At 27.0% G+C, this 144,179-nt stretch overlaps 1 protein-coding gene across 6 annotated transcripts; it reads right to left on the bottom strand.

The window, feature by feature from the left end:
• Nucleotides 1–45,104: 45,104 nt before the first annotated feature.
• On the bottom strand, nt 45,105–103,868 carry LOC123267007 (protein glass). 6 transcript variants are annotated; one of them, XM_044731473.1, is made up of 2 exons: nt 49,241–49,300; nt 45,105–46,953 (listed from the first exon to the last, which is right to left on the bottom strand). In XM_044731473.1, the coding sequence occupies exons 1-2, from the start codon at nt 49,283–49,285 to the stop codon at nt 45,292–45,294; spliced, it is 1,707 nt and encodes a 568-aa protein (XP_044587408.1). In that variant the 5' UTR covers nt 49,286–49,300; the 3' UTR covers nt 45,105–45,291. The 6 variants fall into 6 exon arrangements, 1 of the variants encoding a protein (XP_044587408.1); XR_006509936.1 differs by lacking the exon at nt 49,241–49,300 and adding an exon at nt 76,722–77,535 and having other exon boundaries at nt 46,823–46,953; XR_006509937.1 differs by lacking the exon at nt 49,241–49,300 and adding an exon at nt 103,114–103,868 and having other exon boundaries at nt 46,841–46,953.
• Between the last annotated feature and the right edge of the window lie 40,311 nt (nt 103,869–144,179).

The raw sequence follows: 144,179 nt of genomic DNA, 5'->3' as shown, positions 1-144,179 counted from the left end.
TCACAGTATGTGGAGAAAATAATTAAACGCGAATAAATAAATAAAATGAATATTCATTGAAATACTTTTTAAAACTTTTGGATTAAGTCTCAAGCGTATTTGCAGTCTGTTTAATCGAGTGGAGCTTCACCAAAATCTCTGACAAACAGTCATTTTATTTTACCGTCTTATTCGTCGTTGGATTATTTTTTATTGAAACAATCTGTCACTGTTGGTTTTAATTATTAAATTACTCCAAAGAGTACGTGGTGATTTAAATATACCCGACACAAGTTTTAAACATTATTGAAATTTATTATTGTATTCGCTCGATTAAAATCCGTGTCTTAGCTGACAATGGTTAGAATATTCTAAAAGAGGATTAATATTTCATATTTTTCGATTTAAAATAATAAAATTATATAAAATAAAAAATAAATTGGAGTAATTTTTGTGGATTTAAATGACCCTTGAGTGGTTATCATTTAAAGTAAAAGAGTGTATTTAATGAATGAATTAGTAATTTAATAGGGATTATTATGTCTTAACACGAGTACTGAGCTCTTAAGGCGTCAAGGAGGTCCTGATAATTGTCGATTATATTTTTCCGGATAGCGCTCGCGACGAAGAAATAAACGAGGATGAAAACAAACTAAACCACTTAACGGGTGATATGAGGATAAAAAATGCTCCGGACAGAGACATTAAAAATAATAATTATTGGGTTTATTTAATGATTTGGTTATTTTTGATTTTATATAAGGTTAAAATATTTAAAGGTAATTAGCCATGCGAAACCGGAAGAGTTGTGAGTTTGGTGAGTGAATTAGCATTTAAATGGGTGTTTTATTCGATAATTAAGTGATGTGATCATTGAGCAAACGGAAGAATGGAAGAAGGAGTAGGAGATAGGAGATAGGAGAGAATAAAAGAGCAAGGAGGGGACCGAGAGCCCAGAAGGAGCTGTGAGGAGGATTGAACTGGTCGTCGATGCCTTTGGCATCCACCAACTATTTATGACCCAATATGGTAGACTAAGTACCGTGAGAGCTCACCAACCCGAATCGCTAATCCAAAGTCGTCCTGAAACGCAACTTTTTTTATACGTTTTTAAATTCATCTCTGAATCTTTTCAGCTCTTTTTTTATTCATTTATTTATTTATTTATTTATTTGGCTTTTTTGCCGTAAGATATTTACATTAACTCCTTGAGAAATGCTAGAAGTTTAAGGTCATCATCAAGTATCTGATTGACTTTAAAATAAAACAACTTTAGTTACATCATTAATTCATCAATTTTGTTATTTTTTATTTTTATTTTATATTATTGTGAATTTTTATCGCAACTTTAATGCTGTCCTTGTAGACTAGTGACTAAATCACCGAATTTATAGTCTAAGTGAAGGTGATAAAATTCTTGAGTTAATAAGTATGATAAACACTGGATTTTGTTTTTGCAATTTTACGAAATGGGTCAATTGATTTGAGGAAAAAATTGTTTTATTACGTAAGTAGTCGAGGAAATTTTTTGTGGCGAGTTCAAAAGTCTAAACCAGACAAATTTATATTTAAATGAAAATGTAGAAAAAAATCTTGATAATTTAAAAAAAAATGAAGTTTCAACACTTTTATGCATTACAAATTAGTGAATCTGTGCAATTATCTTAGTTAGATCCAAAGTCACTATTCAAAAATTTTAAGTTTATTATTTAATATATGTAGTCAAATAAATAAACCAAAAACATGTAATTAATTTTATAATATATTATATCTACATTTATGTTATTTTAAAATTAATTAAATTAGTTTTTGTAAGCTGTAATTGTTAAAAACTATGCAAAATTTCTTGCCATTCGGCTAATTGCCTTAGCATGTTGAATAAACACAATGCAATTCAATACTTTTCTAAAAAATTTGTAAATTTATATGTAAAATAGAAAAATATTATAATTAAAAAAAACTCTACAGGACCTCTTAATTTTTTAAATTTAATTAAAATTTGACTTTTTAAACGGTATTAAAATCAATAATTTCCAATCTTTAAAAACTTTTAATTTTATTCTCCCCAATAGTAAATTCAAAAAAAATCTTCAATCCTTTATTAAAAAGTTGTAATGACGTTTTCATTATTGTCGCTTTTCGTTGCTACGATAACCACTTTGACAACGGTTAAATATTGATGATTAAAATTTGACAAAATTTTGATTAATAAAATTGTCGATAATAAACATTTTAATAAAAGCACGCTCAATTTTTTAGTTTTCATTTAAAATTTTCAATTTTGAATACCAAGAGATAAAAAATAAATATAAATACTTTTTTTTATATCATAAATATATATATTTTTTTAACCCCAAAAAAATCATTTTGAAGAGCTTCATAGTTTTGATTCAATTAAAAAAATTCTTAAATCAAATTTTTTCTTGATTTAAGAATTTTTCTTCCAAATAAAGTCATTTTTTTTTTCATAAAATAAATCTTGACATTCCTAAAATAATTTAAAAAATCAAAAATTTTTTAATCTCTCTTTTGGCTCTACAATATCAAAAGAATACAAAATTATCGACCAACCCTTTTAAAATTTATTAACCCGATATTTTTTCCTTAATTAAAATGAAAATTAAGTTAGCCGACATTTAAAAATTAAAATTTCTTTTTATTATAAAAATAATTAATAAAAAATAAATTTACATTTCCAAAAAAATTGAAAAACTTCAGGTGCAATTTTTAAAAAACATTTATTTTGAAATTAATAATTGAAAAAAAATCAAAAAATTAAAAACGTCGGTTAACGTTACTATTATTAATTTTTTTTCAATTATTAATTTCAAAATAAATATTTTTTAAAAATTGAACTTAAAGTTTTCCAATTTTTTTGGTGAATGAAAATTGCTTTTTATTTTTTATTAATTATTTTTTTAATAAAAAGAAATTTTTTTATTTTCAAATGTCGGCAAATTTTTATTTTAATTAAGGAATAACTTTCGGGTTATTAAAATTTTTAAAGGGCGGGTCGATATTTATGCATTTTTTTGAAAACGTCGGCTAACTTTACTATTATTAATTAAAGTCCTATTTTTATTTCACTCTCAAATATTCAATTGAATATAAATATAAAGATAAATAATAAAGGTAAGTCCAGCAATGTCTATCGTAAGATACATACATTTACAAACATGCATAGGCATAGAAAGATATTATATGGACAAGTCGGTGTAACTACTATACCGCTAGAAGGCTAGTGGCCTTACAAGGACGTGCCAAGACCTCACCAGTATTCAGCATCCAAGTAATACAACCAGCAATACTGACTTCTCTTACATTAGTTTGTCCTCTACTCATACTGATACTTAGTTTAACTCTCACTGCTCATATGTATTCTATATTTTATATTCTATATATCGGAACGCTCAAGTAAAGTCAGTAATCAGTAGTCAGCTTCTTACTATATGTGTACAAATATATATATATATATATATATATATATATATATATATATATATGGGTTGTACTAGTGTATGTGACGGTAAATGTACTACACTGCCAAGACTACTCAACCTCAACTGCATAGCATAATGACACACGCGCATTAGCATACATATATGTGTGTGCACGCGCACGCCAGGCACGCGCGAAAATATTTAAATCGACTCACGAGCAACAAGCAATACCACTAAATATATATAAATATAAACTAAACACCTTTTAGTTTATTATTATGCATTATATATTATATTATATTGTATTACACTCTGTGAATTGTTGAATTGTTGATGGAGAATAATATTATCAGCTGGAGAAAGTGTTATTGACAATAAGTGGGTGTACCGTTTTATTTTAAAATAAAATAGTAAATCAGGGGGATAAATTGTTATTAACTGGAGCGAGACGTGGGTGGAATTTACAAGCTGTGTGGTGTATGGTGACCAGTGGATTTGTTGCATTCCTAATCCAACCACTTGATGCTTGATGATCATAAATTGCAGTGGCTATGCATATTTATGCCAAGCTTTTTTTATGAGTTGTAAATTGTTGTTTGGTTACAACAAGAGGATAATAACAGTAACTTAGACTGTGAATTTTGTGGAATTTTAATGAGAAATTTATTAGTTGGAAAATATTGAGAATATTTGTGTGCAAGAATTTTTTTTCTTTTTTTGATTGAGATTTTATTTTTTATAACGTATGAAAAATATTCAAAGGTAAAAGCAGGCCAATGTTTAGGAAATTTGAATCATAGCATATTTTAATTTAGACAAAATACTATAAAAGAATTTTTATTTTATCTTCAAATTTAAAAATTAATATTTAGTAAAAAAGTGATTTTTTTAATTTTTATTTATTGTTTATAAAATTTGTTAATTGAGTCATAGAAAAAATTAATTAAAAATCTGCATATTAAATTTACTGTTAATTTTGTTTGTTAATAATTGAAAATAAAATTCCTAAGACCTGAACAATGCTTTAAGAAACTAAAAAAAAAAATTATTTTGATTAAATAAAAATTTATTAATGTCAAAATATCTTGAAATTTTATCTAACTATTTTTATTTCATCATAATTATTTTTCTGACACTTAAGTTAGTATCATTTTTAAATTTTTCTCGAAATATGTACGTCAATTAGTTTATTGTTTGATTAAATTAAAAACTATTGTGAAAATAAAAGAAATGATTCTCATTTTATTAGTTAACTTTTAAAAATTAATTTTCTTATTACGAGACGATTTAGCGACAATGCGCCGCCTATAGGAAAATTTTAAAACTATATTTCGTCGAAAAATTACACGTGGGCAAATTTTGATTAAATTTTTAACTGACATGGCATTTAAATTCATATCAAGCCTTACAAAGCCAGATATATCTTGATACATATTTAAAAAAACATTAAAAATAAAATATGAACATATCAAGCAATTTATGGACATGTATAGAAAAATCAGAGAATATTTTCACGAATATATATTAATTAATGACGACCAATTCTTAAAATCACTCACTTGAATTTAAAAAAAAAAAAAAAAACAATTTTAATAGTTAATAAAAAATATTATAATTAAACCAAAGAAAATAATTTCATGGTTTCTATTGATGTTACAAATTAAACATCTGGGTTTATTTTAGCCCGTAAGAGATACAGAATAATCTAAACTTTAAAGTGTAGCGAGATTCAGCAAACGCAAAATGATCCGTAGCGCGTACAAAAGAGGATGAAAGAAGAAAAGACATCAGACTGAGCTGGAGTTATAGTAGTATGAAATATACTGTATTATGTATAATACATACTCGAGAAGAGATAGAGAATGTAAGAGGGGGCGGGATAACGGACTCTGCCGGGAAATTGCGTTTGCTCCACGGTGGATCGCTCAAAATCGCATTTAACCGTAATAGTCAATGGCTGCTCGTGATTAGAGGGCATTACATGCACCGGGGGGCCACCCACCAACCTCAATCAACCGTCAGAAGCGGACCACCATATGTATTATACATACATGTGTAAGTGTACATATGTTATGTCTTGTGTGGATTATAAGCCTCCACCTTCGCTTCATCATCGAAATTTTTACTCCACCATATTAGACTATTTTCTCGGGCTCGACTCTCCAGTGTATTACTTGTTTATTTTCTGTTATTACGTATTAATACGCTCGTTGTAATTTTACTCATATGCTAACTTTGATTTATTTACGCCACGCTATTTATTTATGCCCATTACGCTCTTATAACTTCAGATCCAAGTTTACAATGTTCAATTATTGTTAACTTCATTATTTATTTTTAATTATTTCTATTCGGTCGTTTTAAAACCAAAAATTTTCTATTGATTACTCATAATAATATTGATAAGTCTCACTAGTATGGAACTTGTGTGATACTTAACTACTTAAACTATCACTCTGCTTAGAGAAACTTTGAACTACCTTTCGCCACCTATCGGCCGTAGTCGAACTAAACTTTCTAATAAATCCCTAATAATTGAAAAAGCACCAAATACAAGTGAAACAATTTATTTGAAATCTGATCGATCGAAGGTAAATATAATATACATCAACGACACATAAATAAATCATAAGCATAAAAATGCATGTAATTTTTAATTGTTTCTATTCGATCGTTTAAAAAGCAAAAATTTTTAAAATTTTTTCTCAAAGTCTCATCAGACTATTTTTTAACACAAAATTTCTTACGAAATAAACTTTTTCCTCTTGAACACTTGTTCAGGTTTGCATTAACCCAGTTTAATAATTGATCCTACGAAAATAATCCTCATGATTAATTTTACGGCATTAAATATATAAATTTACATCGAGGTCACTGGAACGAGCGACGAACAATCGGAAAAGAGGAAAACTGACATCTTTAAATTCTTAATCTTTATAATTCTGCAGCATATTGCACGTAATCCTATTGATTTATATTATTAAATAATATAGGTATTTTATATTTGGAACTAACTTCCCTCGTCAGCTTAATGAGCTATTAAAATTTTTTAAAAATAAAAATTTACGATATGTTTTGATTGATGATAATTGTTATTTTATGGTTGTTAGTGACACATTCATACTTCAAAATATGATTAGTGACTCGTATTAAATTACAATAGTAGTTACAAATACTAAATTTTTAGTACCATAGACAACTTTTTCCTTGTAAAAAAAAAATTCTGACAAAACGGTCACAAGTATATATTTAAACTATCCTAATATGTTCTTATTTATATATTTAAGCAATATTTACGATCCCTAGAGGTATTCAAGTAATTTTTACGACCAGTTAGAAGTTTTAGTTTTACAACTTCCAAATTTATTGGAAAGTGTTGGAGGTAAGTAATTTTTATGATCACCTTAATCCGTCCAAATCTTCCGAAGGTGTGCTGAAATATCTAGTGAGTTTTATTATCGTTCAAAATTTTGTTCTGTTAATTTTATGATGAAATTTTATAGATTGACCTCAAAAAAAAATTATTTAAAAATTTTTACAATGTATTCATTTTACTAAAATTTATTCTTCTTAAAATTTGGCATTTATTTAATGTCAGAGTCCAAAATAATTTATTTAATGTCTATAAATTTTTTTTTTATTTTTTCTATATGTTAAATGAGACTAAAAAATTTAACTATAGTAATATAAATTCTATCCCGATTTTTCCAAATATTTAATTTTATTCTCGACTAATAATTAACTATTGAATTTATAATTAATTTTAATATTTATAATTAATATTAATATTAATATTCTATTAAATATGAAATCACTATGCTAGCTGTAAGTCATCTTGTTATAAATCAAAAAAATTTTTTTTTTATACACTAACTGTTGTATTATTAACCCTGATAATGGCCCCTAGGCTGTTGGGTTTGTTTATTTAAATAAAATAAAATAAAATTAATTTATTTATTTTTAATTTGATAATAAATATCCCTTAGATCTTCTTAAGAATTATTTTTCTTGATTTAAGGTAATTAAACTCTCTAAAAAAATATTTTTGTTCCAATATTAATAATAATTACGTTCTTATTTTTTATATAGGTAAAAATAAATATTAAAAAAAAATTTATAAATCTAATTATTGTCTCTTATATATATATATATATATATATATATATATATATATATATATATATATATATATATATATATATATATATATATATATATATATATATATATATATATATATATATATATATATATATATATATAATGTCAAACATTTATAAAGAGATAAAAATCAATAAAAACATTTTATTGAATAAGACTAAAAATAGGAGTCATTACATCTTATTTTATATTTTTATATTTATTTATAAAATAATGTTCTTATGATAATTACAATTTACGATACATATAAATTTTTTGCACCAGCTGGCGTTTTATGGAAACAACCGAGAAATCGACCGATAAATGTTCGAATTAATTTAACAATTTTATATATATATTAGGAGGTAAGTAAATGGTATGTAGCAAATAAAATAACAACATAAGTAATAAGTTGTAAGAAAGAATAGGAGCAAAGAGGAAAAAAATAATCGGGTTGAATTGAATGGCAGTGAGGCTGAGAAAATACAAAGACTCTGCTCGATACTCGATAGGTTGCGGGGTTTAACTATAAGTATAATAAGTATGTAGTATATAGTAGCGGTTTAAGGACGAAACGTAACAAGTAAAGTAAAATGTCTCCAGGGGCCCGTATACATACATATATATGTGTGTGAATGTTACAATACAGTAGTAGGGAACCAGTGAAGGGAGGATTTATTCGTACTTGGATTTACAATGGTTTATGGTGTCGCTCCCGATGCCACAACAAATAATTGCCAATTAAACGTCTCAACGATGGATCTGATCGCCGTTTTAAAATTGCGAAAACTCGATCGCCTATCTTCTAATGCATCTTTTATATTATCTACTATTTATATTCATGCTTTAACTGTTTAGACTTTTTTCCCGGTGATCGATGCTTGAGAAAACCTTTTTTTCCCCCCGACGTCAAGTAACACACTGAAAAAGGGTGATTGATGGGAAATTAATTTAAATAATTTGTACTATCTGATTTATTTAGTTATTCTGGTAATTGACTAATTACTTTAAGAGAAAAATATTTAAAAATACAAATACGAGATGATATTTACTGTTTTTAATCATCAACTTATTTTAGATTTAAAGGGATTTAAAATAAAGCTGACGAAATTAACTGAATAAATTAATATTAACTTAATAGTTTATACTAATATAAATAGTTTATACTAATAATATATTAAGTTAATAATTTATACTGTTTCGATTTTGCGTTAAGATTGCATACTAGAAAAGAGCCGAAGATAGGGGCGGAGTATTTACGAAAGTACAGTACCTATTGGTAATTGTCGAAGGGTGGGTGTGAATTCTGGTCTCAAGAAGGAAGAAAATATTCAAACTCAAATTAGAAAGAGAAGAGTAGTGATTAGAAAGAGAAGGTACACAGAAAGAAAAATTTATTGACTGGAGAACAAAAAGACCATTCGGCAGCCGAAATGGAAGTAGATTTCATGATGAATAAAAAAAAATTTCTAATCAAGGTTGCATTGAGTATGAAAACAAAAATCAAAGAAAAAAAAAAAGAATGAATCGACTAGCTGTTTTAATGTATTGTTAAACTGTATATAAATGCTGACACATGAAATCATTTCCGAAACGAATGCAAAAGTAAAATTTCATTTTTGGGAGGGTCATTCTTAACGCAAAAAATCAATAGATATATGAATTAAAGCTTATTTAATAAGCTTTCAGATGCATTAAACATAAATTTATTAGGATATTGTGTTCAATAGTATTTACATGGAAAAACAGTAAAAAAATGGGAATTTTTGAAATTTTTCAAAAATCTCAAATTGCTCTCATTTCTAAAATAACCGGCCGATTTGGCTCATCTTAGAACTTAACCCTCAGAAACCGGTCAAAAATAAGTATGTTAAATTTTATTGAGATCCGATTAGAATTGCGGAAGTTAGAGTAGAGACATAGCCCGTTATATCGTATATATATATATATATATATATATATATATATACATATATAAACTTTTGAACCATATGTATTTTCTGAATCAGTTCGACGAGCTGAGTGAGGAAATAGCAAAATTTTCCAAAAGTTGCGTCATGAGAACCAATACAATATTTAGATTTCTATGAAATCTACTAAAAATTCTTGGCTCAAGAAAATTTGTCGGGGGCCTGAAGGAAGACCGAAGTAAAAATTTTTCAAGAAATTCTATTCTTGGTGGAAGTTATTTTTTCTTAATTCAAATTATCATAAATACTTGATATAAATTTTTATATTTGATCAAGATTTTTAGATACTTTAGGGAAGCAGCGCCACCTACTTCAGCTGAGAAAAAAATTTTCTCACCTTGAGAAAATTTTTCTCAAGAATATTTATTACTCATTTTAGATTATTTTAGCACGCAATTATACATATTAAATGAAAGAAAATGGTTCAATATTATTTGATCTTCCCATTTGACATGTTTGTCAATAAAAATATTAATGAAAATTTACTATCGAGATATTTAATTTTTTGGAGCAAGAGAAAAATTTTCTCAAGACAAGAAAATTTACTTCTGTCAAGAACTTAATTTTTTGGAACAAGAGAAAAATTTTCTCAAAACAAGCAAATTTTCTTGATTCAAATTAATTGTCCTGGATAAAGATACGTATTTCTTGAAGCAAGAGAATTAATTTTGTTGGGATAAGTGAAATTTCTTGTGTCAAAAAAAAATTTTTTTTTCGCCCAAAAAAATAATTAGCAAGAAAAATATTTTCTTGGTTCAAGTGAACCATTCTTTCTGTGTAGGTTCACGTGACCATCTTCGAAAATGTTACTTTAACTGGGAAAAAACAAAGTAATAAAGCAATTAAATAAATATGTTTCAAAACGAAAATTTCCCAGAGAGGGATTAAAAAAGGGCCTGAGCGGATTAAGTCATAAATTTAAACTGAATAGGTCCGCACCTCATTACCGTTCAAGTTTCACAATTAGTACAAATATGTTTTACAACAGTGCAAAAATTATACGATAAAAAAGAACGTTTAGTTAAAATACTTTAAACATGAAGGTATCATAAACTAACTCAATTCACAAGTAAAATTTTTTTAAAATAAAATAAAACAAATTAAATATGAAATTCTTAAAAATTTACACTTTTAAACATTTACACAGAAAAAAAGGTTTACTTGAGCCAAAAAAATATTTCTCTTCCTAATTATTTTCTTGAGCGAGAAAAAAAATTTTTTTTGACACAAGAAATTTCACTTATTCCAACAAAATTAATTCTCTTGCTTTGAGAAATACGTATGTTGATCCATGAAAATTTATTTGTCAAGAAAGTCTTGTTGTTTTGAGAAAATTCAGCCTCTTGCTACAAAAAATTTAGTTCTTGATAGAAGTAAATTTTCTTGTCTTGAGAAAATTTCTCTGTTGCTCCAAAAAATTAAATATAAAGATAGAAGTAAATTTTCATTAATATTTTTATTGATTAACATGTCAAATGGCAAGATCAAATAATATTTCATCATTTTTTTTCGTTCAATATGTGTAATTGCACGCTAAAATAATATAAAATGGGTATCAAATATTCTCGAGAAAAATTTTCTCAAGGTGAGAAAATTTTTTTCTCAGCTGAAGTAGGTGGCGCTGCTTCCCTAAAGTATCTAAAAATCTTAATTAAATATAAAAATTTATTGTATCAAGTATTTATGATAATTTGAATTAAGAAAAAATAACTTCCACCAAGAATAGAATTTCTTGAAAAATTTTTACTTCGGTCAACACAACTTCGGTCTTCCTTCAGGCCCCCGAAAAATTTTCTTGAGCCAAGAATTTTGTTCTCCAGTCAATAAATTTTTCTTTCTGTGTACTTTAAAAGAAAAATATTTAAAAATACTAATACAAGATTATATTTAAAAATAGAAAGATTAACAATTAATCTTTAATTTTTGTTTGTTTTTTGCTATTAATAATATTCTTATTTATTTACTAATTAATAAAGAAATAAAAAAAATATTTATAGAAAGAAATATGTATGAGATTATACATGTCAATGTGGGATTTGTTATTACACGTTGTTAATTTAGCATACGGAAGATAAAGTTAGGTATAAAAGATAAAAGCAAAGCAAAAGTCCCAGAAGAATGAATTATGTTTGACTGGTGAAAGTGTTCATAAGTCAATTCCCCAAAAAGTCAGCACGCAGATATAAACTATAAACCACTTGTTATAAATTTATATTTTCATTCTTATACTTTATATTCTTATACATACATGCCTTATCCGCAAGTTGTCTGAGACCATGATGGATTATTTTTAATCACGAACTCATACAAAATACACAATTACAATAAAAAATAATGGATATATTAATAAAGATATAAAAGGACCAAGTACTAACTAAAACTCCTTAATAAACAACTCAAAATTTTTATTATTATTTTTATTTGTGTCGATAAATTTTAAAGAGTGAAAATAATTTTTTTTTTTCCCCCGACCCTTAATCTTTACCTTTATCATTATTTCAGATTTCAAGTCCAAATTTTTAGCTAACCACAATTGTTTGGACACAAATTAATTATTCATTAGCAACCTTGCAGTCACTATGTGACTGCCGTGACTTGTGAACTGTAAATAAATAAAATTTTACTTGATTAAACATTTTATGTTAAATTGCACTGTACTTTCTTGAATATTGACTTTTTTAAAGATATAAGCTCATCCCAATGTTACACACATCAAGAGCTTTCATTTGAGTACCCACATGCATTTTTTATATATTTTTCATATATACATATATATATTGCACGACTCATGATGCGAAGCATCAGAGAGTGCTTTACGATCGAAAAATTTTTTTCGCTTCATTTTAGCAACTATTTTTAGTATTATAGCTTTGTTAGTTCACGGAATCAAGATATTTTGCATACTATTGTCGAGATAATTTAATGGAGATTAATTCTATACTTTCTAAAAATTGATTTACTGCAATAGAAACGGGAAAAAATATCAAAATAGGTCAAAAAATTTTTCTGTCCGTCATGTATGAAACCCCGGAAACACTGTAACTTGTGAAAAAATCAATTATTTGAGTTAATTTTTTTTTTTTTTAATTCTAATCGACGATTGTAGGTCACTGAATGCGAATGGTTAATTAATTCAGTGTCGTTTAATTACAATTGAAAAAAAACGAAAACTACAAGACTGTATATCTATATATATCCATGTAAAATTAACATGGATGGTGATATATCTATATCTATAGATATTATGTATATTTTATTCCACCAGGGGCGCTTGTGCAGTATCTTCCTACTACAGCTGTTTTTTCGGCAATTAATTTTGAACGACAAGTTTTTTTTTTTTTTTTTTATATTTCATAATTAAATGAGCATTATGAGTCGTGCACTTTTAGATTTTCCAAACTTTAATGTATATTTCAAAGATATAAGCTCATCCCGATGTTACACTCATTAAGAGCTTTCATTTGAGTACCCACATGCATTTTTGATATGTTTTTTATGTATACATATATATAATATATATAAATATATAAAATATATGAAAAATTGATGTGGGTACTTAAATGAAAGGTCTTGATGAGTGTAACATCGGGATGAGCTTATATCATTAGAAATGTCAATAGTTCACGAGATACAAGGTCATTTCTTAATTATTGATATTTTTAAAGATATAAGCTCATCCCGATGTTACACTTATCGAGAGCTTTCATTTGAGTACCCACATACATTTTTGATGTATTTTTTATATATACATATATATAATATATATAAATATATGAAAAATTGATGGGGGTACTTAAATGAAAGATCTTCAATAGTGTAACATCGAGATGAGCTTATATCTTTAAAAATGTCAATATTTCACAAGATAAAAGATCATTTATTAATTACGTATTTAGAGATAGAGCATTTTAAAATGCAGCCTAAGTACTTATCATCATAAAAATTTAAAGCAAAAAAAAAAGCAATCTTTATTATAAATTCGATAGGAATATTTACTAAATTTGTTTCAGAATAAAATACAATTATTTATTATTAATTTTTTTAGCTTTAGTGTCATGAATAATTGAACAATTGCTTCACTTACCAAATTGATGAAATAATTTTCTTACATTATGGAAATTGAACAAAAAAACTAATAAATTAAATAATTACACAAGACGAGTCTCTAATTGTAATTGTCGATATCAATAAAAATGGCACGTTTTAAATTAAATTAATTAATTAAATAAAACAAAGTAAAGCTCTTAATTCCCAATTAATTTTTTGAATTCGACAAAATCATCATTTAATTAATCGTTAAATTAAAATGAAACAGAATTATACTTTACAATATTGTTTTTCATAATATTATAACAATTTATTTAAATTGATAAAAAGTAAAACCGCTTGAGCTGAATTGAGTGGCTCTCCAATCAATTAATTAAAATTAAAATATAGATAAAAAAATAATATATTCCAAATGTTTTTTAACTCGTCCCGTTAAAGATAAAATAAATAATACGTAATACGGTTTTTCATAAGACGACCTCACGTAAGTTCCGCTGATCAATAAATTGTTAATTACTTGCCTTACTCAGTATATATACTTAACCGCGAACGCGACAATTAGTGAAGACGTAGCACTTGCTCACCAATAAGTAACTCATCCTCTATCTCTGAACATACATTACCTCCAGATCAATCCATTAAATCCAGTAAATTATAACTTTCATTAATTATCTCTGAATACATACTTATACATGTATATATGTATACACTATTGATACTAATTTTTATTTTTATTATTATTACCCGATCATTCATTTATCCATTCATTATCAATATCATTCAATTTTACGGTGAATCTTCGATGATTTACTAGTTTATTTTTTTTTCTTATATATATTATATATATATATATATATATATATATATATATATATATATTATATATATCAGCTAAATAAAGTGAAATGGATTCATGTTTATGTATATGATAAATAAAATTTATGGAAATGTGATGTTAAAAATTGGTTAATCTATATTATTAAGAGAATAAGAAAAATTTTGTGTTCAGGATAGTCATAGGTTAAAATCGGTTTTTTAGTGAAATTTAGTGTCATAGCAAAGGTCTTGACTTGAATTTGTGCCTTTCAAGATTTCATATCATTCTCATCGATAGTCAATTTATGATGATGAGTATTTAGGCTGCGTTCGAAAATATTCTATCTCTAGATACATAATTAAGAAATGATCTTGTATCTTATAAACTATTGACATTTTTAAAGATATAAGCTCATCCCGGTGTTATGCTCATTGAGACCTTTCATTTGAGTACCCACATCAATTTTTCATATATTTTATATATTTATATATATGTATATATGAAAAATATTTTAAAGTGCATGTGGGTACTTAAATGAAAGGTCTCGATGAGTGTAACATAGAGATGAGCTTATATCTTCAAAAATGTCAATAATTAAGAACTGACATTGCTATCTTGTCAACAAATGATATTTTTAAAGATGTAAGCTTACCCTGGTGTTATGCTCATCCATACCTTTCATTTGAGTACCCACATCAATTTTTAATATATTTATATATATTATATATATGTTATATATACGTATATTTGAAAAATATATTAAAAATGCATGTGGGTACTCAAATGAAAGCTCTTAATGTGTGTAACATCAGGATGAGCTTATATCTATAAAAATGTCAATAATTAAGAACTGACATTGCTCTCTTGACAACTATTGACATATTTAAAGATATAAGCTCATCCCGATGTTATACTCATTAAGACCTTTCATTTGAGTACCCACATCAATTTGTCATATATTTCATACATTTATATATATATATATATGAAAACTATATCAAAAATGCATGTGGGTACTCAAATGAAAGCACTTGATGAGTGTAACATCGAGATGAGCTTATATATTTAAAAACAACAATATTAAAGAAAGTACAGTGCAATTTAACAAAATTCATTATTTAATAAAGCAAAATTTTATTTATTTATAATTCACAAGTTAATCAATTTTCTTAGAAATAATTTTATCGAACTGATTTAATTTTTTGTATTCAACCATTGATCAAATAAATAAATAAAAAATTTTTATTGTTACCTTGTTTGTAAAAAAAAATTGAAACTTTTTTCCAAATAAAATAAAAGTTGTGCTCCTTTTAATTGTAATCCATCAATACCTAATAGGAATAAATTTCCACCTAGTCGTTTAATTTGACTTGTGTGTGATCGATTGAATTTACGAGAGCAATAAACATAAAAAATATGTAATAAAATAAATAAAAGCTTAAATCCTAAAGTATTTTATTGGCCAAGAGTTTAACGTTATCCATTTTAGGACTGGAGTTTTGTTATTTGCTGAGGTAAATAAAAGTACACTGTACATAGTAGTTGAGGTAAGTATAGTAATGGCAATGGTAATGGGTATATATATGAGATAGGATAAGTTGAGTGAACAGTGAACATTGATTCGTGTGTTACTTACCATTGCTGGTAGGTAAAGTAAGTACACTCGACTAGACGTCTGTACTCTGGACAAAATCAGAGAAACCAGCGGCTCAACATTCCAGTCAATAAATGTCTGAGCTTTGACACAAACGCACAAACAAACCCACACTTACATTCATATAAACTCACTTATTCTTACAAATAGAAAGAGTTTAATATAAATAATACATTGAATACACATTGCTTGGATTATAACTAACGATTCAGTCCACGAGTTATGCTCGAGGGCAATTCAGCGCGTGCGATATTGATATTACTTCTCTGCATTAAGCATTAATAAATTTATTTAATATTCGGCAATGTTAATGATCAGTGTTTGATTTTAAATTCATTCAATTAATCCTTCCGGAGTGAAATTCACTCCAAAAAAAATTTTATTCATATTAATTCACACAGTGAATTTTTTTTTCCATTGAATAAAAATAAAAAAATTAGGACGACGGTTGACCTTGAAGGCCATCCCTGCAACTTCGTCCCGATGTTACGCTCATTAAGAGCTTCCACTTGAGTACCCACATGCATTTTTGATATATTTTTCATATATACATATATATATAATATATATAAATATACAAAATATATGAAAAATTGATGTGGGTACTCAAATGAAACGTCTTGATGAGTGTAACATCGGTATAAGTTTATATCTTTAAAACTGTCAATAGTTCATAAGATATAAGGTAATTTCTTAATTATGTATCTAGGGATAGAGCATTTTTGAATGCAGCCTACACAGAAAAAAATGTTCTTGAATCAAGTATATATTTTTGAAGAGCTCAATATTCTTGGCTTGAGTAGAAAAATTCTTGATTTAAGAAAATTTTTCTTGATTTAAGGAAACTTTACTTAATTCAAGAATTTTTCGTCTTGATTCAAGACAATTACCCTCTTCAAAATTATATTCTTGGTTCAAGAATTTTCTCTTGAATCAAGTTAATTTTTTTCTGTGTAAGTACTTATCATCATAAATTGACTATTGGTGAGAATGATATTAAATCATGAAAAGCCCAACTCCAGGTCAAGATTTTTCCAACAATACCAAATTTAATCATAAAACCCATTTTATTATATAAATACACTGGCCTCAGAATTTTGCTTATTCTCTTAACAGTATAAATAAATCTAATATTCATTATTATAGTTATATGTATCTTAATGCTTTTTACTTTCTATGGTTTGCAGATCTGAACAATTATTTTATGTGACCTAATTTTTCAGTTAAAACTTTAATTTTTAAATATTTTTTTGTTTATTGTTTACATTTCACGAAATGTGAAAATCTTACTCATAAATAACAAGTTCAATTTTTGTTTTAACATAAATTTAACTTTTTTTAAAAGTGAATTTCACATTTTTTAATGTCATTATTACCTTGAAAAACTGTAAAATTAACAGTTTTAGATTGACAGTTTTCACAATGTGAAAATAACATTTTTAACTTTGTAAAATTGACATTTTTGGGTTGACAGCGGTAAATCTGTAAATTTGACAGTTTTTCTGTAATTTTGACAGTCTTTTTTTCCGTGCACACATACACATACAGACATACGGACATCATCGCGAAAACATTCAGGGAAGCTTCCTAAGACCTCAAAACATCGAGATCTGATGAAAACTCGATTTTCGGAAAACGGGGTAAAACCAATAACTTCCCGATTTTCTTAGCGGGAAGTTAAAAATTTATATAAATATTATATGAGAAATAATAATAATTATTATTATTTATTTTGTTTATTGCTCTAAATAGTTACATAATGAGTGGTCATTTGATGAAAATTATAATTTTTCACAAAACGTCGACGTTTCTGGAAATGCCTAAGTTTTTCATGAAATGACGAATTTTGCTAGAAGACTACGACATATATAAGTATTTAAACTTTTATAAGTGATTTTCAATACAAAAATTATTTATTAGATCTATTGTATAGTTTTTCTATTGTCTACTTAAAATCCGGTTACAATAATTTTTCGACTTAGAGTTACTTAAATTCTACTTTACAAATGTCTTAGGTATAAACTTATCAGGTAACTTAAGTAGCCAAAGTGTGAATTGAATTTGAACAGGAGTTTATCGCTTAGGATCAGTGACAATAGCAAGTACTCACAAAAGATAATTTATGCTTGCTTACTTTTGAGCGCCGGCGCAAAGATTTTATAAAGTGTTTGTTATTTGACATATACATTTAAAAATTTCCCAACTCATTATCGTATTGTATTAGTGTGGCGCCTGTTTGACAGATTGTCTGATAAAGATTTTGTTGATTTATTTTTCTACTTATAGTTTTGTCATTGTAATTGTCGCCTCGGTCAACAATTACATGTAATCTGAGACATTTCTTATTTTCCTGCCCTAGGTAAGAAATATACTATTTCAGTCACTACTAACAAAATTTTTTTTTTCAAAATCTAAAATTTACAATTTTTTTGTATTGGTTAGACAATTGTTATTTTTGACATCATGTGATGCAGCTGAATTTATTCGTCAGAAAATATTTTGTTAAGTAAATTTCAGTCATACCATATCCTAACAGTAAAATACAAATTAATTAAATAAAAGGATTATTTGAAAAATACTAATATTTAACATTTGTTACACATGAAATAGTATATAGTTATAAATATTATATTGAAGATGATGAATAAACCTTTATCAGTCTTTAAACAAAATTCACAGGGGAGGGGAGGAGCAAAACGGAGTAGGGGTGGCAAAATGGGGTACCCCCAAAATGTCGTGAAAAAAATTTTTTTTTCTAAAAAGCTCTTTCAGTTTTTTTTTTAAATATATTTAAACGTCATTTTTTACAATTTGAGAGAAAAAAAAATTTTTAATTTAATAAACAAAAAAAATTTTTTTTTCTAACTTTTTTACAGCAATTTTTATCGTCATTGTGCATCATAATAAATTTTTTTTCACACCTAAGATTACTTTTTCTAAATTTTTAAGTTCCCGCTATACAAAAGAATGCTTTTAAAAAAAATTAGGTAAACGGTTGACCCTGAAGGCCATCCCTGCAACTTCCCGCTAATTCCATACTTAGGCGCTTAAAATTGCACCAATGACGTTTTTGAGCTCTTCGAGCTCAAAAATACAATTTATGGGTTATTTTGAGCTCTCCAAGCTCAAAGAGATTGTTTTCCTATGCTTTTGAGCTCTTCGAGCTCAAAAGTCTGATAGGGATTCGATGACACTATTTTTTGAATTTTTAAACCGCAATAACTTTTGAATGAATAAACCGATTTTTACGCGGTTAGAAGCATTCGACGCAGTTTCTTAAGCCTCACATAGAATTTTAAATTTTGAATTGATCGCGCTAGGAATTTCGGAGTTATTCCGAAAAAACACTTTTTTCGGTTTTCTTTCGTTCACGATATCTCTCGAACGAATCAACCGATTTTGACCGGACTGGTGGCGATCGACGTGGTTTTTTGAGGTTAAAAGCTGATTAGTTTTTGGAATTAAACCATCAAGCCGTTTAAAAGTTATTCCAAAAAAACCACATTTGAAAAAAATTTTTTTTTCAGTTTTTTGAAGATTTCTCAAAATCTATTGATCTAAATCGGTCTAAATAGTTTTCAAAATCTAAGTTCGGTCAAGCCCTTTCGAATGGCACCAACCGCGATGAAATCGGTCAAGCCGTTCAAAAGTTATAAGCGGTTCACATACTTTCACACACACACACACACACACACACACACATACATACATATAGACACCGTGACAACCTCGCGGAGATAGTCAGGGAAGCTTCCTGTGACCTTCAAACGTCGAGATCTGATGAAAACTCGGTTTTTGCAAAACGGGGTGAAAACAATAACTTCCCGATTTTTGAAAATCTTCGATTTTCGTAGCGGGAAGTTAAAAATAATTATTTTTCATTTAAAAATTACAAAATGTGTATTTATAAATTTGTTTAATTAAATATGATAACTTTTCTTAGTTTGACATAACAAATAAATTTTAAGTACTACATATTATAGTTTTTACAAGTAAAATCTTTTATAAATTTTCTCTTTGATAATTTATTTATTAAAAAATCTTAAAAATTGTATAATTTATTTACAATTTTTAAGATAAATAAAAATGATATAATCTTGATGTAATTTTCTTACTGACTATTCAAGTGAGTTAAAATTCCACTAATTTAGTTTTAGAGAGTTCAATATATATTTAATATTTGATAATTAAAATGAATTTATGAAGCGAATAAAGATATGGGACTGTCATAATGTTAATATAATATGGACATTAAACAACAGATTGATGCATATTTTAATTCTATGGTATTTGTAATATATTATTATGACTATTTACAATCCGAGATCCGAAGACTCTTGCGGGTATCTTTGATGTTATAATATTAATGATACTTTAACAGTTACACTGTCATTTAAATTGTACACAATGTTGCGCATGGACAAATATAAACATAAAAATTGCAAAAATAATTTCATATGAAGGCAACTAATCTTTTGAAATATGCACGGATTAATACTTTTATGAGTATGAGCTTGGATTTTCATGAACTTGGGTCGAGAAATAAATTTTACGAGCGCGTTTATGAGAAATTGAAATTATCGTATTTAGGTTGTGAAATTTGCTCAGTTGTAAATTGTAATTTTTTTTTTTTTCAAAATTAATATCTCAATTAACATGTCGTACTTAAAAAAAATTTTTTTAGTAATTAATTGAGCTAATAAACAATTAAAGATAAACTCTTAAGAAGATTCATAAGAAAATTCTATTTTTTAATATGTCTATTAATTTTTATGCAGTTGGTTTACGCATACGCCAAAAACTGGTATAAATTTCACTCCACAGTGATACAATTTTTGTATCATTGTAATTTTTAAATTAAACCACTTTCAAGATATTATTATTATTATTATTATTATTATTATTATTATTATTATTATTATTATTATTATATTATATTATATGATATTATATGATGTTATATGATATTATATATTATAATGTGTATATATATGTATAATATAAATACTATATAGCATAATATAATTTTTTTTTTTTTTTAATTTATTAAATTAAACCACTCTCAAGATTCAATTTTAGTATCGCTTATGGTGCAATTTTTAAATCAATATTTTGGACCAATCATAAAAACAATTTTCCATAAATCTAACCAATTTTCAGTTTTCTGAAATCAAAAGAAAGATAGATAGATAATTTATTTATTCCAAAGCCAATTGACCAAATAGAAATTTTTTTAAATAAAAATACATAAGAATTTGAAGTTAGTCAATAGTTGAAACTTGAAAAAAAAAAAAAAATAAAACGGGACGTGATTCATCATTGGTTAAAATTTAAGTATGAGCGTAGGGCGCTATTTAAATTTCTAGTTATACACAGAAAAAAAAATGTTCTTGAATCAAGTATATAAACAGTAAAAATTTTTGCGTCATTGCATCAAAAAACTTAGTGTTAAAAAAATTTTTGTGTTAAATATTAACACTTATATGTGTAAATTTAACACTTATTCTGTTAAATCAACACAAAAAAGTGTTAAATATTTAAAATAAAAATTTTTAACACAAAATTTTTTGACGCAATGACGCAAAACTTTTTACTGTGTAATTTTGAAGAACTTAATCTTCTTGATTTGAGTGGAGGGATTCTTGAATTAATAAATTTTTCTTGATTTAAAGAAATTTGACTTGATTCAAGAATTTTTCGTCTTGATTAAAGACAATTACCCTTTTCAAAATTATTTTCTTGATTCGAGAATTTTTCTCTCAAATCAAGTTAATTTCTTTTATTTTTCAGTACTGTACATTATAGAAGAAATATAAAAATTGAAGTAATTTTACGAATTTTTGACAGTGGTATTATTTTTGAAGCATTTATAATTAAAATATAAATATAGACAATAGTTTTATTTAAATAAAATAAGAATATAATCAGATTTAACTAAAAGAACTGATAAAAAAACATAAATTCCACTGGATATCTAAGTTGAATAGGTAATCGTAGATTTAATTTTTGAAAACTTCTGAACAACATTGACTGACAAAAGACACTAATCCAATCTTCTGGAGTATTATTGCAACAATAAATGTCTTAATGGATTATTGGATAGCAAGTGCAGTGGCAAATAAACGTGTCGAGAGTGGAATAAATCCAATGGGGGGTATTAAACCAGGCGAGATAAAATTACCGGTGGTTCTGGCACGTGTGTGTGTTGTGTGCTGGGACAAGGAGTCCTATCCTGTCTTCTAAAAGCTTGCTACCAACAAGACATTGGTATAACTGCTGTGCACTCTTTCTTCTCTCCTCTCCTCTCCTCTCCTCAACGGTAACTCCTGTCCAAGATTCGCGATATCTTTCTCCGGTGTAACGCAGTAGATGATACTAAACATGGTGGCTCGACGACGTCGGGGGCCGGTACCCCGCGAGCTGGAACCCGGCGTGTCCTTAGCGAACCTAATCCGAGTCGGACCAGGTGATACGGGAACAGCTAGACCTGCACCAACTTAACTTCAGTTTACATTATAAAGGCAATAATATAACATCAAAAAAAATTTCAAGGAATTTTTATTTCGTTCAAGAAATTTTTAGTGTTCTTTAATATTTTCTTGAGCCAAGAAATTTTACCCTTGATTTAAGAATTTTTCCTTTCTGTGTAAATATATTTAAAAATGTTTCTTTTATATTTTTAAACGTTTTAGGAAATTTTGAAAAAATTTCAAGAAAATTTTATTTCGTTTAAGAAATTTATAGTCTTCTTTAATATTTTCTTGAGCCAAGAGATTTTTCCCTTAATTGAAGAATTTTTTCTTTCTGTGTAAATATTTTTAAACCTTTTAGGAAATTTTGAAAAAATTTCAAGAAACTTTGAAAAAATTTCAAGAAATTTTTATTTCATTCAAGAAATTTATAGTGTTCTTTAATATTTTCTTAAGCCAAGAAATTTTACCCTTAATTGAAGAATTTTTTTTTTCTGTGTAAATATATTTAAAAATGTTATTTTATATTTTTAAACCTTTTAGAAAATTTTAAAAATATTTCAAGAAGTTATTATTTCGTTTAAGAAATTTATAGTATTCTTTAATATTTTTTTGAGCCAAGAAATTTTACCCTTGATTTAAGAATTTTTCCTTTCTGTGTAAATATATTTAAAAATGTTATTTTATATTTTTAAATCTTTTAGGAAATTTTGAAAAAATTTCAAGAAAATTTTATTTCGTTTAAGAAATTTATAGTCTTCTTTAATATTTTCTTGAGCCAAGAAATTTTACCCTTAATTAAAGAATTTTTTTTTTCTGTGTAAATATATTTAAAAATGTTATTTTATATTTTTAAACCTTTTAGGAAATTTTGAAAAAATTTCAAGAAAATTTTATTTCGTTTAAGAAATTTATAGTCTTCTTTAATATTTTCTTGAGCCAAGAGATTTTTCCCTTAATTGAAGAATTTTTTCTTTCTGTGTAAATATTTTTAAACCTTTTAGGAAATTTTGAAAAAATTCTTTACTATTTTTTTTTAAGAAAAAAAAAGCAATTTTTGTTTTTCTCAATTTTTGTCACCAAAAAATTCAATTTATTCAATTATTTAAAACTTTTGAATCAATATACTCATTATCAAAAAAATTGATTTTCCTCAATCAAAATATTCGTCCTCTTCCTCAAAATATTTACTTCAATAGTCTCATACTCATCCTACCAAACCTTAAATCAACATCTCCATTCTCAATCTCATAAAAAATTTCTAAAAATATCCTTTTTTGTTCGCCCAAAGTAGAAAACTGCCTTAATAAATAAATAAATAAATAAATAAATAAATAAATAAAGATAAAGAGACAAACGAGTGAGACTCTTGGAAGCTGGATGGTCAATTGATGCTGAATGTGGAATCAAACTCGACTGGGGTTGTCTTGACACTGGTTTTGATTCTGCTTTTAGCTGTTGCTGTTGATGTTGATGTTGATGTTGAATCATATAATGATTATCCGAGAGAGTTTTAATATAATGGTTTGGTCTTAGGTCTCTAGCCGTTGGTCAGTTTACTTGTTCTGCAATCGCAGTAGCTGTTTCTGTTAACTCGGTCTGCCAAATAGAGAGACTGGTCTTGAGACTCAACGTAGGCGGTCTCTATGGACAGTCCACCGACACGTCTTTGCTCTCCCAAGGAATATATATCCAACATATAGCTTATTTCCACACTAGGAACTATGAAAAGAACATGCTTTTTGTTGCAAAACTATCGTAAAAACACCGTGCTATGTATCAAATGATATTTAATGAAGTTTTCATTTGTCATGGCACTTTGATCTACTGTTTTTACTCCGCTCTTATTTTACGACACCTTCATTTATAAATTACACTCTTTAGTTATATTTATTATACGGTATTCCGCATACATTTGTATAATACACAAACTAACAGACTTGCCATAAACAACAACAATGTTCATTTTTAAAAATACATTTTATTTTGTTGCTACATTTTCTCTGGCTCAATAGTATTATCTTTATGTTATTGTTGGTATCCTTGTTCATCTTGTGTCTAAACTTTCACGGCCGAAGTTTTACGTCTCGTAGTTTAGAGCGAAGGTGGATTCACTGAGCTTCTTGCCTAAGGCTCGATCCTTACCTCGCCAATTACGTTATTTTCCTCGGGATCGGCATGTCGTAAAGGGGAAACTCCGACGCTCAATGGACCGCTCGCTGGTAAGTAAAAACAGCATAACTAACCTGCAAAATATTGTTATGGTAAAAACTTTTAACCTTTTTGTAAAAAGTTTTTACTTGGAAAAAAGTTTAACTTTGCTTTAATACAATGAAGAACATTGAATTACAAATATTTATATTAATTAGTAGAAAAAATAATTTAAAATTTAATTACATTAAAATAACTTTTATTCAGAATATTAATTTGTTAGACTACGGAAAAATTTTTTGAAAAAAAATTAAAAATTATCTCACTTTACATCCAAGTTTAGAATATTTAATTATTATTTACTTTATTGTTTATTTTTAATTATTTCTACTCAATCGTTTTAAAACTAAAAATTTTCTATTGATTACTCATAATAATATTAATGCTTAGAGAAATTTTAAACAATCTTTCGCCACCTATCGACGTTCTAATTAGCAAATTGTCTAACTCCATTTTAGAGAATCTTCTATTTTTACATCAAAATGTTGAAAAATCACCCTCTAAAAAATAAGGAGTTTGACAAATTGCTAATTAGACCGTCGATATGTATTATACATACACGTGTAAGTGTATATATGTTATGTCTTGTGTGGATTATAAGCCTCCACCTTCGCTTCATCATCGAAATTTTTACTCCGCCATATTAGACTCTATTTTCTCGGGCCCGACTCTCCAGTGTATTACTTGTTTATTTTCTATTATTACGTATTAATACGCTCGTTGTAATTTTACTCATATGCTAACTTTGATTTATTTACGCCACGCTATTTATTTATGCCCATTACGCTCTTATAACTTCAGATCCAAGTTTACAATGTTCAATTATTGTTAACTTCATTATTTATTTTTAATTATTTCTATTCGGTCGTTTTAAAACCAAAAATTTTCTATTGATTACTCATAATAATATTGATAAGTCTCACTAGTATGGAACTTGTGTGATACTTAACTACTTAAACTATCACTCTGCTTAGAGAAACTTTGAACTACCTTTCGCCACCTATCGGCCGTAGTCGAACTAAACTTTCTAATAAATCCCTAATAATTGAAAAAGCACCAAATACAAGTGAAACAATTTATTTGAAATCTGATCGATCGAAGGTAAATATAATATACATCAACGACACATAAATAAATCATAAGCATAAAAATGCATGTAATTTTTTATTGTTTCTATTCGATCGTTTAAAAAGCAAAAATTTTTTAAATTTTTTCTCAGTCTTATCAGACTATTTTTTAACGCAAAATTTCTTACGAAATAAACTTTTTCCTCTTGAACACTTATTCAGGTTTGCATTAACCCAGTTTAATAATTGATCCTACGAAAATAATCCTCATGATTAATTCTACGGCAATAAATATATAAATTTACATCGAGGTCACTGGAACGAGTGACGAAAAATCGGAAAAGAGAAAAACTGACATGTTTAAATGGTTAATCTTTAGATTTCCGCAGCAGATTACTATCGATTAATATTATTAAATAATATGGTTATTTTAATCTGGAGCTGACCTCTTTTATCAGGTTAATCGAATCAGATATGTCTTTTCAATTATTCAAGCATAACCCATGAAGCAGCTTCATTTCCTTTATCAAAAAAAAAAATTCGCCCGCTTTAGAAAAAAAATAGAGCAAGTTATTTCCAGGATTACGATACAGAGTTAATTTAATTATATTATTCGCTCTTCTTATTACACCCCGCGATACCGCTTAATTGATGAAGTTACGAAGCTCGTCTTAAATTATAAATTATATTACATAACCGGCATATTTATAGAATATTATTCTTATATATTTGAGAAGACGATTAGAAGATTACTCGTATGAATGTATGAATGTCTGTTAATCAAAAGACGAAGATAAGACACTGAGATATTTAATGACTTCTCCCCTGGGTTCCGAAGGCTCAACCTGACACTGCCTGTCATTAATGATTAAAAATAAATATCCGAGACACATTTATGCTTGACTTTAAGATACACACGTGGGCGTGTGAGACCAATTATATCAGGAATAAAATAATAATAATAATCCAGGACTGGTTCAAGCCGAGTTTAACGAACGTCTTCCTTCACTTTTATGCTCAACTTAATGTTAACTTACTTTTTTAAAATAATAATATTCGTGTTGTTGTTTTTTACCGGCGACAACGACACCTCTTTGACATCCGCCGCCACACTTATCCTGTCCCTGTCCCAGGCTCAATCTCGCAAATCTAGACGGTGCCTTCATCCTCGAGAAATTAACGGATGACTGAATTTCGGTTCTTTATTTTCGGTTTTGTCCTATTAAATGGGATTACTTGTATTTAATTTTGAAATTTTTAACAAATTTAAGCAAACAAATTTTTTTCAAGAAGCTTTTTAATTCATCAATATTAAAATTAATATACTTATATTGCTAATAACACGTAATTTTATTAATGTTAGTCTTTTTTTACAATTAAGGATTTTTCGGCTCTTATAAAAAAAATGTCCTGCAATAAGCACGATATTTTAAAGTTGAATCATTGAAATTTAAAAATCGAAAAAATTAAATTTTTGTTTAATAATTAAATGAAGGAATTCTGAAAATATATTTTTTTAATAAAATAAAAACTTTACAACAAAAATTATCAATTTTTTATTAAAATTTGAGCTTTAAATTGCTTAAAAAAATACAAAATATTTTTATTTAATAATTTTATACAAAAATATATTTATAATGCAAAAATAAAGGAAAAAAAAATTATTAAAAAATTCTACACGAAACAAAGAAGAATTCTTTAATTTAGAAAACAATTAAAAAAATTCCCGATTTAAATAAATTATTGTCTAATAATTAAACGAAGGAATTTTAATAAAATAAAAACTCTATAATAAAAATTATTTATTTTTTACTAAAATTTTAGCTTTAAATTGCTTAAAAAAATATAAAATATTTATGTTTAATAATTAATATTATACATAAATATATTTATAATGCAAAAATGGAGGGAAAAAAATTATTTAAAAATCCTACACAAAACAAAGAAGAATTCTTTAATTTAGAAAATAATTAAAAAAATTTCCTTATTAAATAAATGATTTTCTAATAATTAAAAGAAGGAATTTTGATAATATATATTTTTAATAAAATAAAAACTTTACAATAAAAATGATCAATTTTTTATTAAAAGTTGAACTTTAAATTGCTTAAAAAAATATTTATATTTAATAATTTTATACAAAAATATATTTATAATGCAAAAATGAAGGAAAAAAAATTATTCAAAAATTCTACACTAAACAAAGAAGAATTCTTTAATTAAAAAAATTTTCTTTGGGTTGAATTAAAAAGAAAAATTTTTTAATTGAATAAAAAAATGATTTTTCTAATCTAGAAAGATAAATCGAGTTCAAAAAAATTTGTCAATTAAGTTAATATAAATTTCACGGTTCCTAAAAAAAGAAGTTTAAAATTTGAAAAAGGCACGCCTCAAAATGGTTTTGTAGTCGTTTTAGCTAAAGTAAAAATTTTGTCATTTTATTATTTTTTGACATAAGTAATAAGCCCTTGGTATCGCGATCGTCAGAGAAAAAATGAGGAGCGATTAATTAAGCTGGTCTCGATTCGGTACTCCAGTGTGTGTGGTCTTACTGTTGGACCTTGAGTAGTCTCTGGGGCTGCTGGTTCTGGTGAAGCTGATGCTGCCACTTGTTTCTTCTCTCGTGTAATCTTCGCGGGCAAGGCGAGTATAAGCCTTCAAGTAATAACGATCAATAATCTGAGAGGCGTATCTGTAGCCTCTGGCTTTGAATTTTACCTTTATTTATTTATTTTTGTTATTTTTTACATTGTTTTTTGTTGGTGCCCATTTTTTAAATAATTTTCCTGTACACCCACGTACTGTCGTCACTTGTGTATGTAATTACGGGAGATTTTTCGATTATAGATTAAACTGAGGAGATTAAATTTTAAATTAAATTTTATCATACGGTGAATTTTTTTTGTACGTATCAAAAAAGATGTAAAAAATGCTTTAAATTATTCATTTAATTTTTTTATTTTTTAACTTAAAAATTGAAAATTATCTAAAGTTATTGATTCAGGACAAAAAATTTTGATCAAGAAAATTATTTTGGAAAATTTCACTGTTTTAAAAAAATTTTTAAACCAAATAAAATTTTTTTACAAAAGAAATTTTTTTAAATTAAAAATTAAAAAATTTTGCAAAATAATTTTTTTTTTTAATCTAATAAAAAATAAAAAATAATAAAAAAAAATTTTCTGTAGTTTTTTTGAGATAATTTTGAAAATAAAAATAAAATTACGAAAATTTATTAATTTAAAAGCCTCAAAAGAATTTTTCTGGTTTAAACTTTTTAAAAAGTATTACTCAAGCGTCAATTTAAGCAAATTCTATAATAATTTCATCAGTTACTACTCGCAAATTGTTTTTAAGAAGTTATAAAACCTGAGCGTGTTAGTCGAGTGATCAAGCCACAACCGAAAAAATATCGTGTAATTTTTCGAGTAGTTGCGGCGGGCACCGGCATTTTAAGTATTTTAACAACAGCAACAGCCTCACCGCAAGGCCAACCTGCTGCTGCTGCTGCTGCTGGTGCTGTTAATACTATTGATGCTGCTGCACTACACTTCTACCTGTACCAGAGATCTTAAACCGCTGCCCGGTAATGACGCGTGACGTTCCTATTAATTTCTTGACATCGGCTCTCAACACATACAGTTGTTCAACAATTTCCTTTAAAATAATTCCTCAAAAAAATAACAACGAGCGAAAAGTTGCTACTAGAGTTTCGGATTATTTAACAAAAAAAAAAATTTTTAATGCATGAAAAATTCAAAAATTAAACATTAATTAAATTTTTCCAAAAATTTTACTTGGACATCAAACCAAATCTTTATAAATATTATTGTTTTTAAAAATTTTTTATAATTTCTTAAATAAAAAGTATAAAATAATAAATTATTAAAATTACTATATTTAATTGAATAAAATTAATTATTTTGATTTTACTAAAATTACCTTTTATATGGCAATTTTTGGGATTTCTCAATAAATAAATGAATAAAGAAAGAAATAATACTTGTAAAAATTGAAAGAAAAATATTGATGTAATTTTTTTTAAATATTATAATTTATATTTTAAATATCAAAATTTATTTAAAAAAGAATAAATTATTTTTGTAAATCTCTAAATAAGTATGTTGTAATTTTTTTTTTTAATTTTATTTAATAAAAAGAAAATGAATTCACTCCACGGATTTTTTAAAATAAATAATCTATATTATTAAGAGAATAAGAAAAATTTTGTGGCCAGTGTATTTATACGATAAAATGGATTTTTATGGTTAAATTTGGTAACACTGGAAAAGTTTTGACGTAGAGTAGAGTCTTTTTATAGTTTCATATTATTTCACATGTCATATTATTTCACATGTTAAAAATGTCAAAAATTAAGAAATTACCTTGTATCTTGTGAAATATTGACATTTTTTAAGATATAAACTCATCCCGATGTTATACTCATCAAGACCTTTCATTTGAGTACTCACATCAATTTTTGATATATTTATATATTATATATATGTATATATGAAAAATATATCAAAAATGCATATGGGTACTCAAATAAAAGCTCTTAATGAGTGTAACATCGGGATGAGCTTATATCTTTAAAATATATATTATATATATGTATATATGAAAAATATATTAAAAATGCATGTGGGTACTCAAATGAAAGCTCTTAATGAGTGTAACATCGGGATGAGCTTATATCTTAAAAAATATCAATATTTAAGAAATGACCTTGTATCTTGTGAAATATTGACATTTTTTAAGATATAAGCTCATTCCGATGTTACACTCATCGAGATCTTTCATTTAAGTACCCACATCAATTTTTCATATATTTATATATTATATATATGTATATATGAAAAATATATCAAAAATGCATGTGGGTACTCAAATGAAAGCTCTTGATGACTGTAACATCAGGATGAGCTTATATCTTTAAAATATATAATATATATATATATATATATATATATATATATATATATATATATATATATATATATATATATGTATATATGAAAAATATATCAAAAATGCATGTGGGTACTCAAATGAAAGCTCTTAATGAGTGTAACATCGGGATGAGCTTAGATCTTAAAAAACATCAATAGTTAAAAAAGTACAGTGCAATTTAACGAAAGTCATTATTTAATAAAGCAAAATTTTATTTATTTATAGTTCACAAGTCACGGCAGTCACACAGTGACTGCAAGGTTGCTAGTATAAATAAAATCTTTTACCTAGTAAATTTTTTACAGTATAGTTGCAGAAAGGAGGCGAAAATTTCAATCATAAAAAACTCTACAATTTTTTGCATTATAAGGCGTGCAAAGTTCAATATAACTTTTAATTTTAATTAATAATTCTCAATTCTTAGACTCGAAGCAAAATTATAAATTTACACCTGACGTTTCATCGGCTAAAAAGAAATGTAACTGTATCAATAAATAAGAGAGATTCTAATGAAAAAGAAGCTCTTGCGTCTTGTACTCGGAATAAATGTTTAAACAAAAAAAGTAACAAATAGTGTCAAGCATTCGAGTGCTAATTTTTATTTTGTCCGTGTCCGAGCAAGCTGGATTAAACTTTCATAACAATTATTTTTATAAATTACTCAAAGTGATCAGTGATCAGTTAACAAAAAGTAAAAAATAAAATGTACATGTTCACTAATTAATTCAATTACAACTTTATATATAAAATATAAAATATAAACACGATTGAGTGATGTACCTGATGGAGACTAGAAAAATAATTTCTTCATCAAGTTGCAATAACATGAACAAGATACTTCCGGCTGAGTTTAAAATAATTATTAATATGAAAAAAAATTTATAAATAAAAATAATAATTCAAGTTTTATACTTGTTAATTTTCACATGGTTCTGTTATATATTCTGGGTGAGTATACGAGTATAAGGCATATATATATATATATATATATATATATATATATATATATATATATATATATATATATATATATATATTTATATATATTGTGTACGGGTGCAACTGCAACAACGACCACTGTTATTTTCTTATTTCACTGCGTATAGCGGTTACATTCCAGAGTTTCTCAGTCAAGTGGCGCACACGCGAGATGACGCAGTAAATCTCTGGACACAAGTAAAGAAGGTAACGCATTCCGGTGCAAACGCAATAACAGCTTACCTCTTGCCCATTTACCGATCATTTTTGTTTATTTATTATTTTATATTTCCACCGGATATAGTACTAGTACTAGCGACAATAATAATCCTGCTTACGCTACTTTTGTTTCAAACACTGTCCAGTAAATTTTTCTGATATGGTCATAAATGGCTAGCCATCAAAATTAGCCATATCGGGCACTATTTACGATGGAAAAATTGAGAATTGATGATTTTTAATTGATTTAATCTCTCTGGAGTAAAATTCACTCCAAAAGAAATTTTATTTATATTATTGATTGTTGATGAAAAAAATTCCGCGGAGTAAATTATTTTTTTACATATTAAAGATAATTTGTTGGAGGTTTTAATAAATAATTTCAAAAATGGTCAATTCATTATGATGCGTTTAGGCTGCATTCGAAAATTCTCTTTCTCTAGATACATAAGAAATGACCTCTTATCTTGTGAAATATCGAAATTTTTAAAGATATAAGCTCATCCCGATTTTACACCCATCGAGACCTTTCATTTGAGTACCCACATCAATTTTTCATATATTTATATATATTATATATATATGTATATATGACAAATATATCAAAAATGCATGTGGGTACTCAAATGAAAGCTCTTGATGAGTGTAGCATCAGGATGAGCTTATATCTTCAAAATATATGTTATATATGTGTATATATGAAAAATATATCAAAAATATATGTGGGTACTCAAATGAAAGCTCTTGATGAATGTAACATCGGAATGAGCTTATATCTTAAAAATCATCAATATTTAAGAAATTGCAGTGTAATTTAACAAAAGTCATTATTTAATAAACCAAAATTTTAATTAAAAAAAAAAATTTCTTCAATATTTTTTTAAATTTGTACAAGTTGCATTTTTTGATAAATTTCCTTTTTGACAGGTTTTTTTAATGGATTTAAGTAAAAAAATGTCACCAGAGTATAACGCATTTGTCGGGTGTAATAAAAATAATCCATAGCTTATGTTTATAAGCCAAGACCTTACAAGGATCAATGACGAATAAGTATCAAATTAGCATCCGATGAGACTTGAGTGACAGACACTGGTTGTCAGGTCGATCTTAAAGCTTGATCTATCGTCTGGGGGTTGACACACACCCATGCACACATATATAAACATCTACAATACCGCGATTACTTGTCCAAGGGAGACATTACCTTTCCTGAGAGTCTTCTTTCAAGTCGCTCGCGTGCCCAGTTTGTCACGAATCACAATTTATCGCTGAACTCATGCAGACACTCCACACAACTATAGAATACCAGCTCATACTAATACCACCTCATTATTATTATTGTTATATTGTACCTTATTCATCACCGAAATCCGCTAAATCCTTACTGGAACTTCAAATTAATCCGTAAAATCTCGTGTTAAATTTATAATCTTTTATTCGTCTTTTGATAATTAGAACTTTACATGTAATAAATCTCGTCATCGATATAGATACTGGATGCAAAAGTATAGTATTTCTTCCATGTCAGATCATATATGATCTGATCACATGTGAAAAATATGGAAATTGTTATAAATTATAAAACGACCAAAAATTAACACTTTATTACATTTAATCTACATCAATTATATATGTTTTATTTATAATTTATGTCAACTCATAAATGATCACATATGATCATATATAAAACTTTTATGGACAACTGTAAATTATAGAACGATGAAATAGTATATTACAACCCAAGGCCAGAAAGATGGAGTTCCTGGCGTATGGGATATGATGGTCGAGGCGTAGCCGAGGCCATCATATCACATACGTCAGGGTATCCAACATTCTGGTCATGGGTTGTATACTATTTTTCTTGCTCTCCAGCCGAAAGTACGCAACCCCCTGGAACGAGTTTTGCAAAACCGAGGCGAAGTCGAGATTTTGCCGGGCGTGAGGGGGGCGCCGCCCGACGTTTGCAAAGCCGAAGCTTTGCTGGTCAGGGCGGATATAAAAAAAAAAAAAAATTAAAGTTAATAAATTGAAAAAAAATTTTATTTTAAACTTTACTAACAAATGCTCTGATTAAGAGTGATATCATGCACAGAATTTGTCACAAATATTTAAACTCATTCTAATTACAGAATTTATTTTTTTAAGTTGATTAAAAATTAGTTTTTAATTAGAATTCGACGGCTAAGAAAGATTGAAGTTAAATTATTACAAGTTTGTAGAGTACATGGATCGTTTTATAAACATTGCTTTACTAACTATCAAAATATAAAAAAAAGCAAATAAAATTCACAAAACTATTATGTTTTATTTTTTAAACTTTTTATATAAATTATTTGTGCAGTATTATTATTAAATAGTTCATTAACAATGATCTAGTTAAAAATTATTTTTATTTTTTTGACATTTTTTGGTTAGTTTATGCGCTGACATGTTGCATACAGACAATGTTGTGACTGTTATATATACAGTTGAAACTCGCTGTATAGGCCGGTCGCGCCACGAAAATGCGAAAGAAAGCGAGGTTCTGTGCTGCCGAGCCAGAAAATATGCGTAGCGCGCATGCGTTAAAGCAGGCCATAAAAGTTGCTCTTCCTGGAGTAAATTGCTGCCAGGAAGAGCGTACTTTCGGCTAGGAGAACAAGAAAAAATGATTTGTACCTTACCACATATGCCATATGTGATTCATCCAATATTATATGTGATCATTAGGGTGTGCCAAAATGTAACTTCCGTGGAGAACCTTTTAAAATTGGAATTTTGAGTTCCACTTTTAACAGCAGCTGTGTTTCGGCATTTCCTGCAATATTTCGGGGTGAGAGGATTCATTTAATTATTTATAGGATTTTTAACAGGAGATTTAATTGGGCACTTCCGGGCAAATTTTGAATTTTCGCCGGAAATGCCCAAACTAAGCTTCTGTTAAAGAATTTTATGAAAATCGAATATATAGTCTCACACCAAAATATCTCAGGAAATGCCCAAAAGCAGCCCCTGTTAAAAGCGGAACTCAAAATTCCAATTTTAAAAGGTTCTCCACGGGAGTTACATTTTGGCACACCCTAGTGATCATATATGAAACATATAAGCAATTGTACTCTCTTAAACCGAAATAGTGACTATAGTGGCTATTTATTATTTTTGCAGTGTAGAGTAGATCACTAATTCAAATAATGGTATACTTTTCACTACTAAATAGTGAATAGTCACTATTTCGATTCAAGAGAGAAGTCTATGACTCGATGAAAAATCAATTTATACTTTATCATGGATGACTATATGAATCGTTCATTTGAGAAACCCTACAAGTTATATGGAAACCCCATATGACTTATGGGGTTACTCAAATAAACGATTCATATGTGATCTATATGGTATCAGATATGATTAATATATTTTATTTCACATATAGACTTAATCATATATAAGTAACTATAGATGAAAATGAAGTTAGCCGACATTTCAAAATTTTTAGAAAATTTTTATTGAGAAAATTTCAATTAAACAATTAAAAAAAAAAATTTCACTTATAAAAAACTTGATGAACTATAAGTGCAATTTTTTAAAAATATTTCTTTACTTGTAATTTAATTAATAAAAATCATTTTAGACGTCTACTAATTTCAGTGGCATCTATGGAGAAAAAGGAAGTTAGCCGACATTTCAAAATTTTTAGAAAATTTTTATTGAGAAAATTTCAATTAAACAATTAAAAAAAAAAATTTCACTTATAAAAAACTTGATGAACTATAAGTGCAATTTTTTAAAAATATTTCTTTAGTTGTAATTTAATTAATAAAAAACATTTTAGACGTCTGCTAACTTCAGCGTCATCTATGGAAGAAAATAAAGTTATGATACTAAAATTAGCCGACGTTCAATCATTTTTTTATTTTTTTCAATAATTTAATTGCAAGTAGAAAGATACTAAAGTAAAAAGCACGTATCATTTTTCAAACCTTCAACACGTGAAATTTTTTGTTTAATTTTTTTGTAATAATTTTTTCAATAAAAAAAAAATATAAAAATTTTCAGATGTCGGCTAATATAATTTTCATAATAAAGTTAGCCGACATTTAAAAATTTTAAAAAATTTTTTATTGAAAAAATTTCAATTAAACAATTAAAAAAAAAAAATTTCACTTATAAAAAACTTGATAAACTATAAGTGCAATTTTTTAAAAATATTTTTTTAGTTGTAATTTAATTAATAAAAAACATTTTAGACCTCTTCTAACTTCAGTGTCATAACTATAGACTTTAAAACGATTCAGTTTGTGTTTTATCACATATGTTAACATTTAATCATATGTGGTTCATAAATAAGCATCATATATATAAATAATAAGTAAAACCATTTGTCGATTACGTACCACGTACTTAAAGAAAATGAAAATCCATAAAACAGAATAATATACGGGATGCGTGGGAGGCAAGATGAGGGAAAGGGAGCGGACCTTCTTGGGATTATTAGTAGTCAGTCCGCGCCTTGATCAGCCGGTTACTACTCGGCATTCGGGCACTACTCGGCGTTTACCGATCTCGAGCAGCAAAAAGTCGTTGGCGTTCGCGTTCTGTTCGGCATCATGTACGTTCGGTACATACAGCTACATATACAGCCCAGGCCTTATATTACAGAGACAACTGAACGACCACCGAGACCGATACGAGATCGGCAAACGACTCCTCATTCTCATTCCTTCTCTTTCCACTCTGGATTTTCATGGACGGACAGTATAAAAGCCTCGATCGATCCATCCATCCTGGCATCGATCCATCGACGACTTATAATTTCTAATGACCCCCATTCCTCGGAGGCTTTTTTTTACCAAAGTGATGCTCGATGATCGGCCATGCTGCGTGCTGCTCAGATCCATCAGATCTCTCTTGCTCGTACGTCCATTCTGTATCTACCATCTACCTAAAATGTGTAATGGTATGTGGATGCTATCATATAAGATATAAGATATAAAATATAAGACGCGTGTGCGTCGGCGTATGCTCGACATAACCTTTATTTTATTTTCTCTGTTACTTTACTGAGAGAATGTCTACTAGTAGCTGCCTTCTACCTGTAATATAACTAGTAGCCGATGGCTAAATGCATAAATGTTCTGTTGGGAATTAAAATGCCCAGTAGCTCGGGAATAAATGTATATTTATGGGTGTGTAAGTGAAATGGATATCCAAGTCTAATAATATTGGATTTAGAGAATTTATCAGTTTTTATTACGTTCAATTATTTTTATTATTGTATAACTAGAAACCTTGCAGTCACTACGTGACTGCCGTGACTTGTGAACTATAAATAAATAAAATTTTGAAAATTAAATGATGAGTTTTTTTAAATTGCACTGTATTTTCTTAAATATTGATCTTTGTAAAGATATAAGCTCACCTCGGTGTTACACTCATCAAGAGCTTTTATTTGAATACCCACATGCATTTTTGATATATTTTTTATATATACACATATATAACATATATTTTGAAGATATAAGCTCATCCTGATGTTACATTCATCAAGAGCTTTCATTTGAATACCCACATGCATTTTTGATATATTTTTCATATATACATATATATGATATATGTAATATATATAAATATATGAAAAAATTGATGTGGGTACTTAAATGAAAGGTTTCGATGAGTGCAATGTCGGGATGAGCTTATATCTTTAAAAATATCAATAGTTCACAAGATACAAGGTCAGTCTTTAATTATTGACATTTTTAAGGATATAAGCTCATCCCGATGTTACACTCATCAAGAGCTCTCATTTGAGTACCCACATGCATTTTTGATATATTTTTCATATATACTTATATATAATATATATAAATATATAAAATATATGAAAAATTGATGTAAGTACTCAAATGAAAGGTCTCGATGAGTGAAACATCGGAATGAGCTTATCTCTTAAAAAATGTCATTATTCCACAAGATAAAAGGTCATTTCTTAATTATTGACATTTTTAAAGATATAAGCTCATTCCAATGTTACACTCATCGAGAGCTTTCATTTGAGTACCCACATGCATTTTTGATATATTTTTCATATGTACATATATATAATATATCTAAATATATGAAATATATGAAAAATTGATGTGGGTACTCAAATGAAAGGTCTCAATGAGTGTAATGTCGGAATGAGCTTATATCTTTGAAAATATCAATAGTTCACAAGATACAAACATTTCTTAATTATTGATATTTTTAAAGATACAAGCTCATCCCGATGTTACACTCATTAAGAGCTTTCATTTGAGTACACACATGCATTTTTGATATATTTTCCATATATACATATATATAATATATCTAAATATATGAAATATATGAAAAATTGATGTGGGTACTCAAATGAAAGGTCTCAATGAGTGTAATGTCGGGATGAGCTTATATCTTTTAAAATGTCAATCGAGTGTAACATCGGGGTGAGCTTTTATATTTATATTAATGAAAGAGCCAGCAAAAGTTATAACAAGTTCTGAGACCTGTGATGCTGAGATGAATGGTTTATTTCGCGCCAGAAGCATTCGGGATTATAAAAAAGGATATTAATAATGCTCGATCGCGCGTCTCCGTCACCCGGCGATCTGTCGATCGATCGCAGTCTATCATCGCGATACCAGACGTGTCGTCAGCTCTTTTAGGTCTCTTTACTTATAGTTTGGATTTTTTTGCCCCGACAAGTCCCTACCGATGACACATGGAATTCGATCCTGCGTTTCCGAGGAAAGTATACCTTCTTTTTTTCCGAGAAATACGTTTTGCACTTTTAAGAGAGTTATTTATTACTTCTGTTACCCTCCTATATTTTTTACACTTTGGATTGTTTTACTTTTTATGAAACTTCTTCTTTTAACAGTATTAAACTATATAAAAAACAGTACGACAATCATTTTCAATAATTAAATAAATACAAATGATAGTTTGAATTTTTTACATCTTTTTATAAATAACAAAAAACACTTACCTGTAAATTTTTAGAATTTTTTCTCCGAATAGTTCTTAAGATATAAATTTTTGAAATTTTCAAAAAAAAATGTGAAAAAAAATATTTTTAGTCTTCTTTTCTTTTAAAAATACTAGATTTATTTTTTAATTTTTACTAAAAATAAAAATTTCATTTTTTGCATTAAAAATCCGAAATTTTTTTTTGCCTACAGCGAAAAAAAAATATTTAGAATCAAGAGAAAAATTCTTAAATTAAATCAAAAAAAATATTGAAGAGTTTCATTATTTTAAATCAAGGCAAAAAATTCTTGAATTAAGTAAAATTAACTTCAACCAAAAAAATTTTTTAGTTTAAAAATTTTTCTACTTAAATCAAAAAGAAAAAAAATTCTTCGAAATTATTTACTTAATTAAATTAAATTGTTTTTTTTGCTGTAGTAGCGTTAAATCTCACTGAGTTTAACTAATTTATTTAAAAAATAAATAAAATTATACAAAAATAAATAGAATTTTTGTAAAAAAAAAATCCTGTGCATCATAATCTTAAAAAAGCATAATTTAAAATGTACTGAAGATTATTTTGCAATTAAAATCAAAATTAATAGACTTATTGTAAAGGAATGATTGAATAAAAATATGATTTACATAAAAAACATAATTTTATTGATATTTTTCAACTAGGAAAATTAAAAGTTCGATTTCCTCGGTAGCACTTGAAGTTGAATTGAACAAAAAATATGACCGTAAAATACTTGTATTTATTACATCGCGGAGAATTAAAGATCAATGTATAACATGCAACATATCAAGCTTGAATTTTTGTATGACCGTCGATTTTTTAGTTTGATTTGAATGTAGAAAGCGGAAGCTTGTATATTTAACTATCTTGTGGTTAGAAAACCGTTGTACGTTCCAATGCGTACTCTAAGTAGTTAACTTTATAAATATATAAAATAAAATATATAGATATAGATATAGATATAGATATGCGCACAAGTATATCGATTATGATGAAGAACGATAAAGCAAGAACTGATTACGCACTAGATAAATCTATATACTTAGCACCTGAAATATGCTGCGAGTGGATAATTCAAATGCACCCGAGGAAATACTACTTTACATTATTACGGAGAATGAGCAACTGTTTATTTATTTTTTACATATTATTTACCATAAATAATCACATTTTGACAACCTGTATTTACATATATAATATACTTTTTTTTTATAGTTAGTTTTATTTTTTTTTTTTTTTTATTTATATGACTTTTACTCCGTTTTACGGACAGAATATGTAAACATTTAGTATATATTTATGATAATTAGATTGGACAGGAATTTATTATTTAATAAACATTATTTATCGTACCACCATCCCTTTTAATAATTTTTTTTTTGGTTTGATATGTCCAATTTAACACCAAGCTCGTAGATCTTTGAGATCGAGAATTTTTTTTTTACGTCAAGGCACGACTCCTGCTTATATACACTCAATTTTTATCGAAAAAAAAAATTTAGAAAAAAAGAAACAAGTAAGAAAATGAATATATATTAATAAAAAAAAAATTTTGAAATTTGAAAGTATCGAATAAAATTTCAAATTTTGAAATAAACATTTCTTAGAAACTGTAATTTATATTTTTTGAATTCAAAACAAAATTAGTGTAAGTCGTGTCATATTTTAATTTCTTCCTTACAAATTTTATTTATAAAAATTTTTAATTGTTTCATATGATAAAATTTTTGGACCGGATCAAATATATTTAGAGTTCTATATCCATTAATGAATGATTTTAGTGAATTAATTAATTATCAAAGTAATTACTAGCAATTTTGCAGTTACTATGTGACTCCGGTGAGTTGTGAACTATAAATAAATAGAATTTTGCTTTATTAAATAATGTCTTTTGTTGAATTGCACTGTACTTTCTTAACTATTGACGTTTTTAAAGATATAAGCTCATCCCGATGTTACACTCATCAAGAGCTTTCATTTGAGTACCCACATGCATTTTTGATATATTTTTCATATATACATATATATATAAATATATAAAATATATCAAAAATACATGTGGGTAATCAAATGAAAAGTCTCGATGAGTGTAACTTCGGGATGACCTTATATTTTTAAAAATGTCAATATTTCACAAGATAGGAAGTCAATTTTTAATGATTGAGATTTCTAAAGATACAAGCTCATCCTGATGTTACACTCATCAAGAGCTTTCATTTGAGTACCCACATGCATTTTTAATATTTTTTTCATATATACATATATATAATATATATAAATATATCAAATATATGAAAAATTGATGTGGGTACTTAAATGAAAGGTCTTGATGAGTGTAACATCGGGATGAGCTTATATCTTTAAAAATATCAATAGTTCACAAGATACAAGGTCAGTTTTTAATTATTGACATTTTTAAGGATATAAGCTCATCCCGATGTTACACTCATCAAGAGCTCTCATTTGAGTACCCACATGCATTTTTGATATATTTTTCATATATACATATATATAATATATAAATATATGAAAAATTGATGTGGGTACTCAAATGAAAGGTCTTGATGAGTGTAACATCAGGATGAGCCTATATCTTTAAAAATATCAATAGTTCACGAGATACAAGGTCATTTCTTAATTATGTATCTAGAGATGGAGTATTTTCGAATGCAGCCTAAATACTTATCTTAAATTGACTATTGGTGAAATTTATATTTTTTTCGTGTCAAATCTTGATTATCAATTTTAAAAATAAAAAATAAATTATATAAGTAACTAAAAATAAAAAGAAAGGAAAAAATAAATAAAAAAATCATAAATATAAGTTGAAAAATTATATTTTCTTTTGTTCATTCTGGCACGTTCATTAAACACAACATATTTTATAAATTAACGTACACAATTCAATTGTAATAATTTATACAAAAATTTTCTTACTCACTAAAAATTTCCCCAGTTTCAAAAACCATTCATTACAATTAAATATTTGATAATAATGATAATAATAATAATCATAGTAATAATAATAATAATAATAATAATAATAATAATAATAATAAAAGTCAAATAAATAACGCATTCGCACATCGTTTTACGATTTAGCTTAATTCTTCACAATTTGTTCCTTTAAGTAGTTAAGTAGGACATTAAATTAATCATAATAATAATAATAATAATAATAATAATAATAATAATAATAGATTTAGTACTAAAAGGAATTGGAAACAAAGGGAATCGTTTGGGATAACAAAATAAATAATAGAAGCATAAACATGATTAACTTAACAACGTAACTGGTTAATTAATTAATTAATTAATTAATTAATTAATTAATTAATAGTTAATAGTTTTGTAGTCATAATTAATAATCGAACAATTATTATTAATCATTAATCGATGATCTTAAAAGTAGTTAATTTTCTCAGTTTCATTTAATATAAATATTTATATCTATGTATATTTATATATTTATACATGTAATTATAATTATAATTACAATTATAAATAAATCTCATGCATTACTTGGCACTTGCAAAAAATGTCACATGCATTGTTACAACCTTGACGTATTTTCAAAATTATCACTCGCTAGTTTTTAAAAAACTCTTTTCTATTCTCGTTTTAAACACGATGTTTTTTTTTTTTAAATTATTAATTAACTACAGGCAAGTTAAATGGCAAAGCGTCTTTAACGAATTATTCAACAACTCGTTTTTATATTTTTTTTTTCAATAATTATAATAATAATAATAATAATAATAATTAATATAATATTAAAGATAGTTGTAGTGAAAGTTTTAAACAAACTTATCATTTATTTTTATTATAAATTAATTAACTTATGTATCAGCTGTCTTAAGTATAAACAATTTATATTTATGATTAAGTGGTAGTTTGAAAAAATCGATATACAAAAATACATGTAAGTATATCATTATTATTATTTATTAACTGGAGGACTTAAGTAGACGTGATTAATAATATCACAAAAAAATTATTTTTTTTTTTTTCGATTTTTGAATCTTTTTCTCGATAAAAATATTGGACAGTTTTTTTTAGATTTTTTATTTTTTTTAACAATTTTTAACATTTTTTTTTTACATAAATTTTTTGTTCAGACGTTTGAAATTAACAAAAAATATTTTTATTAAATTAATTATCGATTTTAAAAAAAATTTTTTTTTAAATTATAAATAAAAAAATTATCAAATTTTACCCAAAAAAAATTTTTGAAATTAACGAAAAATATTTTTATTAAACCAATTATTGATTCTTCAATGATTTTTTTTATTATAGAATTATCAAATTTTACCCAAAAAAAATTTCCAATTTTGTTAAAAAATTTTTTTAAGAATTTTTGAAATTAACAAAAAATTTTTTCATTAAATCAATTATTGATTTTTCAATCATTTTTATGTTTATGAAATTATCAAATTTTACCCAAAAAAAATTTCCAATTTTGTTCAAAAATTTTTGAAATTAACAATAAATTTTTTTATTAAATCAATTATCGATTTTTCAATCGTTATTTTTTTTTTTATAAAATTACAAACAAAAAAATTATCAAATTTTACCCAAAAAAAATTTCCAATTTTATTAAAAAATTTTTTTAAGAATGTTTGAAATTAATAAAAAATTTTTTTATCAAATCAATTATTGATTTTTTAACAGTTATTTTTATTATAAAATTATCAAATTTTACCCAAAAAAATTTCCAATTTTGTTCAAAAATTTATTTAAGAGTATTTATCAATAAAAAAAAACCTTAAAACTAAATTGAGTTTTTTTTAGAATAAAAAAATATCGAATCTCACATAAACGCTTCATGAAATTAATTACCGAAGCCAACTAACAATTATCAACTATACAACATCAATCAACAAACTTAACATTAAAAATTATGGTCAAAATTGACAACATTTTTTCCACTTGGATCTGTTTTGTTCGTATCATAATATCACTAATTATTAATAATAATAATTATCAATTTGAATTCAACAAGAGGTGGTTAAAAATTCGTGGAAGATTTAGTAATTAATTTACAATTTATTGACCGGTATGTTTAAAATTTGGCACTTCTATATTATACCTCAAACCTCAAGTGACTCAGTCTCGACTTACGCAAGAAAAACTCCTCAAATTAATACAATAAAAATAAAACTCAAAATCTTAAGCAGTACCAAGTACAGTTATGTTAAATAATAAATATAAATAATTGTCCATCCATATTAATAAAGAAAATAAAGATAGAGAGCACATCGACAGAGTACATAAATCGTTACGGAATGAACATTGAGTTCGGTAAGATTATTTTTTAAATAATAGTTGATTAACAAACAAAAAATTATAATAATAGTAATAGTAATAATAATTAAGTAAATTATTTATGAAAGAGGAGATTGTACGGATAATACTGTTCGGCCGCCTGCCTGCCGAGGACGAACACAGGAAAGGCAGTCTTCAGGATAGGGTTAATATCTATTATTTTATTTATTTATTTATATTATAGATTTATATATATATTTTTTTTTATATATTTATATTTATATTTATGTAAATTTAAGAGTAAGACATTAGTTAACACATTAAATCTATCCCTTGTAAAAATGGGATTAATAATCACCGATAAGTGACAGTGAGAATTTTTAATTATTAAATGTAAGAGTTGTGGGACGGAAGGTTTTGCATTTTTTTTTTTATTAAAAAAATTTGAAAAAATTCAGTATTCTTTTATTTTTTTAAATTAAAAAATAAAAAGAACTTAAAAAATTTTTTTATTTTTATTTTTTTGTAAAATTGAAATTTAAAAATTTACAAAAATAAAAATAAAATTATTGTGTGAATTTTAAAAATTTTACGAAATTTTTATTTTTAAAATAAAAAATAAAAAATTTTTTTTATTTTATTTATTTTCAAATTATATTTTTTGATTTATTTTCAATCTTATTTAAGATTAATTTGTTGTAATTCTAAGAATTTTCAAACAATTACAAAATTCTTATCAAAAAAAAAAAAAATTACCAATTGAAATTTCTTCAAACATTTTTTTAATAAAAATTTTCCTCTCTTATTTTACCAATTTCAATTTTATTTAAATTTATTTTCAAATTTTATTTTTAAATTGATTTTCAATTTTATTTAATTTTAATTTGTTATAATTTTAAGAATTTTCAAACAATTAAAGAACTCTCATCAAAAAAAAAAAAAATTACCAATTGAAATTTGTTAACCATTTTTTTCCAAAAATTTCCTCTCTAATTCCAACCTTCCGTCCCCCAAAAAAATAAATACAAAAAAAAAACAAAAAACCTCAACAAACTACCCCCCCGTCACTTATCTCAAAAGCCCTCCAAAATCCTAGTCACTCTGTCTTAACCCCAGAAAGCGCACTAATAGCCGTGAACCCGGAACTATCATTCTCCTGGCCAGTCTCGCACTTGTTATTGGTATTCTGCCCATCAACATACCTCGCATGAGTCCTGAGATGCCTTGTGATCATGTCCCTCCTACAAGCCGCATAAACACACTGAGGACACTTATAAGGCTTCTCCCCGGTATGAGTTCTCTGATGAGTGCTAAGATGATCAGACCTGCTGAACACCTGCCCACAGACCCTGCACGTGTAAGGCTTGACACCCGTATGCAACCTCATGTGTCTTGTAAGCATATCAGACCTCGCGAAACTTCTGTTGCAGACATCGCAGGAGTAGGCCTTGGCAGTGGCGTCTTTGGCGCCTTGTCTTTTGTGCCTAGAAGCCATATGCTTGGCCAATCTATCATGGAGGCTGAACATCTGCCCGCAGGCCGGACAAACATAAGCCAGATCAGTTCCAGGAGGCATTTCCTCCACGACAGGCGACACCTCAATATTAAACCTGAACGCGACGCTTTCCTTAGTCGTAGGACTGGCAACGTCTCCGCGAATTACCGGGAAGGTTAAGGCGCCCCTGGAGCCCACACTGGAGGGGAGAAGCTGCAGGCCTCCTGGTCGTCCGACGATTTCAGTCGTTGCAGAATTGCAGTTCTTCATCGACAAGTCTAAAGGGAATTCCTGGAAGGAATTCGAATTGGGATTAGATTGGTTGGATTTAGCGTCGCTTTCCAAGGCGCCATTTTGTCGGGAGGTTGGCCAGAGCAAAAGAGGCTTTTGGTCGATCCAGCCACCAGGTACTTCGTCCTTGCGTTCGCTTGTGGCGTCAATTGGCAGGTACTTTGTGTGCAGGTAATGCTCGAAGGTGTACGACGAAGGAGTTACAGGTGTTAGGGGCGTAATATTCGTTGGGGTGCTCGATACAGGAGTTAGGGGCGTCAGGGGCGCTTGGGGAGACGTCGGGGAAGGAAGAACAATGTTGGGGGAGGTGCAACTTAAGCACGCGCACCCGCGATAGCTCGCTGAAGTCAAATGGGGAGCACGGAAGGAGTATTGTTGATGATTATGCTGATGGTTGTGGTGATGGTTGTGATGGTTGGGGTGGTTCGGGTGGTTCGGGAGGTTCGGGAGGTGTCGTGGGGGGTGAAGGCCCCCACCAATGGCAGGCGAGGGGGAGGACTCTTCGTCGGAGGGCGTGTGCAGGGGCGACTCCAGGGGCTCGACCTTCAGGCGCTTGTCGGTCAGGGACAGGTTGTTCTCCGTGGAGGCCCGGGAGGAAGATCTGGGGGAGCTGAACACATCGTCCTGGTCCTGGTCCTGGTCTTGGTCTGGGTCCTGGTCCTCCAGGGAGGTAGACTCCAGGTGCAGGGGGTGGTTGTTGTTCTCGGACTCCTCGATGGAGCCCTTGTGCGCCTGCAAAGCGTCAAGGACCTGTGTTAGGCACTTGCGCTTGCGGAACCGGTGGTTCCGGTTCGCGGTTGCTGATAGGGTGTTGTTGTTGGTGCAGGCCGGCGGCGGTTTCGCCGGGCCTGGGGGAGTGTCCTCCACCACGCTCTCCGCCATCGTCATCGATGATGCGCGGCACCCGCCGCCTGGGCCCCCTATGCCGCCTATTACACCCTCGGCTACCACCGTACTGCCTCCGAGGTGGGTCTGTAACAGAAATTGTGAGGTTGTTAGGCTGGTTGGGTTTTTTTTTTAGTTGGGGGGCAACTTAATTGTAATAGAGATATTTTTGGGGTTGCTTTGAACTTAGAAATAAAGATAGGAAAATTTTGAAGGAAAAAGTCGGAGTTATAAAATTGAGATTAAATTTATGTGGACAATTTGTAATTTTGGTCGGATATATTATAAGCACGAAAATATAAGTAATTCTATATTATTTCTAATGATATTCATTTAAAATTTTGAAGAGTACATTGGGATTATTTGGTATTGATAAAATTGAAGTATCAAACAAAGTTTATGATTGATAATTATGCAAAATTATTAATGTTATTAATCAACTACACTGAAAAAAAAAAAAAAAAAATTCTTGACTAGAGTGTAAATTTTCTTAGCTCAAGAAAATACTAAGGAAGATTGAAAATTTCTTCTTGCTCTAAAATAACTTCAGTTTTTCTTAAAATTTTCTTGGCGCATACGCGCGCGCTTTAATTCTAACCATTAAGGAATCGGTAACCATTCTTTCGAGATTTTCGATACTAAACTAACTTCAGTACAATCATCAATTTTATATTATAGGATATTCAGATTGCTGTCTGAGTTCTACATATTTTGATAGAAAAATTTTTTAATTGTCAATAAATTTATTTATTTATCTAAAAACAATTTATTAATTTTTCAAGTACAAGAAATTATTCTTTAACTCTTATTTTGGAGAGAAAATTGCATTTATTAATATCGACGTTCTAATTAGCAAATTGTCTAACTCCATTTTTGAGAATTTTCTATTTGTATGAAAAAAATAATTAGTTCAAAATTTATTATCACTTTAAAAAACCATTCAATTTAATCAATATCTAATGGAGATATAATATTTAGGTTTGAATCATTCAAATAATTTATAATTGAGTTATTACTACGTCGAAATGTTAAAAAATCACCCTCTAAAAATTAAGGAGTTAGACAAATTGCTAATTAGACCGTCGATATGCCTCGCTAGCAATAGTACATATTTTGTAACTCATTATATATATTTTTTTTGCAATAATCAGTATAATAAGTTTACCAAAAAATTAAAAAACCTTGAATATTTTTTCAAGTTCAACTTTGACTTCACACTACGTAAGAAAAAAAATTATTTTTTTTTTTTCCAGTGAGAGTTTGTCAAAAAAAATCTTTTCAATAACAAATTTTTCGTAAAAAAAAAATCAATTATTTCAACCTTGTAATTTTTATATTTATTTACGAAAAATAATGGCGCCTTTTCTTAAATTACAAATTCAAATTCCCAACATCGGCTGAAGGTGATTAATTGCGGCGATTAAAGTGTTGACCAAGAATAAAATACACTGATATTTTGTATTTAAGAAATCATTTCTTAAACATCATTTTTTAGTATTTAAAAAATATTTCTTAGTATTTAAGAAATATTTCTTAAATACTAAGAAATATAAATACTAAGAAATATTTTTTAAATACAAAGAAATATTTCTTAAATACTAAGAAATATTTTTTAAATGCTAAGAAATGATGTTTAAGAAATGATTTCTTAAACACAAAGAAATCTTCTTAAATGCTAAGAAATCCTTCTATCAGTGTAGGAATACCTAAAACTCACAAATAATTTTAAAAGTACGAAAAATTGAGAACCAGAAGAGGATGTTGACTCTACACTGATAGAAGGATTTCTTAGCATTTAAGAAGATTTCTTTGTATTTAAGAAATCATTTCTTAAACATCATTTCTTAGGATTTAAAAAATATTTCTTAGTATTTAAGAAATATTTCTTTGTATTTAAGAAATATTTCTTAGTATTTATATTTCTTAATATTTAAGAAATATTTCTTAGTATTTATATTTCTTAATATTTAAGAAATATTTCTTTGTATTTAAGAAATATTTTATAAATATTAAAAAATGATGTTTAAGAAATGATTTCTTAAATACAAAGAAATCTTTTTAAATAGTAAGAAATCCTTCTATCAGTGTATATACCTTGAAATGTAACAAAACATAATAAATGGCTGTGTTGTATCTTTAATTTGCGTGAATATTCTGTTTATTAAATAAAAACAAGATTAAATATTAACCTCATTAAGTATCTGTCAACGAGACCCGTAAGCGGGTGTTAGCGCTAAAACTTAAAAAAAAAAAAGACTCGCGTTTCACGACGGTTAATTTATTGATCGTCCATCAGCATCGGTTTTATTTACATTTTAAAATTAAATTGGTAATTTCGAAAAAGGGGAATATTTAAAATAAACAGCAAACAAACCTGATATCGGATGCTGTAACACGCGCACTTCTTTTCAGTATTCATCTTTTTGTGGTGTCGCGACCACCGTGACAGCTTGTGCGACGGTTGGTAAAAACTTTTGAAAAAGTGACTCAACTCAACGACTTCTACAATGTACTTGTACTATACTGTACAGTATTGTGCTATACTTATGATATGTTTTCCTCTACATACAAAGAGAGAGAGAAAGAGAGAGAGAGAGAGCTACTCTTGAAGCTTTACTTTATAAGAAGAAAAGTTTGTTCGCACAAATACATAATACACATGAGAGTTAAGTTTGAAATAAGACTAGTTTGTTAAACTGCTAAACTGCTAAACACCGTGACTTATCGTCCCCAAGACGATTACCGATACATTTTACCACGAAATTATTCATCATTACAAGCTTAAATGGACTTGTGTCTATCAATGTCCGACATCTGTGATCAAACTGTCTCGAAAAATCGATAAAACATCACTTGATTCCGTCTAACATTTTCTCTTTTATTGCAAAAAAATTTCTATTGACTTTCAAATCCAAATTCTGGCTAAACGATCAGAGATATGGTGATTGATAAGGATCTTCTTTGCAGAGAATTGACTTTTATACAAAAAAGGTTGTTTTTTTTTGTATTTTCAATCCTTAACTCAAAATTTGAAGTTTAAAGTTTAGAAATATCATTTTTATTTTTATTTATATCTCTAAATATTTTTGATAATAATTTTTGCTTGTTTTCTGGCAGTAAAATGAAAGATACAAAAAAGTTTCTCATGATTTTTTTTTGTATCTTTAATTTTTAACCCAGAATTTTAATTTTAAAGTCTAAAAAATTATATTTTTATTTAAAAGCATTCTAAAAAGTATTTTCTTATGAAATTTTATTTATTTTACTGCTTAAAGAAAAAAATTTATAAGAATCTTTTTTATAAAAAATAAAATTTTCCACAAAAAAAGTTTTCTTGTTCTTTATTTGTATTTTCAATCCTTGACTCTAAATTTTAAATTTTAAGTTTAGAAATGCTATTTTTATTTTAATTTATGTCCCTGAATATTTTTAATAGGAAATTTTGCTTGTTTTTTTGTAGTAAAATAAGAGATACAAAATCTTTTTTGCAGAGAATTTAATTTCCTACAAAAAAGTCTTATATTTTTTTTGTATCTTTAATTTTAATTTTAAAGTTTAAAAAATTATATTTTTATTTAAAAGTATTCTAAAAAGTATTTTCTTGTGAAGTTTTATTTATTTTACTGCTTAAGGATAAAAAATACAAAAAAATTAATAGAAAATAAAATTTCCCACAAAAAAAGGTCTTTGTAAATTTTTTATTTTCAATCTACAGCCTAAAATTTAAAGTTTAAAATTTTATAAATTATATTTTTAATAAAAAAAATTTTCTTGAAAAGTTTTGCTTGCTGTCTGAAGGACGAGAGATACGAAAAAATTGATAAGGAGTTATTTCACAAAGAATTCAATGTCCTACCTAATGACACTGTATAAATTCGTATTTGGAAAATATTATAGCCACAATTAAGTTTTAAAAGTTTGATCATAAAATCGGCAGTATTGTTTAATTTATCAGATAAAATATTAAGACTCGGATTAATAAATGACTCTTTCATGGGATGGAGGATTAAGCATGTCTGAATAATCGATTAGTCCCCTTTAATCGATGTTAATTTATAACACTATCACGGTCGCTGTAGCCAATTAGTCGGCGCGTTCAACTTCATTTTTAACGAGATATCATCCAATGTCTTTAACTTATTCGCTGTTGTGGTTGCTCCTGCTCCGGTCATCTCGCTCGTTTAATTTAAGAGCCTCTCTCAATGATAACCCTCTACTCGTAAAAGAAAGACCAGGCATAAAACTATGTATTAAAAGAGCTGCCGACTCGTAAATGAAGTGTAAAAATTTAATAATGTTCAGATGGTTAAGTGTTTTCTAGTGTGTGGGCGGTTGTTGAATTCTTGCATTTATAATCTCTCGAATTTTAATTATTTGCTTTCGGTTTTATATTCTGTTGATTGTTCCTCTTTTTTTTTAAGTAGTTACCACACACGTCAATTTTAAAAAAAATTTTTAAACGATCAATATTGCTTCAAAATCAAGAAAAATTTATTTTATAATTATAATGAAATTTTCTAAATTATAAAATTAAAAAAAAAATTTTATTTTAGTTTGAAAAAAAGCAGGATTAATTTCTTCGCGAGGCACCTGTTCACCTGCAACCCTGCAGGCCTTGGATCTGCGACTATATTGCACATGTACGTCGCTCAACGGTCGTGACCGTGGTGTCGTGGTGTCGTCTTCAATGTGCTCGATCTCAACTCACACTCACACTACATTCACATTCACTCATGTGATATCAGTCTCATATTATCCACAGGAGAGTTCGTCCTGTCTGTGTCCAGGCGAGCGTAAGAGAGACGAACTGATAAAACAGGTTGAGTTGCCTCGAAAAATTACGGACGTATTATATACACCAAGGCGTGGGTGCACGTAAGGTATTTTTTTGTAATTTTATTTTACCACACTTTTTTATTATGTCATTTATTTTTAATTGTAATTTATAGTTTAAGTTTTGAGAAATAGTTCACAAACATTTTAATGTTATTATTAATATATCAAAATTTTAAAATATAAATAATTAATAACTAGCAAACTTGCAGTCACTATGACTTTTGTTAAATTGCACTGTACTTTCTTAAATATTGACGTTTTTAAAGATATAAGCTCATCCCGATGTTACACTCATCAAGAGCTTTCATTTGAGTACCCACATGCATTTTTGATATATTTTTCATATATACATATAGATGATATATATAAATATATGAAAAATTGATGTGGGTACTCAAATGAAAGGTCTTGATGAGTGTAACATCGAGATGAGCTTATATCTTTAAAAATGGCAATAGTTGACAAGATACTATGTCATTTCTTAATTATTGATATTTTTAAAAATATAAGCTCATCCCGATGTTACACTCATCAAGAGCTTTCATTTGAGTACTCACATGCATTTTTGATATATTTTTCATATATACATATATATGATATATATAAATATATAAAATATATGAAAAATTGATGTGGGTATTCAAATGAAAGGTTTCGATGAGTGTAACATCGGGATGAGCTTATATCTTTAAAAATGTCAATAGTTCACGAGATACAAGGTCATTTCTTAATTATGTATCTAGAGATCGAAAATTTTCGAATGCAGCCTAAATACGTGTCATAATAAATTGACTATTGATAAGAATGATATGAAATCTTGAAAAGGCACAAATTCAAATCAAGACCTTTGCAATGACTCTAAATTTTACTAAAAAAAAACCGATTTTTCCATATAACTATCCTGGACACAACATTTTTCTTATTAGAAAAAATAAAAAAAGCTATCAGTCAATTAATTTTTTAATAAGATAAGAATTTAAAATTATAATCACCGTAATTGTAAATACTGATTTGATTGAGAAATATCGAATTTGCTTGAAAATACTTTTAATTTTATTGAAAATTAATTAACGCATTTTGGTTGGTTATTAATAAATCGTAATTAAGATAGAGATAAGAAATGAATTTTGATTGGAAATAAAATAATTACTGTAAGAGTAAAGACTAAATAAAAAAAAATGTTGCAACTCTTGACTTGTTCACTATTATCGTCCTCTCTCTCTCTCTTGCTCCATTCCGCTTTACTTTTATTTGATACACATATGGTATATGTGCATTATCTGTATATGTGTGTATGTGTGTGTAGTATATGTATGTGTTTATATTGCATCTTGCATCTCTTATCCTCAGAATCCGCCGGGGGCAAACGCGCGGGCGAGTTCCGAGTTTGCTACCAAAAAAACCAGCCGGGCTACCGAACAAGTATAAAAGTAACAAGCCATCCCTTTCTTTGCCGTCAGTCTTCACCTTTAAGGTATTAAACACAAGCTCTTAGGTTTAACTCAAGTATTTCATTTGATCAAAGAATTTTTTAATTAATAGAACATTGCCGTAGGATTAATTACAGTGAAATAATTGTAAAGAAATCGAATAAAAAATTTTTTTTAACGCTTATATAATCGTAAATGGTTTTATTTTGATAAAATAAAAATTTTGAGTAAAGTATCAGATAGAGAAAAATTGATAAGAACCTTTTTTATAGAAAATCAAATTCTCTAAAAAAATTTTATTCTTATTTTTTTATATCTTCAATTTTTAACCCAGAATTTAAAGTTTAAAATTTTTTAAAAGCGATAATTTTATGTGAATACATTTTTAAAAATAATTTCTTATTGTTTTATTTAATTTTTGGCTGAAAGATGTCAAATATATAAAAATTTATAAGGATTTTTTTTTTGCAAAAGATTAAATTTCCTACAAAAAATGTTTCTTATCTCCAATATTTAACGCAAAATTTTAAAATATCAAAATAATTTCTTCTTATTTTTGTTAAATTCACAACTAAAATTTCAAATGAAACTAAATAACAGTAATAATTTTTCAAACAATTAAAAGTATGTAAATAAATACATAAAACAGAACCCCATTAATAGATCAGCAAGAATAACTAAACACCCTCCTGTCATCGAGGCCTTACACTCCCCTTCTATTCGCTCAACTTGACAATCGATAAGAAAATTTTCTTACGTCTTAAATTAACCAGGCAATAAAAATAATAATAAATCTGGTGAGTGGCGCGATGACACGAAAATTGATGTGTATTTTCCAGCAACTCGAATCACTTGTGCACTCATATAATACCCTCTTTACCACACTCTCAAATCTCCTCTCTTTCTTTCTTTTACTCAAGCAGTTTAGTTGGTTGCTCAGTCACTCACAGCTACTCGCGTCTCGTTAACGTTGTGAGCAACTGCTTCCAGGTAATTTCACCCGGAATTCACTCATTCTCGCTTTACTTGCTCTCTTTTTATCTTTATTTCTCTTCTCTCATTCACTTACGGGCGATATAAATTTTACTCCACTTCCAGCTTCAACTTCAAAACATACGTGACCTCTTTACTTAATTATTTGAATTTTTATTAGAAGCTTGGGAAATAAAAATGATTTAATGGCTCCAATAAAATAATTATTTAATATTAAGTGCTTTTTTATTATATTTTATTATATAGCCGGAAATTTTATTTTTAAATACTATTATAGTCTCTGCATAGGAAGAAACATGAAGACCGCAGTGCAGCAACTGCAGCCTCGGAGGAATAGATAATGCAGAGGGCTCAGCTCATGTATTCATATATTCATATTATGTAGGCAGTGTCATACGCTAAGTGTCTTCACCTTACAGTTGGAAATAAAATAAAGCGCGGTGGTACTTATGGTTCTGAGTGCATGTCAAAATATTTGCTCGACTAAAAAAAAACTTGTTGATTTTAGAATATTTTTGATTAAAAAAAAATTACTTTAAAAAAAAACTTAATAAAAAAATATTTTTTAAGAATTTTTTTAAGAATTTCGTGAACTATTGACATTTTTAAAGATATAAGCTCATTCCGATGTTACACTCATCAAGACCTTTCATTTGAGTACCCACATCAATTTTTCATATATTTTATATTTTATATATATGTATATATGAAAAATATATCAAAAATGCATATGGGTACTCAAATGAAAGCTCTAGATGAGTGTAACATCGGAATGAGCTTATATTTTTAAAAATGTCAATATTTAAGAACTGACATTGCTGTCTTGTGAACTATTGACCTTTTTAAAGATATAAGCTCATTCCGATGTTACAATCACCAAGAGCTTTCATTTGAGTACCCACATCAATTTTTCATATATTTTATATATTTATATATATTATATATATATGAATATATGAAAAATGCATGTGGGTACTCAAATGAAAGCTCTTGATGAGTATAACATTGGGATGAGCTTATATCTTCAAAAACATCAATAGTTAAAAAAGTACAGTGCAATTTAATAAAAGTCATTATTTAATAAAGCAAAATTTTATTTATTTATAATTCACTGCAAAGTGGCTAGTAATTTTTTAAAAGTATAGTTATGGAAAAAAACTCTTCAAAAATAAGAAATATTTTTTTGAGTCACCTATTTTGTTTTTAAATAGATTTTCATTTTAACAAAATAAATTTTTAATGTAAATTTATAAAAAGAAGCCATAAACAATGATACAATCTCAAACACTTGTCTAGTACAAAGAAAGAGTGAAATGATAATATAATATTTCTCACGATTAAGACCGAAGTCGAGTGTGAGATGAACAAGTAACTCGAGTAGAATAAAACAGTTTAACCAGCCAAGACACTTATACAGTACACAAAGATATGTAAAATATAATACATAATACGAGCAAGGATGTGTGTAATATGGATGATGGACTTTGATAACAACCACAAGACTAGTCGGGCTTCACCTCAGTGCGGACCAGACGACTCAACCTGTTGAGATTGTCCTCAGGATATAATACAACCTGATACATAAAATAAAATGAGAAAGTATCTCACACCCACGCTTTAATAAACATAAATATGCAAATCCCGCGAATATTTCATCCACGCAATATTGTTAAAAAATAAGGAAAGAGTTTAGAGTTTAAGTAGTAAACATGCTAATGTTGACCATTAATGCATTAATGACATTTAAAAATTTATTTTTTTTCGAGGATTTAATATCAGTAAAGTTGATTTTTTATCTTTTTAATTAATTAATTTTTTTAGGCATAAAGTCAAATAATAATAATAATAATCAAAAATAATAATAATAAATTTGTATTATATTTTTTTATAGATCACAAAATTTCTTTCGAATAAAAATTAATTTTTTTTAATTAATTAATTAATTTTTTTAAAATGAAATAATTTACTTAAAATTAACTAATTAATTAATTATTTTTAAATTAATTAATTTATTTTTGCAAAATTAATTAATTAGTTAATTTTTTCAAAATTAATTGATTTATTTATTTATTTAAAATTAATTAATTAATTAATTTTTTCAAAATTAATTAATTTTTTCAAAATTAATTAATTTTTTTTAAATTTGTACGTTTTACTTTTTAAATAATTAATTAGAAATAATTTTACTGAATAAAAAAAAAATGATAATAATAATTTTTTATTTTTGTGCAACAAAAATTTAATTTTGGCAGGATGATTTTTTTTTGACAATAATAAATATTATTATGCTCACTTAAATTAATAGTAAGTAATTAATTCCAATGTTAGTGCGAGTCCCCCGCTTGATGATCTAGTCTAGTATAAAAAAATATGAGTGTAAATATGTATTGCCGTTGATTCGTTTTACTAACATGCGCGTGTCGAAGGAGGCGTAACGCGTGCGCGTTTATTAATAACGAGCGTCTCGTAATTGCGATACGGTGTTAAACACGCGGGGGAAACGACATTATACCGGTGGGTGTAGCTTACACGGCACGCGACGATACGTCCGGAAGAGTGCTATAAGTCATGAAACCTAACAGAAAAGACGTTTCAGACAGATAACTCCTCAATTTACTTACTCAAAATTCTTTCATTGTATTTTTATTCATTTTTAGCTATTAAGTTGCTCCATTTTTACCTCTCATATACTTATAATCGGAATAAATACATGCATTTTAATTCTCATTTGCAATTAAGTCCACTAAAAACCAATTTTCCGCGGTCTCTAATTTAAATTTCAAATTTAAGAATACCGAGAATTTCAGTGAATTATTACTTTTATATCGGTTGTTATAAAGTTGTAAAAAAAATGTTAATTTTCCAGTTAATTTAAGATTTAACGATCTGTATTTCCTTTCACTTATCAAAATTATGTAACTAAATTTCTCGTAATAATTTATTGAAATAAAAGTAAAAATTTTATTACATTATTTATATGAATTAAGACTCGGGGGCGGTTTAATTTACGCGCACTACCGGCCGGTTAAATTACCTCGGCTATTTACAGACTTAAATCTTTTTAAAAATCTCAGATATAATAATAATAATAATAATAATAATAATAATAATAATAATAACTTAAATTAAAAAAATTTTAAGCTGCATTCAAAAATGCTCTATCTCTGGATACATAATTAAGAAAAGACCCTGTATCTTGTGAACTATTGACCTTTTTAACGATATAAGCTCATCTCGTTGATACACTCATCGAGACCTTTCATTTGCGTACCCACATCAATTTTTCATATATTTATATATATTACATATACTATATATATATATATACATATATATATATATATATATATATATATATATATTACATATACTATATATATATATATATATATATATATATATATATATATATATATATATATATATATATATATATATGTATATATGAAAAATATATCAAAAATGCATGTGGGTACTCAAATGAAAGCTCTTGATGAGTGTAGCATTGGGATGAGCTTATATTTTTAAAAATATCAATAATTAAGAAATGACCTTGTATCTTGTGCACAGTTGACATTTTTAGAGATATAAGCTCATTCTGATGTTACACTCATCAAGACCTTTCATTTGAGTACCCACATCAATTTTTCATATATTTATATATATGACAAATATTATATATATGTATATATGAAAAATATATCAAAAATGCATGTGGGTACTCAAATGAAAGCGCTTGATGAGTGTAACATCGAGATGAGCTTAAATCTTTAAAAACGTCAATATTTAAGAAAGTACAGTGCAATTTAACAAAATTCATTATTTAATAAAGCAAAATTTTATTTATTTATATTTCACAAGTCACGGCAGTCGCATAGTGACTGCAAGATTGCTAGTTATTATTATTATTATTTTCATTATTTTGAAAAAATAATAAAACTAATACGTATCATTTATTTCAATTCAAACCCAATAATAATAATAATTATATTACGTGAAGTACTTTGGTAAATAATATAAAGATATTTAGCTTCTGTATACATTTTACACAAAGTTCTAAAGCCTAGATCTTATACCGCAAGGTAATATGTACTATACGTAAGTTTAGTACGCGTACAATAAAATAAAAATAAAATATAAAAACGAGTAAAGAGTTTACGCAGTGGTAGACACTCGGGGCTCGTTTAATTCTTCCACGAATTAAAGAGAAATCATCGTGCGGCAAAAACGTTTGATCGTGGAATTTTTAAGACTTTGTATAATGGATGATAATGATAATAATAAGAATAGGTGATTGTTAATTGTTGATAAGTTATATAATACTCTGGCTCTATTATAATATAATAATATAAGAGGCGATGTGATTTTTGATTGCAGATATCCATGAATGTAATAAAAAATTTTTTTATTTTACGAGCGTATATTACTGTCAATGTTCTATTGAAAGTTATAGGCAATGTTTTATATATTGTTACCAGCAAGTTGAACTGGAGAATTGTGAATTGTAAAGATGACAGTAGGTAGAAAAGAGGAAAGATGTTATATGGCAATAACCGAGTGTACGATGGGATAAAGCAAGTTTTTATATCGCGACCGCCATCTGCCGAGCGATCATCATTACCGCAAAGAGTAATTCCCTTATGACTTTTATTTAAACTTTTTTATTTTTATTTATTTTTTTTCTAACACTTCTTAAAATATTTTTAAAAATTATTCATAATAATAATAATAATAATAATTTAAATAATTCATAATAATATGACTTTTATTTAAACTTTTTTATTTTTTTTTTTTAACACTTTTTAAAATATTTTTAAAAATTATTAATAATAAATAATAAATTTTTTTGAGGCAAAATTAAAAAAAAATTTTTTCTTTAATAAATTTATAAATAAAATCAATTAAAAATAATTTTTCATAAATAATAATAATAAATATGAATTAAAACAATCTCAAATAAATGTACTGATAAAATACGAATATAATTGAGCGGAAAAGAGTAATTTAAAATTAAAAAAAAAATCCAATAATTTTTCGAGGAATCGTTGGTTAAAAAAGAGAGTAAACTTGTAGACAGGTGCCACACGCTGTGCGCCCACCGTGGTTGTTAAAATGGTAATAATCTGATCTGCACAGAGCGCTCTTTTCACCGACCCTTTAGCGATAATTGTCGCATAAAGTCAGGATATTATTGCGTTATTGCAAGCCGCAGTGCGTCTATATGTATCCGGGAAAATTATTTCTTTTGACTGTTAACTAAGTTTCCATTATAATGTCGGCCTCACGCAATCTCCTTCTTATTACTTATAACTTATAACTTATAACATATGTAACTTCGAAAGACTGAATTAAAAAACGAATATTGAGTTTAAGACGTTAAATTACATTTTAATTGTCCGTTTATTTATTTTTAATTATTTTTTTCCCTATTAATTATGACATTAAATTTAGCAGTCACTTGACCATTTTTTAAAAATTGCATTTTTAATTTTTTAAAATTTCTGTCAATTTTTTTTCTTCATTTTTTTGCCATAATTTATTTGATACAAAAATTATTAAAATTGCTAAATATCTTCTAAATTATAATATCAAAAAATTAATTAATTATTATTTCAAAAATTTATTTTTAAAAAATTGCATTTTTTATTTTTTAAAATTTTTAAATGTCAATTTCTTTTTTTTTTATTGTTTTTGCCATAATTTATTTGTTAAAAAAATTATTAAAATTGGTAAATATTTTCTAAATTAGTTTTCATGATTAAAGTTAGCTGTCACTTAAGAATTTTTTAATTTTATTTAACAAAAAGATTTATTCTAAAAAATTATTTAAAAAAAATTGCATTTTTTATTTTTAAAAATTTTTAAATGTCAATTTTTTTTCTTATTTTTTTTTGCCATAATTTATGTGTTATAAAATTTTTAAAATTATTAAATATGTGCTACATTAATTTTCATCTATTAATTAGCCATATAATAAATTTTTTATTAAAAAAAAAAAAAAATTAAATATGAATTATGAGCCGCACTCTTAGATTTTCCAAGCTATTAATAATCATTAAAATTAATCTCTCAGTGGAGTGATTTTTGAAGTGTGAAAGGTGTTTAAGAGTCAGTTTTGGAGACAAGATAACTTTTGGAGACTTGTCGTTTGAGTAATGTAAAATAAAAAGTACTAGACAGAATAGACCGTCTAGTATATTATATAAAATGCAGGAAACACGGCATGGGTTCCTTTAGATCTGGTGACATCAAAGAGCCGCGTGAAATGAGTTTTAATCTTTTAATCGTACCCTCGGAACAGTTTTATTTCGACACTCTTAGGCTATTTTTTACCCAAATAATCACGTACTTTATTTTCTCTAATATACTGTATACCCGATGTACGGTTGCAGATAAGAAGAAACAAGATTGATGAAAATAAAATACAATCATAATAACAAGTTGGTTTTTTATTTGTGGGAAAGTTTAAAATACCTGGATTATACAGCGTGGTTTGGTTAAAAATAAGACCGTGCCGGTACGGTATACACAATGGTAGTAAACCACTTGATGTAATGATGACGGTAGGAAGACGGTTATGTGGGATGGACTGGACTTGACTGAAACATTCAAACCCACGATCGGGACCCAGAGACATCCTCGAGTTACTGATCGTAATTAACAGGCCACTGTTCAAGAGGACAGGTGAATATTCCGGGATTCTCAACTTTCTTCGACGTTTTTATTTGTTTTTATGTTTGCATGTTTTAGAACACTCACAAAAATAATTTTGTTAGATCAAATAAATAATAGTTTAAAAAAACTAAAAACACGCTTTTTATAGAAAACCAAACTAAAAAATAGAAAATAAATTTAAATTAAGAATAGTGTTAAAAATTTCAATAAATATAAATTAATAATAGTGTAAATAAAAAAAATGTATTTTATTTAAAAAAAAGCGTGAGGTGCATGGTGTCAATAGTTATAAATATTTTATTGACAGATATGAGTAGAGTGATTATCATTTTGATAATATCTTAAAAAGCACCCCACGCTTTTTTTAAAATAAAATACATTTTTTTTATTTACACTATTATTAATTTATATTTATTGAAATTTTTAACACTATTCTTAATTTAAATTTATTTTCTATTTTTTAGTTTGGTTTTCTATAAAAAGCGTGGTTTAGTTTTTTTAAACTATTATTTATTTTTTACTTTTTAGTTTGGTTTATTTATAAAAGCGTGATTTTTTAGTTTTTTTAAACTATTATTTGTTGATTATCAAAAATATTCAGGCGCGCAAATTACCCACGGAGAGTTACATACTGACATACTGACATACTGACATACAAGTGAAGCTAATAAAAAATAATTATTTATAAATATTATAAATACGGGGAATCAGAGTTCGATTTCGGAGAGCGAGCCTGAGAAACGGCTACCAGAACCAAGGAAGGCCGCAGGCGCGCAGATTACCCACGGAGAGTTACATACTGACACACTGACAAACTGACATACAAGTGAAGCTAATATAAAGCGTGTAATAAAAATGGGATTTAATTACAGAAACGTTTGTTGTAATAAATTAGTTCAATTATAGTAATAAATTAATTAGTTTTTTTGAAAAAAGTGAGCGAAGTTGCAAAAATAATTCGGTTTATAATGCCTCTTAATTTAATTAATATATCTGTTGTCTTAACAACAATTACTTTTTTTTATTATAACAATATCTGTTTATTGTTACAACTAAATTATTTTTTTAGCATTACTTAACTGAAAATTAATTTGTTTCCTTCATTATTAGTTATTTTAATCAAATAATTTAGATATTTTTACAACAAAATTTATAACATTATCTAACTAGTTTATTTTACTGGAAAAAAATATTTTTTTGCTAAATTAAACCCACAAAAATATTTGTTTTCCCGACTTGAGAATTTAGTTGCTTCAAAAAACCGATTTTTTAATTCAGCAAACTGTTTTGTTGAACTAAATAAAAGGTTCTGCTCGATTGACAAAATTATTTTTTAATAAAACATATAAATTAAATGTGTCTATATTTTTTTTGTGGGGTTTTTGTAAATTCGTTTTTATATTAATTTATGAATTTTTTTTCGTATAAAAAAAAACAATTTTACTTCTAACCGCTTTTTAAATTTGTGGATTTCTGCTTAATATTTTTAAAATTTTTATAAATTCATTTTTTTAAATGAAATTTTTACATTAATTTATAAATTTTTTTTTGTATAAAAAAAATTAATTTTACTTTTGGCCGCTTTTTAAATTTGCGAATTTTTGCTTAAAATTTTTCAAATTTGTTTTTTTAAATGAAATTTTTATATTAATTTATGATTTTTTTTTTTTTATATGAAAAAGAAAAAAACATTTTAATTTTAGCCGTTTTTAAATTTATGAATTTCTGCTTAATATTTTTCAAATTTTTGTACCCAAATTAAATTATAAATTTATAAAACTAAATTTTTTTTTTAATTTTTGTTATTTTGAGAAACAAAATTTTTTTATTATTATCGACTGTTTTTTTTTTTTTTTCACAAAATTAAATATTATAATTGTTTAAAAAAGAATAATAATAATATGCAATGTAAAACAAAAATTTCAATGAAGAAAATCATTAAATTGAAAAACATTTTAATAAAATACGGACCGTAAAAAATTTTGATAATTTTTATAACTCTAATAATAAAATTCAAACATTAATCATCTAATCTCAATAAAATCCCCAAAACAAACAAACAAACATTTTATTTTGTTAATTCTATATATAGGTAGTTAGAAGAGAGTAAAACTATTAATACTTTCTCACGCCCGAGGTAAACTTTTTATTCTTAACAATTTTATTTAAATGCTGATAGTTATCCGCGTTAATTATGTACATTAATATTTCGGCAATAAATATGAATTAAGCGTTTTATAAAAGAACTTTGCCCTCGGTTTATTGGGATTGCGTCATCTCCATTTCTCATTTCTCATCTCTTATATCAAGCTCGAGCAGTAAAGTAGAATAACAAAACCTGTCGCTCGAAACTAAAACCTGGAAACAGTCGGCGACCAAAACAAAAGAGAACCAAACCCAACAAAAAACTTTGACTTGGAAGATAATAAAAAGAACACGACATATATAATACATGTATCACGATTTTCGTTCGACGCCCACTTGTGCCCTTCATCGCAAGGGATTCTCAATTTAATTCCTATCAAGTCATTTTTTTTTTACATTAAACTTTAACTTCAGAACTTTAATTGTAACTTTGCTGGCAATGTCGCAATACAAGAAGATTCTTAACGGCGTCTAGCCGCACGTCCTCTGATAAATGGTTAATTAACGGGTTTCTCCTTCGGGAAAGCCGCAGCAGGAAGTCTGTGTTTCCGGAATTTTTAATCTAAATTGTTTCTATTTTTTTTCTATTGCATCATGCCAAAATATTTAAGATATTCTATTTCTATTAAAAATAATTTCACATTTTAATAAAGTCAATAACTCAAAGAATTAATGCATCTAAAAACATTTATTGTAAATAACAAATTAATTTTCTTAATAATTTTGGATTCTTTTAAATCAAAATTAGAATAAATTTTCTATTTTAAGCTTTTAATGCTTTAAAAAAATTTTTCTTACGATATTTAGCTTATCTCTTGTCTTAAAATGAAAGATATAAAAAAATTGACCAAGACTTTTTTTCTAGAAAATTTAAGTCAATAACTCCAAAAATTAATGCATTTAAAAAAATTTATTGTAAATTAATTTTTTTAATGAGTTTAGATTCTTTTAAATTAAAATTAGAATAAATTTTCTATTTTAAGCTTTTAATGTTTTGAAAAAATTTTTCTTATGATATTTTGCTTATCTTCTGTCTTAGAAAAAATACAAAAAAATTAATCGAAACGTTTTTTGAGGAGAATTAAATTTCCAACAAGAAAAGTCTCTTGTGATTTTTTATCTTTAATTTTTAATCCAAAATTTGAAGTTCAAAAATTGACAAAGTTCTATTTTTATTTTTATTTTATTAAGGAAAATTTTTCCTTATAAAGTTTTGTTTGTTTCTTATCTAAGGATAAAAAATACAAGAATATTGATATAGATTTTTTTTGTAGAAAATTTAATTTTCAACAAGAAAGGTATCTTATGATTTTTTTTTTATCTTCAATCCTAAATCCAAAATTTGAAGTTCAAAAATTAAAAAAATTGTATTTTTACTTTAATTTTATTCAGGAAAAATTTTACTTATGAAATTTTATTTGTTTCTTACTTAAGGATGAAAAATACAAGAATATTGATGAAAAATTTTTTTATAAAAAATTTAATTTTCAACAAGAAAGGTCGCTTCTGATTTTTTCTTATCTTCAATCCTAAATCCAAAATTTTAAGCTCAAAATGAAAAAAATTGTATTTTTTCTTTAATTTTATTCAGGAAAATTTTGACATATAAAGTTTTATTCGTTTCTTATTTAAGGATGAAAAATACAAGAGAATTGATAAAGATTTTTTTTTTTAGAAAATTTAATTTTCAACAAAAGAAAGGTTTTTTATGATTTTTCCGTATCTTCTATCCTTAACCCAGAGTTTAAAGTTCAAAATTTAATTACATTTTTATCTAAAAATATTGATGAAAAATTTTTTCTCGATATAAAAAAAAATTCAAAATTATAATTAAATTTTTTACCTTAATAATAATGATAATAGTCTATAATGCAACCCTATTCTAAGATCACTATTATCTTCAATTATTAAATCTAATTGGTCTATTTGCATTCGTAAAATTTTCTCTACCTAACTCAGATTTTCATCCTCAGAAGCTGGACTCAGTAAAGATAACATAATATCCAAGCAAACTCAGTTCATCGATCGTCTGAGACAAGACAGAAGATATAGGAGCTATATGCTCGTACTTGGATGAGATAGAATGGGATGGGATGGGATATATAAAACATAAACATGGTAAGTGTAAGAGATAGGAATATTATAGCAGCAGCCAGCGTGGCGACTTGAGTCTCTTGCTCTTTTACATCTTGCTCCCTCTTGCTCTTATGAATTTGTATGACGAAGATTTAACATCTTATATCACTCTATCTTTAGGTTCTTCATCAGCATCTGTGCATGCAATCAACATATATGTGTGTGATAATATATTTAGTATGGTATTTCGTCCTCACTCTCTACTTCTACTCATTACTTTCAAATTCAGATACTAATGTCCTCAGCTCGCCTTTGACATTTACGACTTAGCTCCTGGAGTATCTTACTATACAATATTCTATTGCCATTATTATTATTTTTAGTATACATCTCTAGCCAATCATCGCACACTTTTAACGCGGGTAATCAGCAATAATTTTAAATATTTATTGTCATCTTTCTTTTTTGATTTACAACGCCTCTTTTTTCTGTGTAGTGTCCAGTTTTATTTAATGTTAATGTTAATGGGCTTTATTGAACTCAAATCGATTATTTTTATGTATTCTATTCGGTAACTTTTATTTTAATAGAAAGCCGGTGCTGAATCTTCATTTTTTTCTCACGGTCAATTTTTACGGGTTTTACGTATGGTATATATAGCAATGTAACACTTACTGCTGGCCGCTATTTTTTTTTTTTTTCGTTTATTCATTCTACGGCTTAATTATTTTAGTGTCAAATTTTTATGAAAAATTGCAGAGGATTTTTTTTATTGAGCTGTAAATATTGCAGTTAATTTTTTTAATAAAAATTTTTAGTGATCGTGAAATTTAAACTTTCATAAATCATTTATGTTGTTAAATTAATTTAAAAATTTTCTTATTAACCATTAAATTTATTATTTTGAGGAACTTATTTTCGTTAAAATTTATCTTATTATTTGAATAAAAATTTTAAGCAGGATTTATTTAAAATTAATTAAATTATTCTGGTAAAAATTCAATTAATTTATTCAAATAAAAATATAATTGCTAAAATTTTAAACCTCAAATTCTGGGTTAAGAATTAAAGATACAAAAAAAATCATAAAAAACCATTTCTATTCAAAATTTAATTTTCTAAAAGAAAGATTCTTGGCAATTTTTTTCTATCTTTTATTTTTAAGACAGAAAAGAAACAAAATATCGTAAAAAACTATAATTCACAATATTTAAATAAAAATATAATTTCTAAAATTTTAAACTTTAAATTCTAGGTTAAAAATTGAAGATGTAAAAAATTGTAATTGAAGATATAAATAAATGGTTAATCTAAAAAGTCTAATATAAAAAATTTTGACTCAAAATTATTATAATTATTTATACACCTTCTAAAAATAAAAAAAATAAAAATTAAAGACAATAATAATCACAATAATGATAAAAGCCAGCGTATGTGTTATTATAGTGTATGTATCTGTGATGTGATTCACGAAAAAAGTTTAAAAATATTTATTGCCGTGTATACCGGTGAAAGAGCCGTAGAGCGATAAGGCAGAGAGAAAGAAGAAAGAAGCTTCAAGTGCTTATACTATGCCTACAAAGTTTTATTTGTAATACAAACGACTTGAGACGTGCCGCAAAAAGAGCCACTAAAAAGTTATAAACCCGTATAGTAACCCGTGGGTGGACCAGAGTCTCTGAGTCTCTTGATCTCGGGTCTTCTCGTCTCCAGAAATCATCCTTTCTTTCTTACATTAAGTAACAGGTGTTCGCCTGTGGAAGAAGACCTTGGATCCAAGAAAACCAACATTGTTTATCTGTTTTGTAATAGCGGTTTTTAATAACAATTTATGTATTTTTTTCAATTTTTAATTCCTGATAATTTTACTTATTTATTATAAGAAAATTTAATTAAAAATTTGTTAATGGAGAATTTAAAATTTTTTAAGTATACATTGAAAAATTTTCAGAGTTGGGATTTGTTTAAAAATTACAAAATTCGCATTTAAAAATTTCAAAACTTAATAAAATTAATTTTAAAAATTAAATCTCGGTTTGAGATATTAATTAAATTTTAATATTTAAAAAAAATTGTATAATATTTTTTTTTAATTTTAATAAGTGGCATTTTTTGATAAATTCTCTGTATAATATTTTATTTATCAAAAAATCCGAAAAATTTCTATAAAAAAATTAATTTCAGTAAATAATAAAGTAATTAAATTTATTTAATTAAAGGTAGTAATATTAATAATTTATTATTATTCATTTTTTACGTCTGAATTTATCAGCAGATTAAAAAAAATTTTTTTTATAGAAAAATATAATCAATAATTACAAATTTAAACTTTAAATAAATTTTTTGAAGTATTTTTTAATGATTTATTTAATAAAAAATTTCGGATAATTTTTCTTATTAAAATTTGAATTCACTCTAATTTTTTACAGCGTCAAGTAAAAATCACTAATTTCAAATTTATTTTATTGCGTTTAAAAAAAAAGAATTAATAAAACTTTCGATTGCGTAATTTAAATCTGTCCATCCATATTTATGAGTATATTTCTATTATTTATTTATTTAATTAATTATTATAATAAGCCTGTTGTTTTTTTCTGATTGGAATCCTCGAAATTAGGCTGTAGATTTAATCTCATCCTGACACCACGCAGCGATCGGCATAAAAAATGTATTACAGAATAAATAATAAAAAAAATCACCACTAACTTAAGTTAGACTTGGACGCAATTTCATAGACACGGCATAACAGTGCGATAGAATTTTATTAAAAGTTACAATACCGTTATAATCTAGTCTTAAATCTTCCACCTGTCAACTGAAATTTGTCAAGACATCAAAAAGAATAATCTCCCGTAATTTATTATATTATCTTAAAGAGCGAATTAAAATTGCAGATAAACTGTTTTAAAATAATAAACAACAGAAGTTAGAATTAAATTAAAAAGAAAAAAATTTACACTGTATTGGTAGATTGAGTAAAGCTAAGCTTAAACTTTCCGACCCGGCTCGAGTAAAATGTATGGAAGCCACTGAGTTTATACAGTAGAGCAACCCTGGATGAGAGGGAAAAGCGACCTCGAACTTGAACGCGCTGAGGGTGAGCTTGCTGTGAGGGTGAGGGTGAACGATCGATATAACCACGCGCGTCCCCTGACCCATATAACGCCGGAGGTTTAATCGGGTCATGATTCTCTTGTATACAAACATTCTCGGCGTTCCAACCCTTTGAATTCCTGGGAAAATCGATAGTTAAGAAAAAAATACATGGGTTAGAATTATTATTATCAATATTATTAATCTATTAAGTTTTTAAAAATAGAGGAGCAATAATAATAATAATAATAATAATTGATTTTCAAATTTTTTTTTTTTTAAATTAACTTTTTTTAATTAAAAGTTAATTAATTAATTTTTTTGAATTAATTTTTTTAAATTAACTTTTTTAATTAGATTTTTTGAAATTAATTTTTTTAAATTAACTTTTTTAATTAATTTTTTAAAATTAATTTTTTGAATTAATTTTTTTTTAATTAATTTTTTTAAATTAACTTTTTTAATTAATTTTTTTGAAATTAATTTTTTGAAATTAATTTTTTTTAATGAACTTTTTTAATTAATTTTTTTGAAATTAATTTTTTTTAATTAACGTTTTTCATTATTTATTTTGAAATTAATTTTTTTTTAATTAATTTTATTTTAATTTACAAACATGTATAGATAACACTCACATTTTATATTTTTTTATTAAATATTTGTAGTTTAAAATTATTTTAATTACATTTTTAATTGAACATGTAATAAAAAAATTTTTCCTACGAAATTTTGCTTGTTTTTCTATTTACAATATATACAAGTACAATTATTAATATTCCAATAGAGCGTTACGAAGGGCTGGATTAATATTTTTAGCGTTGATTACCCTCGCCTCAATAAAATTTGCATCACAGCATACAAGGCAATAAATAATAAAAAATTCTAAAAAATATAAATAAATAATAGAGAAAAGCGAAAGGGAAAGCCAATGCTTTACCCAGGGTGATTTGCATCCACGTCGTAGTTGCGCGGCTTTGCACTCCTCTTTACTCGAGGGTGGATCACTCACGGTCAAGGTTATGCATCAACCCCCAGCTCGTTCCGTTAAACATCCAACCAGGCAATTTATCTCGTAATTACTCGCTTTAGAAGCAAGTTCATTTTTAAATAGTAAATAGACTATGACCGACTGCGAATAGGGGTAATAAATTTCAAAAATTCTAAACATATTATTAATGGATTAAATCAAAAAAATTACTAACAATAATAATAACAATTTTTTGAATTTTTGAAGATAAAATATAAACAAAACTTTACAAGACAAAATTTTTTATAGCATGTATTCAAATAAGAATTTTATTTCTAAATAATGAATTTTGTTAAATTGCACTGTACTTTCTTAACTATTGACATTTTTAAAGATATAAGCTCATCCTGATGTTACACTCATCAAGAGCTTTCATTTGAGTACCCACATGCATTTTTGATATATTTTTCATATATACATATATATAAATATATAAAATATATGAAAAATTGATGTGGGTACTCAAATGAAAGCTCTTGATGAGTGTAACATCAGGATGAGCTTATATCTTAAAAATATATATTATATATATGTATATATGAAAAATATATGAAAAATTGATGTGGGTACTCAAATGAAAGGTCTCGATGAGTGTAACATCGGGATGAGCTTATATCTTTAAGAAGGTTAACAGTTCACAAGATACAGAGTCATTTCTTAATTATGAATTTAGAAAATAAAAAAAAAATTTTCTTGTGAGATAACTAAAATTCCTAATTTAAAAAGTTAAGTAAAAATTTTGAAAAATTATTATTATCATCTTATGATTAATTAAACCCGAAGGATTGGATATTTTATTTGCAATAAAATGATGATTTTTTTCGTCCAAGTTTACCATGATAGAGAGAGAAAATAAAATATAAATAATAAAAAGATTTTACGCAAACGCGTGTGTAAAAGTTTAACGCTTACTGGTGGACTTTCTACTTTACTTGCGTTTATTATCCTAAGGCTAAGGCTTTAAAAATAATCATCGATGTATACGGGAACGGATAAAATATCACCAGGTCCCATCGATGTCCATTACGCGGAACACCTGTGGCCGTTGGTTTCTTTCGTCTATAATACGTCTCTACTCGTACTCGTACTCGGTCTTGTGTGTTATGTCGATACTATATGTATATATAAAGGATAGAATAGGTTTTGTACCTGTCGCTGCGGACCGATACACGATACACGATTGCTATATACTGTTCGATATGTTAACTACTTATACTATATATACTTATACTATTGAAGACAGAATCGGTGGCATGTGTTAGTGTGTGACGTGTGTAGAAATACTCGCCCTCGGCCACCTACGCGTGTTTTATAAAAGCACGCCTCATTACTGACCGACTTTAAAGAATTCGTTGGCACTGATATAACACACCAGATTCACACGCTCGTAACTTTTAAATTGTTATACCCATTAAATAAAATGTTTCACCGTGATTATTATTTATTTTCATTCCTTTTAATTATAATTTACGATCTTTAAGGCTTAATTAATATTGTGTTTGTTAGTCAATTTTTTTTAATTTATTTAAAATTTGTAATTGAGATTGAACTCTTATTTAGATCACTAGTAAGATATAATGAAAAACCTTTTCTTGGGACGTTTTACTTGTTTTTTGAGTTATTCATGAGAGATATGGAATAATTGATCGAATATTTTTCTGTAGAAAAATTTAATTTTCTAAAAAAACAATTCCTTATTATTTTTTTCTATCTCTAATATTTAATCCACAATTTATTGTTTAAAATTTTAGAAATTGCATTTTTATTTTTAATAAAAATTGTATTTTTATTTTTAAAGAATGAAAAATTTTTTTCTTACGAAATTTTTTTAATTTTTTGAGATAACGACGAGAAATACAAGGAAATTAATGAAGACCTATTCAGTAGAAAATTTAATTTAAAAAAAAAAAAAAAAATTCCTTATGATTTTTTTATCTAATATTTAATCCACAATTTAAAGTTCAAAATTTTAGAAATTGTATTTTTATTTAAATGATGAAAATTTTTTTTCTTGTAAAAATTTTTTAATTTTTTGTGATAAGGACGAGAGATACAAAAAAATAGATGACCTTTTTTGTAGAAAATTTAATTTTCTAAAAAAAGGATTTTTTTCTATCTCAAATATTTAATCCATAATTTAAAGTTTAAAATTTTAGAAATTGTATTTTTATTTAAAGGATGAAAAAATTTTTTCTTATGAGATTTCTTTAATTTTTTTTGACAAGGACGAGCGATACAAGAAAATTGATAACCTTTTTTTGTAGAAAATTTAATTTTCTAAAAAGAAAAAATCCTTATAATTTTTTTCTATCTCAAATATTTAATCCACAATTTAAAGTTTAAAATTTTAGAAATTGTATTTTAATTTAAAGTATAAATAATTTTTTTCTTATAAGATTTTTTAAATTTTTTGTGATAAGAACGAGCCATACAAGAAAATTGATGAATACCTTTTTTTGTAAAACATTAAATTTTCTAAAAAAAAAATTCCTTGTGATTTTTTTTATCTCTAATATTTAATCCAAAATTTAAAGTTTAAAATTTTAGAAATTGTATTTTTTTTTAAAGGATGAAAATTTTTTTTCTTGTAAGATTTTTTTAATTTTTTGTGATGACGAGAGATACAAAAAAATTGACAAGGAAAATTTAATTTTCCACAAAAAAAAATATTTTATAATTTTTTTGTATCTTGAATCCTTAACTAAGATTTTGAATTTAAAACTTTTATAATAAAATTGTGCTAAAAAAAGATAGTAAAAATTTTTTCCAATGATTAAAACTTAAACTATATAAAAATAAAAATATCCACCGATTCTCATGATCTGGCGCTAGTATGTATCGCGTAATTTAGCTAGAAGCTTTTGCAAGAAGAAATCGTAGCCCCTGAAATCCTGAGGCGGTTAGATTTTTATCAATCTAATCTCTAATCTGTGCAGTATGATAGCTCGCGGCTGTATATTGTATCTGTACACTGTATACATACCGATAAGCCGAAAAAATAAGTAAATCAAAGTTAATGCAGAAGCATAACTGCTACAGCTCCGTCTGAAGTGATATCGTACATCTCGTATTATATATATACCCCGTTCTGCCACTGGATGATCGAACGTGAGCAATCATCCTCAACAGCGGCAATTAGGAAATCCATTCCTCGTAATTGCGCGAATCGGTAGGTCCATATAATCAGCTACTGCTTAATCAAACCATTCCCATAAATTTTTATTTAATAAACTTTTATTGCTATTATTATGATTATTATTAATTTATAAATAAAATAAAATAAAAGTGTTGGACAGAGGAGTGATGAGAGTGATATATGTATGTCGTATTATATTGAGGTACACTTAGGCCAGAGTTTATTGACGTTGTCCGGCGGTCTGAAGACGTCGTTAATCGTGTGAATTTACTCGAAAGGTTCCATTGTCTCAATCGGTTTTAAAACGCGACTTGCGACTTGTGACGTCTGTGCGAGCATTTACGTACTCGAATTTTTTATGTTTCATTTTTACTCGCTAATACTTCAGGGTCTTAAGTGTTATATCAAATATTTTTAATTTTGTTTTAAAATTTATCGAGGTAATTCAATTGAAAAATTTTATTATTTTTAGAGGAATTATTAATTTTTTTTTAAATTAATTTTTTTTTAATTATTAAATTAATTTTTTTTTAAATTAATTTTATTGCACGACTCATGATGCGAAGCATCAGAGAGTGCTTTACGATCGAAAAATTTTTTTCGCCTCATTTTGGCGGCTATTTTTATTATTATAGCCTTGTTAGTTCACGGAATCAAGATATTTTGCATACTATTGTCGAGATAATTTAATGGAGATTATTTTCATACTTTTTAAAAATTGATTTACTGCAATAGAATTGGAAAAAAACACCAAAATATGTCAAAAAATTTTCCTGTCCGTCATGTGTGAAACCCGGAAACACTGTAACTTGTGAAAAAATCCATTATTTGAGTTAAATTTTTTTAAAAAAAAATTCTAATCGACGATTGTAGGTCACTGAATGCGAATGATTAATTAATTCAGTGTCGTTTAGTTGCAATTAATAAAAAACAAAAACTACAAGACTGTATATCTATATATATCCATGTAAAATTAACATGGATGGTGACATATCTATAGATATTATGTACATTTATTCCACCAGAGGCGCTTGTGCAGTATCTTCCTAGTACAGCTGTTTTTTCGGCAACTAATTTTGAACGACTTTTTTTTTTTTTTTTTTTTTTATTTTATAATTAAATTTTTTTTTATTTTATAATTAAATGAGCATTATGAGTCGTGCACTTTTGGATTTTACAAACTTTTTTAATTTACAAGCACACTGATAAAAAAATTATCTTGATTCAAGAGCCAAAATCTTGAACCAAGAATACCATTTTGAAGAAAATTATTTTCTTGAGTCAAGAGAATAAATTCTTGAAACAAAAAAATTTTCTTAGACCAAGAAGAATTTTTTAACACAAGAATTTATTCTCTTAACTCAAGAAAATAATTTTCGTCAAAATAGCGTTCTTAGTTCGAGAGTTTGACTCTTGAGTCAAGTTAATTTTTTTATCAATGCATGTATAGATAAAAATTCATATTCCATGCTTGTAAAGATGGACTATCACAATAACTCCGCCGTTCATCTTACTGCATTAAATAAATGTTATTATTTATAGAAAAATTATTAATTTTAATAAATTTTAAATCACTCAAAAAAACTTTTTTTTTTATTAAAAATTTCAGTATTTTAACTATTTTTTATTACCGTTTAAAAACTTTTTTATTCCTTCATAATCTAATTTTTTATCTTATTAAATTTTTCTCTTAATTCTTCAAAAACTTCATTTTTTTTATTAAAATTTTTCAAATCTTTATTTAATAATAATAATTAAATTTTATTTTTATCACTTTTTAAATTTAGTATTTATTTATTAAATTAAATTTAGTACCTTACAAATTAAATTCATTTATTTTTATACTTTAATTTTTAATTAAAAATTCTTATCAAACTCCATTTTTATCAAGCTCTACATAAACCTCCTATATATCGAATCTTAAAAATCAATTAAAATTTTAAATAAAACAATAATTGACTATCATTACAGAAAATTGCAAGATTTACCTAATAATAAATTATTTATCTAACTAGTAAATAAATTTTAACAAAACTATCAATAAATCAAAGTAAAATCATCAAAAGTTACATAATAATTTTATTTAATTCTCTATTTATGACAACTAAACTGCAAACTCAACAATATTTTCATTGTAACATTACTTCACAGGATATATGATCTATGATAGTAAAAAAAATCTAAAAAGCGTTGCGTGATCCTCCGTAAATTAATTTAACTCAACACACCATACAATGAATAAATAAATAAATAAATAAATAAATAAATAAATGAATAAATAAATAAATGAATTGGTAGTTAGAGACCAAGAGAAAGGAAATTAAAACAAGAGTCTCTTACTTAAGTTAACTACAAAGAGGTAAAGTATGTAACATATAACATACAATATATAATACATAATAGGTATGGTAGTAAACTAGTGTCAAAGGGTTAAAAGGCGAAACCGAGTACTCGTACGGCGTGACGCTCGGCACGCGTTATGTTCGCTAACCGTAAAGGTGTCTACGCGTTTATTGTCACATGCATGTTAATACAACATGATGATGGTGGTGAACAATAATAATGATAATAATAAAAAGTACCTGCAGAAATCACACTAAACTGCTGGACGTTGGAGGTATAAAGTGATAACATTAATATGAGCTTCAATAATTAATAATTAATAATAATAATGAAAGCTTGTGTAGAGATAAGTATAAGCTCGGCTTTTTTTTTTTTTTTATCAGTATTGTACATTGTATCTAATCACGCTTGTAATGTAAAATAGCAAACTGTATAATAAATAATAAATAATAACAAGGACCGTTCACTCAAACTATCATCACATAAAGAATCTGTATATGCTCCACTTCCGTCGCTCGACACATCACGACGCTTCGGTACACTTATGCTACCTATAAACCTTATACTCTACTCGGTACTTTATTGAACTCTTTTAATCGAGGGTGTGATAAAACGTACACCCTCGCAGAAAAGATCTATACCGTGTTGTCATAAATAACTTTTTTTTTTTTATTTTTTTTTATACTTGCGTCGGTAGTGTGGAGTAGTGAATATATAACAGAATTTTTTAATCAATTTTAATTTTACTAAAAAATAATTTTATATAAAAATAATGGTGATTTTTTTTTGTTTAAAAATTTTGTTTGGTTTAAAAAATAAAATTGATATTTAGTTTTAGAAATAAAATTAATAATTTTTTTTTTATTTTAACGAGAAAAAAAATACAGATTGATTTATTTTTTATATAAATGCTATGATTTAAGTTTCATTGAAAAATTGTAATTTTTTTTTAATATTAAATATTATCAATTTTTTATTTTTTTATTTTATAAAATTTTCTTGTCCGGCACTTTGTTTAATTTTAAAATTTCAACTAAATTCATTATCTGACAATTGTAAAATAAATTTCTGTTTAAAATATTAACAAGCTTAAATTTTTAAAAACTGAATGCAATCTTTTTAATATTTTCTTTCTATAGAAAACTAAAAAATCATCAAATTTTTCATTTAATCTCAATATAAATTTAAAAATAAAAATGAATAATTAAAAAAATGACACTAATTTTTTTTAATCAAAATTTTTCTAAAAATTAAAACACTTTTTTGAGTATTAAATTAAAAAATTCACTGATACAAACATAAATTTTAAAAAGTTCACTTGTAGTTTTCTGAATAAATTTCTCACATTGTTTAAAATATTTCTGTTTAAAATATTAACAAGCTCAAATTTTTAAGAACTGGATGCAATCTTTCTAATATTTTATTACTAAAAAACTAAAAAATGATCAGATTTCTCATAAATTTAAAAATGAAAATGAATTTAAAAAATGACGCTAATTTTCTCCACAAAAATTTTCTAAAAATTAAAACACTTTTTTGAGTACCAAAAAAAAAAAATTCACTGATACAAACATAAATTTTAAAAAATTCACTTGTAATTTTCTCACGTTTAATTTTAATTAACAAGAATTTATCTGTCAAAAATTCTAATTATTTAAAAAACTGTCAGATGTTTACTAGCTTCAGAATAATTCTAATTTTCTTCAATAAAAACTTTAAAGATTACTCCAAAAAATATAGAACAAAAATATAACACTGAAGAAAAGCTTATAAATTTTCCTCAACAAATAAATTGAATAAAAAACAATTTTAAAAATTGCACTTTGAAATTTTACAATTTTAAAAATATTTTTTCATCATAATTAACTCGTTAAAAAAATCTAAAAAATTATCACAAGTCATCTGATTTCACTATCATAAAATAGCGAATAAAAACAACAAAAATACCAACTAAATGTCTTTTAATTATAAAAAAGACGAGAGGCATCTGATCCTCAATAAAAAGCAGTGACCCAGATCACTCAGTGGATCAGAAGTATGTAATATTGCAATAGCAATTGAAATAGGAATTGAATTATTCTAGAATTTTTCTACTCCTTACCCGGTGGAATTCGTCAGCGGCTCGTGCTCGTGCTCGTGCGTAGCATCCAACGTGCGTGATTAATTGAACCTTACACTCCTAATACAACAACTCCGTCACTATTTATTTATTTTATAAAAAATTTCAATTATTTATTTATTAATTTAAATGTAGCTCCGCAGTCAAATCACTATTCCTCTTTATCACAGCAAGTAGCGAGACGGACAGATAAGAGCTACCAGTTAATTTTTATTTTTCACAAATAATCTTGTAATTTATAATTAATTATTTATCATTTACAATAATAATAATAATTTTTATTTTAATTGTCCATCACTTTAAATTGCACTTTAATTTGTAAATCCTCCACTCGTTAATTTTTACCACGTGAGTTTTTAAAAATACGCTCACTCCAAAATTACAGTTTTTTGAGCAAACTTTTTTTTAATTAATTTTTTTTTTTTTTTTACATATTTTATTTACATGTATGTATTGATATTAATATTAATAATAATAATTGTATAAATAATAATAATAGTAACAATTTGAAAAACAGACAAGATAGTGTTTCCAGTAGCGCAGTCTCGCGCCGACTGGTTGGCCCGGAATAGTCGGCGGGTGGTTCGCAAGTTTCACCTTCGGGCGCCGTCGACTTCCCTCTACTCTACCTCAACTCTCAGTTATACTCGCTCCGTAATTCCCCTCCTTAATCCGACGACTACTACTACTACTACTACTACTACTACTACTACTCTAAAACTCCACTCCATCTGCATTATATGTGATGCTACTCATTTTTATATCATATATGACATATATACTTCACTATTTAAAAATTTTCCTCCAAATAAATTAATAATAATTAATAATTAATAATAACTAATAATAAAAAATAAATTAATTGAATAAAAAGCAATTTTAAAAAATTTCACTTTAAAATTTTGACAATTTTAAAAAACTACAATTACAAATTTTAAAAAATATTTTTTTATTACAATTAACTTGCCAAAAAATTGTCACATGTCATCTGATTCCACTATCAAAATTTTTTTCATAATTTGCCATTCAAGATTTTCTCTTTAAATTAATTAAATTGCGTTTTTTGATAATGAAATTTTATACTACTGAAATCACCAGAAATTTAATAAATTTTTACTCCAAAATATATTAGCTTTAAAAAACAATTTTAAAAATTTCATTCAGTTTTTTTTAATTTCTGCATGCAGAATTTTATTTTTTTTTTTGTCAAAATTTATTTTTAAAAATACAAAAAATGAACAAATGGCTCTTAATTTAATTATCAAGTAATTTTACGCTCCAATTGTGGTAACGTTGAACAAGATGAATATTTTAACAGTCTATTATTAATTAAATGATAAATTAATTAATTTAATTGATTGAAATTTTTATGAATTATTTAATTCTAAAAAAATTTATAGCTCAGCCAAAATTATCAACTAATTATAAATAACGATATTGAGTGACCCTATTATTGACCTCTGGTTCTTGGGTTTTAATACAGGAGAAATAAAATAGTCAATTTTTTAAAAATCTAACAAATTTTGTGATTTTTATAAAAAAATTAATTATTATAAAAAAAATTATTTCTAAAAATTTACACTCAATTTTTTTTAATTTCAGAGCAAATATGTATTTTAAAAATCAAAAATTTTAGTAAAAATTTTTTATTTAAATTTTAAGATTTTTACAAATTTAACAATATGAATATTGTTTTTTTATAAAATTTTAACCAGCTTCTATTATTCTATTTGTTAAAATACATTATATAATATAAAATTAAAATTTCAATTTTTAAAACAATTTAAATTTTCTCTCCAAAGTTAATATATTAAATTGTTAACCAACAAATTATTGATACTATTCAATTTGTTAAAATAAATTATATAATTTAAAATTAAAATTTTAATTTTCAAAACAATTTAAATTTTCTCTCCAAAATTAATAAATCAAATTGTTAACTCCAATAAATTTTTGATGCAATAAATAATTGTCTGGGCATAATTTTTATTTTTTATCAATGTAGGTACTTTGGGTCATTTTTACATAAATTACATATAAAATTTTATTTTCCAAATAAAAATGAGCCCCCTTCTACTTATCAGATAGTTCGCGGTTCGCGGATCTGTCCACCACCCCCATGGTGAGTAAAGGGGAATTGTTGAATGTAGCATGTACAGTATAGTATATAGTATTAGTATTAAGTAGCAGAACGGTGTATAGTAGTGATCAAGCACGAGGTTCGAAGTGGGCGCACAAACACCGACACCGACCCGGTTATTCGTTATACCGATGTATTCACGGCCACGCCTCTACATTCTCCTACCCTCCACTGTTTTTATTACATCCACTGATCACTCGCGAATAAACTATCCGAACAAAAACAGTTCACTGTAAAAAAATCGCGCCAAGTCCACGTTTATAAGACTATTAAGAAAAACAAAATTTTTTTTTTTGCCCTCCGGGCGGAAAGTGACAACTTTCGTCCCGCTGCGCTAAACTAAGTTGCCGCTTTCCGCCTTCGTCGGACAAAAAAATAGTATACACTCCACGGGAAGTAAATAAGAAAGCCTCAGATCACATGTTTGTCAACCTCGGCTTCGCCTCGGCCGACAATTACATGTGATCTGAGACATTTCTTACTTTACTTCCCTAGGTGTGTAATAGACTATTTTGCCCTCCGGGCGGAAAGTGGCAACTTTCGTCCCGCTGCGCTAAACAAAGTTGCCGCTTCCTGCCTTCGTCGGACAAAAAAATAGTATACACTCCACGGGAAGTAAATAAGAAAGCCTCAGATCACATGTTTGTTGACCTCGGCTTCGCCTCGGCCAACAATTACATGTGATCTGAGACATTTCTTACTTTACTTCCCTAGGTGTGTAATATACTATTTTTTCTTTACAAAAAGATATAAAATAGAAAAATTAAAATATCCAAGCAACCGATATGATTGTATATGATTTTCGGAAATTAAAAAAAATTTTTTTGTAAATTTAAAAATTAAGAAAAAAATTTTGGAACGTATTTAGTGTGCGTGGTTGCAAAATATTTTACTTTTCATGAAATTCGTAAAATCTATTTACTAGGACTTTAAAAAAATTGAAATACACAATGACTCACACCAAGTACGTTCCAAAATTTTTTTCTTAATTTTTAAATTTACAACAAAATTTTTTTTAATTTCCGAAAATCATATACAATCATATCGGTTGCTTGGATTTTTTAATTTTTCTATTTTATATCTTTTTGTAAAGAAAAAAAAAATTTTGTTTTTCTTAATAGTCTTATTAACGTGGACTTGGCGCGATTTTTTTACAGTGAACTGTTTTTGTTCGGATTTTAGTATTTTTTGTAATTATAATAAAAATTTGCAATTGGTACCAACTTAAATCTCAAGTTGGCTGCATTTTTTATAGCAAACTATCCCCTTGAAGCTACAGTTTATGTAAAAATAATTGCAGCGCACCCTGGCGGGTGTAGATGCAAGCTGTGAAATTTATTTTTTTAACTGTAGTTTCCCATCTATTGGACTATTACCATGCATTCTCGAATTACTTAGTCTGTGGCATGTCACTTTTTACATCGAAAAAAAGTCAGGATTGAAATTTTTGAGCTTGCTATAGTTTGTGCTGATAAAATTTAATAATTTCAAGTAGATTAATTGTTATAATTGAATATAATTAATTGATATCAGTAAAATAAAGTATGAATTACTGTCATAATATAAAATTTAGGAACAAGACGTACCGTAGAATTAAATAAAATTTTGCAACCTCGAAATACCGTTCTGCTTACAGTAAACACACTCGGAAGTCTGGCGCTCCGTTTACAACGGATTTGAACGGAACTTGGCGCCAGATTCTACCGAATCTGTGGATTATATATATCTTATATATCACATTATCAAATCATTCATCATTCACAAGATCTTTTTTTATGTACTACTGTAATGAGTAATGAGTGATGACCAAGTGTGTGAAATTATTAATTCTAAATAAATTTACGGTACTGAAAATAAGGGCTTAATTTTTACACGCCTCATAGCGCGAAGCGCGTGAGGTTGTGCTTTATACTCGACTAGTCAAGGTCAAGCAATTTTGTGATCTTTAAATGCCTCTATCCCAATCATATTACACTTATACAATGATATAAGTAGATGTACACCGGAAAAACACATAAATTAAACCATCTTTTACTTTCTAAAATCATTTCATGTTGCTATTTTGGAAAAAAAAACGTTTTGAAAAAAATTTTACGTGGACGTCCGGATGTCACCCCATTTAGGATGTACCAACGATTACTCCCGAACAAATTGATATTTCAAGACCGGACCTTTTTTATTAGTTTAAGAATTCGATTAACTGGGTCCGTATTTCATATCAGTGGTCTAGTTTACGTATTTTTTTTTTAATTGAATTTTTATTAAAATTCACTATCACTACGCGATACAACCGTACAAAGCCAAACGAACTTTTCTTATTTGTCACGTGGAAACTATGGCGCCACTTGATCAAGCTAGATTTTTTTAGACTGCGTGCGCATATGACAAGAAAAAAGGGCGCCGATATTAAAAAAAAAAAATATAAAATACTCTGTAAGAAACTACTTGATTATAATTTTTTTTTTTTTAATCAATTACACAATTAATTTTTTTCTTAGAAAATGAATGAGCGTCATGAGGCGTGCACTTTTGGATTTTCCAAACTTTTTTAATTTTGAAATGAAATAAATAATATTTTAAAAACAACAGGTGCTAATTAAAAAAAAAAAAGTTTTTTAGTAAATGTATGATAAATTTAATTTTTTAAGATAATTAATTAAATAGTAGGTTTTTAAAATGATTGATTTGGGTTGATAGGAAATTTGAATTTTTTTTTATCTTTTGAGATAAATATTTAAGAATAAAATTATTCAAGTGATGACAGTATTAATAATTTTAGTGGTTATTTTATTTAGAAAGTATCTAAAGTTTTAATCTTGAATTAATTTTCATCATTTTTTTTTTAATTAATTGGTTACATGTTTAACACTGAGATTTTTTATTTTTATTAATTGAATTTATTAAAAAAATTTTTTTAATTGATTTTTATGTATAAAAAACAAAGAAATATTCTTTTTTTTAATTTAATTGATCGATCACTGTCAAAATTTTATTATTATTTTTTTTTTTTTCAAGAGAAAAACATAAAACTCTACTAAAATTTCTTGATACGGCCATAAATGGCATGAAATAATTAATTGTGACATAATAATGGCATAATATGGTCATATGTCGCACGATAATGCCATATCATAAAATTTTGTTTACAGATACTTTAATTTTTATTAAAAAAAAAAAAAAAAAAAATAATGACCGAGTTACGAAAAATTCATTTTAAAATTCATTAACATAAATTAATTATCGAGATAAAATCATCGTCTTATTATTAAAAATTAATAAAATAAAATTGTATAAATATGGAATAAAAAATCCTGGTTGTCTTTTGATGTGCGTGTATTAAATATTAAAAATGTATGTTTAAAATAATTTATAATTTATAGATAGATAGATAGATAGACAGATATATTTATTTATGCCAAAGCCTTAACTGGCCAGATGGCAAAAGAAAAGTTTACATTATATTAAAATATTTTACATATTTGATGCTTAATTTAACGATATTTTATAACTTAATAAATACTTAACTTAATGTATATTTTGACAGAGAAAATTTTTTATAGGTAAAAAAGAAAAGGGTAAAACAACTTAATGCGATTGAAGGAGGCTTTTCTTTGTAATTTTAAGGTAAATATAATTTTTATAGTATTTTAAAAAAACTACAATGGACTGTAAGAAGCTTACTATACATGTTTTAATATATAGTATGAGGTCACAAGATAATAAAATAATGGGTTCTCGGTAAAATATTTCCAACGACATTAAAGAATCTTTATTATAAATTCACGATGTTTTAATTAACTTTTAGAAACGTTCAAATTAATAAAATAATAATCCATACATAATTAAATATATTTGAGATTAATTATTCGCAATTTAATTCATTTTTCTAGTTTAATTATTAATTCATAAGAGTTTAATTATATGCTTCAAAGTAACAACTTTATTATGAATATTTTAATTATGATCGTATCGCTGTGACATAAAATAGATAGTTAACTGGGATAAAATAATTAAAATTTTCATATTTTATATCAACAAAGTGACATTAATACTACTACTCACTGTATGCTCATTTTGAGAACCAATTTTAATCAGAAATTTTTTTTTCACAGGTTTATTGTAGTTACGAAACTTTAATTAGAATAGGAAAAATCAAATTGACATTTTACTTTGCGTGTTTAAAATACGGAAAAATTATAGTGTGGAATATTTAGATTTAAATGAGAATTATCGATATATGTGTAATATATGATATATGATATTAAATAATAATAATAATGATAATTTCAGTCTTAAAATTTATTGAATGAAAGTAACGGTCTCATTCATAAACAAAATTTTAGTAGCATGAATAAAAAAATCAAGTTTTTAATTAACGCAATCTTTTGAGCAGGAAGTCGAAGCATTCAGGTTACAGGAAATAATTGATCATAGGATTGATCTTCAATATTTATGTAATATTTAAAATAAATATAATAAATTTTCATTATTATATATCTATAAGTGACACACTATAGTATGAATATGTATATATTCTAAAAACTTTTTCGTCTAGCCTGAGAACGATACTTCAAAAAATTTCTAATGCCTTGTTAAAATTAATGATCGTCGTGATAATACGACATCGTTATATTTTAATCTTAATGTTGGTATAAAAGTATGATTGTCAGTATTGAAAAGGTTGATTATGTCAAGCCCACGTATCAATTTGTTATAATCATGTGTTAGCTATTGTCAAGCATATGTTGATATTGATGACACTATTTGATAAGTCTTTGGTTATTAATAGGCACAGCATTTTAATTTTCTGATTTTTTATACATATATGAATGTATGTGTTAGATATATGTAAAAATATAAATAGGTAACTGGCTACGGGCGTGTAAATAGTCCCGACAGACTGTTTACCGAGTGGCTCTCGCCAAAGTCTTGAGATAACCAATATAAGGTAAGCACCAGTGTACACAAGCTGTAGGCTATTATCTACTATTTAGTTAATATATAGTACAATACATATATCTAATATATATGTAGATATTTCCGTGAAGTACAATATGTAGGTAGTTTTTGTTTGTTAATCTTTTCTATTCTTTGATTCTCTGTTTACATTAGTTTCCGTTTGATGACGAAAAATTTTCAATTGATTGAAGAAAGTTTAAATGTTTCTTATAGATTTTTTTTTTCAAATCAATCATTATTAATTTGTCATTTAAATTCATAAAAAAAATTATCCTAAATCAGAAATTTTTAGTACTTTAGAAATAATAAAATTTTTACTTATTAAATATGCAATTTTTTTTTTTTACTGTAAATATTGACTGCAAATAATACTAGAAATTTTTTTTTCTCACCAATAGTCTATTTATTATGATAAGTATTTAAGCTGCATATGAAAATTCTCTATCTCTAGATACATAATTAAAAAATGACCTTATATCTCGTGAAATATTGATATTTTTAATGATATAAGCTCATCCCGATGTTAAACTCATCGAGACCTTTCATTTGAGTACCCAAATCAATTTTTCATATATTTTATATATTTATATATATGTATATATGAAAAATATATCAAAAATTCATGTGGGTACTCAAACGAAAGCTCTTGATAAGTGTAACATCAGGATGAGCTTATATCTTTAAAAATGTCAATAATTAATAAATAATCTTGTATTTTGTGAACTATTGACATTTCTAAAGACATAAGCTCATCCCGACATTACACTTGTCGAGACTTTTCATTTGAGTACCCACATCAATTTTTCATATTTTTTATATATTTATATATATTACTTATATGTATATATGAAAAATATGTAAAAAATGCATGTGGGTACTCAAATGAAAGCTCTTGATGAGTGTAACATCGGGATGAGCTTATATACTTAAAATAATTAAATTGAGATGATTAAGTTGATAATTAAACTTTTTTCAGTAAAAAATCTTCAGTCAGTTTAATTTTCTTTGGCAAATATTTTTATGTACAATTATCTGCAACTACCAACAGAAAACTTTTTCTAAAAAATTTAGCAACAAGCAGCTTATTCTAAAAAATGACTGTCATCATTAAATACTGCAAGCTGTCATCTGTCATACTCGGTACATCCACACCCATATAAAACATAAAATACAAGACATAAATGTCGCAATAAAACAGCGAAGGCAAAAGCAAGCTGTTGCCATCACCCGCTGGTAATATCTGTTAATCATTAATAAAAAAATCGATGGAAAATGTAACCGTCGAACATACATGCGGGCCAGACATCCTGTCCAATTGCGCTTAAAAAAGTAAAAGACAAAGATTGGAAACTATTATTTATAGTATTTATACCAAGGACATAAAAGTATCGGTATGCAGTGTAAGAATCGGTGTCTTCTGTCGTATGTAGAGTACCCTCCCCTACATTACACATTACACATTACAATCGTGGTGATACTCCTATCCGTGGAAGCCCGTAGCACCTGGGTCTGGCTCTGGTAGAGGTAGAGCACCTTTGGCCTTAAGAAAGAGGTCCTTATTCGCCCGAAGCAAGCACACGCCCGAGATGATCCAGCTGTTTGATCTTGCCCACGTGCTCTCTTCTCTGCTCTTTTATGTACAGTGTGTATTTGTACGTACATGTACACGAGATCTTAAATTTTTACTTAGGGGACTTTAACGGCATCTGCCAATCCGATGTTTACTGTTTGCTCAGTTTCGTCATCGATCAATCGTAAGTGTGGAAAAAAAAGAAAATATGTGTCGACTTTTCATTTTTCAGCTTGTGGAAGTGTAAAAAAAGGAAAGACCTGTGAAAAAATTTTCGGATTTTGTCTTGTATTGCCAAAAAAGCTCGTCAATATTGTTAAAAATTTTTATGGTAATTTTATTAAAAAATATACTGTGCAATAATTTTTAATTGGCACATATTAATTTTTAATTTTTTTCATATTTTAGTTTGTAAATCGATTTATAGAAAGTTCTTATTTTTTTTATTTTAATGTTGTTTTATTATAGATATTTTCTGACGTAAGTCATTGAAATTTTCAGATTATTGGCTATCCAGTCTAATACAACAATTTTTTCCCTAATTTTTCATAATATTGTTAGCCTGTATTTTCCCTCTAGGCATAAACAATTTATTTTCAATTCATATCTAAATCTGTCATTAAAGATAAATTTGACTGAAAAAATAATTCGGACGGCTCAGACCAGGACTCGAACCTGGATCTTTTGGTTACGCGCCAAAGGCTCTACCTGTTAAGCTGTCCGAGACACTGTCCAGAATTATTTTTTCAGTCAAATTTATCTTTAATGACAGATTTAAATATGAATTGAAAATAAATTGTTTATGCCTGGAGGGAAAATACAGGTTAACAATATTATGAAAAATTAGAAGAAAAAATTGTTGTATTAGACTGGATAGCCAATAATCTGAAAATTTCAATGACAAGTCAGAAAATATTTATAAAGTATTAAAACCAGTCTTTAGAAAAATAAATATTAAAAAAATTTCTTTTATTAACTATTGAATTTACAGAACAACGTAAAAGAACAAAATTTTTACATAAGAAGAGAATTAATTTTTAAACAAAAATTATTTTTTATTTATTGTTTTGAGGAGCTTATCTTATATTGGTGTTTAATTTTTATTAATTATTAAATCAATTTTTATTAAAAATTCAAGAATGTCAATTGAGGTGATTTTTTTTAGATAAAATAAAATTTGATATGACCATAAGTGAAAATTTTTTATTTTTTGGAAACTTTTAATATCCGCTTAACCCTGATCGATAAACGCAACGACCTTCTGAGGCCTTCTCAAGGATGGCGGGAACAAGAAGTTGGATAAACACTTGTGCGAGGATATAGTATAATGTATTATGTATATACGGTATTCTGCGAAGGCTTGAATAAGAATGAGAGGAAGAGGAAGAAGAAGACACTGAGGCTGAAGATCTCCTCGAGCTGATGTACAGACTTTTGTGTTTTGTATTGAAGAAGAGGTTACCGAGTAGATCTCCGAGGCAAAGCCAAAGCAAATGCACGTGAGCAATTTCAATTTACGAGGAGACGACTTTACTAGGCGCACGTAGATTCCGCCTACGTGCCGCCGTATTTACTTTAAATCTCGACGCAACGCGTGTGCCTTTTTTATGGAATTATTATATACCTGCGTGTACTTTTACCCTTTACTTTTCATTTTTTTATTCTTATTATTATTATTGTTATACGAGCTGAGGCTCCGGCTTTGTTTGTGTCCACGTAGGCCGTCGTCCGACCTTTCCACTTGAGGTACATAACAGTAAAGAGAAGAAAAAAAGATTAATTTTGTATTACGTATGAAAGAATTTAATCATATACATTTTGATTGTTTCGCGATGAAATTTGTTAAACATTTGTTTAGGGGGTTTACATTTAATTTTTTTATTTTGTTGAGAATTAATTGAAAAATAATTAAAACTCAAATGATTTAATTAAAAAAGTTTTTAAAATTAAATTATTTTAAAACTAAAAACTGGTTGAAAAATTTTCTGATTAATCTCATTTTTATAAATAACTTAAAATAATTTTTTATAAAATTGAATGATAATTTTCTATATTTTTTTACATTATATTTGTGAATAATTATTAAAGAAATATTTATGACCTGATAAGGCTGCATCAGAAAATTTTTTTCACGAAAACGGTTGAAACTTATTAGTCGCGTATTGATTACAAAAATGATATTAATTACAATAAAATAATTGATAAGCTCAAAGCCTTCCATTGAGATAAGCGCCACAGAAAAATTTTCCACCGGAAGCGGCTAATCGTTAAATTTTCCGGTCTCAAAAGCAGGATAAAAAACAGTTTAAATTAAGATAAAGATAACTATCGGATGCTTTAAAATTAATGTTTCCTATTTTATTTAATCGGTTAATTTCCTTATGGTTATTTATTGCAATTATCAGTAATCGAATGTAAAATGACGAGTTTGATAACAGCGGACTTATGAGTTGATAGCGTCAAGTATTAAGACCTCTAAATCTTCATTTAAAATACTTCATCTTCTCTTTTTAATCTCTGATTTATTAATCCTTAATCACGGAATAGAATTAAAATAAATTCATCGACAATTTACATTCATAATTAAACTGTCAAAACTGTTAATAAACATGTCACAAAAATTTATAAATTTCTTTGAATTTTTTAATTTATATTCTTTTAGAATTTTGGATTATAATTCATTCTAGGTAAATTCTTTTTTCTATTTAATAAAATTTTCTAACACAATCTAATGCAACGTTACTTTTTTTTCTTTTATTTACAATGTAATAGTTATCGCTGTCGGTAGTAACCAAATAAAATTTTTCGACGCTCAAAAGTATCCCCATAAATATAAATTTACATTTCTTTAACTTTAGTTTGACTTTATTCCTACCAAATTCTTCTTCTTTTTGATAAGTGATTAATTTATTAGCTTGAACTGGACAGGTGTATCTATGATACTATCTAACGGAACTTTTAAACTTTTTTTTAACCGATTTAAAAATCTTAGATCGATTTTAAAATTTGCACATTTATCGAAAATTTATAACAATACAATTTTATTAATTTATTCTAATTTTCCGACCAACATCATCAAGATGAAAAAAATACTTAAAATTCGTCATATTAAAGAACTTGACACTCTATTTTTCATTTAAATTTAATTTTTTCTTAATTTTTCTTTAAAAAAAAATTTTTAATACGATCTAATTCTCAACAGGTGGCGCATGATCGCTGAATTTTTTCGCTATAAGAGAGTTAAATTTATAATATTAATATAGAAAACAAAAATAATTATTCCGAGTCTCCTAAGAGGTATATTTAACATTTTTTTTCATTAATCATCTACTAAATTTATTTAAATAGAAGTATACAATAATTTTATTAATTTATATTAATGTTACGGCCAATATCTGCGATCCGAATTTGGAGGGAATTACCATTTGAAGTCACAAATTCACTTAGCTTAAATTCTTTTAAAACTAGTACACTGATAGAAGGATTTGTTTATAGTTAAAAATATTTGTTAATATTTAACAAATCATTTATTAGAGACCACTTTTAAGTCCTTAACAAATATTTCTTAGTATTTAAAAAGATTTATTAATATTTAATAAATGAATATCTGATTTATTAAATACAAACAAATCATTTTAAATACTAAGAAATATTTGTTTGATACTAAAAATGGTCTCTAATAAATGATTTCTTAACTATTAACAAATATTTTTAATACAAATAAATCCTTCTATCAGTGTACTTTTGAATTCTTCATGAAACGTCAACGAGATAATGAGTCTTAATTTCAAACTTTTAAAGAAGACAATGAATCCTAATTTTCAAACCTTTGATATTCATTTACACATTTCTGTCACATGAGTTTATCGTTCTAGATCATCTCAGATTATCATTTTCTATAATTTGTATAATTTGTACCACTGAGTTTAACTCTTAAATTTTTAATGCTCAATTTTTATACTCAAATTTATTTTTTTTTCTTGTATTTGTCTTAATTTTATTCCAAAGTAAAGTAAAGAAAAACGATCAATTCTTAATATCTAATATTTTTGAAATTTTATATTTTCATTAGTCATACGTGTACTTTTATTGTATCTTTTTTTGCATACTTTTGCCATCTGGCTATACTGCCTTGGCATTGAAATTAAATAATAAATAAATAAATAAATAAATATCATCAAGATGAAAAAAATATTTACAACTGTTAATGTTAAAGGACTTGACACTCTTTTTTACATTGAAATTTATTTTTTGTTAATTTAAAAAAAAATTTAGTATGCTCTAATCCTCAACAGGTGGCACATGATCGCTAAATTTTTTCGCTATAAGAGAGTTAAATTTAGGATATTTATATAAAAAATAAAAATAATTTTTTCGAGTCTCCTAAGAAGTATATTTAACATTTTTTTTCATTAATCATCTGTTAAATTTATTCAAATAAAAGTATAAATTAAAAAAAAAATAAATAATAATAATGTACTATTTTGCTATTCTTATACAAAGCCATGAAAGGATTCAACTGAAAAATTAATAATTAATTATAAACGCGTTACTGAAAAAAAATATTAACCAGATTAATAATAAATAAAATAGTATTTTTAGAAAATACAATGGTTAAATATTGTTTTTAGATGAATATTAATTTTTTATTAGCCATTTTTTATGAACATTAATAATTTATTGCCATATCAGAAAATATTTTATGAATTTAAAAAAATTATTTTTGACTTTTTAATTAAATTAGCTTTTATAAACATTATTTTACTTTTATAAACTAATTTATTGGATCGTACTCGATATGATAATTGTTACGAGTTATATGAAAGAATAAACATATGTATGTATCTCTTAAAAATTTATTAAAATTAGTAATCCATTAAAGATGCTTTATAACAGAATTTTTTATCGTTTTCATTTAAAAAAATTGTGTAAGCATTAAAAAAAGGTAATGATAATACGGTCGTTTGATTGTACCGGCGCATCGAATGGAGGTCGTTGGTAAATTTACGGTTGTCGGTGAAGAATATACACACGTATATATGTAGAATACACATATATAGATATAGATATACATGGATGATATAAAAAAGGTAAAAAGAAGGAAGACGGTGGACGAGGAGCAAAGGCACGGGAACAAAAAATAATACGCGGCTTCGGCGGCAACTAAACGTCAGCACGAAGAGGCAAGTGGAAAGCGTAGGCGGGGCGCATACCAGAGGCACCTGCTCGTTTACTCCATGTCTATAGATGTATAGATATATATATCTGTGTATGTATGGCTCTCATGGAAGTAACATAACATAATGTTAAGTTATAGGTAGAAAAAGAGGGAGAGCTCATTAGGATTTTCCCCTTCTACGCGACGACCTCGAGACGCCGGCGCTGGATACTCGTCATCATCGTCAAGCAAAAAACAATTTTAATTAAATGAAAAAAACGACCAGATAACCAGATAACAAATAAAAAAATTTATGAAAAACGGATATGTGTGTATATATAGATGAAAGAAAAAAATGACACGCTCTAATGAAACGTATAATTCTCAGTGTTTTTAATTTTACTATCATAACTCTAGTAAACTCCCACATTTTTGTTTATTTTTTTTTTTAATTCATTACAAGTTAGAATTTTTTAGAGACCAAAATTTGTTTGGGATGTTTTTTTTTTATATGAAATAAATTTTATGGAATATTTTTGAGAGTTGCAAATTTTTCGATCATTTTTTTTTGATAAATAATATTCATTACAAGTTAGAATTTTTTAAATACCAAAATTTGTTTGGGACGTTAATTTTTTTATGAATAAAATTTTTTGGAGTATTTTTAAGAGTTGCAAATTTTTCGATCATTTTCTTTTAGATAAATATTCGGAAGAAAATTTTGTGTCAATTTTTTTTCTAATTATTTATTATAATAGAAATTTGAATTAAAAAAAAAATTCTAAAGTATTGTATGGTAAAAAATCAAAAATTTTTGAATATAAAATAAACTTTTGAAGTAAATAAAAAAAATTATAAAAGACATAAATTGTAAAACTAATAAAGTAAATAATTCTTTTAGACATCAAATATTTTTATGATTAATTTTAAAAGGTCAAATTTTTGTTTTTTCAATGATTAAATATTAAATAAAAGTGAAATGATTTTTTAATTCAAGATTTTTTCTCTTAAATCAAGTTAATTTTTTCAACATTTAGTTCTTTGATAATAACATTAAAAAATGACTTTTAAATAAGTGAAAATTTTTTAATTCATCACAAGTTAAAATTTTTAAGAGAGCGCACTGTTTTGACTTTAATTTTTTTTTTATAAAAAAAAATTTATGGAGTATTTTTAAGAGTTGCAAATTTTCCCATCATTTTTTAGATAAATATTCGGAGGAAAATTTTGTATCATATTTTTTTTACTAATTAATTATTATACTAGAAATTTGAATAAAAAAAAAAATTATCAAATATTGTCTGGTAAAAAATCCAAAATTTTTTAATAAAAAAATAAATTTTTGGAGTAAATAAAAAAATGTATAAAGGAGATATAAATTATTAAACTAATAAAATAAATAATTCTAAGTTTGTTGGCCGTAAAATATTTTTCTGATTAATTTTAGGTCAAATTTTTCTTTTTTCAATTATTAAATATTAATCAAAAGTAAAATGATTTTTTAATTCAAGATTTTTCTCTTAAATCAAGTTAATTTTTTCAACATTTAGTTCTTCGATAATAGTATTAAAAAATGACTTGTAAATAAGTGAAAAAAATCAATCAAAATTATTAATAAGATTAAAAAAAAACCTTAAAACTATAAGAAAAAAAATTAAAAGGTATTGTCTGGTAAAAAATCCAAAATTTTTTAATAAAAAAATAAAGTGTTGGAGTAAATAAAAAAATGTATAAAGGAGATATAAATTATTAAACTAATAAAATAAATAATTCTAAGATTGTTGGCCGTAAAATATATTGCTGATTAATTTTAGAAGGTCAAATTTTTCTTTTTCAATTATTAAATATTAATCAAAAGTAAAATGATTTTTTAATTCAAGATTTTTCTCTTAAATCAAGTTAATTTTTTCAACATTTAGTTCTTCGATAATAGTATTAAAAAATGACTTGTAAATAAGTGAAAAAAATCAATCAAAATTATTAATAAGATTAAAAAAAAACCTTAAAACTATAAGAAAAAAAATTAAAAGGTATTGTCTGGTAAAAAAATCCAAAATTTTTTAGTAACAAAATAAACTTTTGAAGTAAATAAAAAAATTTATAAAGGAGATATAAATTGTTAAACTAATAAAATAAATAATTCTAAGTTTGTTGGCCGTAAAATATTTTTCTGATTAATTTTAGGTCAAATTTTTCTTTTTTCAATTATTAAATATTAATCAAAAGTAAAATGATTTTTTAATTCAAGATTTTTCTCTTAAATCAATTTAATTTTTTCAACATTTAGTTCTTCGATAATAGTATTAAAAAATGACTTGTAAATAAGTGAAAAAAATCAATCAAAATTATTAACGAGATTAAAAACCTAAAAACTATAATCAGCTCATTTCAATCAGCCACTAAACGATTAAAACAAAAAATGCAAGCCGATATAATATATCGAAACCGACACACTCGGATGAACATTCCCAACAAAAACTCTCGATCTACGGTATAGAAAAAAAATGAACAGTCTCTTGTATGATATCGAGAGTAAAGTGATCGCGAGAACGAATCACGAATGATTGGTCTAGGTGAGACCAATTGATTGGCGGCACTTGAAAATGAATATTACAGGCATATACTTATATTAATTTCTGCTGGGGATTTGCGATATTGATAGAAAAAGACTTATATTTGCAATACCCCGCCTATTGGTTTACAAAAACGATAACATTAAAGCTGTCGGACTGCACCGTTGAGCGCTCATATAAATAAATAAATAAAAAAGTAAACGTTCTGTAGTGTGTCAGCCATTAACTCTCTATGTCGCCAGACTAAGACGTATCACGTGCGTAAAACTATACTTATAGAGATAGACTGTACTAACATAACCCGTTGTCCGTCGCCGGATCATATGGGACAAACTCTGATCATCATCATGCTAGTTCTCTTCTCTTTTCTCTCTGGATAGTAGGTAGTATGTAATATGCGAGAAAAAAACATTAACAGACCGTTATGTCTATGTAGTTAAGGTGTATGCGTTCGCAGAAATTAAAAAAAATTATATTTTAGTGGAAGGTACACTGATAGAAGGATTTATTTGTATTAAAAAAATATTTGTTTAGTTAAGAAATCATTTATTAGAGACCATTTTTTAGTATCAAACAAATATTTCTTAGTATTTAAAATGATTTGTTTGTATTTAATAAATCAGATATTCATTTATTAAATATTAATAAATCTTTTTAAATACTAAGAAATATTTGTTAAGGACTAAAAAGTGGTCTCTAATAAATGATTTGTTAAATATTAACAAATATTTTTAACTATAAACAAATCCTTCTATCAGTGTAGTACAATACCCCTTGGCTGAAACTGTTTGCTTTATTAAAAGCTAGTAAATTTTGCTAAATTAATATTATATCAATTTTAAAAATTTTAATAACAAATCAATTACAATAAAAAAACGCTTCTAAAAATTTTCACTTGTAGATTTTATTCATTTTCACTTGAGTAACTTTTTAATTAAATTTTTTTTTTATAATAATTTAATTGCTGTAAAATTCTGAAAAAATTAGCTGATTCGAGAGAAATATTGTTGATCTAAGAACAAAATTATTTTTAAGAGAATCTTAATATTTTTATTCAAGAATTTTTTACCTTGAAACTCGTTTTATAAGCGGAGAAAAATTGTATATTAAAAGATCAAAAATAATTTAATTTTAATTTAGAATAATATAATTTTGAAAGTTTTCTATGAGTTAATTATCGAGTTAAGATATTTTTTTCTGTATAATTAAATAAGATTAAAAAAAATTAAGTTAAACAATTTTTTTTTCTTTCATTTTATAAAATGTTTATTTTTTTAATAAAAAAAATTTATTTGATTTTCCAGATTTTTTTTATTTATTTCTACAAATTAGGTAAACAAGTCGGTTTAAAGAGCAAAGAAAAATTTTACAGTCCAAGAATTTTCATCTGAATTAATTTTTTTTCATTTCCAAAAAATTTTCTCGGTAAAAATAAGTAAAAGCCTTCATTAAAAGATGCGAATAAAAAAAATTAAATTGAGTATTAAAGACTTAACAGAGATCTTTTAATTTACTATTTACGATTGATTCTTAAGTACTAGTAATAAATTAGGCTACTTGGTACGAGATGTGGGGTGTAAGATGTAATATGGGAGATGTAGAATGGTATGACCTCTCGACACCTCAGGCTGCGACATTCATCTGTATCTGGCTCGTTCTCTTTCTCTGCTCCAGAATAGATCTATTGAGATTGAGAATTAAACGCCGGGCTGCACGGTAAAAAAACACCCAGAGGAAACCGCAGGCACCCTCGGTGTCAAGGGCGTGTGCTGAAGCCAAAGAAAAAACGAGCACGAGATTGAAGCAAAGGGAGGAAGGACCGAGATCGGGGCTTAGAATAAAAGAGCGAGCGAGAGGAAGTGCAAGAGAGTGAGATTGAAATCCAGGTAGAAGGCAGAGATCTTACATAAAGATCTCTCGCACAACGGCTGTACCTTTGCCCTTACCTTGGACGACACTAGACCGTTATATAAAAGATGAATGAAATTAATAATAACAACAATGAAATGGATGAAGAGAGATGACGGCTCGTGCTAGAGGGGGAGTTCTGACGTATTAACGTACGAATTTTCTGCACAACGAATTCATCTTTATTGAGCCAAGTAAATATTTTTCTTGTTAATTATTTTGTTGAGCGAAAAAAAAAATTTTTTTTGACACAAGAAATTTCACTTATTCCAACAAAATTAATTCTCTTGCTTTAAGAAATACGTATTTTGATCCAAGAAAATTTTTTTAAGTCAAGAAAATCTTGTTGTTTTGAGAAAATTCAGCCTCTTGCTCCGAAAAATTTAGTTCTTGATAGAAGTATATTTTCTTGTCTTGACAAAATTTCTCTCTTGCTCCAAAAAATTAAATATAAAGATAGAAGTAAATTTTCATTAATATTTTTATTGATTAACATGTCAAATGGCAAGATCAAATAATATTTCATCATTTTTTTTCATTCAATATGTAGAATTGCACGCTAAAATAATATAAAAAGGGTATCAAATATTCAAGAGAAAAATTTTCTCAAGGTGAGAAAATTTTTTTCTCAGCTGAAGTAGGTGGCGCTGCTTCCCTAAAGTATCTAAAAATCTTGATCAAATATAAAAATTTATTGTATCAAATATTCATGATAATTTGAATTAAGAAAAAATGACTTCCACCGAGAATAGAATTTCAAGAAAAATTTTTACTTTGGCCAACACAACTTCGGTCTTCCTTCAGGCACCCGACAAATTTTCTTGAGCCAAAAATTTTGTTCTCCAGTCAAGAAATTTTCCTTTCTACGTATGTTTTAGAATGGGTTCGAGTAAAAAAAATTTTTTCTTGGATCAAAAATATAAAATTTTTTAAGAAAAACGAAATTATTATTACACTGATAATAAAGGTGACTTGACTCAAGAGAAAAAATCTTAAATCAAGAATATAATTTTAAAGAAAATGATTTTTTTCAGACAAGAAAAAAAATTTTGAACCAAGAAATTTTTTCAGATTTAGCTTTGGAAAATTGTGTTTAGATAATATATGATGTTAATTGACACTAAAGTATAAATTTTGTTCAGCTATCGAGAACTATACTAAGTTAAAAAATTTAATTTCGCCGACTATAGATCGTTCTGTTGAATTATGCATACGAATAAAATAAACAATGATTCAAGAGTATCAAATTAAAGAGGCGAAACAAAAAACCGGTCATCAGAATAATTTCTCTCGAAAGTTACATAGTTAGTTTTTCTCCGAACATAAAAAATAATGGAATACCTTGTGTTACTACATGTGCGCAAATGAGCGCTGAGATGGAATTAAAATCACGCAGAGATTACTCGCGGGGAGTAACATCAGGCGCTCATTGTAATTTAACATTATTTTTTATCGAGACGAAGGACTCACGTGAATAAAACGCCCCCTGTGGTCTTAAAAAAACCTAATTAATCATCCGAAACATTTTATTTAACTCTATTAGTCAATTTATTATTCAAAAAAACATAGTCCAGTTACTATATATTATATTATATTATATTAGTTATTGCCGTTGAGGTTAACGTAAATAAAATCTATATCCTTATTAGGATCATTATCATTATTATAAACTATAATCATAACAATCAATGTACCTACTATTGATCATTGATGTTATTTATCGTTATAGAGTCCAGGGCTATTTTGGATCGGTAGAATGAAAAATGTTTGGAGAAACTGACCATCAGGTTGTCAGCTCATGCAGCGGGCATTATCCATCGATCGTAAAATAGACCAAACAGTGGCGGGTGGTCATTCAGAAGCTGTCTTGTTAGATTGTTATTGTTATTGTGGAAACCTATGTAACGATCTTAGCCAAAAGGCCCGGAGATAAAAGTCGACACACCACCCGCTACATCGGCTAAATGGAATAGCAAGCTTGACTACAACAGAAATAGCAACAGCAACAGCTTTTGTGGAAGCAAAAGGCGTGTTTAGTTTTCTTATATTGTATTGGGGTCCTTCCGCCCTCTTACTCTTTTATATAAGCACATTTGAACATTAGTATCTTGTACTCTGATACTTTGATTTAAGATTTATGGTACTGGGCTTTAGATGATTAGTTGCTAAACTGACAAATTTGATGGTACTACATTTATTTATTCGGAAGTGATTTTTAGTGATACGAGGCACGAGTTTGAGTTCAGGAAAATTAATTTTAAAAATAGTTGAATAAATAATTATATCAGCTGAGATATGGATTTTAATTGATAATATAATTGGTAAATAAACTTAATAATTAATGTTTTTAATGACTCATTTTTTATCTTTGTTTTTTATCTTATCACCCGTTAAGTGGTTTAGTTTGTTTCCATCCTCGTTTGTTTCTCCGTCGCGAGCGCTATCGGGAAAAATATAATCGACAATTATCAGGACCTCCTTGACGCCTTAAGAGCTCAGTAGTATTAAGACATAATAATCCTTATTGAATTACTAATTCATTCATTAAATACACTCTTTTATATTAAATGATAACACTAAAAATTACTCCAATTTATTTTTTATTTGATATATATTATTAAGAGGATAAGAAAAATTTTCTCTTCAGGATGTTCATATAATAAAATCGGTTTTTTTAATTAAATTTAGTGTCATTACAAAGGTCTTGATTTGAATTTATGCCTTTTCAAGGTTTCATATCATTCTCACCGATAGTCAATTTATGATGATAATTATTTAGGCTGCATTCGAAAATGGTCTATCTCTAGATACATAATTAAGAAATGGCCTTGTATCTCATGAACTATTGACAGTTTTAAAGATATAAGCTCATCCTGATGTTATACTCATCAAGACCTTTCATTTAAGTACCCACATCATTTTTCATATATTTATATATATTTATATATATAATATATGTATATATGAAAAATATATCAAAAATGCATGTGGGTACTCAAATGAAAGCTCTTGATGAGATTAACATCAGGATGAGCTTATTTCTTTAAAAATATCAATAATTGACAAATGAACTTGTATCTTATGATCTATTGACATTTTTAAAGATATAAACTCATCCCGACGTTACACTCATCGAGACCTTTCATTTGAGTACCCACATCAATTTTTCATATATTTTGTATATTTTTATATATTATATATATGTATGTATGAAAAATATATAAAAAAATGCATGTGGGTATTCAAATGAAAGCTCTTGATGACTGTAACATCGGGATGAGCTTATATCTTTAAAAATGTCAATAATTAAGAAATGACTTTGCTATCTTGTCAACTAATGATATTTTCAAAGATATAAGATAAGCTCATCCTGACATTACACTCATCGAGACCTTTTCTTTGAGTACCCACATCAATTTTTCATATATTTTGTATATTTTTATATATTATATATATGTATATATAAAAAATATATAAAAAATGCATGTAGGTACTCAAATGAAAGCTCTTGATGTGTATAACATCGGGATGAGCTTATATCTTTAAAAAAGTCAATAGTTAAGAAAGTACAGTGCAATTTAATAAAAGTAATTATTTAATAAAGCAAAATTTTATTTATTTATAGTTCACAAGTCACGGCAGTCACATAGTGACTGCAATTTTGCTAGTATTATTTCTTTATTTCATAATAATTTAATAATAAAAAACAAAAGTGACTCATTGTTTAGTTAAAATTTAAAAACTTCACAATTATAAAATGATACATCTATTGAAATAATTAGATACATCTCTATTGAAAACTAAAATCCATGTAATAATATGCTGAGTAACAGACATCACACGTGCGGATGAAAGATTCTCGACTGGTATATATAAAATAAAATAGTACCGAGCATCGCCCCCCAAAATAAAGATCAGAGACACTTGGATTGTAACGTCTTGATGTATAAAATAAAATAAATATAATAGAAGAAGATAAAGCGCAATGAGGAGAGCGGATAAAAAAATTTAAAACCCGTACCGGTGTATCTAAAGAATAGAGCTTGGTCATGGATCTTTTTTTGGAATTATGATGATGATGACGATGATGATGGGCCTGTATAGAAAATACCAACTCCCGATGTAATATGCAATGTACGATAGAAATAGAGGATGGAGGATCTGTCGACAGAGAAGGTTTAGGTTACGGCGAGGGTGCAAAGGACCGACTTATAGAATACTATAGGTTTGTATAACTCAATGGGGCACGTGCTACTGAATCTTTTTTGGACCAAAGCACCCGGCGCTTCTTGCCAATCTTTTTCCAAAGCATTTTTATGTCTCAGCTTGTCTTACTCTTGCCCAAATAAAATACTACTTCAGCAGGTAATCTAACTGTTTATTTTTATTGATTCTTGATCATGTTAGTCTTGGTTTTGTTAGTGAAGACCAGCAGCGGGATCAATGCCACCGACGGCCGATCGTTTATCAAAATCTTAGACACTTTTTTATCTTACTTTTACTCGTATTGCTGCACATTTAAATACACAAGGAATAATATAATAATAATAGTAAAAAATAAGTATGGGTGGATAAAGAAATGTGAATTGAACCCCCACGCAGCTGCTCACATTTTTATTCGCGAGTCATTCTCATATGCTTGACTAATTTTATTCACACAATATAAAAATTCGTTATTTAGCTTTTTAGGAATAATACACTTTTTTTTTTGGGCAATTGAAATTAGTTAATTTTTTATTTTGAAAATTTGGATGAAAATAAAGTTAGCCGACATTTAAAAAATTTTAAGATTTTTTATATTAAAGAATTATTACAAAAAAATTAAAAAAAAATTTTTTCATTTGTTAAAAACTTCAAAAATTGTAAGTGCAATTTTTTAAAAATATTTAATAAATTAAGCAAAATAAAAAAATCAAAAATGTCGGCTAACTTTATTATTATTATAAATTTTGAAGCAATTTTTCATTTTTTTGTGTGAAAAAATTTAGTTTTTTTAAATTGTAGAGATTGAATATATAAGAAAGACACAAATTTTAATAAGTGTTAATTATAATTATAAACAGTGAATTTTTTTTTAGATTGTAAAAATTAACTAGCAATTAAAATGAAAATTTTTTGAAGTATTAGCAATTGGTCTAACTCCTTATTTTTTAGGTGATTTTTTAACATTTTGATGTAGCAACAGTCTAATTATAAATTATTTGAATGATCCAAACCAAAATATTATACTTCTATAAGACATTAAATTGTTTTTTAAAGTGATAATAAATTTTGAACTAATTGTTTTTTCACACAAATGGAAGATTTTCTGGAGTTAGACAATTTGTTAATTAGGGCGTTGGTATGCATATTTTGGTTTTAAGAAAAAAAATTCTCATAGCCAAAAAGGCGGATATAAAAAAGTAATTTTGGCTACAAAAATTGTAAATTAAAAAAACTCGGAGCCAAAACGTCGAAATTAAAAAAAAAAAAAAACTTTATTTATAAAAATGTAAATTGATTCTATAATTTAAAAAATTTTTGGAAATTTTCAATTTTTATAGCCAGAAGTTCAAAAAATTCTTATGTACGCCCTTATGGGAATTTTAATAATTTTAATAAAAAAAATTACAAAATAATTTTTAAAAAAGTAAAAATTGAATTTTTCGCCGCAAAATTTTTGACGACACAACTTAATAAAAATTTTTTTCAAAATTTGTCGACATTTATAATTATTTTGCAAGTAAATTTTTAAAATTTGAATGAAAAAAAAAATTTTTAAATTCCTCAAAAATCAAACTTAAATAAAAAAAAAAAAATTGCCGAGCCAAGGATAATTCAAGGCTTGTCAAGACATTGTCCGCCCTAAAAAATAATACTAACACACACCACTATACGTGGGCTTACGATAAAGTAGCCGGAACGTATATCTTAAAAGTGGGTTTTAATTATCCCAAAAAAGGCAAAGTTCCGAATGATTGACTCGCGATATTTATTAATTAAAAACTACCAAGTAAAGCCACATTGTTCCTTGATGAATATGAAATTGAACAATATTTTATACTTATAAAGTTGAAAAAAAAAAATTTATTAGGTGAATGAACTGTCAGTAAAAAATATGTAAATAACAAAAGTAAAAAAAGGTATTATATCGCTCGCGTTTCTTTGGACTGTTGTACAAAAGCATGTGCAGTTTCAGTACAGGAGGGAGCTGTTGCTGGTTGCGGTTTAAAGATGCTTGCGAGCAGAGTTAAAGTGCAACACGGTTGTTTCGGATGCATGACTTTGGGCCTGCATATATCCTTGCTCACGCATAGCAAGATCATACGTATAGTAGTCTCTTTACTTAACTTTCCATTCGTGCGTCCCGAACGAACGAGTTTCGGCACGCAACATTTTGCCATTTTTTTACTTCGCCGTTTACTCAAACCCAAACCAAATTATATTACACATATTTTGCCCTATAAATTCCTCACAAAACCCTCCGTTAAATCGCCTTTCGTCTCGCAATTAAATACGCAATTATCATTAAAATTACTAAAAACTACTGGATAATATTCATATTTTATTCTTTGTATCTAAAAAAAAATCACTTTGTTTAAAAATACTATAAAAGGGTTCTTAATGGTTTTTACTTCAAAAAATTAATCAATTTTTTTTATAAAAATATTTTTACGCCAAAATAAAAAAAAAAATTTTTAAAGCTTTTTTTGTCAAAATTGATGATTTAAAATTTAATAATTGAATAACAATAAATTTTAAATCTATACAAATAAGATCAATATTACAAAGAAAAAAAATTAACGAATCAAGAAAAAATTTCTTAAGCCAAGAAAATAAGTTTCATTGTCTTGGATCAAGACAAAAAATTCTTGAATCAAGTAAAATTCACTTAAACCAAGAAAATTTTTTTAGTTTAAGAATTTTTCTACTCAAATCGAGAAGATAAAATTCTTCAAAATTATTTACTTGATTCAAGTAAATTTTTTTTCTGTGTATATACAAAAAAAAATTTTTTAGAAGATTTGAGTTGTTTTTAAATAAGAAAAAAATTTCTTTAAGCAAAAAACATTGGATATATAGTAGTTCATAACATATAAAGTGTTATTGTCATGAAACTTTTTTTAAAATCATATTTTTATTTCTTCTTTTAATCCCCGACTTTTTCCGCGAATTCTCTTTAAATTTTACAAATATTTGTCAACAAATAGCTTTCATATTTGTAATAATCCAACACCCTCACTAAAAAAAAAATTCCTTCAATTCAAAAGAAAAATTCTTAAACCTAAAAAATTATTTCGACATTCTAATTAGCAAATTGTCTAACTCGATTTTAGAGAATCTTCCCTTTGCACGAAAAAAACGATTAGTTTAAAATTTATTATCACTTTAAAAAATCATTTAATATCATGAATATCTAATAAAGGTATAATATATTGGTTTGAATCATTCAATTAATTTATAATTGAATTATTGCTACATCAAAATGTTAAAAAATCACCATCTAAAAAATAAGGAGTTAAATTGCTAATTAGACCGTCGATTTCTAAGAGTTTCATTGTCTTAAATCAAGACAAAAAATTTATTAAAATTACTAAAAATTGAGTTTAAGAATTTTTATACTTAAGGCAACATAATAAATTTTTTTTTAATTCAAAAGACTTCTCTTAAAAAAAATTAATTGTTTTGTCAGTGCAAGTGTATAAAATTCTCGTAATTTTAATTTTAGATTTAATTTTATTTCTTTGAAATTTAATTTAATAAAAATTGATTCAATTTTAATAATTTAACATATTAAATCAATACCAAAAATAAAATTCTTATTTCTTTGATTTTATTTTATTTCTTTAAACTTTAATTCAACAAAAATTTATTCAATTTTAATAATTGAACTTATTAATTTAATAATTTAATAAATTATTAATTTAATAATTTAATAATTTAACTTATTAATTTAATAAATTATTAATTGAATAATTTAACTTATTAAGAGTTAAATCAATTAAATCAATATCAAAAATAAAATTTCCAAATTCCAACCAACTAACAACGCTCACAAGATCAAAACAAAAAAAAAAGTAACTCACCTTAGGTATAGAAAGCAGCGTGACTCTGCTGGTCGACGTTTGGATACTAATTTCAGCCAGCTCCTTATCTCCTTGTAATCTTCATCTGTATTCACTAAGAGCAAGCGTCAAATAGATTGAGGCAGATAAATAAAATATAAAATCCACTATCACCAAAATCCACTCAACCACAAATCACTCGTTTAATTTCCTCACTTGAAACTAAACTTTGAAAATAAATTAAAAATCGCACATGTCAATTGCTATAAAAATAATAATAGATAAAAAAAGTCAGAGCTGAAATAATTGGCGACTCTTGGATGGAGTAAAGCCTCTACTCTACGTAAAATCACCGTGTGTACTCTGGTGTGGTGAAGTACGCGCAACTGGTGGCATGTACACCTACAAGCTCTTCTCGGTGTTGTTCTCGGTCTGTTGACTCCCTAGCCTCCCTCTTATTCCCCACCCAGGACAATTTTCACCCTCTATCGGTAGGGGAAAGGGAGGAGACTGGGTACTTGTCCTGAAAAGTAGTCACTGTCGTCCCTTTCACGTCTAGTACAAGTACAAGTACACTATACCACACCGGAGAGTTGTTACAGGGTCGAATGCACTCCACGCGAGATATCAAGAGATTCACATTTCACATGTGTGGATGCAAGATGGTAGGAGGAGTGGGAGCTCAGACACGCGACAGTTCGCCCAGTGGGGGAATAGACCAAGTAGTGGGGTTCCGTTCCCCTCGTTCCTCTCCTTCGTACCGCCCTCTTAGTGTTCGAACAGAACGTACACATATGTCCACATATGTGCTACAAAACAAAACAAAATATATAACACAACATTAAATCAAAAGATCTTTAACTATTTAGATTTTGTTGCTTGTTTACCATTTTTTTATCTTACTTTTGGCCCATTTTTCACTTTATTGTAAATTTCAGCATTTTTATCTTTGTTTTGGCGCAATAAAAATTTATTTTAAATTTTTATTTTAGTCAAAAATTTGACGATAATTTTGTGAGTTAATAAATTTGAGAAGTTGATGCTGGCGCAACCTTCTCACAACTGAAGAAGATGGAGAAGGAGACTGCAGGAATGATGAGTTTGGATTCCTAGGGGTGGAAACCGCCCTTCTGTAAGTTCCCACGCCACCAAGAAATTCATCTGTAGAACACACCCTCTTTTATTATTTTTCCATCCCCTCTTTGGGGCGAGCACAAACCTGCTGGATTTGCGACGTATGTTTGGTCTATGAATGATGGGGGATGAAGTGGATGGAATACTGCGTAGCATCCAAAAATTGAAAAAAGGATCTTTGTTCTGTAGACTTTTTTTTTATATTAAATAAAAGGTACTTTGCCGCGGAAAAAAGAAAAATCGATAAATTATGTTAGAAATAGTAATAAGTGTCCGTCGTATTTGAAACTAGAAAAATTACAGTTTGAAGTAACATTCTTCTGAAATTTAAACTTTGAATGTTAATTTTTAGAACATTTGATGTAATCTTTACATTTTACACTGTAATTCTTACAAAATTTGTAATAATTACAATCTGAAACTGTAATTTTTACAGTTTTCTACACGGAGCGCCACGTTACATACACAGAAAGGAAAATTTCTTGACTGGAGAACAAAATTTTTGGCTCAAGAAAATTTGTCGGGTGCCTGAAGGAAGACCGAAGTTGTGTTGGCCGAAGTAAAAATTTTTCTTGAAATTCTATTCTTGGTGGAAGTCATTTTTTCTTAATTCTATCATAAATACTTGATACAGTAAATTTTTATATTTGATCAAGATTTTTAGATACTTTAGGGAAGCAGCGCCACCTACTTCAGCTGAGAAAAAAATTTTCTCACCTTGAGAAAATTTTTCTCTTGAATATTTGATACCCTTTTTATATTATTTTAGCGTGCAATTATACATATTGAATGAAAAAAAAAATGGCGAAATATTATTTGATCCTGCCATTTGACATGTTAATCAATAAAAATATTAATGAAAATTTACTTCTATCTTTATATTTAATTTTTTGGAGCAAGAGAGAAATTTTCTCAAGACAAGAAAATTTACTTCTATCAAGAACTAAATTTTTTGGAACAAGAGGCTGAATTTTCTCAAAATAACAAGATTTTCTTGACTTAAATAAATTTTCTTGGATCAAGATACGTATTTCTTAAAGCAAGTGAATTAATTTTGTTGGAATAAGTGAAATTTCTTGTCAAAAAAAATTTTTTTACTCAAGAAAATAATTAGGAAGAAAAATATTTTCTTGGCTCAAGTAAACCTTTTTTTCTGTGTATAACTTTTCTATTTTTCTTTTTTTTTTTGTGTGGTTAAGATTAGAGCTTGAATTTGAATAAATGATAAGTTGTGACGAAAAAAAAAGTAATAATTAGTATCAATAATTGAACGTTTTCTGCAAATTCTTGACGACTTTTTTCATTAAAATTTCAAACCTAGAAATTTGATTATAAGCGACAAAAAAAATGTAATACGAGGATTAAAAGTACATTGCAAATACATTTATATCGTATGTGTTTCGTAGACTAAAGCATACAAATACAAGTATAATACATATGGAATAGAAGGATTTATATTTCATTGCGTACAGCTGGGAGCTGTGAGTCTTATGAACCCGTGCATGCATGCGTACATGTCATGCAACGGTATGGTAATGTCATGTTACGTAACTAGTCAGTCGTCGTATCGTTCAGAGATTCCTCGTGTCATTCGCACACAGTACAGCATAATGCTGTCGATTTGTACACATATCAACATAACACTTTAACACGTCCCACAGAGGTTCAAGACGCCCTGTTCATTTAAATTTTATTTTTATTATTATTATTATTTCGAGGTTTTAGACTTGAATTAATAACAATAAAAACTCTATTTGTTTTATTGATTAATAAGCTTTAACGATACAAGCCACGGATGATCATTTTATGATTTATTGAGCCACCCACTAGATCCAAGTACAAATAATCGAACAAATTGGTACATTTAACAAATTGATACCAATTGAACGTCATGGTCAGCGCATAAGTCAAACGGAATGTTTTGGACTCATCGAATTTAATTATAAGACTCTTTACCAGTCGTATATTTTATAATTTAACGTTTTAGTAGTTAATAATATAATAAATAATTTTTTATAATGATTGTCAATGATTCTTTCAATTATTCTAGTTATCACTAAGTTATTTATGATTTTTGTTAGATGAAAAATTGATAGATATATTTGAGTATAAATTTTTTATTTAAATTATTTTTCCGTTTTAAAAAAATTATTTTACTAAAATAAAATTATTGTACTTCAAACGATTAGTTAAATATTTATTATAAAAAATGAATCCGATATTTCAACACATTATATTCAAAGTAATAACGATAACGATTAAATAAATTAGTAAACCATTGGTAAAAATTTAAATTAAATTTCAATGAACCGCAATGGCCTTAATTCTTAATTAATGAAAATATTTATTTATTTAATAAGTTAACGAACAAATAACTTATTATTTTGAAATAAGAGTGTGGAAATATTTAATTTAATTCTGTGATGCATGCATTTATTTATCTATTTATTTAGATAGACTGTTTTTTTCTTAAATATAGATTAATTTCAAAATAAACGCTAGGTCACCAGATATGTATGATCTGTGTTATCGAGCGTAGGCGTAAGATGATAAATAACGAGTTTAAAAAACATTTATATCAGAAAAAAAAAAATATGCAGCTTGATATGGTCATAAATATCAATTCATAATTTTTTAGCCAAAGTTAATTTTTAAAATCTCCAACAGGTGGCGCATGGTTGCTGATATTTCTCCTTACAAGAGAGTTAATTTTTTAATTATAACTTATAAGATAAAAATAATTTTTTTTTCTTTTTTAAGAAGCTAATGTGACATTGTTTTTTTATTTTATTAACTATTAAGTTAGTTTTTAGTTAATAAATTATAATAAAGTGTTTTTTTTACTGTATACGCAAAAAAGAAAAAAATTTTATTTTTTTGAATAAAAAAAAATTCTTAGTTTAAAAATTTTATTACTTAAATTAAGATCATCAAAGTCTTTAAAATATTTTTTTAAGTCAAAATTTTTTCTCTTAAATCATGGTAATTTTTTGTCACTGGATAACTTAATATATTTTTAAATATTCATAATTGACTATAAAAATAAATTTTTTCAAGGGATTAAATGAAGTAAAAAATTGAAAAAAAATATAAAAAAAATAATTAACGTGAAAATTGTTTCCTGTAAAATGCAGGTAAGCCGAAAATAGGTTTTCGAGATAATTTGTTGTGATTAAATTGAAGTCTTAGGGTTTGACGAATAATTGAAAGCGATTGTCTCAAAAGGGGGTTGTTAAAAAATATTTGGCAAATACTTTCTCGAAGCAAAGTATTTGAGAAGCATTTAACTTGGATAATAAATGTAATCAAGTGAAATAGCATAGAATCATCTGACCTAGAGAGCAAGATAGTAACTGTTAGTAGCTTCTTGGTTTGTGTTCCGTGGTCAACCCGTCGTCAACCAATATATAATTACGCAACACAGAGCCCAGTGGTAGAAACTATCGCTCTTATTCACCCGCACAATATATCGATTTTTGCCAACTCAGACAAAGTATATACACGCCTATACAATTAAATAAACTATTTTACCGAAAATTAAATGTTTTTACCTTGACAGAATCACGCAGCGCCCCCATTTACGTGGAACAAATTTTGTCATTCTCAATTTCAGATTCTTAACCGGTTATAAAATTCTTTTTAAATTATTATACATTTTATTTTGGCGCTCGTTCAAATTGCCAGAGAAGTAAACAATAATTACGGTAGACAATTCGAGAAATACCTTTTTTTAAAAGTTTTTTTAAATTACTGTTTTTAGCGAAAAGTTATCGTTATTATTTTTGAACAAAAGAATTCATCCGATCCGATGAATTTATGATTTTCGTTTTTTTTTTTATGTATTCATCTAGACAATAAAAGTACAGATTTAATGCAAGAAAAAATTTCAAAATGATTATTGAAGTTAATAGTCAAGTTTTTTGATGAAAAAAAATTTATAACTCAAAAACTATCAATTTTATCAAAATTTTATAAGAATTTTTCGCTCCGAAATTGTCCAAACATTAAATAAAAAAATAATTTGTCTCCAAAAATACACAGAAAGAAAAATTTCTTGACTGAAGAACAAAATTCTTGGCTCAAGAAAATTTTCGGGTGCCTAAAGGAAAACCGAAGTTGCGTTGGCCGAAGTAAAAATTTTTCTTGAAATTCTATTCTTGGTAGAAGTCATTTTTTCTTAATTCAAATTATCATAAATACTTGATACAATAAATTTTTATATTTGATCAAGATTTTTAGATACTTTAGGGAAGCAGCGCCACCTACTTCAGCTGAGAAAAAAATTTTCTCACCTTGAGAAAATTTTTCTCGAGAATATTTGATACCCATTTTATATTATTTTAGCGTGCAATTATACATATTGAAGGAAAAAAAAATGATGAAATATTATTTGATCTTCCCATTTGACATGTTAATCAATAAAAATAACAACGAAAATTTACTTCTATCTTTATATTTAATTTTTTGGAGCAAGAGAGAAATTTTCTCAAGACAAGAAAATTTACTTCTAACAAGAACTAAATTTTTTGGAGCAAGAGGCTGAATTTTCTCAAAACAACAAGATTTTCTTGACTTAAATAAATTTTTTTGGATCAAGATACGTATTTCTTAAAGCAAGAGAATTAATTTCGTTGGAATAAGTGAAATTTTTTGTGTCAAAAAAAAATTTTTTTTTCGCTCAAGAAAATAATTAGGAAGAAAAATATTTTCTTGGCTCAAGTGAACCTTTTTTTCTGTATATATTATTGAACAGTTATTCAAATGAAAGCTTTAATAAAAGCAAAAATCTTAAAAATGAAAAAGAATTTACTCGGCAAGATCCCGATCGAAATTTCACTTATTTAAAATAAAAAATAAGTGTACATACTTTCAGTACACTTATTATTCTACTACCTATCGATGCGGGACGATCTCTAGACAACGATTTTATTTACGGAGCATCGATAAGCCGAGCTTTGATCCTTCGATTATTTAAAAAAATGTATATTATATCCTAGCTGAGGCTTTGATTTTGATCATCAACTCTAAGAACACGCTTTGTATTTACGCTAACTTTAAATTTGATCGAAGCTGATCTGGCAAGATGTATCAGACTGACTCTCTGAGTAATAATATGCATCGGATATAAATGGAGAGAATATTATGAATTATGCAGGATACGCAGTAGCTACACTCGATCTTTTATGCAACCAGGAGGTTCGCGGGACTCTACATTCTGTTCCTGTTGACCTAAAACCTACAAACATCTGCAAAATAAACTCAAATCGAATCACCATTTATTTATTTATTTATTCATTTATTGTTTTTTATTTCTCGTTGTTTGTTTTATCACGAAAGTATGATTTTCATTTAATTAAAGACCGTATTTTATTGTAGCTATTGAAGTAGTGAGTAGAAACTACTTAAAGGTGATTAAAGAGTGACCGGTATGGGCTGATGATAGCAATTTAATTAAAGATCTCAAGATATACCATCAATTAATCAAACCAAGTGACAATCAGACGTTTTATTAATGACTTTTGGTACTCTAGATAGTTTTTGAACCGTGAATAAGTGATTTTTTTTATTTATTCTTTTTCATAATGAAATGTATATTAAGAAATTGTTATTAATGATTTATTACTTCATTTTATTTTTTAGATTTGAAAATTTATAATTTTCAAGAGAAGAAAGTTATTCCTTCAATTTTTAGTCAATTTTTCATTTAATCTGAATCAAAAACATAATTTTGAAGAGTATGGTCATCTTAAAACAAGCCAAAAAATTATTAAATTAGAAATTTTTTAAGATTAAAAACATTATACTAAATTTAAGAATTTTTTAGCTAAATGTAAGATGATCAAAGTTTGAAAAATTATTTTTTGGTTCAAGAATTTTTCCCTTTAATCAATTAATTTCTTTTTATTTTTATCAGTTAACGAAATCTGTCATCATACGGTAGATCTGATTATAATTTAAAGTCAATCTGCTTTAAAGATTTTCAAAAAATAACAACCATAATTAAAAATTTTTAAGATAACTTTCAAATTTTTCGGCTAATCAACCCCCATGAAAAATAAATATATATTTTAAATATATTAAAAATATATAAATATATATATAATATATATATATATATATATATATATATATATATATATATATATATATATATATATATAAACGAGAATTTTATATATTAGATTATGTATAGTAAATATATTTTGAATAACTAACTTTTGGCCAATTTTCATTTATATTTTATATATTTCAAATATATTTTAGATATATTCAAAATATATTTTTTTAATACGGAGAAAATAAAACAGCAATGATTACTGTTTCGTACAAATATTAGAAAAATGTTCATAGTCAGTAGTGAGTGCTGTACGAAACACGACTGGTTAGTGCCAGAACACGACTCAGTAATGTGCAGAGAATAGTCAATAGTTTTTTTGTAGCGCTCTCTACTTTCCCAAACATTTTAACCTCATTTTCTTCCAAAACAGTACTGAGTACTGTACAAAATAGTAATCAGTGTTGTTTTTTTTCTTCGTGTATATTTTTAGCTATGTATTTTAAAATATGTCTTGAATATATCTAATATATATTTAAAATATATAAAATATATATGAAAATCGGTCAAAAGTTAGTTATTAAAAATATATTTACTATACATATTTTTTATATATTTATATATTTTTTATAGATTTTTAATATATTTTCGAAATATATATTTTTTTTTTCATGGGGGAACTCAAGATCTTATGTAAACTTCTTATGCTTAAAAAACTGCGATTAATACTTTTTGAAAGTATTCTAAAATAGGCTTTTCTGAAACAATTCTTAGATTTTTGGATATTTGAATCTTTAAAAGCTCCAAAGTTAATTAATTAGTAAATTTTTGAGTAATGAAAGCTTGAGAATTGTTGAAATTTAGAAGAATGACTATTTTTTTTTTCAAAATTTTTCTATTAAAATCACGTTAAAAAAATGTTTGCTTCAAGAAAAATTTGACTTTAGTAAAAAATTAAACTAACGATTTTATCGCCGTAATATCATCAGAAATTTGATTTCTTAAACATGTCGTGAACATCAAAGTGTAAATAACTGACTTTATTTAAAAATCCAAATCAAAACGTAGAATCTCCAAGGGGTAGATTAGAATTTTCTATTCACAGTCAATAAACTAATATAAGTAAAGTTCTCTCTGTTCATAGCCATCAGCCATCAGGAATCAAGTTCGATTGTCTCGGGCTAGCTTTTGGACCCGTGAGAATAATCTTTGGAGCAGCTGTTATGCCGGCACATTAGCTGCCTCCTTTTTTCTACCCCTCTGTCAAGGTATTCGCTCAAATACCCACACGTGCGCACCTGAACGCACTTTATCTCGTAAGAAATATAAGCGCGTGCTATACTCTAACAATGTACAGATACACAAGAATGAGGGCCTGTATGGAACTTTTGCGCATTAATATATATGGTCAAGAGGGTGAAGACATGCAAATGCCCTCGCGTTTGCCTTGGATATTTAAATTTAAGGTAGAAAAGGTTTACTACAACAATAACATCACACTATCTACATTTCTACATGTTATGTATATAAATATTGATTTTTTACGATCTGTTATTACATTTTTAGGGGCTTGTATTTTATAGTTAGGATTTCATCATCTGACAAAAAATTACATACATTCTTACAAATTAAAGAAAATCACTTGTCTGTTTTTTAAAGTAAAAATATTGATAAAGTAAAAATGTAATCTATCAAAAAATTGATTTCTAAAACTTTTTTCAACGTTTCAAAATTTGATTTCGTTTTGATAAATTAAATAGCAATAGTTTTTCTCAAATGAATAATATAAAATTCTTGAAGTAAAACAAAATTTTCGTCAATTTTAAAGAATGGTGCTTTTTGATTTTAAATTTTATTGAATAGATGACAAAAAAATATACATTCGATCCGAACCTAGTAAAAGTCAAAAATTTTTTTCAACGTTTCAAAATTTGATTTTGTTTTGTTAAATTAAATGGCAAGTTTTTTTTAAATGAAAAATCTAAAATTCTTAAAGAGAAACGAAATTATCGTCAATTTTAAAGAATGATGCTTTTTGATTTTTAATTTTATTAAATAGATGAAAAAAAATATACTTTTGATCTGAACCTAGAAAAATTCTGAACCTAGAACATTATTTTAAAGAGTTTGATCATCTTTAGTTGAGTAGAAAAATTCTTAGAGAAAGAAATTGTTCTTAATTCATACAAATTTTATTTGATTCTATATTTTCAATTCTCTTGAATAAAATTAATTTTTCTATAAAATTTTGAATTTCTCTTTGCTAAAAAAACGCTAAATTCTTGAATCAAAGCTCAAAGTTTTCTTCAAAATAATTTTGTATTTGCTCAACAATACTTCTCTTCAATTAATAAATTCTCTTTCAATCTAAATCTCAATCAATACTCTGACTAAAATAATAACTAAAAAAATGTCCACCCTTTACATCCAACCCCCTTCAAAAAAATAAAGACATAAAAAACAAAATTACCCAACAATTCACTCCTTTGTAATTTAATCTCCAACAAAAGAAAAGTCATCAAGCTTCCTCCTGCTTTCCTTGCTATAAAATTCTCACGAAAAATTCCACCTGAATTATCCTCGATCTCTGTCATCATCATCCCCATCATGACCAAAGGAAAAAAAAAAAAGAAACAACAAAAGAGCCCATAACAATTCTTATAAAATCGTCATTGGGCATCAAACAATTATTACCTTTACCCTCTAGCTGGCGGGAAAAATCCACGTGGTGAGTTCTCCCTCTCCTGGATGGATCCATCCACCATCGGAATTCCCACAGATTTATTTTTTCTCTCCTCCATTCTTTCTCTATTACTTACCATAAGTAAAATTCACCCTCAGTGGATCTCCCCTCGCAATGTTTATAAGCGAAGCCAAGTGGGATAAATAAAAGGAGGGAGACAGAGGGTAAAAATACTTTTTGGCGGGACGCGTAACAATTCTGAGGCGCTTGCGTACCAAAAATAAAACAGCTTGCGCAAATTCCCACACATTAAAACCGGACAAGGTGTACAGTACCTCCTTCTAATTCTACCCCTTGGTAGCATTACAGTCTTTTATTTATTCTATATTCTCCTTTCATACTCATACTCAGAGTCTTTCTTTTGACACTCTCTTTACTTCCCTTATTCCTAATGATTCATTCTCTCTCTTTGCCGCTATGGAAGAAAACGCGGTGTGTACACAAGAATATTATTATTATATTGATTTTGCGTTTAGTTAGTAGGTACGTGTTGTGCAATATATCGCTCACTCGCTTTTTATGTTCAAGAGTTCAGGGTGCGTATTTTAAAAATATATATACGGAGTAAAAGAAGTAGCTTACACCTGGAAGTTTAACTCAAGAGTTATCGTGGGAGAAACTAAACACTAGAAAACTTTCAAACAGGTTCAGAAATTTTTGTTTAATTTTAAATCTACTTCACTTTCATTTTGGAGGAGGATGACAAGTTTTATTTTATTGAATTCCTTTGTCTTACTAGCTCAAGTAATTTAAATAATTGCTCAGCCTCTCTATTGGACAAACGAAAGTATCTCTGTCATACTTGTACAACAAATGGAATCTTAAAACGCATTTTATGCATAAATAAATGAAAATTTTCCAAAAAAGCGCTTCGCTCTTCGATAGATAATTTAATTATCTATCGAAGAGCCAAGCGTTTTTTTTTCGAAATTTTATCACATACATGAGAAAAACACGTTTGAAAATCAACTATAAACCGCTCTTAAATGATTTTGAATTAATTATCGAACGATAGTGCAGCTTTTGTAGATGTCTAACCTGGGACATAACAGGAGAAGTAAATGATGCTGAATCATCAAATAAAATGACCAATCACGGGTGACTGTGTGACGTGGATAATAATAATCAGTCGAGTTTAAATAATATAAGTGTGTTAATATCTTGAGCAGACAGGTTGAATTCTTACGTAGTAAAACTGGCTGTCCCGGGCCTGGTTATCGGTTGACAAAGATCGTAAGACGGCTGTAAATTTATCTACAATTCAAATACACAGACTACGTAATATTTTTATTTGGAGTAAATCGCGATTCGATTATAATATTATTATTTTTTGGATTTATTTTCTTTTCTGAGATGCTTTTTAAGGTTTTTGAATAGATTAAGAGAAATTTTAAATACTGCGGTCTTAAAAAAATTAAGTTGAACAAAGAGAAAAATCTTGATCCAAGAATATCATCTATATAATTAAGAAATGACCTTGTATCTCGTGAACTATTGACATTTTTAAAGATATAAGCTCATCCCGATGTTACACTCATCAATACCTTTTATTTAAGTACCCACATCAATTTTTCATATATTTATATATATTATATATATGGATATATGAAAATGCATGTGGGTACTCAAATGAAAGCTCTTGATGAGTGTAACATCGGAATGAGCTTATATCTTTAAGAATGTCAATAATTAAGAACTGACATTGCTATCTTGTCAGCTGATGATATTTATAAAGATATAAACTCATCCCAATGTTACACTCATCAAGACCTTTCATTTGAGTACCCACATCAATTTTTCATATATTTTGTATATTTTATGTATATTATATATATGTATATATGAAAAATATATTAAAAATGCATGTGGGTACTCAAATGGAAGCTCTTGATGAGTGTAACATCGGGATGAGCTTATGTCTTTAAAAATATCAATAATTGACAAGTGAACTTGTATCTTATGATCTATTGACATTTTTAAAGATATAAACTCATCCCGATGTTACACTCATCGAGAACTTTTATTTGAGTACCCACATCAATTTTTCATATATTTTGTATATATATATATATATATATATATATATATATGTATTTATGAAAAATATATAAAAAATGCATGTAGGTACTCAAGTGAAAGCTCTTGATGAGTGTAACATCAAAATGAGCTTATATCTTTAAAAATGTCAATAATTAAGAAAATACAGTTCAATTTAACTAAAGTCATTATTTAATAAAGGAAAATTTTATTTATTTATAGTTCACATAGTGACTGCTAGGTAGCTAATTTTAAAGAATTTGGTTATCTTGAATTGAGCAGAAAATTATTGAATTAAGTAATATTAACTTACTTAAAATAAAAAATTAAAATTATAAGTTATTAATTCTATTAAGTACAAATTTTTAAAAGCCTCTTATTTTTCATGTAAATTTATCACCACCATCTAAGCCAACGGAGGTATTTACAAAAACAAATACTATTTTAATCTCATTATATATTCAAATTGCTAATTAATACTACAAGTTATCACGATAATTATCATTTATGTATTATCTATGTAGGTGTAAGAAGCCGGCTTACCACAGTATGTATCGAGGAAGTAGATAAATAAAACAAAAGCTGATAAATAAAAAAATAAACAAACAAGAAATATAATCGCGAAAAGTTGTCTATGTGTCTATGGGACTGGGACTAGTGTGTCAGATGTGAGTCTGATTGACGCAATATGGCGAATCATCCAAAGATTCTCTCGGCAAATTGATAATTCTCAAGATGAGTGAGACATGATGTGGGTGGTTAAAGACCCAGCACACAATGGATAAACCTCCCACGATAAATGTAAACTAAAAAAGATTTAAAATTTTTTTTATTTGTTTTTGTTTAGCCCACGTGATTAAGAAAAAGCAGCCGGGAAGGAATGAAAGACATCCTGTGACTGGAGATTTGTGTACACAATATATTTATATTATATTGTACGTATTGTTTTTGAGAATTTAATACTTAACAATATATAATATGAATACACAGGATCTCGACGGTACGACGGTACACTAGTTGGTTACGAGGTGATAATTCGTAGCTTGTTATAGGAAGAATTATGAGACAATGTGTTTGAATAAGATGTAACAATTTATTCAGTATGACACAAATGATTTATCACGTGTGTCTTTAATTTATAGGCTTTATATATTTTTACTCTTTTGTTCCCGTCTTCTTCCGCTTCTTTGATCGATTGTTTTTTAATAAAAAATTCATGCATAATTTGTTAAATTAATTTTTAATTGTAATTTGCAGGACTACAATAATAAGATATCTAGGCTCATTATTATTATTATTATTTTTAAATTAAATAACCAAAATGTAACTCAAAAATTTTTTTTAAAATTATTTTTAGCTTGTAAAAAAATTCCTAATATGAAATCAAGGAAATTAATCATTTTTTAAATGAACTATTAGCTACTTAAGCTGCAAAAATAATTTTATAAATTAAAAACTTTTAAAAAAAAGTTTTATATTTATTGAAATTGAACTTTTTTATGGGCATCAAATTTTAAAGAATAAAAAATCCTCCAGGTATTGTTTATTTATCACAAGAAAAGGAAAGTATGACGAATTTATCTTTCGCAAGTCCTGTGTCACAAAGAGTGAATCATCTGAGCTTATATGAACGTATGTGTGCAAATATGTGGGTGGAGGTGGTACGTGGATAATACGTGAAGGGGAGATATTCTTATTCTTCTAGCGATATTAAACATGGCTAAGTTGTCGTCAGTATGAAACAACTATTAGTAGACCCCCTGATGGGACATTATGTTACTCATGCTTGTGCACATTAACGAGCCTCTGGTTTTATATAAGACTCGAGTACAATCACCTTCTTCTATAAGCCGCCTACGCTTAGACTTTTCATATTTATTTCATATTTTTGTATCTATTTTATATTTATCATTATCAAGGGACATCTATGATAAATAATCTAGATATATAATTAAGAAATGACACTGTATTTCGTGAACTATTGACATTTTTTAAGATATAAGCTCATCTTGATGTCGCACCCATCGAAACCTTTCATTTGAGTACCCACATCAATTTTTCATATATTTTATATATTTATGTATATTATATATATGTACATATGAAAAATATATCAAAAATGCATGTGGGTACTCAAATGAAAGCTCTTGATGAGTATAACATCGGGATGAGCTTATATCTTTAAAAATGTCAATAATTAAGATCTGACATTGCTATCTTGATAACTAATGATATTTTTAAAGATATAAGCTCACCCCGTTGTTACACTCATCGAGACCTTTCATTTGAATACCCACATCAATTTTTCATATATTTATATACATATTATATAATATATATATCTACGAAAAGAGCTAACATTTATATAATATATATATATATGTATATATGAAAAATATATCAAAAATGCATGTGGGTACTCAAATGAAAGCTCTTGATGAGTATAACATCGGGATGAGCTTATATCTTTAAAAATGTCAATAATTAAGATCTGACTTTGCTATCTTGATAACTAATGATATTTTTAAAGATATAAGCTCACCCCGTTGTTACACTCATCAAGACCTTTCATTTGAATACCCACATCAATTTTTCATATATTTATATACATATTATATAATATATATATATGTATATATGAAAAATATATCAAGAATGCATGTGGGTACTCAAATGAAAGCTCTTGATGAGTGTAACATCAGGATGAGCTTATATTTTTAAAAATGTCAATAATTAAGAACTGACATTGCTATCTAGTCAACTAATAATATTTTTAAAGATATAAGCTCACCCTGGCATTACACTTATCGAGACCTTTCATTTGAGTACCTACATCAATTTTTCATATAATTTGTATATTTTATATATATGTATATATGAAAAATATATCAAAAATGCATGTTGGTACTCAAATGAAAGCTCTTGATGAGTGTAACGTCGGGATGAGCTTATCCTATATTATAAAATAGATGAAAGTCTTGAAGTTAGTCAAAGATCGAAACTCACAAAATACGGGCCATGATTCATTATTGGTTAACATTTAGGCGCGCGCGTAGCGCGCTATTCAAATTTCTAGTATCTTTAAAAATGTCAATAATTAAGAAATTACCTTGTATCTTGTGAAGTATTGACATTTTTAAAGATATAAGCTCATCCCAATGTTGAACTCGGCAAGACCTTTCATTTGAGTACCCACATCAATTTTTCATATATTTTATATATTTATGTATATTATTTAAATGTATATATGAAAAATATATCATAAATACATGTGGGTACTCAAATGAAAGCTCCTGATGAGTGTAACATCGGGATGAGCTTATATTTTTAAAAATGTCAATAGTTAAAAAAGTAAAGAGCAATTTAACAAAAGTCATTATTTAATAAAGCCAAATTTGATTTATTTATAGTTCACAAGTCACGGCAGTCACATAATAGTGACTGCAAGGTTGCTAGAGTTTTATTATCGCAACAAAACAATTTTTCACTTATAGACTATGTGTCAGTGACATAAAATTTTATTTGTCACAAAAATAGCTATTTTTAATTGGCTTAATGAAATTTCTGCAATGATCGGTATCGACAAAAGCACCGAACAAAAAGAAGGTATATGATTTGCCGTATAAATATATAAAATTCTTTGTCCTGTCTGAAAAGTAAACAAGACAAGACTGTATTACTTTAAACGTGTGTCTAAATGTCGCGGTCTCTTTATTTAATCGTCTTTTATAGTGATATGTGCCCGTCCATCCGTCTGTTAGCCGTTTAGTTCGTGCGTGGTTCTTTGGTTCGTACGTGCCATCACGGAAAACTTTCTTTCTTTCGTTCGTTTATTCTTGAGTACAGCGCGAAGAAACTTAACGAGTCGGCGACGACTGGCACGTTTTCAATGCCCCGCGGCTACCCCCCGCAGGAGCAATAAAATCGCTGGATAAGACGTGAACGGGAAAATAATAAAACTATCTAAAACAAGGCTTCACTTCTTTCTATTCTTAAAGCAAAAAATTATTAAATAAATTCATCAATTTAATAAAAAAAAAATTTTAATACTTATTATCATTGCAATTACCGATATTTTTATTTTTTATTATTTAATTTTTTTCATTACAAATAGCCAATTTGAGAGTTTAAAAATAAAATAACTAAATAGATAAAATGTGTAATAAATTGCTGCTGAAGGGGTTACAGGCTCCCCGTAGGTTTGTTGATAAATAAAGTCCTCGCTAAAAGAAAGGCTCCCAAGAACGCCGAACGGCATTTGAAAGAAATGTGATGAAGCAAATGTACAAAAAAAATATTTATGATAATAATCATCATAATAATGGCTAAGGTAAAGGTAATAAAAGAGAATAAGAGAAAGTGAATGTGAAAGAAAGGTTCACCTGGCCCTTGAAAATGACGTCACTGAATCTACACAGGCACCGTTAGTTAGACTTGCGTCAGATTACGTCACATCCAGCAGATGTAAGCCAAAGAATATAATCCCAAAATATGTGTTACATTTAAATATGTAAATTTGATTTTTAGTTTAACTCAACTTTGTTACATTTAAATTCAAACGAGTTTTTTGGATTTTAATTTTTTAATTTTATTTAATTGTAAAAAATTTTTTATTAATCATTAAAATTTTTTTTTTTCAATATGCACAGTAAAAAATAATTTTGCGTCAAAAAATTTTGTGTTAAAAATTTTATATTAAATATTTGACACTCTTTTGTGTTAATTTAACAGAATAAATGTTAAATTTTGAAGTTGACAGACATTAAATGGTTTTTAAGAATTTTATAACAATTAAATTGTTATGAAAAAAATTATAAAAAAATTCCACGTGTAAAAATTAAAGAAAATTTTTAGAAGCACTTTTAGTATTGTAATTGTTATTTGTTTTTTAGATATTGTAATTTGATTACATATTGTAATTTGTTTTATGAATTCAAAAAATTGACAACTGTCAGCTAACTTCAGTATCATAAATTTACACATAAAAGTGATAAATATTTAAGACAAAAATTTTTAATACTAAGTTCTTTCATGCAATGACGCAAAATATTTTTTACTGTGTGCTTTTGGTAAAATTTCGGCAAGAATAAGTTATAACAGCTATATTTTCAAGAATAAATTAAAATTGTATTGTCTAAAAGATACCAAGTACTAGTGGTTGGATAAAATATAAAATATGAAACAATTTTTAGATAAAAAATGCAGCGAATATAATAATTAAGAGTTACTAAACACAAAAAAAAAAGAGTGTCTTAGTCTAAAGTTCGTAAGAATCCTAATATAAAATTGAGATGAAATGTATGCGGCATCAAACTATTCGTAACGTGATTGGTCTAATATATCATAAGCATGAAAATATATGCAAACTCTACAGTCAGACGCGCGCTTGCGCGCGCAAATTTAAATTCTAGTTGGAAAAAAAAAGACGAAAAGAGCTAATAAACACAACAAGAAACAACAGGAGTTCATAGATCTCAAAGGGTTACTCGGCTATTGAACGATAAATGAGAAAATAAATAATATTTAATTGGTAAGGTCACAGGTATAAATTATTTTTAGCAAATTATCTTATTTTGTTTAAAAAAAATTTTTTATAAAAATTGATTCAATGTATAGATGGAAATTATGAAGCTAATTTTATTTGTAACTCTAATAAAATATATTTGACATGATACAGAGTCGCAGTAATAAATTTTGCGTCATTGCGTGAAAAAATATTGTGTTAAAAATTTTTATGTTTAATATTTGACACTTTTAAATGTAAATTTAACATTTATTCTGTTAAATCAAACGAAAAAAGTGTTAAATATTTAACATAAAATGTTTTAACACAAAATTTTTTACTGTGCACATGACAGTTGCTCAATTTCAAAACACAGTAACTAACATTTAAAAATTTTTTTCAATTTTTCTTATTAAAAAAAAAGTTTGCTCGCCAAATTGATGAAAAATTTGATTTTTGAATAGAAAATACTTGAATATAAATATTTTCAAGAAAAAATACTTGAAATTAAGGTCTAAAATTATAAAAAATGCAGCAATACTAGAAAAAATCAGGTATAAAAATTTTGCAGTTACTGTGTTTTAGAATTGGACAGCCGATGAATTGTCAATTATAACTTTTTGCAATCTATAATCCCGCCCAGGTGTAAGTAAAATTACATCAAACTTGTATTTGACGGACAATCGATATAAAATAATAGCAAAGCTGTTCGGGATGAAAAACGATGTTAGAAAGCGTACCGCGGTCAGCGATAAATCGAAACTGCAACAATAATGCCCAAACAAGAGAAGCTAAGGGAAGATAGAACCAGAGGGTGAGAGTTTGAGACTCAGATTGTTATTTAACTAAGACTCTAGTTTCCGATCCGGAACTACAATAATCGCACAATGTATGCGGAAGGAACTTAAATTTAGACTGTGGGAAATAAAGACAGCTGAGAAGGTTGTGATAAAAATCCGCATGAGAAATGCTAAGGATAAAAATTGACAAGGGTGAATTATGTACAAAAGATGTTTAAAAATGGAGCTCTCCTAATTGACAGTAATTTAGAAATTTTTTTAAGCTCTCTAAGAATTACTGGCCATAAATAATGAAATATAATTTTGTAAATGATTAAGGATAATTATTTTACGTAATATGTAATAAAGTGAAGGTAGTATTAATTTGTATGAGCATGAAATACTGATTAAATGGCTCATAATAACGATATCTAACAAGCAAAACAACAAAATATCGGTATAATATACAGATATTTGATTTATGATCCTGGCGTTTGGAATAGAGACCGATACAGACATACTGGACAGACGTATGACAGCGGACGGTACGAGCTTTTGATGTGTAACTGCGCGTAGATATATATCCTATATTATTATTATTTATTATTTATTAATATATATATAGGTGTAGATATATACGTACGAACATATATAATACGTATGGGTACATACATAAAACAGACACGCCTTTCTCAACCGGATTGTACGAGAGATCCAAATGAGCGAACTCGCGCGAGTCATCATCCACTTTTATTCTCAATCTTTCTCACGTGTTACGCTTTTTTTTTGCTCATCTGGGTTACTTTTATTTTGATTTTCTAATGACATGTATCATCATTATTTTTTGCAGTACATTTATTTTATTTTTTGGCCTTCTTCATCTTGTACCTTGCTTTTTAATTCATTTTTTCCGGGTCGTTTTATTAAGTGACAGTTGTGAATATTCAAGAGCTTGATTGAGGAATTTAAATTATTTGTTAAATATTTCTTTTTAGAGAAATTTTCTTCTACACTGAGAATGAGAAAAAAAAAATATACTTTTATTAAGAAAATTTTCTTGATACAAAAATTCAAGTTCTTGAAAATTTTCAAGAATATATATTCTAATATATATTCATCTTTAATGACAAATTTAGATATTAAATATGGCTAAATTGTATATGGCTAGAGGGAAATACAGGCTAAAAAAATATTACGAATAAATATTAATAATATTAATACTAATAAATAAATTATTATATTAATATTAATATTAATAAATAAATATTGCAAATAAAAATTGTTATATTAGACTGGATAGCCAATTAACTTAAAATTGAAAAAATATTAAAAACAACCAGTCTTAAGAAACAAAAATATTAATTGATATGTTTCGTCATGCAACAATTGGACAGAAAAATTAATTGAAAAGTTAAAAAAATTATTTTTATGCTAAAACTTAACACCTCAAACTTAAACTCTTCTGTATTGAGACGAATCAGTGATCATACGCCATCTGTTGAAAATTTTCAACACTTACCTTCATCAAAAAATTACACAGGCATAAATTATTAAAAAATCTTAAAAAAATTGTGTATAATTTCTTCATATATAAAATCAAGATTAAAATTGATTAGTTTCAGGTAATTTTTCAAATTTAATGATCCGTAGATTTCATGTAGTGAGCTAATATTAGTCATTGAAGTAGAAGTATGTATTACAAGAATTTTATTCAACAAAACCTGAAGTTTCATGGAACACTGCGTTAAATAAACAAATTAACTTTTTTTTTTAATTACTTAACTATTCACAGCTTGAACAGTAACAGTCATGGTAAAAATAGCTTATTCTTGTTCTGCGAATTTATTATTATAAAACAGTATACGTTATAGTCCTTTGAATAAAATAATAGTTTTCTCGGGTCACTAGGCGGGCTTTTAAGTCTCCAAAGAGCCCCTTCAAGCTAATACATCTCTCTGTATCAGGACCACCTGGTCCAGGGACTTGTCTTTTTATTTCTAGTAGATAAATCCTTGACGAATAAATTCAAATGCCCATATTATAGTCATAAACTACTATTAATCACATATTTTTAGCTCAATGTTTTTATTATAATGTACTTTGACATTATTTGCGCATTTATTGATGCCAAAATAATTATTAATGGCCGTTTAACAACCATTATTATTTAATTTATATAATGGTGAGAAAAAAAAATTTTTTATCAAAATCTTAAGTAATTTTTATCAAAATCTTAAGTAATTTTTTTCTAAAAAAAAAAAGTTCAATTTCTTAAAAAAAAAAAAAATAAAAAAAGTTTTGAGATTTAATTTAAAGTATGTGTTAATATAATGAAATATCGACAAAAGGAAGTACATGAGATGACGTGTAGGCCGTCGCCATTGTTTACGACAATTTTTAAAAAGAAACCAAACCTTTCACTCCATCAATTTAATCTTCACATTTGACATCCTTCCGTTCTTACTATTTTATTATCCGCTTTTAAATTAACATCCACATGAATAATACTTGTAATTTGTAATTGAAGAAATTATTACAAAACTCACATCAGCTGTAATGACTTATAACTATCGGTAAAAAAATAATATTTTTATTGTACGAAACAAAATAAACGATCTTATATCTAAATCTAAAAGGTAAAGTGTGATGAAAAATTTTCAGTCCACGTACGGGACGATCAACAGGTGTGGGTTTACGATACGCCGTCGGCAAAACGTGGGCTCTCTGACATCGATTCAGATGCTATTTAGATAAAGTACAAGTAAAATTGGTCTTAGCCTTTCCCTTTCCCTTTCCTGCATTATTATATGTACCAAACTACAGATTCGACTCATTATCATTATTCATTATTAATAATGACCGAAAAAATTAAGCCAATTTTTTCCTTTAAAAATTCTTGAATTTATTTCGGGCAATTTAAAAGCGATTTAAAAGAGATTAACTTATTTTTTTAAAATTCAACCCACCTACGTTAAAATAAGTGTAAAAAATATATTTTTCAAGAGTATGTCGAATCGATAATTTTAATCCAGAAAGTCGAGCATTGAGGCCTATCTCTCGGCGAAAATTTATGCGAACAGGGAAAACGCCAACGCGAGTTTTTTGTAAAAGACCACAAGCATTAACGTTTCTGATACCAACCCCACACCCCACGGTATTCTTTTCTCTATCAACGGCATTGTTTCTTTTATATTTTTTTTTTTTTTTTTTTTTCACCGCCTACCCCACTAACATGATCGATACGTAATCGACAAAAAAAATACACTGATAGAAGGATTTATTTGTATTGAAAAATATTTGTTAATAGTTAACAAATCATTTATTAGAGACTACTTTTTAGTATTAAACAAATATTTCTTAGTATTTAAAATGATTTGTTTGTATTTAATAAATCTGATATTCATTTATTAAATATTAATAAATCTTTTTAAATACTAAGAAATATTTGTTAAGGACTAAAAAGTGGTCTCTAATAAATGACTTGTTAAATATTAACAAATATTTTTAACTATAAACAAATCCTTCTATCAGTGTAGACACAAAGAAGTTTTCTTTAAAAATTACCGTAAAAATCACATTAATTGTGGGACATTATGTAATTTCTGATCTATTGATGAATGAAAGCTCTTGATGAGTGTAACATCGGGATGAGATTATATTTTTGAAAATGTCAATAATTAAGAACTGACATTGATATTTTGTCAACTAATGATATTTTTAAAGATATAAGATCATCCCGATGTTACACTCATCAAGACCTTACATTTACAAGTACCCACATCAATTTTTCATATATTTATAAATATTGTATATATCTATATATCAAAAATATATTAAAAATGTGGGTACTCAAATGAAAGCTCTTAATAAGTGTAACATCGGAATGAGTTCATATCTTTGAAAATGTCAATAATTAAGAACTGACCTTGAATCTTGTGAACTATTGACATTTTTAAAGATAGAAGTTCATCCCGATGTTACACTCATCAAGACCTTTCATTTGAATACCCACATCAATTTTTCATATATTTTATATATTTATGTATATTATATATATGTATATATGAAAAATATATCAAAAATGCATGTGGGTACTCAAATGAAAGCTCTCGATGATTGTAACGTCGGGATGAGCTTATATCTTTAAAATATATCTTCTCTTAATATATAAAATTCTCGTGTCACAATGTTCGTTCCCATACTCCTCCGAAACGGCTTGACCGATTCTCATGAAATTTTTCATGCATATTCAGTAAGCCTGAGAATCGGCTACTATCTATTTTTCTAACCTCTAAGTGATAAGGGGTGTTCACCCCAAAATTTTTTTTTTTATTTTTTTGATAAATTTTTTTTTTTTTTTATTTTTTTATTATGTGGCATCAAAAAATATATACAACTCTAAATTTGCACTTTTTTATCACCAACCCTTGCTTTTTAATAGTCATTTTCATAATTTTATTATTTTCTATCCCGCTCGATAACATCAATTATTATCACTTGGTAAGTTATCCCCTCCATGTGTCTACCGGTGTCACTTCTCACCCTGTAAACAGCACGGAGTAGGGATGTTACCTCTACAGTTTTCGGCTATTATTAGTGTTTATGCTTCAAGCGTAGTAGTTAAAAATTTTTACTATCTCAGTGTAACTCTCATATCAAATATATTCTTGAGTAACTTTATTATTTATTTATTAATAACTAATATTATTGAATATAATTAATTATTAATAACTAATAAAATTATTAATTTTGAGTGTAAATCGCACGATCAGTTAATTAAGTGACTTAGATAACCTCTAAAATACTCAACACGTATCACGAGTTCCCGCAAACAACGGCTATTGAGTTGTAAGTATAAATTATTTTTTACGTTTATTATAAAATCAAAAATTATTCTTTCTTATTTATAACGAAAATATTGTTGGGAATGGTGAAAAACAAATTCGGTAAAAGTTAGATTTTTATTACAATTGGGAAATTTTTTTTTGTGTTTATACTTATAAGAGCTCTAACTTCGACAGAAATTTTTTTTTCACTATTTCTAACAATATGTATTTTCGATATATTTAAGAAACATAAAATTTTTCGCTTTCGTGAAACTATCTAATTTTTACATGTATATTTAATGTAATTAAAGATAAAATAAATGATTAATATAATAATTAAATAATTCAATCAGTTCTATTCATGTGTGTTTTGTATTGTACAGTGAACAATGCCAACAAAACGCAAAGGGGCCAATTTGAGCCGTGATACAAATAAATCTAAAAGCATTCGAAATAGAAGAGCCCAAAGAACCGAAGAACAAGTTCAGGAAGAAAATACTGGAGCGCGTGTGAGAATGGCGCAATTGCGTCAAGAACAATCAGACGATACACGAGCTAAACGCAATGAAGTCATGAGATTAGAACAACGACAATCACACAATAAAGACGGGCTAGCAAAAAATATTGTTCGCGCTGCAGCATTAAGAGATTAATATTATGTAATTAATTAATTATATAAATAATTATTACTTTTAATAAATTAAAACAATTAATGTTTGGTGTTTTGTTATTTTTAAACAACATTCCCTCATCGTTCACAGCGCTCCAGGCCTTTTTCACTCATATTCCACATCCTTATACACTTCCAATAAGTTAGTAATTTTTTTTCTACACTAGAAATTCTCTAGAAATTATTCACATGGCAAAAAAACGTTTGCCGGGTCAGCTAGTATTATATATATGTATATACGAAAAATAGAATATTTTAATTCCTTAAACTTATGACTATCCTTAGAAAAAATTTTATTCTTTTAAAAAATTACAAAGAATTTAAATTCATCATCAATAAACAAGGTACATATTACAAAAATGGTAAGTATATCGGCTAACTTTAGAATTACAATCTCAAATTTCCACCATTTTTCCCGTGAATATATACTTGATATTATCGAGATCTATGGTATGTATTATAGACAGTTTGAGTTTGGGTCAAAGTACCTTTTAAGTTATGGACGCCTGTCCTCCTACAACTTAACGGGTGAGGCAAATGGAGCACCGTCGTTCTATTTATGAATATGCAATCTCTATATAAATTTAACTATAAAATATATCCTCTAATTTAAAATTACAAACATAAACATAGTAGATGTTAATTCCGTGTAATGAAACATGAAATCCCACTATAACAGCATTGTAATACTAATTCGTAAAAATGGTCATTATTATATTATATTAGATTATATATTGAACATAAAGTTGGAATACAGAGCACAGTATGTTTAGTTCTCGGGGAGTCGCCGACAAGGATTTTATTTTCCAGTTCCAGGTTATGCACCCAGGTTGTGGGTAAAACCCACGGGAATTTATGCGTGCTCTTATATCTACATAAATGCTATGTAAAGCGTTAGTATGTTTTTATGTTTGCAACTTTGTATTTCACACGTGCGTCGTCGTCTATGTCGGGTGGGGCACGTGGGTGAGACTCCGGGTTACACCCACTTGGCATTGCTGATTCGCGTCCTCCCTATTATGCACTATCGATTTTGTCAACGATTCTTTTTTATTGATTTTATTTTTCTAAGATCGAAATGTTCTATTTATTTGATTTTTTACTCCAAATAAATCTTTACTTTTTATCAGAATGCGATATCTTGACAGAAAGAAATTTTCTAAGTTATGTATTTTGAAATAATATTTTTCATATATACATATGTATATGATATATATTTTAAAGATATAAGCTCATCCCGATTTTACACTCATCAAGAGCTTTCATTTAAGCACCCACATCAATTTTTCATATATACATATACATAATATATATAAATATACAAAATATATGAAAAATTGATGTGGGTATTCAAATGAAAGGTCTTGATGAGTGTAACATCGGGATGAGCTTATATCTTTAAAAATGTCAATAGTTCACAAGATACAATAGATACAAGGTCATTTCTTAATTATGTATCTAGAGATAGAGTATTTTCGAATGTAGCTTCACTTATTCTCTTAATAATATAAATGATAAAAAATTTCTAAATTATATTTTAATTTAAAGCTTCTTTAAATATTAAAAGTCAAAAATATCTAACGTCAGTATAAAATCTTATGACATTCATCTTTCCAATCAACTTTTTTCCTGTATGTAATCATCTCGTACACGATAAAAAAATTGATATAATAATCACGAGTCCACACGTCTCGAGGCTCTTGATTCCCGCGCGATAATTTTATCATTATTTGAATATATTAATTAAATCAAAAATAAAAAAAGGCTAAGCAGTACCGAGTACAGATATAAAGATGGACATGGGAAAAAAGGTTGCATGTGAGGATGACGTTGAGTGTCAAGTAAAGAAAAATTAATAAGGAAAGGAAAGATCTCTCGAAGCAGAGCGTCACCACGGGTTAGCTCCAGCGACTCGACACGTCAAGAGACGATCGATCGTTTTACTCCCACGCCTCCCACGTCTCTTGGCTAAAAGTCCACGCGACGTCTTCGGCTCAACTCGTATCGGGCTCGAGGACGTAGTAGTAACATAACATCAAAAAAAAAATTAAAATAAAATAAAAAATCGAGCACTCGAGTGTGTCCACCGAGTCGGCGTTGAGCGTTCACGCATGCCGGAGCATGTTTTACCTATCGGTCGCCCACGCTCCTCCCGTACTCTCCTCGCAGTTCAAGTTATAGTAATATAACCAGAAGAGTAACAATTGTGATTCCCTGTCGCATCTTGCGCGCCTCGATGGATGCCTACCTATTGTATTTTGGATTTATATTTTATTTTTTTGAGATCCAAGACGAGAATTTTTATGGTAATTCATGATGTTGATTTATAGATACGGATACACAGGACATAGATATAGAATTAGATTATTGATTTTTTTCTTTACCTTTCACTCATAATGTGACGTGACAATTGATTTGATATAAATCGAAGTGATAAGTCACTTTTTTAAAGATGTTTAAATTTTTTTATAAACTTAACATTGAAGTCTCTCCATGGCGATTGAAAACTTTACGAATCAAACTGGATACCTAAAATAAAAAACAAAATTTAATACATAGTACTGAGATTTGATCATTTTTATAACAAATTAATTATGAAAAAAATATATTATTAAAAATTCGCTCATTATTTTTTTTTTATTTTTACAAGTCGAATTTTTAATAATATGATTGTTACTAGCAACTATCACTATGTGACTGTCGTGACTTGTGAACTAAAAAAAATTAAAATTTTGCTGTACTTTCTTAAATATTGACGTTTTTAAAGATATAAGCTCATCCCGATGTTAAACTCGTCAAGAGCTTTCATTTGAGTACCCACATGCATTTTTGATATATTTTTCATTTATACATATATATAATATATATAAATATATGAAAAATTGATGTGGGTACTCAAATGAAAGGTCTCGATGAGTGTGACCTCAGGATGAGCTTATATCTTTAAAAATGTCCATAGTTGACAATATAGCAATGCCAGTTCTTAATTATTGACATTTTTGAAGATATAAACTGATCCTGATGTTACACTCATCAAGAGCTTTCATTTGAGTACCCACATGGTATTTTTGATATATTTTATATGTATGGTATTTGTGAAATATATAAATATATAAAATATATGAAAAATTGATGTGGTTACTCAAATGAAAGGTCTTGATGAGTGTAATGTCGAGGTGAACTTATATCTTAAAAAATGTCAATAGTTCACAAGATATAAAGTCATTTCTTAATTATATCTCCTGGAAATAAAATTTTTAATGTAGATAATATTAAAATTTTTTAATGTAGATGAAAATCTAAAAAATTGTCAAACTTCAGAATCAAAAATCAAAATTAATAATTAATTACTCAGATTTGTATTTTTCAACAAAAAAATAAATAAAATTGCACTACATACTTGGACACTTAGCGCTGAATAATGCGACATTGAAACTAATACAAACAAACAAATACCGGAGCACTACTATTGTATTATACACTTTATTTTATTTTGTTTTGTTCGGCGACGATTCTCTGAATTCAAACAGTAGACGCTCAGACGCCGGCGTCTGTGTAAACACGAAACGAAAACTGCCCGTTTAATTTAATGACACACTGACTTGAGCCGAACCCGAGTTGAATGGAACTAAACCGACGTTTTTTTTACTCCGTGATATTTATTATCAACTTTTTTTTTTCAGTATAATAAAAATTCGCGCACTATTTTTTTGGCTCAAGTTTTTAATCATTTACCTTTTTGAAATCTAACAATTGTTTGTTGACGTGAAAGATCATGTTCAAAATGGCCGCTCGATTTTCTTTTACCGCGAGAAAAAAGTCAACATTATATTATCAATCAATATTTTATTTAATATTTAAGAAAAATTTTTTACCTTAAAACAATCTAATTTTTGTATAAAAAATAAAATTTTCTTCATAAAATAATTATTTAATTATTATTTTATGAGTCATTCTATAAAAAATATCGATCAACGATGATTCGTGGAATCATGTCAATTTAATCTTTTAATATTTATCATTTTTATTTATTTCTCATCTTTAATTTAGTAAGTCAAAATTCATAAGTGACGATAGTTTTAATTTTTAAAATGTTTATTAAAATAAAATAATTAAATAATTATTAAAATAAGTAAATTTTCCGAACCGCAGGTACATGAGCTACATCCGAATCGCAATATCCGACATCTTTGTTGTATAGTCGTCGAATTTTTGCTTGTCATAAAAAAAGCCACTGCGCATGCGCGAGATTTGAAAATAATCGATATTTTGTATATCGATGCGGCACCCAAATCTCGAACCTCTATTGTTTTAGTCGCTCGTCGCCATTTTCTGATTGTTGTCCGCCCGCGTCCCGCGTAAATTATTTTCTCATATATTTTTTGGTTAATATTTAATAAATAACCAAAAAAATTCTAATAAGTTTTATTTTCATTATCAGTCATAAATAAAAAAATTTCACTGAACCTCCATTTCGTAGGTACGATGACTGATGATGTTTTGTTTGTCATTGAAGCTAAAACTAGAATCAAGTATCTGATTGTTGGTCAAGAAAAATAACAAAGGTATTTTAATTTTTAGAATTTAAGAAAAAGTAAGAGTTTATGTTCATAGTTTAATTGTAATTATTACTTTTATTTTTTTCAGTGAAAAAAAAGTCAGTCAGGTGACTCATTGTTGATATCGAGAGAATTAAAACGTAATATGAGAACCAAGTATTCATTGTTTGTCAAAGAATGACAGTTGAGTGAAATTTCGGGAGTGAGCAGAAGTCGAGTTTGGGTGTGGGGTATTATATGTAAGTTCTCTTGATACGTATGATGTTAGTGTGACAAGTGTAACCGATTTACGGAACTACTGGATGATAAAACTATATGACATTAAAGTTAGCTGTCACTTGATCATTTTTTAATTTTTTTTTAACCAAAAAATTATTTTTAAAGAATTGCATCTTTAATTTTTTTTAATTTCTACAAGTCAATTTTTTTTACAGTAATTTATTTCTTTAAAAAATTCTTAAAATTATCAATTATCTGCTACTTTATTTTTTTATTAAATCCACGGGAATTAATTAAAGTTTAGTGTAAGTGTCGTGAAAAAAGTGGTTAGAGAGTTGAGTGTAGTGACTTGATAGTGTGTATATAAAATTTGGTTAGAAAATATGCATGGTAGTTTGTGTCAAATTTTTTGGTGCTTTCTGTGATACTGAAACTAAAAATAACATCCGACAATTTTTTTTTTTATTTTTAGAATTAGATTTTTAAGTTTTATAAATTTTAGAAATTAGTAATTAATTAATTTTGCAAAATTACACGTTTAATTTTTTTTTTTAAATTTTATTTCAATAGAAATTTCATCGATAAAACTTGCAAAAAAATAAAACACAATTACGAAAGAAAATTGCCGAAATTATAAATTTATTTTTAATAAGAAATCATTTAAAAGAATTGTCTGATGTCTACTTTAATGGTGAATTTTTTTAAAATTAGAAAAAAACTGTGGAAGTGAATTATAAATGTTTAAAAGTTAGTTTTTTATTTTGTGCGTGAAAATCGTAAATTTTAATCGGGAAAATAAATAACAAATAACTCCAAAGTTTTAATTAAAAATCAAAGTATTTATTTTGAATCAGTGATGTGAGTAATTAATGTGGCTTAGTATTTTTTTTTGCTTATCAAATAAACCCAGCAGGTCTAGTATTAATTACTAGCATTTGACTAATTAAGGATAAAAATTTCAAGGTATTTATAATTATTATTTATAAATAATTAAAACTTCTAATATACAAAATAAATAAAATAATTATCTAAAATTTCAGACGTCTAAGCAAAGAAGAAAGATCGCTGGTGGGAAACGACAAGGTATTTAAATTCCCATTTATTGCGATAAAGTTAAATATAAATTTAAATAGGCAATGAACGTCTGGACATAATAAAATAATATAATTATTTAGCAAGTTGATTTAAAAAGACTTTAACTGTCAGGCATGACGGCAACAATTAACTCGTAAAAAATATTTCGTAAATGTTTATTATCCAGCGCTTGAAGTATATTTTTATAAATCAGCAATACATATAAGTTTGAAGCTCGAAACATCTTCCGGTTTATTTTTATTGTTTATTTATTTCCATTATTTTAAGCGTAATGGTACTATAAAATAAACGAGCAATACCAATAACAGTTAGGTTGTATACAATCCGTCAGCTGTTTAAGGAACAACTAAAGTCCAGAGACAGAGCAGATCGGAGTCTTGTGGTGAAATTGGCAATTAAATGAAATCTCGGATTTCGGGTGAGTTAATCGTGAGAAGAGAAACATAAAAGATCCGAAAGAGTGCACAAAATCAGAGAATTAAAGTCCCAACTTAAACAGAGAGTAAAAGGGCTTGTTAATAATTTTTCCTCCTTCGCTTTTGCTTTTTTGCTCAGCTATTATTGTGTTGTTATAATTACGGTGTGAGACGTTTTATCCTTGGTTACTTAGTTGTTTATTATTTTATTTTTAAAAGCCCACTTGTTTTCAGAATTATATACCTCTCAAGTGGTCGTTACAGGAGCTAATATAAAATTTAATTTCTTTTCGTTGAAACAACGATGCCATTTCAACAAAACTTATTTTGTTTTCTGTTACTGTTGATGATCCTCTATCTATAACTCGCACTAAAATCACACAGCATGGACTCTGATTTTCTCCAGTGCAACTTTATCATCATAATTTTAAGCTTAATGTTTTTTATTGCACTTAACTCTTCATTCTTAATTCGTATATACGTTTCCGGGTTTTATATTCACTTTACTCGATATTTCTCAACCACTCGTTGATGTTACCTCAAAAACTTTAACCCGGTACTTATTTTAGTTCTTTTTCTTTATTTTTTACTCCTGTACTCGAAAATTTTTATGTCTTATTGCACAGTAAAAAATTTTGCGTCGTTGCGTCAAAAAATTTAGTGTTAAATATTTAACACTTTTAAGTGTAAATTTAACATTTATTGTGTTAAATCAACACAAAAAAATGTTAAATATTTAACATAAAAATTTTTAACACTAAATTTTTTGACGCAAAATTTTTTTCTGTGTGCAATCTTTTAATTGCAAGCTTTAATTTTTTTAGAAAATTTTATTTTATTCAACAAAATTATGAAATAAATAATTTATATTTTTTGAAAAATATAAATTTTATATTTATTTCTACACAATATAATTATTAGTTTTTTTTTCATCAAGTCTTTATCTCGCGTGAAAATATCTAGCAAGCATTTAAATTTTTATGACACACTCAATAAAACAGAAAATTTGAATAATTTTTTTATCATGACTGTAAAAATTTAATTACTATTCCAAGGATAATTATTAACCATTTAAATTTTTACTATGTGCATACTATGCAATAAAATTTACAAACATGTATATTTAAATTATTTTTTTGTCACATATGTTGAAAACAGCGCTTTAAAAAATGACTTATTTCATGCGCAAATTTTGAATTTTTATGGCGCTTATTTCATAAATATAAAGTACCAACTGTTGATGACGGAGCTCTAATTATTGACACTTTATTTTACGACATATTTAATTATCTAGGGCAAAAAATAACAATAATAATCGTACGCATTTTTACATAATTTTTGTTATGAATATATCTTTAAAATATTTAAAGATAATTTTATTTTAGGTAAATTTTCCAAAGTTTTGACTCTGCAAAAGAATAATTATTTTGAAAAAGTTCAAAGATTAATTTAATGTCAAGTAGTTAATAAAAAGCGGTCTTAAACCTTTGAACTTTTTTATACTCTTAAAAATGATTCTTAATAAAATCTCAACTCCCTCTTTACTTATGATGAGTAAAATGCGCTTACGGATATTAATTAGATACATAATCAAATGAAAAGGAATTCACAAGGCAAATAATCAAATAATGGAATCATTTGGTAACTAATAATTATCATTATTTAATTTTATCCAAACATAAAATATATACACGGAAATTAAATGTTATGAACTTGTAATGTATAAAATTATTAAACTTTTTAAGCGAGAAAATATCTCGCACTTCTTAGTCCTGACATTATCGACTCTCTCCACTCTCAACATCGAGTTCAAAGGTCCTCTCAAACCGTAGATTTATCTTTACCATTAAATGATCCCTTCTCTTTCTTGTCTTCTCAGTTTTAAAACCCATCAGCTTTAAAATAATAAATTAATAATGAACACACACTAACTTTAGAAGTAAACTTTTAGCAATTCAAAAGTTCATGCTTTCAATAATCTTTTTTATTTTTCCGCTATGAAAATCAATAGTTTCTAAAAATAGGGGTTATTTTTTTCTTCCTAGCAACCTGAATATCTTTCTTAGTTTTTTTTAGGACTTGTAGACCTTTTGACGGCTTTAAAAACTTAAATTTATAATTTTTCATTTTTATTTTTAAAGCTGTTTATTGTTTTTCCGTCAAAATTTGAAAATATTACAAATTTCATTATTTTGATATTAAAAAAAAATTTTTTCTAATCAAATTATTGACTTTTCAAACTAATTTTTTCCGAATAATTTTTAACTATTTTTATTTTTAATCAATTTTATAAAAAAAAATTTTTTTTTCTAATTTCAAAAATTTTATTTTGTTATTAAAATTAAAAATTATTTTTAACTTTATTTTTGATCAAGAAAAAATTTTTTTTTATTTTTATAAAAAAAATTTTTTTGTAATAAAATTTTGTTTTCAATTAAAAATTTTTCCATTTAAATTTTCTCCTTTTTATTAAATTTCATTGCAGCGAGACCGACTTAAAAAATTCCCTGTTTCTTGCACTTTCTAGATCTCTCGCATGTCGCCAAGAAATTTTCAAAGATCAAACCGACCCGCCCTTAAATGAATCAATAAAAAGAGTGTGAAATAAAAAAAGTAAAAAAAGGTGTAAAAGTACCTTTACTTTATCACGAGTATAATTCTCCTTTATCGCATTGGAGTCTTAATTCATCTGTATCTGGTGGTTCGATCAGATCGATACAAGAGCTGCGTTACATTAGCTGATGATCTTCGGGACTGAGAAAACACGGTTGAATAGCGAGAGTAAGCGAGAGGGGAACTACTTGTTGAAACTTTAGTTAATCACCAGCGCGACATTGGTCACAGGTTGTCGTTTCTTAATTTCCATGTGGCGTCACATATTATAAATAAATCTCCAAGAGGATGCTTTCGGTTTCGTTTTAACCCCTTTTAAAAATCAATAGCTTATCTCTATCAATTGACCGGTAGAATCCCCTGGAGTAGCTACTCGGTGGATCCGATTGCTCATTGGCTCCTCTGGTAGATGCGTATGTGCTGGACTCCGTACCGGGTTCTTAACTCCTCGTGGAACCGATCTCACGCGTCTGTATCTCGTTGTCTGTATCGCTGGAGCTGAAAACTCAATTACAGCTTAATGAATTGCTCGGTGTGGTAGAGAGACGTTGGATACTCGACCTCCAGCGTAACGAGCCAGACACGCCACCGTATAACCATTGACTTGCTGGATATACTATCGCCACGATTAAAAATCCGATATCGTAAGCCTAAGAGAGATCGATTTTACTCGATTACATTCACGCGAACAATCAAAATAATATACACCTTATAATCTTCTTTATCTTATTATTTTTTCTCATTTATTGGCCGCTTGTATTTAAAAAAAAAATTAACTTGGTTCTAAAAAAAAAAATCTTGAACTAAGAAGATCTTTTTAAAAATTCTTAAATCCGGAAATCATTATTGATATGAATAAATTTTATACTTTACAGTAAAAAATTTCAATCATTGCGTCAAAAAATTTTGTGTTAAATATTTAACACTTTTATGTGTAAATTTAACATTTATTCTGTTAAATCAACACGAAAAAATGTTAAATATTTAACATATAAATTTTTAACACAAAATTTTTTGACGCAAAATTTTTGCTGTGTTGATCCAAAAATTTTTCTGCACTATTTAAAAAGATTTCTTTGTATTTGAGAAATCATTTCTTAGCATTTAAGAAATATTTCTTAAATACTAAGAAATATTATAAATACTAAGAAATATTTTTTAAATACTAAGAAATCTTCTTAAATGCTAAGAAATTCTTCTATCAGTGTGCGTGATTTAGGGCGACACAACTCTTCAAAATAATGTCCTTGATTCGAGAATTTTTTTATTGAATCGAATTAATTTTTTTTATCATTTTATGCGTTGAAAAATTACTTGTTTTAAGAAAAATTATCTTATGAAAAAGTCACTCTTGTTTTGGGATAGTATTTTGCCAATGATCCTGTTTACAGTTCTGGATATAGTCCTCCCTATAAATATTTTCTTTACATTAAAAATCGTTCTTATTCTAGATCGGTTAATTGTTTTTTATCAAATTAAATATTTAATTTAAAAATTCATCAAGTTAACTAAAATCATTAGAAAAAATATATTTCAATAACAATTATTTTGTTTAACGTAGTAAATAATAACATTAAAAATGATCTTTTCTGGACGTCCGTGTGTCTGTGTTTATGGATTGGTGTATGTGGCAGGGAATTTGGCCGAAAAAATGACCGTACCGGAATAATTTTTTTTTTATTATCTAAAGTACCACACTAAGGACTTTCTCAATTAATATGAGCGTTCAATTCACTGTTGTTAAATTATTATTTATAAAAAACTAATATATGACTGTGTATTTTTTTGTATATCTATCTATACATTTTATTATAGTATTTTTTTTCTTCACCTTAGAATTATGGCGCCACTAAGCCATGGCAGTTTTCTGTTTTTTATTATTTTGCTTTTTATATTTTATTTTAATCAATTTTATTGTGAAAAATGAGATTATGAGGCGTGCACTTTTTGATTTTCCAAACTTTTGAGGTATTGCGCGCTCTTAGAAGGCCAAAAAAAGCTATTTTTAATCATTTTACCTGAAGAGAATTTTAATTGATTAAAAAAAAAAAATTTTAAACTTCAAAATACAGATTTTATGTGTTGAAATAAAATTTTAGACAGAATTCTTTCCAGGTAGTACAAAATACCTTGGGTTACTATAAAGTTAGAGGTAACTCATCAGCAAGCACTCCCACACTCGACTACTCTCCTCCGGTTTTCAACAAATTGAAATTATCAGTCGCTTTAGTTGTTTTGTTTGCTGCTAAGTCTTACAACCCCTTGGTAATTTACTTTATCGTGGGCGTCGGAGGATCCGTTGAGAGCCGAGATTAAGAATACTTGGAGTAACAAAACGTAATTTGATCTCGGGGGGAACGGTAGTGTTTCTAGATAATAAGCTACTCAGTTGCTATGCCTCAGGTTGAGTGGGTGGAGTCGATGGATGATCTACAGCTTCCACTTGGCTGTCCAGCTCTACACCGGTTCTCGTTCTACGGGCTTCCTTCCTTCATTCAGTCCGTGTTATCCTATTTTTAACTGCCTCATTTCATTTTGTATGGAACCGAACGAGCCATTAAATACCTATGAATCTATCTCATTTACTTTTAAATTAATCAATCCCCCTTTTTTCATACTTTTCACTCGATAAATAAATAAATAATGATTGTTGATATAATCTGGGTGAGTGTAGAGTAAATTATGAAATTATTTATGTAAACTTTATTTAACCTCCGCGGCATCGGTTATAATTAACTGTCAGAAAAGCTTCTCTTTGTCTAATTGCACGCCTTCAACGCGATTTTGAATGTGCTCTGTTATCACAATCTCGAGATCGTAAGATACTCTGCTTGAATTATTTTCATTAATTTAATACTGCTGTGATTAATACGCTTTATCAAACATTTTCAAGTCTGATGAGTAAAAAATTGCTTTGTGATTTTTTTTTTTCAAACTATTGTAATTTTATTAATAAAATAAATAATTTATTTGAAAAGAAATATTATTGATTCTAAAAATTTTAAAAATTTTCTCGTATTAAAACTTGTTTTCTCAAAAAAGAGAAATTTTATATCAATAATTTCATTTTTTTAAAGAATTATTTCATATTTTTTATTCAAGAAAAAGTTCTTTTATTGAAAATTAACAAAAAATCCATTCAAACTTATTTTAAAAAGTATTAAAAAATTATTAAAATTAACTAACAAGATTGATGATATTTTAAAAAAATTTATGTGCCTGACAAATTATTTTACTTGATATTAGTACACTCAGATTAACCTGTAAGTGCGCACTGAGAAAAAAGTATTTTGCTACTAAGTATATTTTTTTTGATAATCAGAATACTTGGTATTGTGCTACTAAGAATACGTGGTATTTTGATTATCACAATAAGTATACTGATTATCACAATACCTAGGTATACTGATTATCAGTATACCAATATAGCAGACTATTAGATGTTTATAACCTCACTTTACTGGCCCAAACCAATTGACTTATAAAGCTAACAAAACAAATTAAAATTAAAATTAAAAGTGTAATAACAAATTTTTTTCAAACTAATATAATAAATATTAGTTGAATTCTATTTTTACCATCGCATAAATCAAATAAACTGGCTGTTAGTGTTGAAACGTCGATGGCAGTGACAGCGCATATATTATAGTTTACTGCGCAGTGTATAGGTCTTGAACTGACTTATATTCCAAGTATTGTGATTATCAAAATACTTTTTTCTCAGTGCGATATAAATAAAAAGAAATCAATTTCAGTTTCGAGAAAACTGCTTTTTTTGAAATGTCGAGATTAGAGCACTACCTGAACGCTTCACTTATGAGGCGTGCAATTAAGAATCAAAACTCAGAATTCAGCAGCGTACAACTCATTGAAATATTGCTGTTTCCTTTAGCATCTCTTGAGCTTTTCTTAGTTCTGGCACGAGAAGCGCGCGCCTCTAATTAACGACGTGCGTCGAAGATGCGAGACCAAGGGGAATGAAGAACTTGGCTGGTATATACGTCGTATAACGAACGATCGACGTATCTCGATTTATATCAGGCACGATCCACACGCTCCAACTCCTCTTTTGCCTCCCCCTGTTCCGCTCAGACTCATACAACATATATATGTATATATTTAAATACTTTTATTATTTTTTTGTGCATTTATACACTTTAAAAAAGTTTTTCACTTTTATTTTTATTTTTATTATTATCATTACTCCTTAGCATGGTTCGCCTTTCGTTTCCACGGGAATTTTAGGTCAGCGAGACGTCCCTTTGAATTACACGATAATAATAACATTCAAATGATTGCGATCACCAGCAATTTCTTCCTTGATCAACAGGAGGCGAGAATATTTAAAAATCGGGCTATAAGCTATAAAACAAAATACGTATTAATAATAAATATTACATATAACATGTTACATATCCATATATTACGAAAATTTAGGCTTAACAGACGACTTATACCGCCCTCTACTTTAAATTTATCCTCCAAGTATTTCCTTTTAAATATGTACTCTCAAAAATATGTATTATCTTTTTTCATTTCATTATTTTTATTTATTCTCTTAGTTACCTTTTAGTTCCACTTATCTTGCCTGGGTAAGGATTGGAATTTAGTGTGGGCGTAACCATAGCGTGAATTTTAATTTGAAATTAAAGCGTGGGTGGATGTGTGTCGGTGTACTCAGCGCTATTCCGATATATTATAAATACGTAAGTTTATATGTGTAAGAATTTGCAAGCAGGTAGCTAAAAGAATCTCTGACACACCTTCCTACAAGTTTTTCATTTACAACCCCTTGTTTTTTAGTTTTTTGTTATTATTATTCGTTCTTACACACTAGAGACTCGTGGTTTAGTTCGTGGTAATAACATCCCACTACTTTCCATCACCGTATACAGTAATCAAGTCCCGAGGCACCCGGAGATTAGGTTATAAACATAAAAACCCTTTTCTGATGGGCCTATCGGTAATAAGATCGATTATACTATCTACGATGTAATTATTTGCTTTGAATATTCGTACGGTGGGCTTAACTAGACCACCTGAGGATTTAATGGTTTTTCGGTTGTAAATAAATCAAACAATTTTTATTTATGGTAAGATATGGTTATATATGACCGTATCAGCCTAAGTATGAAAATAGTATAACAATTTATTATAATTTTGTATTTTTTCTATGAAATTCATATTATCTCAAATTTAAATCTTTTGTTGTGAGAAAAATCAGCGCCCACACGCCATCTGTTGGAAACTTTTTAAACTATGATTGAAAAAAAATTACGTTTGGCCACATATGACCGTATAATACTTTATATAGGCATTTAAAGACATATAAAGCTATAAAAAATAGTTGCAAATTTCTTATGTTGCGCGTTATGAGTCGTGCAATAAGTAAAATTATTGACGGTTAATATTCAATTTTATTGCAGTAGTTCCTTCGTTTGCCGTCAAACGGTGTAGAATATGTTGAAAAATTTTACGTGATACATATATAAATGTATTTTCTTTTAAACTGCACTTTTTTATATAAAATATTAACAAAAATTTAGTGTTAAGTACCTCAACAATTAAAATTGTTATCAATAACATTAAAAAAAAATATTTAAACATTAAAACTCACCAAATTTACTCAAAAAGTGATTCAAATATTTTTCTACAAGCGAAAAAACTGAAATAATTTACAGAAAAATAAAGAAAAAAAATTAAAACGCTTTTTATAAATTACCTAAGAAAAAAGGTCGACTTAGCCTCAGGTGGTCCATTTTGTCCCAAATATCTCCGGTCAAATGAATTATAATTTTTTTTGTTAATAATCCCAATTCCTTTATTTTTATGTTCCTTTTATTATTGTCATTATTTTTATTTATTTAATGAGGCATAAATTAAAAAAAGGAATTTGACTTTTTTAAAAATACGATTTTTATCGGATAGTTAATTTAAAGAGATAGTATCAAGACGTTTTACTAATTATACTTTCATCTATAGTCCTGTTGTAAATCGAAGGCGGAATTATTTAAAAAGTTTTATTTTTCTAAATGAAAAACTATTAAACGTTATGGTATAATAAATATCGTGAGATGTTTTACGTGGGTAGATAAAAAAATAATGTTACATTATTTCTTTCTCTCTTAATTTAGTTAATACCGGGTCGCTAGAAAATTAGGCACTATCGCCAGAAAATACTTTTCACTTTTTAACTGTCGTCTTCGAGAATCCCACAATTTATTAATACCCGACAAAATATTCTTAATTCATCCCACTCAATTTCGATCTCTGTCTTCGTTTTCGTCTTCATCTTCTTCATTTATATATATTTTTTTGTCATCAGTTTAACCGTTAGATTAGAATAAACACGAGATAAATAATACGACACGTGTTTTAATAATAAAAAAATAATAAATAAATCATCAGGATTTGAATTGCTCACAAAAGAGCCGTTGGATTGATGTCTCAATCGTGTTAAAAAAAAAAAAAAAAAAAAAAAAAAAAAAAAAAAAAAAACCACTACGATACATCAAATAAATCCTCAAAGTTACCTAATAAAATTCATATTATTATTTTTATTATGTACACTTTTCAAATTCAGCGTTGACGATTTTAAATCTAAGATAACACGTAATCTGATATCACTAAATAATTGCCAAGAATTTTTATACCCGTTGTATAATGGGATTTTAATTGCCAAAGACACTAATCAAGTATTTAATTTTATTAAAAAAGAAAAAAATAACAGACGAGATGAGATGACCATTAAATCACGTAAATTGAATTTTTAATAAGAATAAAAAATATTTAACTTAGTAATTTCATAAAATATGTAAATATTTTTAAAAATTACCGTATACAAAAACATGTTCTAATGATTAATCCATTACCGAGAAACATGTCCAAGATTTAAAATCGAGAAGGCGTGGAGTAAGATTGATGGATTGATCGGTAAATCGGTTGATTGATCAATTCCACGATCACCCAGTAATAGTAGTATCAAGACAGCGTATTATAAATCAAGTAACTTAAGTTTTACCTACCTAATATACAAGTAGGAATAATTAATTTAGTTTTTATTTTTTTTTATTATAATTTTTTAATTGAAGTAATAATAATAATAATTTTGATTTTTATTTTTTAACATTATCAAATTTAAATTTTGACAACAAAGTTCCCGTTAAAAAATTTCTATACATGAAAATATCATAATAATAAAGTTAGCCGACATTTTTTATTTTTTTATTTTGCTTAATTTATTAAATTATAACGAAAAAATATTTTTAAAAAATTGCACTTATAGTTTTTGAAGTTTTTAACAAATGAAAAAATTTTTTTGTAATAATTTTTTAATAAAAAAAAATCATAAAAATTTTTAAATGTCGGCTAACTTTATATTCATGAAAATATCTATATTGATACAATCTAAATTAATTGACAATTTTATTTTTTTCTCCTTAACTTTATTAATGATCAACTAAATAAATATTCTATTAAAAATTCAATAAAGATTTTTCAATTTTCTACAATTTCGTTTATTTCTTTTCGTGCTAAAAATGCTCGCCAAAAAAAATCAACAAGAAGCCTTAATTTCACCCATAAAAAATCTCTGCAGCAAAACGGTGTTAACCAGCGAAAAAAAAATAAACGGTGCAATAAAAATAATCTTATCTGGTTTTTTAAGACACATTTCGCACTTCCTTCCCCTAACCGATTACCTCGTTTTGACGATCGTCGAGTATATTATATATCTCCGGTACTAGCTACTTTTCCGACTTGACTCAATCGCGAAATACCAGTCGACAAAAATAAAGACCGCAAAGAGCTTAAAAAAAGTTAGCGTTGTAAGTGAGTTAGAATCTCCTCATTTCTCTTATTTATTTTTTTATCCATCGCACAACACCTTGTGTCTTCCTTGAACCTGGCTAAGATTCACGATGTCTATCCTCGTACTCTTACAAGCCCAACAAAAACTCCGCTATTCATTAGAGTCGCTCGCGCTATTAAGATAATCGCTGTACACTGGATACGCCGCGAGTTGAGAAGACCAGATGGTGTCTGACACTCTTTCGTAGATATGCCGTGTACCATCTTTTTATTCTTCTTTCATTCTCTCCAAGATCAGTACACTCATACTGATATATTTATAGTTATAACTATCTTGCAGAATTAAAAAAAAATTAATCGAAAAAAAAGAGTTATCATTTCTATTTAAATATATTTTTTATTAAAATTCAATAATTAAATGAAGGTGATTAAACACTCGAGACGTCTAGTTTAATAAACCATTTAAAGTATAGCAAAAAAAAAATAATAAAAAATGGCTAACAGCTCGTGATACTGAAACATAAAATTCGATAATTATCCTCTTCATGATTATATATCTTAAGAAGGTTTAATGTCTTTGGCAATACAAGTTGTTGGACCCAAGACGAGGATTACTATTAAAGTTGTAG

Source organism: Cotesia glomerata, linkage group LG6 (assembly GCF_020080835.1).
Source record: "Cotesia glomerata isolate CgM1 linkage group LG6, MPM_Cglom_v2.3, whole genome shotgun sequence".
Lineage (NCBI taxonomy): Eukaryota > Metazoa > Arthropoda > Insecta > Hymenoptera > Braconidae > Cotesia > Cotesia glomerata.
The sequence above is the reverse complement of the archived record's forward strand: the minus strand, read 5'-3'. Positions and strand labels throughout refer to the sequence as shown.

Coding starts and splice junctions, on each gene's coding strand:
- LOC123267007 (XM_044731473.1), bottom strand. CDS start 49,285: ATGAATACTGAAAAGAAGTGCGCGTGTTACAGCATCCGATATCAG. Junction 46,954..49,240: donor GTTACAGCATCCGATATCAG/GTTTGTTTGCTG, acceptor TTTCTGTTACAG/ACCCACCTCGGAGGCAGTAC.